The sequence below is a fragment of the Takifugu rubripes genome, chromosome 4, assembly GCF_901000725.2.
Source record: "Takifugu rubripes chromosome 4, fTakRub1.2, whole genome shotgun sequence".
NCBI classification, from domain to species: domain Eukaryota; kingdom Metazoa; phylum Chordata; class Actinopteri; order Tetraodontiformes; family Tetraodontidae; genus Takifugu; species Takifugu rubripes.
In genome coordinates, this window is record NC_042288.1 from 10,190,977 (window position 1) to 10,333,388 (window position 142,412).

Consider the following 142,412-nt stretch of genomic DNA (forward strand, 5'->3'; position numbering starts at 1 on the left):
ATAAACGAGGATCCGTAAGGAAGGAGGGAAAAATGTGGTGAGACCAAACGTGTCAGATGTATCGGTAGATGATGGTATATCTGTATATTACGCCTTTAAATTGCATCTGCTCTGGCTCTCTGGAAACCTTGGGGACACCTATTTCTGACCTCATGAAGTCTCACGGGAAGCCTGGGTGGCAGAGAGAAGCTGCAGCTCCTCTCTGGTTCAGTGAAACATTAACCCGCTGTAAATCCTTCTTGTTCAGGATCAAAAATTAAACATCTCCGCACTGGTGAAAATCAAACACGTCTTTGTGCAAACAAGCTGATGGGTTAAAATTCCGAACGTCCCACTGAGCTCCTCAGCAGCCGAGAATCAGAGAATTAGCCTCGGGCTCGCCAAGCACTGGCGATATCCATATTCATAATGGTAATAGCTAACTTGATAAGCTATCCCCGCTCTGTTCTGCCTCTCCTGTTGTCAACACTTAGCAACGAGTGGAGGTTTCACCACAGGCGAGTGACGGGAAGCAGACGGACGACCTTCTGTACATCAACATGGAGCATTCTGCTGTGTGTGACACTGCCGATCCTATGCAGCCAAGCTGGGGTCCACTTCTCATCCAAATCAATAGGAAGTGCAGCCTCTCACTTAACAGTGCTTCAGAAGTCAAATGGTTTCGTGGACATCTGCCAGCTTTGGTCGCCTGGCCTCTCGCCAGCACTCCTGTAAGCAAAGTGGCTGTGTGATGCATGCCTGGAACTGTGGTATGTCAAGACGTTTGGACTGAATAAAGTTGCATTATAGGCGTGATTTCATCGGCCTAAAGGTCTTGAAACAGCACTGAAACAGTAAAGCAACATAATATTCACTCAGACCTAGTTAAAAAAAATAAAGAAGCCAAGGATACGGACACACACATTTTCAAAAATGGAAAACACATTGCACTTCTTTTAACTTAGGTTTCATTAATATTTAAAGTAATAAATAGAGAAGGATGAGCTCAAAGATGATTACATTGTCAACAATCACGCCGTGTCCAAACATTGAGAGCAAGCAGGACCATGAAACCAAATACTACAAAAGCAGGTCAAAGTCCAGGGAAACCGGCGGCACTTGTAGATCGCTACTGCTAAAACTAAAAAGCTCATAAAAGGAGCATTTGATGTTTCACTACAGGGCCTGTCAGAACCCTGGGGGACACAACGTCTTTCCTCTGATCATCTCCAACAACATAAACCTAAATTTGCATACAGACAGTGTAAATCCTGTGATTGGCTCAGTGAACATCTGTAGCCCTCATTCCCAACATTAACCTCGGCAAAGCTACATTTAGCCACACCTGTAATTAAACATATAATGACTCAACACAAATAGACCGTTTACTGTAGTTTTCAGTGTCTCTTTTGGAACCCTGTGACTAACTTCCATATAAAAACTAGTAGCACTGTTCTGCCTCACATGATTTGCAGGGTTGTAAAAAAAAAAGCAGTTAAACTTTATCTGCACCATAACTACTGTGATAAAATGCTGCAGCTATCACGTTTTCAAAGGGAAAGAAATGCTAATCTTTGTGCTACAATAGAGGAGACCACAGTTGTTTACTATAAAAACTATCCGAGTCCATATAATAAGCTGAGCTACTTTCTTCAGAACTCAGACAGCGTGCCCGCTCGCTGTGCATGCGCCGCACTACTCAACTAAACATCCTATTAGTCTGCACATTTCATACAGCCATTAGTATTTAAATATGCGTGAGCTGTTTCTTTCAAAATGCCATTTTTTTTCTCCTCTCTGCTTCAAGTAGTGTTCTCCAGTTTTCATAAACAACTTTTTTTCCCCTTTATTCAAGGACCTTTTTAAATGTCAGGGCCAATCAAACACAGCACGACAGGTCTCGGGGTGGGAAATAAAATACAACTCAGAGGGCAGAGAAGAGGAGTTATGAATATTCATGTGGTCGGAGGGCTCAATGGTTGCTGTCTAAAAGAACTGTGACCAGCGGAAAACAGTTTGGATATCAAGAGACAGCTTTTTTTGTCTCCCCCTCACCCTTTCCAAATGTCAATGTCAAAGCAACACAATGGGCAAGGCCTTGTGTGCCCACGAGTGACTCCCAAAATCCCAACATCAACTCTTTTTTTTTTCCTCCTTTTAATCTGTCAGCAGATTTGGGCAGGAAAGTTTGTCGGCAAAGTGGTGCTCAGCAGAATGGCGAATAAACAGAGCCATCACTGCGCTGGCTGGAGCACGCTTCAGCATTTTAGGCATCTCTTTCATTTAACAGCTTGCCTAACATCAGCAGGATGCATCCTCCTGACACAAGACTCTGTCAGCTGGACTGGAATTGGGCCCTACCGAGACACAATGGAAGCATTTCTCCTTTTCCCAGCGTCGTCTCCCTCCGGTGAGAGGAGAGCCAGTGGAAAGGGAATAATACAACACATATGCCTGTGCTTTTTCGTATGTGTGCGTAATCCTCTTTGGGTAATTTTCCCCTACGCGGACAAGGACCTGCATCTGCATCTGTAGCTCTCATTCTCCTTCATTTCCTGCTCCCCTTCATTAGTCTCTGGCTCCTCTCCGGCTTCAGTAAGGCGCAGTCATCCAAGAGGACGTTATTAGCTGTCAGCGTCAACAAGCGGCGACGGCAGCAGCGGGCTCGGTTTGGTAACAATGCTCGCACAGAGCCTCTTCTCAGCTTCTCAGAGGCGCAGGCAGTCAGGACAACCTGCTGCGTTGCAGATGGTGCTTTGCGTCTGCCGCCTCCTGCAACAGCAACACGCATGCATGCGTAGTTTGAAGACGGTGCCACTATTCATTCCTAATCCTCTAAGGTTTTCATGAAAGTTAGCTCAGACCGCCAAAGCCAAATAAAGGAGGGAGGTGGGGACAGACTCCCCCCCCCCCCTTTTTTTATTGGCAAATACACATTTTCCATGTTGTAAAGGCAGTTTATTAAATTTGCTGCACCCAATCCACCTGCCCCTTCCATCTCCATCTCTGGCACCACGTCCATAAATGCATTTGAGAGTAATTAGGACTCCTTTGGACTAAAATGGCAAGTCATTAATGGGTAGCAGCAACTCATGGTGTGATAGTTTACACCAGTTGGGAGGCTATTAGAAAGCCAACCCCCCATGGTCATAAATATAGGGAATAGCAAACATTCTGCACTACTCTCCCTGTGCTGCTCAGGCATTTTCCACCAATCATAAAAATGGCTTAATAATGAAGAGCAACGCTGTAGCATGCATCCACTATAGCTTACATTAGGCTGTAGTCATTGAAATGATTGCCTTTTACTCCAGCTCACACTACAGTAGCGCACGAGGTGTCTTGTATCTTCGATTTGCACTGTGCTGACAGGACTTATCATTAAAGACAGACACCTGCTGTCATCTGGCCCAGCCCACTTCCTGATCTGTCCTCCATAACTGCAAAGCGAAAGCACTCAGAAGACTTAAGACGCAATGGAGCATGTTTCAACAGGCATGAAAGAGGTCCTGGAAATCAAGGAGTGCACCAATTACAGTAAAGGATGTTTTTAACATCGAAGTTCCAGGTTTTAACACACCTAAGGTTCACACACCGACAACGTAATCACTAGGACACTAAAATCTTCTCACAGCAGCTTTTCTAAGCAGCTTCATCATGAGAATTATCAGATGAGTCCAAAGAACTATTTTAGCAACATCCAAATGACTTTGTTAACTGGAATATTAGGCTTTGAGAATATGATTAGCCATCTGTAAGTACTGGAAAGCAGGTGACACAGGTGTGATTCTATCCTGCTTTTGTAAAAAAGTAAACATTAAAAGACCAGACGTGTCAAAAAAAAACAAAACATACTGTGCAAACTGAGATATCACTCTTTCCCACTTCCTGCATCGGTGCCCGTGGACAACGAAGCAGAAACACACGAGAGAGTAGCACTACAAGCATGTTGGACTTACACAGTTCTCCCTACAAGCACAAATCATGTTTTCAATCACAGCGCACTGACTACACGTCACTGGGGAATACTAGTCGTGGAGAACGCGACTCCCGATTCCCAGAGCAATCACGCAAACACACAGCAATAATATTGACAGTTCCCATAGTGCAAAAGTTATGCGTATGACATAAATATGAAAGCTTTGTGTTTGCATACTCTTGGCATTTTTCTCCCTCACGGCAATAAATCAAAAGTCCTGATAGAAGCAGCCGTGTACGCCGTTGCTGCCTGTGATGCTGTTGCCTTGAGAGGCAGGCTTTCATATATGGAAACACACAGACCACAAAGACAGAGAAGTCCACCCCCCTGGAGTTGAAAGCATTGGATATAGAAGTGGGGAGGGGGGCTGCTGCAGGTGGAACTGACTGAAATGGGAATCAGGAAAGCCCAGGAAGCAATGGCAATTGTCTCTGATCAGCATTTGATATACTTTTGGGGGCAATGTGCTAAGAGCAGACCAGTCAGGATGGTCTTTATGCTCCTATTACTGATTCTCAAATGCATTTTTTTTTTCTTAAAGAAAGAGCTTCTTATCATTTATAATGGCCTTTTCTCTGCAGGCAGGCTCCAGTCTAAGTTGCCTTGCCTGTTGTGACAATGCCCACAGGGGGAGAGCAGATGTCCTTTGCCAGCAACACATCTGCATACACCCTGGATCCCCACCCCTTCCCTGGCCAGACAATGGAGCCGCCCTCCTCCTCCCCCACTTCAACCCAAAAAAAGGAGAGAAGAGCAGGGAGAAAAGAGAGTTGCTTTTGGAGAACCAATGCCCACTCTATCAAAAACTGTGAAATGAAAGGATTAAACTTGTCTTTGAGAGCGCAGAGGCTCACGTAAACGTCACTAATTAGTCACGCGTTAATTAATAGCCCGCAGATGACAAGTGAAGTGAGGCGGGATTACGCGGGTCGGCGAGACACGTTTAAAGGACGTCAAAAAAGAAAGAAAAAAGAAAAACTTCCACCAAACTTAATCAAACTCCTTGTTATGAAAAGATTATAGATTTCTCCACAAGACACCCGTGGACGATTAAACTTTGTTGTTCTAGGCTCTTTCTCATGATTGACTCTTTACCTTACAACTGTCCAGCTCGTTTGGAACTTAATCGAGTCCATTCCCACATCGTTAAGTGGACTATCGGCTAATGTCTACTCCCACCCTCCCTTGTCCCTCCTTACTGATGGCGCAGGGGACACATGGACAGCGACGCGACTGCATCTTTTAAAACTGCGGAGCACACACCGAAACCATTCACAGCACCTTTGCAATCGGTTTTCTTGAAATCCTACCTCGAATGGATGTTTACAGAGAGTTCAAACGTCGGCTTTGAGGGGGTCCAGTAATAGCATCGCAGGCTACGCATTTGGAATTCTCCTGTTATCTTGGATTTGGACAATCATCCACCTTTAGATGACATAAAAACTTAATCCCGAACGTAACGGGGCAACCTCCGGCGCCGGGAGACGGTGTCTACAGTCGGTTTTGACGGGGGGAAAGACCCTCGGCTCTCGCTGCGCCTGCTTGTCCTGCTGTTTACTTATAGGCTTCATAAACACTCCTATTCTTTTGCTCCTGCCAGAATTGAGAGGTGTGTATCAGTTTGCTTTTCCTTTTTTTCTGTCGCTTTTTTTTTGAGTGAGGCGGAGCCTTTGCCCACTTCGCTCGCGCTCACTCACGCGCGCCCCGCGTGCACAGACCATCAGATACTTAAGACAGCGGACGACAAAAGACTGTGGGAATGTTCCGTAAAGATTTAAAAGACATTTTATCTATCTATCTATCTATCTATCTATCTATCTATCTATCTATCTATCTATCTATCTATCTATCTATCTATCTATCCTCCAAACAAAGAAAATAGCTAGTAACAAGTTATTTTATAGGCATATAAGGAACACATTTAAAAGAAGAAGCAGACTATATTGATCCAACAGTTGGGATATAACAGTTTTTACAACATTTTTTTAACATTATGCTGCCCCAGCAGTTGAAGGTTCGGAACCTTGGTCCTGCGACCCTGACCTTTGAGCCAAACGAACTGCTCCTTTTTAAATTATGTAGCTCACAGGAAACTGAAACATTGCTTAATAAAAAACGGTGTCAACATACAAACTCTGTACACAAAAGTAAAGCCCCACACCAGGCTTTTGGAGCTTCTGCTCACAGAACGTGAGCATAAAGAATCAACATAAAATGCAGAGGAACTGCCACCGCGGCGAGTTTAAAGTCAAAGAATGAGGACAGGCCGGGTCCATAATGGGTTTCTTTATTTAATCTCTTTGAATGAATGCGCGATCAGGCACGCTACATACATGTGGCTGCATTTGAAATGTGCTCTATTGATACGAATACAATTAATTTCAGAAGCCACGGCCAAATTACTATCGCATAAATAAATAATTTACATCTTTATTGAAATTACCACAATGTTCATCACATTATGGGTTGATGTGATTGGCTTTGTTTGCACCACTTATTAAAAGGATGACAGTCAACACACAGCTATAATCTGCTCAGTGAACAGTAGGTATTTGAGAGGATCAGTAGTACGGACCGCATATTGCTGCAGAGAGACATGATTTCTCCCCTCAATTCCTTCAGGCAGGGATCTGAGTGTTTGACCTTTTTAAAATGCAAAGCGATTCTTCTACTCCAGAGAGTGAACGCCAGGCTTATGATTGTGCCGCTAAATTTGAGGGACTTAGAGCAGTAACTCAGAGTGAGAGAGAGCTGCTCTGCACCTGCTGCAGTTGAGACTCGGTTACTGGGATACAATAACATCTCCGAGGGTTATGTTAATCTTTAAAGACGGGTTATTCTTATGTGGTTCCACTCGTTACTTCATTTGAATGAATATTTCCCTTCAACCTTGAATGAGTCTACCACGCTAAAGTCAGCATGTACTACAGCACCTAGTTTTACATAAAGGAGCTGTGTACAATAACACTGATTAGCATCTAGCATCACAATAAACAGTCAGCATTCACCCACCCCATCTAGTCATGTCTCACTATTTCAGTGGGTAATCTTGCTCCCACCGTATTGATCCCTTCCGTGAATAAAGATTCAAACTCCACAGTGTTTTGCATCTTTACTATAAAAATGAAGAGAAAGAGAATGTAACAGCACACAAAACCTCTCTGTTTCTGAGTCGCATCTCATAAACTGGGAACTCGTCAGCCATTGATGCACTCTACATATGGGACATTGTCACGAGCTGCTAGCGCAGGCGTGTGATTTAAATTTGATGATCCCATATTGTTAGCATGTGCGCTGCAACAGAATGTCTATTGAGAGATGGTATAATGCGAGACAACATCCCTCCGACATCTAATTTCATTACAGCCATATTACTGCCTTCAAAGTAACATTCACTGACATACAAATGTGCCTCACACATTATGTCTGTTTCCACCTGCCACAGCAGTTCACAAGGACTAAACTAAAGTTACGGGCATAAATGGAGCTGAAAGCAGGAAGTTGCACTGTCCCATTAGAAAATAACAGCTGGTCACACTACCAGCAAAGCTAATATTAGCTTATTTCATATGTCAAAAGGCTAAAATGTAAGCTTGATTCTGTTGCAGTGTCTTTCCCAGATAAAAGATCTCCTCAAATGGGACAAAACCTATTTTATTCGCGGGTTTTTGAAAGCAAGACCTTTTTTAAAAAGAAAGGAAGCAGCTCTTGGGTTGAACCACTGAGGTCATGATGAAATAACCTGGTAATACTAGTTATTTCATTACGTGAATACTATTCATTCAAACCATAAGTATCTTTCTATCTTAGGTTACCTTCGCACTCTTTCCTTCTACTGAGGCTACAACACACAAGAAAAAAACCTTTAATATCTTAATTTACAAAAACAGCATGTGATTATGCTATTTAATAGCAATACATGCCAAATTCTGATTGCGTGCATGATAAATCAGTTTTCTATCAACCACCTCTCTGATTGCTCCTGGGTGGGATTCGAAAACGCACTGCTGCTTGTTGGTCTTCCTTCACATCAAGACTAATGTAATTATACTCGCCACCTACACACGTATTAGCATGCAAACTGTGCCGGTGGTTTGAGAGATATAGGGCGGATTGTGAATAAGAGAAAGATCAGCACCGTTTCTGCACTGCTCAATGCCCCCACAAAAGGTTATTGTATACACACACCTCACGGCTGCAACATAGGCGACATACCAGCACAGGACTGCAGATAAAGCACATTTTAACACACACGGAGGGTGCAAAGACACAGAAACACACCCGTAGAGCTTCATGGCAGAGTGTTGGCCTGGAAGCTCTTATCTCCTCTGAACAAACTCCTCAAGTGATGGGAATGTTCTCAGGATGTTATCTTGTCCTCTGTGGAAATGAGATAGTCGGCCACCTTATCGCCACCCTCAGACTTTGGAGGCCCCCCCTTGACCATTACTGGAACAAGGACCACTGCGCTGCCAGGGGACTCGAACCAACCGGCTGCCTGAAAGTTAAGAGATTGCCAGAAAGTGCTGCAAGCAGGATGATTGACAGAAGATTGGAAGAAGTCTCATTGCTGAGGACTTTAACCCCACGAAGAGGCAACTTTCTGTCCAGAAGGTCGATTCAGACAGGATGCTGGGGGTTTGAGGAAGATGCTTTATTAAATCAGATAAATGGAAGAAGAAAAAAGAAAATCTCGAGAAATCGATGAAGCTGAAATTGGAAAAAACGAATAAACACAACTTGAAAGAGAATAAAAATGGACATCCCCGATGAAACCCCAGCATCCTTATGGCAACCCCCCCATTCAGTCCAATTTTTGTTTTAAAAAGAAGGTAATAAATAAAGATGCTAGACAAAATGTTTTTTACCCAGCTCGCTACAGGGTTTGTCAAAACAGCAGAGTGGCCTGTTTGGAAAAGAAACACAAACTGACACACACACTGACACACACACACACACACACACACACTGTACATCAGCATAACATAAATCTTCCTTCTGTTTGCCATCACTCTGGCTGTCTGGCAAATCCATCTCTAGTTTTCAAAGCACTTTTTTCTCCTCAAACAGGTGCAAAAACCTCTCAACTCAACATATCAAAGAGACGCATGCACCTGTGAATAAATCACAGCAAACAGTAAGAATGCAGACTGGGGCCTCCCAGCACCAAAGAGCTGGGATTGAAAGTGTCTCATTTAATATTCATGAAGTGCACGGCTTTGGTGGTTGAATGCTTGTTTACTGAGATGTGTCTTTTGTCCTTGAGAGAAGGTTTGATATTCCGTAACTGTATTTATATACACCGTGTTTCCACTTCTCTGTGAAAACACATATCCCATCTAACAGGACGTATGGTATCGTGCTAAATGATTGACATGCTGCTGCTGCAGAGTCTCTGAAGAGCTTCTGCTCCCATGTGTGGGATTAAAAATCCCACCATGAATCTGACAGCGATAATGAGGGTTTGTGATTAAAGGTTGGTGCGGAGGAGTTCTTCAAGTTATGGCAAGTCCAAATGAAGTGTAGTATGCAGCATCCCCAGGGACAGAAGTGGCAAACAAAAAGTGAGGCCCAAATAGAAGCAACTGTCAAACACAATCAGAGGTGTTTTTCACTGGCAAACCCTCCTAACGCTCATCTGCATGACTGCAGCACCTTTTATAGGTGTTCATATTAAGATTTCCCAATGTTTATTGGTACAGGATCGTGTGATCATAGGAGTGGTCATGATGAAACCCCTCACCCTGTCAGTCATGCACCTGCAGGCAACAATGTGCAAGATAATCCCGACGTGAACTCACAAAAGGGAGGGTGTGACTCGGGTCCTGCTGAACAAAACCAAACAGATGAATGTTGAGAAGTGAAACAAACTCCTCAAAGGCTGGTGCTGTATGAAGATCGGCTAATTGCTGCAGCTGAAAGGTTTGTGAGAAGGGAAAAAAACCTCCCTGATGGCAACTTCTAGAACGAAAGCAGCTGGTCAGAAGGCACTCGTGAGAAAACATCAGGAGCTTGGAGAGAGTGGTTGGGGACACTCCTCTCTTAAGTGCTTTTCTCAGAGCACTGTTCGCTGTTATTCACTCCCACGCTTTCCTCATCTGTGGGCGCTACACACACACACACACACACTCACTCACACACACACACACACAAACAGATCCCTCCTCCTCCCCTTAATCCCCAGAGGTGACACAAACACATGCATTAACTCAAATCAAGCTCAATTTATTCTGCATGCTCCAGTTTAATGCCAATTTGTCGACAAAACGTGATATTCTATAGTCTGGGAATTTGTCCCTTTTATTTTCAGTGCATTCTAAATGAGTTGTGGTGGATATTTGTGTTTGTAAAAGATAACATACATTTTGTGAGTTGCAGATATTGAGCCCAGTTACAATTTGTACAACATAATGCAACACCTCGACTGTCAAGTGACCATTTATCAATCGACTCATGTAGCTCTTCTGCCATCTACTGACTTTAGTAAAAACTACAATTAGACCTTGCAAGCTCAAGTAAATTTCCTCGGAGTTTCTAAATTTAGTGGCACCATGAAAAATGTAGATTTAGTTATCTTTGTATTTAATTGCCTATAAATCTCTATCTAAAAATAGATGACTGGAGACAGAGATGTCTTTCAAACAGTAGGTATGAGACAGGAGCTTCTATGGATTCTTGTAAAGACAAGGAGGTCCCACAAGGAAGATGGTATATCATCTACTGCTATATATCTATATAGATAGATAGATAGATATAACAGATGACAAGCCTATTTCTTTGTGCTTTGAATGCTTTTAAGTTCCTCAGACCTATGCTGAAGAAAAGAGAAAACAAAAGAATAAAAAGCATACCGTTGAAATAATTTACTTTCTAGATTTAGAGATTTCTGGTTAGAGAAATTCTTGAAGTTCGACTCCCGACGTGATGATGTCGCAACCTGACTCACGAGGGGGAAAATGGATTTTCAGGTATGAAAATATAGATTTCAAATGCTCTTATTAGTAAATACCGCTAAAAGACAGGTAAGAATTTCTTTTTATTTTAGCCAACATAGGATTCTTAAAAAAACAAAACAAAGCAAATGTATATATTTTCCTTAGTTTATCTTTCCACGCAGTATTTGTAGAGTTCGGAGAACGTTCTTTTATCTAAATACTAACATGACGAAACGCAGAACACACTCGAACTTACTTTACCATTCTAGAAAGCTTACCTTTCTATCTACTTCCGGGTCAACTTTCTTTTTAAATAAAAAAATAAGTAGAATTCACAAAAACAACGCATTATTTAAACGTATGTTTTAAAAAACAATATACTATAAACAAATAATTTACACAAATTCGACTGTTGAGAAAAAGAAGAAGACATATTTACGTGTATTTTACTGTCAAACCGGAAGCAATTGTTTTCCTCGTTATTGTGCATAACGTGTTCTGTCAATAGATTGACTATTGTTGGGGAACGTACAAGCTCCTGGTTCGTTTGTTAAACTTAATCTAACTTTTGAACAGCTACGACTGCTTTGTAAGCATGTCTGACATTTAATTTAGCAACTTCGTTACATCGGTTCCATATTTCTGTTTGTTAACTCTTGTCTGTGGTTTGCCTGACAAGCTAGCAAATTAGAGCAATGGCCAAGTTTGTTTACATTAGCTTATACTTCTAGTTATATGTTGTCCTCCAGTTTTCAAAACCATGGCTGAATTTCCAAGTTAGTGACGTATCACCGGTGATTTTCTGTGGTAAACAGACGAGTTCTGACAATATGATCGAAGCAGCTGGCGACAGAGAGTCTGAAATCCACACGGATAATAGCAAGGAAGACATTGGTGGTTCTGCCTGCTCAGGAGAGGACAGCAGACACGTAAGTCACAATCTTACCATTCATGACGGACAACTACGATCATGTTAGTTCGCTCCAGTACCGTTGATAATAATAAACCTTTACAGTTATAGACTATAGGTTTACCTCAAAACCTTGGTTCTGGCCTACAATATAAATGTTTGTCTCTAGCCACAACACAATAAATTTAAATGAATATAGTCTATGCATCAACAACTAATTATTTTCAAAAGTTTAATTTCTTCCTGTTTTTAATAGAACACCCATCAGGGTCAAACCTGGTTTGAGTCTAAGCCTTATGTAAGGTGATTTTGTTATTTCTAAGGATGCTCAAACATGCCAGGGTGAGAGTGAAATAAAAAGCTGCGCCGTGGTCAAGTACTCTGCTGCTCCACCTCCCACAAGCTATGCCCTTCTGCAAGAGAAGACTGACCTGAAGCTGCCTCCTGCCAACTGGCTGAGAGAAAGCCCGCAACTGGGCAGTGCTGGCACCACCATATTAGGATCCAGCAGCAAGAGCAAGCCCTTTTCTAGGTACAACCTCTTGAAATTTTGCACTACTATATCATACTTCATATTAACTTCTCTTTTGTTTGTACTGAATGGTTTGCTTATATTTGACAGCTTTGGAATGGCGTATGACTTCATTGATTGTGTCGGGGATGATGTGGACGTGGTTTCAGATTCTGAGGTTTGTATAACGTTTAACATAATATGTACTGTAAGAATAAGTCTTTAATGTTTTTTTTCTTTCTTCCAAATTCAGAACATCAAGAAGCTTTTGAAAATTCCCTATAGTAAATCCCATGTCAGTATGGCTGTTCATCGGGTCGGGAGAACATTGCTTTTGGATGAGCTGGACATCCAAGAGCTTTTCATGAGCTCTTCTCAGGTGGCATTTTTAATATTCAAGTCCTTCATTTGACCTGTATTATAACATTTTTCATGGCTTTATTTTTATCTTATTACTGTGTGTATTTCAGACTGGAGATTGGACATGGCTGAAAGAGTTTTATCAGCGGCTAATAGACCAAAAGTGGCAAAGAAAAAAGAAGAGTAAAGAACGCTGGTATCAGAAAGCAATTCTCTCCAAGTTCCTATACTATAGGTGGGTAGTATTGGCATTTCTAAACTGATGCAGAAAGATAATCTTTACTGCAACTTTAAAGGTACATTTCTTATTAAGCTGTATTCACATAGTCTTGCAACAATTGCCTTGTATATTCCAGTATCAATGGTGATGGGGCAGCAGAGCCTGTATCAGACACATTCAGTGAAGGAGAAGACAATAACTTGGACGAGGATTTCAGCTCCTCTTGGCCCACCACCATAACCAGCACTCAGACTGGTGCAGAACAGTCTGATGTCCCTAAGCAGGTACAGCATTTTGGCTATCCAGCATAGTTGTAATCAGATTCACTAAAACACTGTGGGTTCATTTTGAGTGGATTAGGAGGAGTTCTATATGTACAGACATTTACAACATTCTGTGGTACCACAAATGTACAGGAAAACCTGGATGTGGACAGCGAATTTGCTCTGGACCAAGTTTGGTTCTCACCTAAAGAGCAAAATCTCCCTATTATCTTCAATGAAGGAGAGAATAGTCAGGTAATAACATTTAACCCCCTGTGTTCTCTGATGCACTAGGATAAACCTAATGACACTAATTTGAATTGTTCAACAGGGATTAAGAAACGACTTTGTGCGGAACATCATGTGGACATTTGAAGATATCCACATGCTGGTTGGGTCAAACATGCCTATTTTTGGAGGCGGGCGCTATCCTGCTGTCAGTTTAAGACTCAGGTTGGAATGAAGAAAAGTTTGTCCCTAGATTAAATTTATGTGGTCCTGTAGTATAGCTAAATCTGTCATATGAATTTATTCCTGTGCTGAATCTAATATCCATCTTCCTTGCTGTCTTTTTCAGAGACAACAATAAACCCATTAACATTCTGACGGGAATTGACTACTGGCTTGACAATCTGATGTGTAATGTCCCTGAGCTTGTCATGTGTTTTCATGTCAATGGTATTGTTCAGGTAAGTTAAATGTTCTTTGGGTGTTGATGAATATTATGAAATGGTAAATTGAAGTCTTAACGTTTTCTAAGGACAATGACCTGCAACCACCTGTCATATAATAGAACCCATCAAGATCTCAGAGTTGAATTTAAAAATATTTTGTTTGTTTTGATGTCTTTAATCTTTTTTATTTGCAGAAATATGAAATGATAAAAACGGAGGATATCCCACACCTGGAGAATTCGACCTTTTCCACCAGGGTGGTTAAAGACATCGCCCAGAACATCCTCTCTTTCCTCAAGTCAAACTGCACCAAAGAAGGTCACACCTACTGGCTTTTTAAAGGTTGGAATTTAATGCTTGTCAGGGGCATTAATGTGGTCTGGGGAGGTCTTGGATATTTTCATGGATATTTCACATGTCATTGTGTAAATCTACAGCTAGTGGGAGTGATATTGTGAAGCTTTATGACCTGACCACTCTGTGTGAGGAGGCTGAAGAAGACAAATGTCAGAATCCCTTCACTCTTCCTGTGGCTGTGCTGTTATACAAGTAAGTACTGTATGTAAGAAGAAATCTGGGGAAGTATGTGGAGATGAGTTTTTATTGATTGATTAGCATGTTTAACTTCCATTTCTAATGCAGAGTTGCCTGCAACTTGATGCTCAAGGCAAGACAAAGCAGAAAACATTATGGCACAATCAGAACTCTGCTCCTAAACTGTACCAGACTTCTGGATCAGGAAAGGCATCCGCAGGTGAGCAGATCTTTGTGCAAAAAGGTCAAAATATAGATTTAACTGCCTCTGGAGCTGATCTCCACCCACTCACACCTGTTCAGATCATCGCCTCAGCCCACTACATGCTGTCAGAGCTGTTTCAGCTCGACGAGCCTTCCCAAGAAGACGTGGAAGAGTCGCTTCGGGCTGGTGGCTCGGAGGATAGCTACAGCGATGATGACAGGGAGGAGGAGGACGACGACCTGAGTGATGGCAGTGACGAGAATGGATCCCACAGCAAACAGGATGACAGAAAAGCTGTAGCTGTCATTCGCTCTGTTGGAGAGCTGTCAGTCCCAGAGAAATACAAATCCACTCACCAGATCAGAGTGAGTCCTTTTTTTGCTTAAGTCATTTTATCTGCATCATAGAGTAGGTGACACAAGTAGTCAAACCTAAACTCCACCCCCCCGTTTCTCATCCCTGCAGCCCAGTTGCTCTCTTCCTGTTTCTCAAGACAAGGAGGAGAAATGCAGACACGTCCTGAGCTACGTGCTAAAGGCAAGCGCCTCCCATCTACTACTACCCATTTGCATGAAAATGTCTCTACTGCGTTACTTATCACTGTAACATGTGTTCCACAGGGGCTAAAGGCAGTGGATGGCTCCATCAAGGAGAGTGATCTGCCAGCGGCAGATCCTAACACACCCATTCCTCTCAAATATGATGCAGTGGGAGCTTGTGCTGCCGAATCAAGCATCTCTTCTCTTCTTGAAAGAGGTCAGTGTAATTTCAGGGATAACTGACTTCCAGAAGAAGGGATCTTTGTCACTGTCACGTACGCATTTCCCTTCCTGTTGCAGAATGACTGAGATATATTCTTTTAAGAAAACAATTCTTTGCTTTTCTGTGTCTCATGTTCTGGTGTTGCAACCCACATTACCAGTGGGTCCATTGCAGGAGGGCCAGAAGCAAAGAATGCGTTCAGGGATGATCTCCGGCTCATGGCAGCATCGCTTGAAACTGCAGCTTTTCCTCAAAGCCTCCAAGGCGTATTATGTCCTGTCCGACGCAGCTACTAACTTGTTGAAATACGGCCGTGCTTTGCGTTACATCAAACTATCTCTACAATGTTATGGTAAGGTCCACACTTGTCATTACTGCTATGTATTGGACTATGTTTTCTCATTTATAACTATGTCAAATGAAAATAATAATTGTACTGTTTCCTGCTGTTGCCTCAGATGCTTATTGTTCTGTGAGCAGTACACTGCACCCACAGGTGCTGCAGTTTCACTGTCAGTGTCTGTCCCTATGTGGCGACATTCAGCTGATGTTGGCCCAGAATGCCAACAATAGAGCTGCTTACCTGGAGGAATACAGCTACCAGACTAAAGAGGATCAAGAGATCCTACACAGCCTACACAGAGAGAGCAGTTGTCAGGGTCAGTATTTGGCTTACTGACTAAAACTTACCAAAGCCCCAGTTTTCTCAAGTTAAAATGTTGCCAATATGTTTGTTATTCACTTCTTTCTAGCCTTTGTCATGGCAACAGACCTAGCCACAGACCCAGAGTACCAGCTTTTTGTGAGCTTAAAGTGCTACGAGGCGTCTTACGATCTGCTCACCTCTGACGCCCTGAAAGACCATGCCTCAGATCAGCTGGCTCAGGTGCTCAAAAGACTGGGAAACATCCGCAACGAGATGGGGGTGTACTACATGAACCAGGCTGCAGCGATGCAGACTGAGAAAGAAGGTATTTTGGAGATGTAATGATCAATTTAATCGAGATATTCCACTGTTCTGCTTCTACATTAAATTGAACTTGCTAGTGTAATGTTGTGCCCCCAACACATCCTCCTTATGTTCTTTTAGCGATGTCAGCGGTGTCTCCAGGAGAGCAAGAATTGTGGAAAAAGAGTTTTGCCATCTTTGAGAAAGGCATGAAGGATTTTGAAGCCATCGGCGACAGCACCAACACAGCCTTGCTACTGTGCAATACTGGCAGATTAATGAGAATCTGTGCTCAGGCACACTGTGGCATTTCTGCCGAGCAGAACAGAGGGGAGTTTTCACCTGAAGAAGCCCTTTATTACAACAAGGTGCCATGTCAAGCTCTACATATGTTTGATCAGCTTATTTTAAAGTCTGTCTTGTTCCAACTCTTCAATTTTACTCACCCTAGGCCATAGAATATTACTTGCGGGCTATGAGGCTGCTTGAAGGCCGAGAGAGTCACCCAGCTGTGTGGGACAGTGTAAACTGGGAATTGTCCACTACGTACTTCACCCTGGCTACTCTTCTGCAGGATTACGCTCCCCTCTCCAGGAAAGCCCAGGAGCAGGTTCCTTTCAACACAGTTGGATTCAACTCATGGTGTTTTGGTGTTGAGGATTGCAACTAGCTGTTTCTGTCTGTTTTTGCAGATCGAACGTGAGGTCACAGAGGCCATGATAAAGTCTCTAAAATACTGCGACCTACAGACTGAATCGGCTCGTCAGCCACTCTATCAGTACAGAGCAGCCACCATCCACCACCGCTTGGCTTCTATGTACCACAGCTGCTATCGCAACCAGGTGGGTATGAGCCTGCTAGACTGAACATTAGCATGTACACCTCTTGATCATCGTAGGCTCAACATTAAGTTTCGACCTTTTGATCTGCATGACAGTCAAGCTGTGAGTCTTGAGTGATGGGGTGTCTGTGTGTAACAGGTGGGCAACGAACACCTGAGGAAGCAGCATCGAAGTCTGGCAGAGCTGCACTACAGCAAGGCTGTCTCTCTGTTTCTCAGCCTCAAAGACGCCCCCTGTGAGCTGCTCCGCACCCTCCTAGAGAAGGTGGCCTTTACTGAGTTTACTATGGCAGGTGAGCACTCCCTCACAGCCAGTGATGTGATGTCAGCAGGATTTGGAAAACTTAAGCTTGTCAGCTCAAAGCGCCCAACAGTGATGCTAGGCATTATGTTTCGAAAGGTCAGAGCAGCAGCACGGCTAAAATGAAGAGCCTAACGGGCGCGATGGAGAGTATGACCGAAACTCGACATGCTTTCCAGCTCATTTATAACGAGCTGCTGGAGGAGCAGGTAAAGATATATTTAACATTTCTGGGCTGCAGCGCGGTTGGGCTCAGTTATTGTCGTGACCAGTACACTCTTATATATAGATTAGCGAATCGGACCCCAGTGAATCAGCAGAATCTGGTGACGTCACCGCTGGCGCCTCTTCTGGACTGAATCTCCAGGAAGTGATGAAGTTAATAGGAGTGTTTGAGCCAAGTTTCTCCTTTCTGCTGCTGCAGCTGATTAAACTAATGACAACCATGAAACGGAAACCAAGGTAGGGAAAAAACAAAAAGCCTTATGGAAAGAAATATACATGTAAGACAAACTTAATTGCAAAAATAATTTGTCTATTACAGCAACAAAGAGGACGAGTTGCTGAAAACCTATAAGAATGTGTACTCCAAAGTGCTGCGGGCTGAGAAAAATTCACCTTTGCTCAGCCGTGTCAAACTCTACCTTGAGCTCCTGGAGCAGCTGACACTGGAAGCAGGAAGAGAAGACACGTAGTCACGGCTGCATCAAGACTGGGTCAGGATTCAGGGAGTTAAAGCCTCAGAAACATGCAGTTTGAACTTGGAAGGAAATAGTAAATACAAAATCTTACTTCGTTTATTAGGAACAAAACATGTATGTGTTTCCTGCGGTGCCCCTGAGTGCGTGCATGCGTGCGAGTGTGTGTTTGAGAGGGTGATTTGTTGAAAACCATTTGGTTTGCCTACTTTTTTCTACACATGAAAGCACACAGCTTAAGAAAGATGGCATCGATGGTTTGAAAACATACGGACGTGGATAAACCATTTAATAAATGTGAAAACCAAATCTGTAATTATACATTTCTCCCCCAAATAATTTAATGTATTATTTGATTTCCAGATCAGTGTACAATAGATAAGCAACCCTGAAGAGGACAACATTTGACTGTTGATTGCATACATATGCATTTATATCACAGTGGTTTGCTGTGTCAAATAAAATATATTTGTTCATATTAATCTGTCAATCGCAATAATGTACATTTCTCTTTAAATTAGGCAGCAAAACAGATTCAAACTTTCAAGCACTTCTCCAGATTTTATAAGCACTTTTAAATCCATTGTTTTCAAATACATTGTATCTATTTTTGTGTGGATTATTACTGTGATAAAATCTATAGGAGCTGTAGATAAAAGAATAACTGTGTAGGGAAACAGAAAAACAGCAAATTGCAGATCCTCTGGGCTGACAATGTTTGAATTAAACTTTGTGTGTATAGTTAATAGACTGCTGATGGCTAAAATGTACCTGGAAAAGACAAAACCGGTACTGAGAAGTCTGAGAGTGCAGTAAGTCCTGCTGGTTACTTCCTCAGCGCTGCACAGTGAGTCACTGTACAATGCAGCGCTCGTTGCTGTTGTCCTCCAGGTGCTCCTGTTGCTCCAGCTGGGGGTGTGAGGATCCCTCGTTTAACATGCTCTGGAGGATGTCCTTGCTCTCACTCGCAGGCAGGTTGTAGAAGAAATACTGTGGTGCCACGTGAAGGAACCTAACACGAAAGGGCAAACGTGAAACTGGTGCAAGGATTTCTTTTTCCTCCATAAAACTATCAAAAGACAAGAATTAGAGTTCTTACACGTACTTAAGGATCTCATAATATCTGAGGGGCAAGAAATAGAGCTGGACATTTTTAGGCTGCCGAGGCTAAGAGAGCGTGACAAAAACTGCAGAGCTTTTGTCTTCTTCCATTAAGCTGCCTCTCCACATTCACAGGGATCTGAACGATCCATAATCCCCCTCTAACCAGCTGATACTTGTGAACAGGATTATGATACCGCCGCTCACGACCAGTCCCAGTGAACTGCTGAACTGGGGCTGTATGATTGGTGTAAAATGGAAAAGGAATGTCTGATGGCATTTAATCTTCAAGATTTGAGGGTGGTCTCAGAGATCCTTTCAAAGCAACAAATGATCTAATCACGCATACTTACTCCTCCGGTGTGATTTGGGTAACAGTGCGGAGGCAGTTGTCCTCTGAGAAGGAATGCTCATGGAAAAGCACCCATTCTGGAAGGCCTAGTTTGGTGCTCTTGGCTCCATAGAAGGACAGACGGTGGATCTGAGCCACATGTTTGTTGGTAAGAATGAAGTAGTTCCCTGAACCGTCCACATCCCGGGCCACCTGAGCCACAGAACACACGCATGGAAACAGGGGAATCATCAGGCTAGCCATTCATTAAAATCAAGATGAGGATGCAACTAAACTGTGAGGAATAGAATAGACATCTGCTCCAAAAGTCTCACTCCTTTTTTTTTTTTTTTTTACAAAACCAGGAATACTGGACTTCAATGCTCATTTTTAAAAAAAGGAATAAAGGAAAATTGTGTTGTCCAGAGATATTAATCTGACCTGCATGAAGAAACCTGCTAGCAGGGCTCTTTTTATGTTCAGGGTGTTGTTCCGGGACCCAAAGGCAGGCACTGAGATGGGCAACTCAATCCTTTTTAGAATGTTAATGAGCTCAGAGTGAAGAGTGTCAGCAGTTAGCAGAGCAGCGTGATCCAGGCAGAGATCCTGACACCACTTCTCCACATTACAATCTAACCAGGGAAAGAAGCCGCAACAAAAGATGTGCATTAAAAGAATCCTTTTAAAAAAAAAGAATCACAGAATATGAGTATGAACCATGCAAATGCTCGTGCCGTTCCAGCACACTCACGTGGATTCTGCTGGCATTGTTTGAAGGCCTTGTAGATGTTGATGAGGGTGAAGTGGTCTCCTTCTGGGTGTCGGAACTTCATGTGGCACTGGGTCAGCGCAGGTTTCTGCTGCACTGGAGGAACCGAGATGCAGCTGGGTGCTAGAAAAATCCACAAATCAATGCGATGCTCGAAACAGTTCCCGTATATATCATGGACTGGGCGACCGGGGGGAGACCTGCTAACATGGCAGCAATGATGACCACCTCGCTGACACAGTCAAACTCGCAGGAGGCCAGCACGGTCTTCGCCATCTGGGGCTCCAAGGGCAACTCAGACATGATGATGCCCATCTCGGAGAGGTTTCCATCGTTATCTAGAGCTGCCAAGTAGTCCAGCTCCTCCAGGGCCTGCATGAGGCTTTCAGGGTCTGAGTACAGTAGGAGCAGATTTTAAGTGGAATTAAGTTCATTAACTGCATATAAACACACTTACTAAACTATTTAGAGATTATTTTCCAGTTCATGCTTTCTAATCCTAAATAGTGACCCAGTGGGAGAATCCATCTGCATTGAGGCATCGCCCAATAAAAATCCAGCAGATTAGGATTTTAGAATTCCCTCTAACATCTGCCTGCACTTCAGCAGGTTTGTGTTGAACATCGCGGGGAACCGACTCTGCTCGCAAACACAACAACATTTTTATACTGTACTCGACTAATGGGGGACTGAGGAGGAGTTTCTGTTTGAAGAGGTGAATAAATTTGGGGGAAACCGGGAATCAGGTCAGCCGTAAAAAGAATACAAGAACGGGAGCTGTCAGAAGAGGGGACGCACGGCTCACTGCCCAAAAATAGAGCCCGTCTGTGGGAGGGGAACAGTCCCACGAAACAGAAAATGCAATTCAGACATGTAAAATTCATTACGAGCAGGCAAAAACCCGTCGTCCACGTATTCGTCCTGTCACTTTGTGTAAGCCCCACCTGGCCGGTCGATGAAGTCACAGTGGGGAAGTCCGGCTATTTCCAGTCTCTTCAGGAAGAGCACAGTGGGAGTGATGGCTGACTCCAGAATATACGACTGTGCCTCTGTGGGAAGCTGTCTGTCCTCTGGGTACAGACAAAAACACTTTCCTGCAGCACACGGACACATTTTAGGTGAGACAGTAGCAGAAAAACCAAACAAAGATCACGAAGATCCTCACCCGCTGGGCCCGTCAGCTGTCTGCGACTTGCAGCTTGACCTCCACTGATTGGCTGAATTATGACTGAATTTGTCCTGATCCTGGGGTTGTAAACCTAAAACGGGAAATTGGATTACTTAAGGTCATTAAAACCCCATCGTTTTTCCACAACGCTGCTCTCTTGAGAGGTTAAGTGCATAAGATCTGGCAGCTTCTAGCGGTGAGAAACTCCGTCCATCCACAAGCATGGTGCTTGAGTTTAGAATCTCCTGGTTCCATCCGTTTACCTTTCTCTTCTCAAGCCCGACATCAATGACAAAGCCGATGGAGCTAACAGCCCAGAAGAAGTCCTCATTAGGGCTGGATGTGAGAAAAACTCTACGTGGCGGGCTTGATTCTTCCTCCTCCAGGACTGTAAGGGCCCCAGGCCGGCCGGGGTGCACAGCAACAGGTCGGAGTTTACCAAGATCAGGGTGTAAACTGTTCCCTTCATGCTGCAAGATGTCTCGGGCCAGATCTATCTCCTGATACAGAATAAACAAGTTCAGTGGAAGGCCTGTTCCCAAAGGTCTCGTTCCATCACTGCTGCAAGTGTTTGTACCTGCGAGGTCACTAGAAACACGACAACATCGCCTTCCCCTTTGGAGCGGTGGATCTCCAGCACCAGGCGCAGAGCAGAGCAGAAGTAGCTGTCCCCCGTGCTGCTGTGGACCACCTCTGCCCCCGCCGTGCTCTCCAGTCGGATGAGACTCTCTGCCAAGCCAGGGAAGTGCGCCAGTTGTTTGGGTTCGGGTCCCACAGCCGCGAGGAGAACCACACGGAGCTCCGGCCGCTGCAGGGTTATGTCCTTCAGCAGGCCCAGCAGAACATCGGTGGCTACTGTCCTCTGGTGGGCCTGATCCACAACTATCACACCGTAGCCCTCGAGCAAAGGGTCCGACATCATCTCCCTCAGAAGCATATCATCTGTGCAATACCTGTAAATGAGGTATGATGATGCCAAAGGTAGAAATGGTGAGGAAATGTACTCAACATGCACACTTAATGAAAAAGCTCTGTCTGCACATCAGCTTTGCTGCTATTAACATAATTCACTTTCACTTTTAGTCTTGGGAGCACGATTTCCTACTTGCAGCCCCAGCTCCCCCTCCCCTAAATGTGCCGAGGGCCTTTGTCCCACAGCTGACTTATGAGGGCTCCACATGAGTGAGTGTGACATATGTGCAGACAGAGAGCCGGGCAGCTGCGGTGGAGCCCCTGAAAAGAGCCCCTGAAAAGAGCCCCCTCCAGCCCTTTGTTCCTCTTTCTATTCAAAGAGGGGGAAGGCAGGGCGATTGTTGCCGGGGCAAATGGCTCGGACAGGAGGGACCCGTATTTTTGGAACTCGGAAGCGTTTTCTGTCTACCTGAGGATAGTTTCACTTGTGCAACATGTTTCCAGAGGGATGCTGTACCCCACTTCATGGCCGATGTTGACGTCCATCTCATCGGCCACTCTCAAGGCGAGGTCTATTGCCTGCTGCGCGTGAATCTGGGTACAGACCACCATACCGTGCTGGTAGTGGGCTGACAGGCAGAACTCAGCACACCACTGGGGGATCTGTTTCAACACACACGCAGGAGAACCTCTGAGTTGGCCCTGACTGGACTTTTGCATGACAGAATTAAGTGCAACATTTACTCACTTGAGAGCTCCTCCCAGTTTTAGCAGAGCCAGTTACACTGACAAATGGTTCTTTCGCCAAAGCGTCCATAAATTCGCACTTTGCTTTCCACACTGGCAGCTCTTTCCTTTCTCCCAGCAACTTGTAAAACCTGGAGGAATATGGCAGCCCATCAAACTGATTAAGCTCTAAAATGTCATCGTATTCTTTGTCTCCTTGACTCAGAGCATCTGCATCCTCACAGCAGGATGTGCTCTCCTCAAAACAGTCCAATCCTGTTACGCTTGTTAAGTCCTGTGCCATCGTGAGCCAGCTCCAAGTCCGTCTGGATTAGACCATTTATAGATCCAAAGATGTTACGTTTGAGAATCTGCAGCTCTCAGTAAACTGTTGGACGCCACACAGACCTCTGCAAGTGGAGCCAGATGAAAGGCTGACTGCAGGCAGTCAGCCCAGTGCTGTCATGTGGTCACTAATCCCATACAATTCGTCAACAGATGACACACACACATATGCCCGCCCACAAGCACGCGCGCGCGCACGCATACACAGAGTGGAGGCACTGAGAGGTCTGCTGTTCACAAGGAGAACTGGCTGGCACACAAAAGCTGGACACAATTTTAATTTATTAAGCAACTGTTTACTTTGACTGGTCATAATTGGATTACCTCGGCTATCTCAGCCAAACAATGGCTGCACACTGTTGAAAGGCTGCTAAAGTCTTAATGTGAGATGCACAGCACATAAAAATTCAATGGGCACCAAGCAGAGACGGTCGAGTGAACAGAATCAATATTAAATTCAGCTTAAGTTCACCGATTTAGTTGTTCTTTATCTGGAATGCAATGTTGCAAGACCCGTTTTTGTTCAGGTTTTTACTCCCTCGCCCTAATTAATCTAAAGTAGATATAAGTTAAATGTCAGCGTGGACTGAGTGAAAGATCAAATCAAACACTTAAGCGATGTGATTACTAGAATCCCCCAGCAGGCGGCGACGTGAAGCCAGGGAACGTAAATAACTTCATTCGCTGCTTGTTAGAAGGAAAAGAAGAACCAATCAACACTTTAATGATACTTACTTTTTTAACAGTGCTGTTTCAGTAGGATATCTAAAAATAATTTACAGGCAATTTTCACCTGGCTTTATTGCTTAAAGACCTCTGTAATGTGTTCACAGACACCCTCTCAGAGAGCAGGTGTAATCACATTGAAACACATTTTAATCATTGTTTTTGGGATGCATATAATTGTCCTTTTTTTTATGTTTGCTGGTTTTGGAAGATGACCTGCTGCATTTAAAATAAAATAAATAAATACACTTTTAAACCTGTTGAAATGATCCATTTATTTCATCTCTTTAAATATCACCATCCAGCCACCTGTCTTGGGTTGGAGGTGAAAACCTTCCAAATTTTTTTCATCACTCTAAAATGGGGCACAGGCTCAAAGCTGTTCTAGTATTACTATACTTTTCCAAATAAAATGAAATGAAATAAAAAAATGTTAACTGACATACACTATTTACACTTTTAGACATGTTTCCATAATGAGAAAAAAGACATTAATGATTTACACATAACAAACAGTAAACATTTAACAACTGACTGACACAGCACTGACAAATAGTTTCCAGCAGTTGCCGTCGAAGCATTTTTTCAAAACAAGAAAAAAGCAACATTCAAATGCAGCGTCCGTTTGCAGGACTTAAATCAGTCTGCTGTGTTGAGAGAAGGCTGCAAATAGAAAATGGATGATGTAAACGCTGATAAAAGAAAGAAAAAAATCCCAATTCAGGGCCCTGTAGTTCAAACAGACCTGTGAAAAAGCAGCTTTTTGACCCCAAATGCAACGTTGGGCTCTGAAATCAATCAATACTGATGCTAACGAGTGAGCCCAAGTTTCAATGCAAATGTAGGAACACACCAGCCTGAAACAACACAGCACAGACAGCATGAAACATCTTGTTGGGTACAATCGTGGAGGAGATTGGAAAGCTCGCAGTCCTGAAGTCATCCTTTTTGGCTCATTCACAAGGACAAAATGAGCATAGATGCTCATTTAGTTGTGGTAGACACTATGTGTGCACCACAACTAATGTTGAATTATATGGTGTTGGCGTTACTCTCTGGAACACAAACAGTCTGTTGAGACTCTGAGTCATCCGCCAACATTTATTTGAAAAAAAACAACATTTTTGGGTCCAAGACATGCGCTGAGCAGCGTATCAGCAATGCAGAGTATGTAAGTGTAAGTGGAAAAGGACTGAAAAAGTGAACTTATAAGGGAATAAGAAATCCTGGGCGTGTAAAATAAGCAGATCAGAGTAATCCCACAAAAATGGCTGCAGTACAACCAAGTATCAAATCCCACAGAGTGTTATTTTTTCTTTTACCAATTTCTACTTTGTACCACCGTTGTGACACAAATGAAAAAGACAAATCAGGTAAAAAAAAAAACATGTAAACATGGAAAGTGAACAAATAACACCACCCTAACCTTCCACAAACTGACAGACAACTTGCTGAGCTGTGCTCCACTTCTATTTACCTTCAATTTAGTCCAAAAACAACATGTCGTTGCTTTGATTTTCTAATCGGGTTCAGTGGTTATATATAAAAAAAACACAACATTTCAGCATTTCGTTTGAAAAGAAGTATCAAAAAATGAAAAAAAAGTTCCTCCTTTCTGTAATCTCCCACTCCTGAGTGGAGCTCCTCTCTGCAAACTGGTACAACTGAAATTAAATATTTAAATAGATAAATAGTTCATTGGTACCTGAGCGAGGGTAACAAAGCACCTTTCAGAGGTGTAGCACCGCCGTGGAATGTGAGTCCCCTTTTAGGCAAAACTCTGTGACGCTTTGCAAGCGCCTGAAGTTCTCGGAGGATCTCAGTAATGAGTGCAAATCAAAAAAAGTGTCTTTGTGTCAGTTGGAGGGTTCGTTACTCAACAGAGGCCTCAGCAGTCCTGTGGAGTCTTTGGTGGTCTGTAGGGCAACGGAGGCACGGGTCTGAAAGGCAGCAAAAAACATCACATTCATGTCAAAAAACAGCAACTATGTGTCCATGTGGTCGCGCTTTATTTCCCTTTCCAAGCTGCAGTTAGTTTCTACAGGCAGGGACAGCTGCAGGATCAGCCTCTCTTTCTGGCATGGCTGGTTTTTCTTTTGTGGCCTGGTCACAGATGGTCGGGGCTAAAACAGAGACCACGCACCAAATGCGCTCTAAAACTGCACGGGAGCCGCTCAGCCAAATGACAGTCGGCGGTGGCCTGGAACGCCTGTGACCACAGCGAGAACACAAACGTGGCCTCGGCTGTATTTACCGAGTTTGTGTAATCATCCCGAGTCTCTTTGGACCCTAGACGGATGCCCAGAAGCGGCGGCCCAAATGAATGAATAAATATGCACGCTCTCCTTCGGCACCAGTAAGGTGTGAATTTACATACAGTCAGGATTTATAGCATGTGATGTTGCTATGACAACCAGGTTTAGTATTTGTGAGGTTTCAGAGAGTTTACCAGCCGGCAGAATCAGGTAGATCAGCGGTGAAAGTGAAAATAAAAAAAAGAAAGCTGCACATGTTTATTTACATGGAGAGCGTTCAAACCTGGGTCACGGGAGACACGTGTGGACATGCTTGTTAAGACGTGGGGAAAGCGGGCCGGCTGGAGGCTGACCTCCAGCACGTTTGATCAGAGGAAGCGTGTTAGGACAAGGTGTAAGCCGCCCATACTGAGTTCAGCTTGTCTTGTTTATCTACTTAAAAGCAATACAATCAATCACAGTTGGTTTCCCACAAAAAAGGAAAAAGAAGTTGAGAAGCAGATTTACCGCCACCCACCTGCTGGGTAAAGGCATGGTGGGCGCAGGCCTGGGCACAGTGGGGATCGGTATAGGGAGGGGCCCATTTCCAGGAACGTGGGTCCCTGCGGTGGTACCGCGACCCAGGCGAGCGCTCCTCCCCAGTGGGTCGGCAGGGAGAGGCTTCTGTGGGGGACTGGGTTTCTCAAAGTCCTGAAGAAGGAAGCACATATCATCAATGATTACCGAGGGATTTGCTCACAATATTCACAGTTAACGCAGTACTTGTAACTAATCCTACAGAACTACAGCCATATTAAAATGTGTCAGGAATATTTAAAAGCGGTCACGTCATAGAGACGCGTGTCGCTAGAGGGCGCTGTTTCGTCAGCCACTTCCACTGCTGATAGAAGATGACCATCTCCTCCCCCTCCTGATGCTGCTGCTGCTGAGTGAGAACACAATCTCATCTGGATGAGGTGCCATCATGTGTTACTAATCTACAGCGTTGAGGTGCAGAGGTGTTAAATATTTGCTACCACAAAACCAGAATATATTGGGTTTTGTCTCCACCACAACCTGCACAGATGAATCCAGGAGGTGCTTGAAAAGATCAATTCATTTAGTCTATTGGTGAACGTACACATTTAGAATGTTGACAAGTTTGACCCGCCGGACTTTATCATGACAAACATGACTTCACTCCAGCTCTGAGGATTTACGCCCTTTGCTTCCATCTAAAATAAATCAAAAGTTTTCAGCGAAGGATTCCCATCCTCATCTTATGCCTGAATGTTTTTGGACATAAAGGGAATTTTGATGTGTTAGTCGAGGCTGAATTCAGAGGCTGAGTTGTTGTTTTTAAAAAAAAAAAAAGTCTGCATAAACCTGACAGTAAGAGGCAATTCATGCAAGATTACAGATCATTAACTGAAAGAAAGTTTGAACAAAAGAGTAAAATTTTGACCCAAAAAAGCCCGAAGCTCTTCAGATGCAGTTAGGTGCCCCATGGAGACTGAAAAGTTACGACGCTTTAATCAGAATGAGCTGCGTGGAGCCTCAGCAGGTCTGTGCTAACTCTGAATCTGATTTAGGGTCCCGTGTGAATACTGTTCCTATTTGGGGGTAATAAAATGTACACTGCGGGAGACCCAATTAGATAAATCGGGGTGAATATTAAATGAAAGTTGTGGAGTACTTTGAGTACTTCACAGACTTCCAGAAAGCGCGCCACCCGCCAACACAAAGCGCAGGTTGGTGTTTTGTTTTTGTGGTTTTTTCCCTGACAAACTCCCACATGTGTAATTTATGTGCAGTATAAAGACGAGAGTGTTTTTCAAAGACGTGGACGCGACGCATCTATTCAGACGCAAACACAGCAGCGGGCCCGGGTGTGTTGGCAGGAATCCTCGCGTTGTAACCGGAGTCTTGGTGCTGTTCACATGCCTTAATTCATAATGAAGGATCGCACCGTCCTTTGAGGCTTAAGAAAGATGCACGAGCCCTGCGAGCAGCTTTCACAATCTACCGAAGGATGAGAAAAATGGCTGTTTATATACAGTCACAGCTATATTTCAAATTCTGCAAATGATGGCTTTTTTTTTTCTTTTAAAAAAAAAAAAAAGCACATTTACCTCCCAAATGTCTTTGTGAGGAGCTTCTAAACAGGATCCAACATTATTTACTATGTCCTTGAGCCACATTAACATCAGGCATGTTTTCTTTCTTTCCTTGTTTTTATTTTTTGTCCTACCTCATCATTAAAACCACTTTTTATCCCCCCCCAGAGAAGGGGGGAAAAGGTAAAACAAGACAGAGAGAGCCGCTTTGAGTTTGAGGGGTGTTTGAAATACTTTCCCCTGTGTCGATATACACTTAATAAATCTGAACAGAAATTCCATTATCCCTTCCTGACTTCATGCACACATGCCGAATGCGTTCGCCCTGCCTCCGTCATCTCAGCCAGATGAGCTCACAGTAGCCGATGTCTTTGTTTGGTCAGGACAGTATGCAGCCTATTCACGAAGCAAAGGGCGGCCTTTCAGCTAATGTGCACGTTTGAATCCATCAGCGAATGACGTCTCCGTCGCATAAAAATAATCTGAAGCGTCCACGAGTGGAAAATCCCCATTAAAGATACATTTTGATGCAATAATTTGGTCAGAAATGAACATCAAGGTTCAGTATTGATTGTAAGAGAGTTCAGGGTCTGATGTGAATAACGCCTCTCAGGCCGTACCCGTATTTATCAACGGCTTAATCATTTACGGCGAAGCCAAAAGACACAAACTACAATAACACAAACCTGGTCCAGGCCGTACGACGGCTGCCGTCGAGGCAGACTGAGGAACGGCGGCACTTGAGTCGGTGAGAGGGATGCGCCGGCGAGCGGGACCCTGTGGTGGGCTGGGAGGGGGGGCAGGGTGGGCTGGCCCACGCTCAGCGACGCCGGCATGGGGCCGCTGATGTGCAGCGGCTGGTAGAGTGGCAGCCGGCGCAGGCTGTGGGAGTGGAAGTTGTGCGGGGGGAGAAGAGGCTCGGCACTCAGCAGAGATGGCTGAGAAGACGAGAAGAAGGTTTATGACGTCAGAAATGTGCATTCGATTAATAAACATCTGAGGAGCCAGTCGGACTCAGTCTGATGGACTATATGAACATTGTGTTGAGGGAACTTCCCTGGAAACAGACATTAACCCTGAAAATGTTGGCGTCTTCGGGGTTAATGGTATCTGCACAGCTGCACAGAACGTATACTGCAGACCCAAAAATAACCTGGATAGACCCTCTCCTATTAACCTGGGGGAAGACGCTTTACCGCTTCTCACCCTCTCCGTGTATCTAAATTCAACCAGGGACGGCAGGAGCATTCCTGGATATGTTTTATGCATGGTTTCACCTTTGCATGCCAGAGCGTTCAATTTAAAGATGCAGCGAGCGGCAAACACACAGCACCCGCATAAATGTCCCCACAGAAATGGGAGGTTTAGGCTTCGTCCTTGTGTCTGGCCTCAGCAATTCCCACACTTTTGCCAATCTAATCTAAGATTATTCATAATCGGCCGCATCATTAATCAGGTTCAAGCGTGCAGAGGGATGCACGTGTTCCCATCCCAACCTGCTGCTGCTAACCCACTGTGGCACATACGATCAGCTGTTTTCATTCCATTCTTGGCAGCTCATTCAAAGGTTTGTGCAGTTATATACTGTATGTTATATATGTGGTTTCTCTGTAGATATTTAGCCCATCTTTTATCCTTCACTTCATCAAGAGCAAGCAAAGCTGCATGAGAGGTGATGCCTTGAATAAATTAATGTGCATCGGACATGTTTAAAGTTTCTAACTTCACAAACACCTGCAAGGATAAGGACTGAGGAGGAGCTCTCGCCTTCCTGGAATGAAATGCAGGATTCTTCCACTTGAGTGATGAAGCTCTCATTAATATGATATAGCTGATGTCAAACTTGGCCATAAAGCTAGCAAACACAATTATTACACACGATGTTAACAAAGCCAGGATCTGAGCACATGTCCAGACCAGCTGTTAGCTGTTAGCTGTCGGCTCCAGAGCAAACCAATAACACCTAAAAAGGCCAAAAACCATTTTGCTGTCAGACATTGCGCGCACACACACACACACACACACACACACACACACACACACCCACACAGAACTTGGAGCGGAGTCTGCGAAGTGATCATAATAAAAATGGACATCCTGTTTCAAATGTTGCTCATTTTTCTAGAGCAGAAGCAACTTTTCATACTGGTGCTGCAGATACAGCCAGTTGTGAACGCACACACACACACACACACACACACACACACACACACACACACACACACACACACACACACACACACACACACACACACACACACACACACACACACACACACACACACACACACACACACACACCGGGGCAGGGACAAACCTTATAAATGTTGGCTCCGGAGGGTTTCGGAGGAGGCTTGCGCTGTGGTGTGGGCCTGTATGTGGACTGAACCCTGATGGGGCTGGTTGGCCTGTTGGCCTCTACAGATCTATAAGCACAGCAGATAAATCCATACTGCAGTTTGCTTCGATGAGCATATCCACATCCAGGGATTCGCTAAGCTTCTTTGGCAACAACCTTACTAATTTTGATAAATATATCTGAATAAATAGAGAACTGAGGAATCTCACCTGAATTTCTCCAACGTGCTCTTCTTATTGGCGAAGAGGAGGCGCAGCAAAGTCTTCCTCTTCACAAAGACGGCGATGGTGACCGTCAGGAGGCTGGCTAGTGTGATCAGTATCGCCACGGTGATGACCGCGCTATCAGCTGATGCCACATACGACAAGACGCACATTAATACACATGCACGCACATCTACAGCACACAGGGGTGACAGGACACGATGCAGAGAGCGTTTCAGCCAGGCTGGCTCAGGAAACATTCAGGAGCATTTCTTTGCTCGCTCATAAATCAGACGACAGCTCAGGGTTTGATGCGGCAGTCTGCATGTAATGGAGGTAGTAATAACGCTGTAATAACTTCATAAGTCAAGAGAAAAACGTAGCAGGGGCGACCCTGTGGCTGCCCTTTGTTCGTCTGTCCAGATAAAAGAGGCAGCTGCACCAGCCGGTACCTGCCAGTCTCATGGGCCCGCTGTCGATGCTCCCTCCAAAGCCTTCCCTCTCGCAGAGCGGAGGAGCCCAGTGGGCTTCGCAGTGGCAGTTGTTCTTGTTGTTACACACCTGCATAAAGACAGTTTCATGGTCTTTTACTGGCCCGATGGTTCCATCTTGTCCCAGAGACGTGCACCTGGTTCACCTTATCCCCAATAATCCACTCTATCAACACAGGAATGTCCGTGCAAGCATGTGCGCTAAAAGTCATAACCTGCAAATTATCTGTCCTGGAGAATTCTTTAGCACACGTTTCTAATTCAGGAGGATCCCCCAGCCTCCGGACAGAGGTGAGGGAGGCGTACAGGGACTCCTGCAGCTGCGGTGGATTAACACTCAACGGGACGGGAAGCCAAGTGCCTCCTCTGTCTTCACGCCGTGGACACTCCTAATAACACCGATGGGGTCAAGAGGCACTCGGGGGCTCCAGAGGAGGTGTGACATGCAGATGTTTTGTGCGCGTGTGGGAGACATCATCCATCTGGGATGGATGGGATGACATCATCCATCTTTTTTATGTAAAACTAGGAGGAAGGTAGCTGAAAACAGGGTTTACATTACAGTGTATTTTGTTATTAAGAGGTCAAATTGTAATAAACCCGTAACAAATGTTAAATGTGCCTACAGGCTACGGAGATATAAATGTATAACTCAGGTTAATTTACTGGCAGAAAACAATTTTCATTATTCAGTATAATGAGAAAATCACCACTGTCTAGAGCGGAACACGACAGACGTAAAAATTTAATCAGCTGCAGCTTAAAACGTCTCATGATACGTTTATGACCTTTGGCTTCAACAGGAAGCGTTGTTGTGTGACTTCAGAGTCTGCTTGGGAACTAAAGCGAAGGGAAAGCTGATTACATCTAATACTTCAACATCCGGGAAAACGGCTGCGACGTGCCGCTGCTGTCCTTCAGCCTCGCTCGCGGTAGAGATCACGTGCTGCACCACATGTGCGTAAACAAACGACGCGGCTAAACGGAATTGATTTAACCACACGGGGACAATGAAGACTGATCATCCGCAACAGTCGTAGCTGAGTAGCTGCCACAGCTCGCAGACTTTGCTGTAAATAAGCTGCCGCTCTGCTATTGTGTGCAATTATGGCTCAGCCAGGCTTAATTCTGATTGTCATAAAGTGACTCAATTGGAATGAAGCCATTCTGCTCTTCCGCAGTCATAATTACAAACTACAGTAAAGGTTAAATTAACAGCGGATCTGTACTCACCCCACGTCCATTGCACTTGCCAGAACATTCATGCACGCCGAAGACGCTGACGTTCTGGCACTGTCGGTTCAGACACACCTGGAAGATAAAAAGGGTCAATAAGCAACAGGGGAAATCCCAATAAGAATTATAAATACTGAATAGAAACGTGTGCAGAAGGGTTATATCTACAAAGCTCTATTGTCTCAGAGTGGATTTATGGAAATCTATTAATTTCTCATGTCTGAACCTTACTCAAACAAAGCCATCAGAGCACTGTTATCCGATTTAACAAAATGGGTAATTATAATATATATCAGATATCACATCACCTCTGAAGAGGCTCCATTGTTCCCACGAGAAAGTTGAAATTGAATTGACAGCGCTAATAACAGCAGAGTCCATTTATTAAGACCCCAGGTCGATCCCGGTCATCACAGCTTATAACCAAAAGTGAACTTTATTACAGCTAAAAAAAACCCACAATGCCACCTGAATCTACACTGTGCGCTCACCAGGCCGTCTCCACACTTGGTGCCAGCCAGGACCAGTCCGGGATCAGGCATGTCATCGCCCAGGTAGACGTGCGTTCCTCGGCACAGAATGCGCCCTCCTTCTTGTAGTGGGATGTTGGTTTCGATAGAAACAGCATTCGTTCCAATCACGGGCCTGTTGGCGCCTCCCTGGCACTGGATTTTACCGCACTTTGCGTCCCTGTGCGCAACAAACGCGATTAAAAGGTTGCGAGTGGACACAAAACGCTTAATGGAAACAGCGCTTGGACACAAAGGCCCGTCAGTCAGAGGCACCGATAAGGAACTGCAGGGAGGGATGAGAGGCGGCCGCGGAGGGCCGCGTCGCTTCAGTCCTCCAGTTATTAAAGCAATTACATCAGTTAACAAAAGGCTTGATTACACAATTCACCCAAAGGGGAACATCTTCAAAACAATTAGCCAACAAGACGAGATGAAGACTTTCTAGAACGTAATTAGCCGCTATCTTTCTCAGATTACATTTCTCACCCACATTGGTCTTTGTGTGGAAATGCTGCGTGTCAGCTTCCACAAGCTAATGAGGGTTGCTAATGATGCCACTTAAGTTAATTGGCTGCGTGCTACCCACTAACTTTGCCGCGCCCCCGCCGCCACCATGCAGCGTCTTACCTGGCGTCGCATTTGGCAAAGGAGCCTTTGGTGTCTTTTCCACAGTTCCCATACGGGTCCCCTGCGGAGTTGACGCGTTCAAAGCATATCCCAGGGGCCGGTTTCGCACCTACACTCAGGCACAAAAAAGCGTTTTTGAGGCTCATTTTCTTTTATTCATTTCCATTTTAAATGAAGCGGTGACTGGTGAGCGTCTGATTTACCTGCCCCCCACAGGGTGATGCACTGCTGCTCGTGAGTCTGGCAGATGCCGTTGTAGCAGTAGCCTTCCACGCTGTGGCAGGCGTGCCCGTCGTGCAGGTAAACGTTGGCGGGGCAGTGAGGGCTGGCGCCGGTGCAGAACTCGGGCAGGTCACAGGAGTTACCGGACTCTCGGCACAGGGTGCCAGCCGGTTTCAGCTGCAGATGAGGACAGGAAAGACGTCTCAGATCTGGCAGCGCTGACATGGACGGTCTCAGTCCATGGACAGATTCTACTCCGACTCCTACATCTCTAATTACGATGAACGGATATATTACTGATGTTAATGCTGTTGTCCTCTGTATATATCCTCCTGTCCATCTCAGGGAGATGGATCCCTCTTCTGTGGCTCTCCTTCAAGTTTCTCCCTTATTCTTAAAATTTTCAAGTTTGTTTTTGAGGCAACCGTGATTTTGGGCTCTAAATAAACCTGACTTGACTTCACTGTATATGCAAAGCAAGCAAGACGTCTCCTTTAAGGACGTAATTAACACACATGTAAAGTGACTGATTTCTGAGGGAGATGCTTTATTACCAACCCTCTCCAAAGACAGACTTGTCAGTGCTAATTTTAATAACTTAGAGGGAAGTAATTTTATGTAATCTGTACTGAGATTTGAAAGCTGCATATTAAGGTAGAGTTTAAATGAACAGGGCGGGCTTTCGTTATTACCAAAGGCACATTAGGCAGTCTCAAGACTTACTAAAGGAGCTGTTTCCAATTACTGCTGCACGTCACTTTGGAAACTGCTCATAATTGCTACAGCTTGGTGCAACAGAGGAAATATAGGTTCATCGCGATGAGTGGAAAACACAAAGGGAGGGCCGCAACGCAACCACGCACCTTACAGTCGTCGCAGCACTGTCCGTGGGCGCACACGGCGTCTCCCGTGAGGGTGCAGGTGGTGGCGTTGCAACACGGGTTCATACACTCCTGCAACAGAAAAACACACCGCAACAGGTAAGAGCGGGCCAGCTGACCTCCTGCCTGCCGTGTGCGTGTGGGAGAGGGTCCTTCTATGTTGATCCTAAACCCTTGAGGCGTGGAGATATATGAGCTGTTCATATGTTCTGGATTTGGGACTCGTGCAAAGGGGTGCGTTTGACACAACGATCCATGTAACAACAAAGTGGGAGTCATGTGTTTTCACTTGTGAGCTGATCCCAGCAGGGAGACTCAACACTTCAGATAGTTGGAGTCTGGCTAGTTGGAGGAGAAATAACATTACATTCTCTTCAGGTGAGGCAGTGGGTCAATACCTCATTTAAAGTTACTGTTGGTTTGTTCACAACCGCACTGACACGTTACATGAACATTAATGTGAAAATCACACATTCCACATTATTATTCAAATCAGTCACTCATCAAATCACCCAATCTGCAGCTGCCCCGAACTCAGAGTGAAACACATGATTCTCATTTAGCGGCGTGCACGTGTGTGGACACGGGTGGGTTCGGACACAGAGAGCTTATTTCAGGCTTTTCTTCTAGTCTTGTAATACAGTTTGATCTGGTCCAACTGGCCTTCAACAAACACATGACATCACGGCCTGTTTGACTGATCAGCCGGTGTTCTGGGTGTGATCCGTGTCAGATGCTTGTTTTGGACTCGAGCAGCTTTTTGTCTAACTTTGGGTTTGGACTGATATGTTAACAAAGTATGTTCTAAAGTTTAGAACATACTTTGTTAACATATCAGTCCTGATTCCCAAAAAATAAAATATTGATTCTCCCTCATGCATTTTTTTTTGTTTTAGGCTCAAATAATGTGTTCCCTCTCAAACTTCTCCATGCTCACAGCGAGCAGAGGAGCGGACAGTTAAAGCTGGGATGTGGAGTTCTGCCCTTGAGCTCACCTCAGGCTCCCCGCAGTCACACTCTTCTCCCTCCTCCACGTAGCCGTTGCCGCACTTCTGGCCCCCGTAGAGCACCTTTACCTCGGGCATGTTGTACAAGCACATGCCCACGCCTTTCTCCAGACTGGCAGCCAGGTCCTTCTTACTGCAGGTACTGAAAACAGTGGGGAACGGGTACCTACGAAAAGACCGAGCAGGTTGGACTAAGTGGAACGACAGAGCTGTGGAATTAAGTAAAAATGTGCACGTTGTACCGACATTGTACGAGCTGCACTTTACTTACTTTCCGTCTTAGTTACATAAGTCACCCATCAAAATTCTTTTTTTTTCTCTGGCAGCTACATTTTACCCTGACAAGTGCTGCAAACTTTGAGGAGCTGACAAGAGCCACAATGGCTGAGAAGGAAGGCTGCATATGTATTATTAGCTGTACAGTGCACAATCCAGGCAGATCTGGAGAGCTAACGAACATGTCCTTCAAAAAATGAAGTAATTTAACTTCATTTAGAACATGAAATGGTATTTTAACCCATCATCCACAAGAGAATTAGTGCACCTCCTCAGAGCATCTCCACTGAACACACTGAACAGAGAATTCAACGTCTGGTGTGCAAGATTATCTCAGTTTTAGGGAATAAGATGTTGGGAAAAACGGGTCCAATGGAACAACCTGACCCAGTATGGAGAATGCTGCTGCTGTCTGTGCAAAATATCTTTGACAAAAAAGAACTGCACACTGGGTAGAAGTGGATGTGGCTGCTGTGTGGATGAAGCTGTGTTCTTAGTTGACAATAAAACTCTTCTGACTGGGGATTGGGCATAATAGCGAAGGCCAGAAATAAAGTCATCTTTAAGTACTGTGTGTTTTCCCTCCTCCACAAAAAAGTTGTACCATCTATAGTCTGTCTACTGTGCCTCATCTGTCTTAGTTATTCCAGTATTAATGTTTTCACCACAATAATCACATAAATACAGATGACGCCCCTGCGCGGTGGTGTAGAACCGCACAAAGCAGAGACAGCCTGTCATGCACAGTGTGGCTGATAACACAGCGCACGCATGCTTTCGAGTTACCATGAAGGCGAATTACAATACACACAACAGTCATTGCTCATATAGAGCGCCCATGCTACATAGATGCAGTCACATGCTCCTGGGGCACAGAAGAAGGTACATTAGGCTTATATTTGATTGACAAGCATGCTTTGCGTCACACAGTAGATATAGGGGATAATGTATAAAATAAAACACTATGCACAAGTAAATGTCACAGTGAAAAAGCAATAATGACTAGATGTCCTTGTAAAGTCAGCTTGTTGTAATTAATGTATGTGTGAGCTCTGCCTATTTCTCTTCTACCTGTCCGCCCCCCCTTCTCCTCCATCTCTGCCCAGCCGGCCTTCAGCAGAACGGTCCCCCCATATGAGCCTGTCCTGCCCAAGGTTTATTGCCGGTAAAGGAGAATTTTTCTTTGACACTGTTGCTTGTCAGGCCCTGGGATTCTATAAAGCACCTAGAGACAATTTTGATTGTAACTGACGCTATATAAATAAAGATTGATTGATTGATAGGGACCTTTTGATTGATAGATTGATAGATGAGCTTGAAACTAAGACACGATGATGCAGTGATAATGAATTAACATGGATTTGATATAATAATTGAGCTGCATGTTGCAGGTAATGCTTGTGAGGCAGCCTCACCAGAATAATGCACACACACTATATGACTGAACCCATGCAAAGTGATGCACGCACTTACGGTGGATCTATGAAAAGAATGCTATAAGACACAAACTCATTCATCTGATAAAGCAAATACATTTTACACACTGTGGCTGTTAGAAACTTAGTCCATCAAAACCCTTAACTCTGCTTTTATACAGAACAAATGCTGCCATTCAGCTTCACCTGCAGGAAAATAAGAACTCAATTTCAGAAAGAATTTAAGTGTATCACTCAAATTTTTGGAACGAAAGCAGACGAGAACCTGGCCTGAGAATAATAGAGTCTCAAATGAGTTTGAACCATAAAACAATTGAACCCCCTTAAATCAACCCTGCAGATGAAGATGGAGCCAGACGTGTGCAGAATGACTGAAACCGAGCCAGAACTGATTCTAACAAACTGGCATCCAAAAAAGCAAAACCTGCGATAGGAAGATGAGTGAAATGCTGAAAGCAAAAATGTGCCCTTATATGGATCGCTCCTTGATATTTGAAAGCATCTCGGAATTTGATTTTTCAAACGAAAGGTTAAATTGTCGTTGTCAATATTAGTTAAGACTGAAACCACCCTAATATTAGGCTGCTGTAGGTCCACATCCACATGCTGTATTATCACAGCTGAAACCAGGCGGCTGCTGCGCAGTGCAGGAAATTAGACGAGCAGAGCGTCTCGGCTTCTCTGGAAAATACTGACACAGCCCCCACCCCACCCCTCCGGGTGTAATATGCTGAAGTGCGACTACAGTATATCTGAGGTGCGGAACAGTTACTGAACACAATATTTAATTATCATCCGGCTCTGCTGCCTGAACAGAGAATATGTCGCTGACTGAAAAGTCTCCTTATTCCAGTGAATCCTGCAGTCACCAGCGAAACGAAGGCCGACATTATCAGCTGCTTCAGGGAGTTCAGTTACAAAACACTTCCACCGGAATACTCAAAATGAATGATTTAAAAGGTTTCTTGTAGTTCTTGCAAGATCGTTGTCAAAGCTAAAGGAGCGGGGATTTACGGGTTGTTTTTTGGTCTTTATCAGACGCTCCCTGTTCCCCCAGACACATGCTTTCCATTAGAGGATCTAAGTCTATTTTCAGTCGCTCTTCGTCTCTTCCGCGGGCACAGAAATGTTACTGAACCATGATTTTCGCAGATTGATGAGCGCTGCCGGTTTTGAGGTTGAATGAAATAAAAATAAAAAACCCCATAACAACAGAACCTGATATCTTTATAAGCATAAGTCTAAGATCTAGTCTGTCCAAAAGAGCAGACAAAGAGACTGAATAGGCAGATTTTATGCAACCCTGTAGGGGAAAGCGCCCTCCTCCCACTGCCCGAGGACACAGAAAAACAACTGGTCTGCAGATTTCAGGACGCAAACACATTGTATCGAGTAGAAAGCCAATAATGCAAAATAGACTTGGCCCTTCTTACTTCAAAACAGGTCATTTTGAAGTAAGAATTGGGAGAATGATCCAGAGGAAATAATCGTAGCTGTGGTATTTAATACACGAGGATGAGTGTTGATGGCTGCAGAGAAGAAATTAATATCCTGAGCACACTAACTGACCTTTTAAAACATTTACAGCACACATTTATCCATCCGTGAACTACAGCGTTCTCCCCAAGATCCAGAATTCCTCAGGAGAATGGCATTTGGTTACCTCCCGTTGCACTGATATAAAAAAAGTCACCTCTTGGCCTTTGTGTCTGGTCCCAGCTTCACGCTGGGCTTCATCTCTCTTCCCAGCGGTGCATATAGACACAGGAAAGTTGCTTTGAGCTTTCTCCACGTGTTTTTGTGATGCAACTCTTAGCTCAACTTCTAAGATACCCCCCTTCCCCACTTCAAAATGTCCAAAACGTGCGTTCCTCCGCCGCCGTCTCCTGAATTTCTCCTCACTATTATGACACAAGTCTCTCGTGGCTGTCAAAAATGTCCGAGCGCAGCCAAATGATTCCTTCATACTCATCCTCGCTCTCGTTTGTGGCTCACATTTACCTCTCTTCCTGCTTAGCCGCTGAGGGAGATGAAACAAATGAAATCAGTGCTTCTTGCTCTGGTTCTCCATCCAGGCATAAAGCACCTCTCTGTGGATCCCTCTCTGTGTGTCCCGGCCCTGATTACAGCTGGCAGCGTCACTGATAATCACGTCATTTAGATGCAGCGTGTACTCCCCTCCATCAACAAGCTGAAGCTACGAGGATCCTGAACGCGGCTGAGCGAGCCGGACCGCTCTGCAACGGCGCGTTTGACATTCTCTCAGCATCTCTGCAGAAGGTCAAAACGGGTCGCTAAAATAAATATAAGGAAAATCCAGATCTCTGGCGGGGGAAATGAGGTCTGGATTGGTTTGCAAAACGGCCAGTTCTGTCAACAGCGAGATGCGGAGTCAGGCTGACGGGTCGGGGAATTCAATCTTCAGGAGAACTGGTTACGACGCGGGTGAACTGGGGCTCATCTTTCCACGTGGCAAAAAAGCTGCAGCAGAGCTCTGACTGCAAACTGCAGAGATGTCTCCTACACAACAAGCGAATTCAGCTGCACCTTCAGACTATTGAGCTCACAGGTGACCTTGGAAATCTATAACCTAGAGTTTGAGAGACAGCATCTGTGCCTCCAAAGTAGTGCAGCGCTGATGGCAAAACACACAAACAACAAACCGACAGCAAGTCGTAGGCAGAGGCGGCGCAATGAGCACCTTAAATATGCTCAAACCTTGTGAATTTACCCACTCGGGACTCCCTGCAGGGCACTTTAAGTGGCTCCTGGTTTAAATACGATTCTGGTTTACATTTTAGCTTTTTAGAAACCACGACTCAGGGCTTCTCACACAAGTGGTGGCACGCGTTTTGATGTATTTACCTATTTCTACTAGATTTGAATAGAGCCTACCTTCTGTTATTATTTGATCGATGCAGCTGCAGCGTATAATTCGAAGCTTGGCTGAGACTGGATACAGTTTCCGTTTGGTTATTGTGTGATTAATGCAGCAGCTTCTCTCAGCCTTTTGTCTGCGTCCACTTTGCAGTGTTGTTAAAAATCTATCCTCGCCACATTTATCTGCAGCCTACGGGACTCACCACGAGAGAAACCAGTCTGGAAGCAGCTTGACACTGAAATCTGTTGCTGGGCTTTAGTTTCACTTTATCTGTCTGCTGTTTACCAACAGTCAAAAGTCCATCACTTGCAGCGGCGCCGTTATCTCAGCAACCCAGACAACCTGAGTATAATGTCAGAGCAGCTGCTTTAGGCGCTGGCCAAAGTCTCTGTGTGTTTGTGCGAATGTTTCAGCCTCCCTCGCACAGTTGCACATAAACAATAGGATGAAGATGACTGCATTGCTATAGGAGCTTTATCATTTTCTGACTGCCCAGACTGAAAGAGAAGAGTTCACAGATGTGTGAAACAGGCATTTAAATTGGCTACAGCAGAGAGGAGAAGCCTAAAGACCCAGTTTAGAACTCACATCTGAAACCTAAAACCCGAGTCTCACCCCGTTGAGGGAGTCATGATGCAACCTCCTCGGTCCACGGTCATCCTGCAGCCGCATCCACGCTCCGGGGTGTCGTGATTCATGCCAAAATTGTGTCCCAGCTCATGTGCCAACGTCACAGCTGCACCCAGCGGGTTCTCCGAGTGATCCTTTGGTGGGAAGCAAAAGGGAACATTAGAGCATGTAAACCTCTTACATTCAAATATATGTGAGCCGCTTTTCACTCACTGTGGAAACAAACCACAATGAAATGCAGTGAAAACATAAAAATAACCACCGAGTTTTCCAAATTCCTGTAGATTTCCTAAACAGTTCTGCTCTGCCCTCTCATCCATCTTCTATTACCCAATCTCCTTTTGGAAGCCCGACTTCATCTGCCATTCCATTACCCCTGCAGACCCAATCAGAACTGCTGTGAGAGGAGACAAACCTCCATATACCCACTGCTGTCTGACACGGTGCTGCGGTGATAAGTAAGGCAGGGGCCGATTACTATGGAGGGAACGTTTCAGTTTCATCCAAATTTAAAACAGAATGAGGGAGCGGCGAGCAAGATGGGACACAGACCAGGGACGTTCCGAGGGCTCCTGAGGATTAAATTAATAAATAAATGTATTCTCTTTAAAATCATTGTACATTTACAATATATTGATCACAAGCTCGCATCTTATTAAGAATGCAGCTCTGCAGTATATAGTTCGTGGCTGCTGGGCCAATGAATCTAGGACATTACAGGACCCAGCCAAGAAATAGTTCAACACATAACCACCATAAAACTCAAATACTGTCATGTTTAACTGGGAAAATAACTCACAGGAATGTTTTGCTTAAAAAAAAAGATATGCTTCGGCATCGCAGTTCAGTACAAACCCTTCAACGTTTAAAGACCATTTACTGAAAGAAAAAAACCCTTTAAGTTGGATGGTGATGCATTTTTTTGAGAAATGGTCGATGTCATTATGTTGTCCTCTAACTGGTCGCACATCCGGCTAATACCAGTTCAAGCCATCTGCTGTCTGGCAGTAATGGGGAAGACGGACATCTGGAAAGAGCCTCACTGTGGTCAAAACCAGCAGAAAACAAAATGGTTATTGGGGAATGAACATCTGGGCTGTGATGGCCTTAGGCAGATAACCACTTAATGATTTGGCAGGGGCGTCCGGGGCACGAGGGGGTGCAAGAGCCCACCGGGCAGCAAAATGGTGCGGAGCTGCGGTGGAGCTCTGGCAGGAACAAAACTGCATTTTTGACTGCCTCCTAAATAATTTATCACACATATGAAAATGCTGCAGCCTTTATTTACCCCCGGTACCCGGGCAGCCAGTTCAGAAATGCCACAGGGAAGCCTGATTGGATGACTGGGAGCACTCATATGACCTTACAAGGGTGTGTAAGTGTGTCCAACCCTCTTCAGGATGGATCTATACTCATTTCTTTGTCGGTGCGGGTGTTTGCAAAATGGGCCAGGAGTGCTAAACAAAAGCCAGAAAAAGTAAATGGACTTTAAAACCGCCATGAGCTGCCAGAGCTGTCCGTGTACAAACGTGCGGCAAACAAGAGACCCCCCCTCCCTTCGGTGTAAAGCACATCTGGATTGCGTTAGCCGGCGGAGGTTAGATGAAGGAAGAGAACCTCGATGGCTGTGCGAGGGCTCGGACTCACCATGACGATGCCTCCGGACTGCTCCACGGTACACATGCTCATGATGGGCGCCATGCCGATGGTGGTGCCCTGGAAGTAAACCCCGCTGCAGGGAAGATGTTCAGGACGTCAGGCAAGGGAAGACAACAGCGAGGAAGAAAGAATTCATAACCATTTTGAGCAGAAACCCTATGCATAGATTCAAGGCCTAAGAAACTATTCTAGGGGTCTCAAGCTCCTGCTGTTTCTGAACTGTAGACCATTTTTATTCTGCTAAAGGAGTAGGATAATGGCACGAGTGATGAGTGATAATGGTGAAGAATGGAAATATTAATTGGATCAATTTTCCACAGGCTTTGAAAAGGCAAAATAATGACTCATGTGATCACTAATTTTCCAATTTGACTGTCAATGTGAATGTAAAAGCAGAGTCATCCAAATCCTTTGTAAGAACAGGGACTCCAGGAAGCCCAGACAAAGAGGATTAATTCTAGTCAGAACTTTCTGCAGGGAAACTCATTGATGGTGTCATTCAAAACATCCTCCTGCTTCCTCATTTCCACCTTATGAGCTGAGCGTTGTCATGAGGCCTCTGGGGCAGCAGTTTGACTTTTCTCCAGTCGAGGAACTCGTGCAAGGTGGCGAAAGGATCCTGGGTGACGGGACATTTATCAGAATCACTCCACACCTCCAAGCCCACCAGAGCCACTCGGATGTCGAGGGGTCTGTAGAACTGAGAGGAGCGAGAAAGATAAGTTAAGAAGGTGAACCTGAAAGGTTGGTCGATTTTTTAAAGCTTTGATTAAACTGATTTATGTGATCAGAAAAGGTCTGTGCTCGGCTTTTGTTAATCTACAGGACGACTGTATCTGATTGTCACCGATCCTCGGGCCTGGAGAAGGTTTTAACTATAGGCATTTTTTTTTTCAAACTCAAGCATTAATACATCAAAGAGTCATCTCATTAATCTCTGCTGCCAGCGGAGATTAATGAGATGACTGCAGAAAGACAGCGGTGCAATTGGGAGAGGATATTTCACCTTGTCCACATAATTGGCTATTTCTGCCAGTCTCTGCTTCACTTTCTCCACATCGCTGCCTTGTTTCTGAAACTGAGAGCAAAAATACAAAGTAATCAGCGGCTTGAATTGGTACATTTGAGCAACCGTGAGAAGCAGCCGTGCATCACGCGCAGTGGTGACGAATGGCCGCCGAGAGCAGGTGCTCCGGTGGATCCAACAGCCTGCAAAGCAGATTTAGTCCAATCCCCCTCCTGTGCATACACCTGCGTTTGGCTTCTGGCAGCACATCTCATATTCTCTCTCTCTTTCTTTTCTTCCCATTCAGGTTTCTGTCATTAGCAGAGGGATGTAAAGGAGCAGAACCCCGGTCTTGACAGGAAACATTTCTCTTTCCTTGTGGCTTTTTTCCCAGTTTCCTGTCTGGTTCACCGGGGAATTGTGCAGCATTTCCTGTTAAATCTGAGCCTTTGCCACAAGACCACACTGCCTGTTACATACTGACCTAATTCTGGAGCCCCGCGAGGACCTGCTTTACTATGATTCCAGTTCGGTGTGCTTTTATTCTTAGCTTTACCTGCTCTAATGTATCTGTGAAGGCGTGAATGGTGCTTTACCTCTCTGTTGTCTGCAACAATGATCAGCTCCACATACTTGGTTGTCCTCTGCGCGTGCCTTTTTTGCTGAGGGGGAAATACGGAAGTTCAATATTTGTTGATATAGTTATTTAAGGCTTTAACATTTTCTTTTTTTAAAGTAATAAGCTAGTGGGCGGCACTGACCCTCATGTTCCCACTGCCATACACTATTTTTTGCCAGCATGTCAGCAAACCTAAACCCATCACATCCACAGAACGCATGAAGCTATTTTTAAGAGCAGCTGAGGTCAGTTACAGTGAAAACAGCCAGTAAAATGTAGGTCTCAGAATCTTTCCTGGGCAGAGCAACAAATAAAAGCTTCCTCCGAACACCAGCTACACACGGTGATCTATAATGGCCTCAAATGTCCCATCAATGCAGGTGAAGCTCCTCTAAAAGTGTGAAGCTTAAACACTACTCAAGGGTACTTTTTTCCCCCAGTTTTACTTCCTGACGCAAATGGACACTTCGACGCTTGGGAATAGTGGCAGATGGAGGCTGCACCTGCTTGATATAAACCAGTGGCCAACCCTGCGTGGGCCCTCGACTTTGGGCTCTAAGTGCAGATAAAATGTGTCAGGTCCAAGGCAATACCCTCTGGGAGAGGATCCAAGCTGGCAGACCTGCCAATTTGATGGTGTTGGGTCATTTGCCCGGTCTTTTTTATTAACCACAGAAATCAAAACAAAACCAAATCACAACCTGACCCAGATGCAGCACTGAGACTCCACAGCTAATAAAAAAGCGATAAAATCCAGCTTAATAAAATCAGACATTGCTGCCCTTACCCTTGTGTGGAAGGAGTGGAAAGGGTTTTTGATGTGGTTTTCAAGGGGGACAGAGGTCATGTTGTAGCCATGGCCGCAGTCTCCTTGGGTCAGTCTGAGGTTTTCCACTCGGTAAATGAAATGCACATCGCTGTCGCGGCCAGATGCCGGCTCGATGACAAGAGTCCTATTATCGAGCATGATGAAGCCTCTGCAGAAATAGCAGCAGCAGTTGGACTAGAAAAGCTAAATCGATGCTTCAAATCAGTTTGAGTTCCCTGTGACCAAATGCATATGTTAAAATGCAACATTTCTTTATATCTGTGGGCGATTCACACCAACCGACCCTCAACAGGTTAAAGGATGACGAGCTGCTGTGTTGATCTGTGATTTCAGTGAATGTAAATAGAACATTATGCTTAAAGTGCACCGTCGGAATGCTTCCTGAATACAAAATAATGGTCGCATTTCTTACCGAAGGCCCGAGCAGGTGCTGAGGGTCACGTCGGAGTTGGGATGTGCTTGCACCTTTCCGTGGTAGTAGCAGTTATTCTACGAGAAATCAAATGTTACATTTAGATATCTATTCATTCCATGCTTTCCCTTTCCACGATCTTTCCTGGGACAAACAATTCTCCTGAAATTAATGACATTTACACAGTTGAAGGAAAGCTGACAGTCGTTTCGAACATTCGTGGGAAGAATCGCTCACGTCCATCAACTTTTACTCAACACGAGGAATTTTGCTGAGTAGCCATGATGGGGCGGAGCTTCAAAACACAGGAGGTTAAAAATAGAGCAGCGACAAGGTTCTTTGCTTCCGATGCGCCTGACCTAGATTACCTCACCTTTCATAGGAGAAAATGTCAGGCAAAGCTGATAGTCACCAATTATCCTCAAAGAGGCTGAAATGTTCTGGAGTAGCTTTTGATTGCTTTGAGAAGATTTCCTGGAGCTACAGTCGTTATAGCGGCACAGAGGTTGAACCCAATTAGGTTATCAGTGCACTTTTAAAACAACAGTGTGGTTCCAAAAATGAATTTGTAAAAAATGTAATGATGGCAGAGCTGTAATCTGGTTGGGGCTTAATCTCTTTCCGGTTTCACGTCTTTTGTTTGACGATGCTGATTTATGTGGCAGCAGTGCAGCAGCAAAGTCACGACGCGTTCAGGTTCTTTGGTTAGAAAAAAAGCAACAGTTTTGCAACAGCTTGAGTTTAAGACAGGATGCTAATTTGACAGGCTGATGGCAGGCCTGTAATATTCTCCCCCACAAAATTAGCAAGACGGGACAGAGTTGAAAACAGCGTTTGCATAACTTTGCGAGAAATAGAGCTGCCAATCATTGCTGATGGAGCTGGAGGAGAGCCTGTCACACCGTCCCAGTGCTGTTCACTTTCAGCGATTCCCCTCCAAAAGAGAAAAGATAAGAGAATCTTCGCCGGTGGCGGCTGTGTTTCCAATAAACCTTCAAGCTGTTTAACTCAAAATTACGCATTTCACATTTGTCTTCTTGTCACAAGCCACATAAACAAGCGCCTCAGTGAAGGAGTCTCTGTGTAAAGTGTTTCAAATCCACTTTCTTTTATGGTAGACGATGCACTTCCTACCACCAGTGTGCACGTGCAGGAATAGGAGCAGATCCGACGCTGAAAGTGGGTTTGATCCCAAAATCCTGATGGTGGTGTTGGCTTCAACACACACAGTCTTTATAAAATGCAGCTTATCATCCAATAAGCCACATAATTCACATTCCACTTGGCCCCAGGCCGAGGCTTTCACATACACAGCCACAAGGAAATACAGACAAACGGAAACCTTATACTGAAATATTTAAATTTCTGTTCTTGCAGCATGACTGCAGTGCACCAGTGCAGCCTGACTTTGAACCATGAGTGTCAAAATGGCTTGTGAGCCAGCTTACCGTGACATTGTGGGCGCTGGTGACTGCGCTTCCATCCTCCCGGTAATGTGTTTCTGTGAAATGGCTCGCAAAAAGACCCCTAATAGGAGATGAGGAGGGAAGGAGAGAAGAGAAAGAGACTCATCAAACACCCGGCTATTACCTCAGCGCTGCGATTCTGAGTGGATTAAAAAGAGTCCGAGTTTTCAAACTAATAAGAAATCTCTCTTCTTGGTTTCCTTTTATGTAGATTAAGTGCCGCTACGGAGGATTTTGGGGATAACGTGGATGAAATGCTCGGAATTCTCAAGCAAGGATGTGCTTGTGCTTTTCTCTTGATTTCTCAGGTGATGCGAAAGTGTCCTTGACTCCTGGTGCAGCGTGACTCAAGAAAATTCCGCAGAGGTCGTTTTATTCTCCACGCTGTGTAGCATGTGTGAGCGCGAGGATCCTACGATAAAGGTCGCGGATGAATGAGACCCACCGAGGGCGCTAAAAACTCAACCGGGTTTTTATATAGTGCAACATAATGGAGAACATTTATATCAAATCAGAACAAGGTGGGAGCAAATGAAGTCATTAATGTGTCTTTCTTCAATAGTTCAGGACCTTTAAATTGCTTCTCTGTACATTTAAAGTTCAGTTTTCTGACCTTTTAAAACAGGATCAGTCCTCTGTGGCCGTCGCCTTACCACATTTAACTTCATTAAATACTTATTACCACTTTAATGTGGCTTACCATGCCATTAGCAAGCTCTGAACCAAATCTGATAAGCCAGCAGCCAGCGAAGACTTTAAAGGGGCCCCGGTACGTCTCATTAAAAATGGACACATCAGAGGCTCACGGATGCTGCATGGAAAATGTATCCTTTAACTTCATTTGGATGAGAAGCAGCCTTTGAAAAGTGATAATCAGAAAGAATCGAATTAAACCTGCGTGGTGGTTTGTGTCGAAAAACGAGGGCGATTTTGTTTTCTGCGCACTAAAGACGGGATTTGCATCACGTGAATGGTAATTCCAAGCGTGAGCTCCCACGCTGTGTTTTGGCGGCATTTTAGGGAAAACCAGCTTATGGCAGCCTGGCTCCGCTGCTGCACGTGATCACCAGAGCTGCGGGTTTGACATGACACAATCTGCATGTAATCAACTATTTTTTGGGAAAATGGACAAAGGTCAAGAGGCGATGGGTCGTCTGTGGGGATCTCTCAGCTTTCTGAAGAGAGATTCTCATCAGCAAAAGGACCCTTCTGATACTGATTAGATCCGCTCACTTCCCCGCAGCTTTCAGGCTGTGCCCTTGGTTTGTTGTCTCCCTTGCGTGTTCCAGAGAACTTTTTCTTCCTCTTTTTGGACACCAGCCCCTGTCACTCATACCCCCCCCCCCCCCCCTTCCCAATCACACAAACACACACACACGCACACACAAAGCAAAAAGTATTGGTGGAAAGTGACTTTCAGTTGCAGTCTAACATTTGGCAAGAGCAGGACGCAGTCAATCAAATGTAATCTAGCTGGAGAGCACCACATTGACCTAAAAATCACTACTGTCCTCAACGTAAATCCAATAGGAAAGGAAATTAAAAAACAAAACCCAGAGCGTCTGAAATTTGCTCAGAATTCCCTTAATTCCCATGCACTTCCAGAGCACGTTCCTGTCTTCTGTGAGCATCTCTGCTGCTTCGTTACCTGACAGCGTTTTGATGTTTCTCGTGGTTTTCTCCATATAAATCTCCCGTAATCGCCGGAGTCAGTAACAACTAATTCGATGCTCCTAAGCTTATGTTGTGTTTCATTAGGCACGGATTCATTAATAGTGGCCCAGGTTAACTGTGATGAATGAGCCGCTCTTTAATGGTACCTAAGGGAGGCAGGGAAATACTGTTATTAGTCTAGAAAAATAATCCCCCATCTCTTATTTGGCATGATATAGTGGGTTTTATTTAAATTTACCTGAAAATTGATTGAGTCTGAATGCCACATGAACAGTTTGTCACACCTTCCCTGTGTGTTGTGCAAATAAGTAGTTAATTTAAAGCACAACTTAAATTTTGGTGGAGTCATACAAGTAAATTTGTGTCGTTTATTCGTTTAAGATGAAATTTAGTTTCATTGGGTCTCATGGCTGGTTTACGCACAAGAGGTCGAGATTAGAGCAACTGTTGTCGCGCTAACTGTGTTTCAGGGAGTTTCATTTGAGCGCTGACATGACCTTCACGGACTGCCACGCAGCAGAAGGTGTCACACACTGTTTACTTGAATCGGTCTTTTTAATATCATCCGCAGAGTTCAGCACTGCGCAAATTTAAATAGCCGAGACTCATTTACATATATGTGACTTCACGCCTCATGTAATAATTCACCATTACACAAATCCCCTTGAGCATGGGACCCTTCAAGAGAATGGCGGCTCCTCGCACTCGCACGCTCTTTGCTTCCTTTGAAGACCGCAGTGATTTCTTTTAATCCGCTCGAAGCGAGCAGCCTAAGCCGTTCCTCGAGTCGTGGCCAGCGAGAGGGGGAAAAAAAGGACGATGAGAGGAGAGGAGAAACTAAAGAGGTGTGGTCGACAAATCTAATTCTATTTCCACACACAGATGCAGCCCAAATTGATTTACATACAGCTCAATGTCCCTTTAGCTTAGGCGTGGTTGCAGAAAGCGCAATGTAGTATGCAAGGCTAGCAAGGCCAGCAAAGCGAGTGGGCATTTCTTGCTGCAAAAGGGCTTCAATATGTTCCTATTGAAAAAAAAAAAATCTAAAGTGAATTGAAAATCAATTCAATTCAGTAATGAGAATGTTAGTTTCATCCCTCCACTTGTATGTGATAACAGCTAAAAAACTGAACCAGAGTTACTTTATAACACTGGTGTGGGCAGACGTTTAGCATGCTAATGAGCAATGGCTGCAACACTCAGATGCAAAAGTCCAACAGTTAAGATATAAGAATTGGTGGTGTTGAACATGTTTAAGTAAAGTTTATGCTGATAGGAAATTCAGAGACATTGCATTCATTTCAGAAGAACCTTACCATCTTGAAACAGTAAATATCTGATCAGATTATACGACTGATTCGTAACTTCAGAAATGTCAAAACCTGAAACCAGATCACCAAACGTCTGGCTTCCCAGGCTGAATTATGTGCGATGCATCCACAAGATGGATGGATATTTTTCACAGAGTAAATATTAGACGTTGCAACGTGAGCCAGGAACCACCCTCTTGTCCAAACTGGAACCGGCCAAATAACTGGGTAAACATATGGTGCCCTTCATTGGACTCTGGAAGCCACATTTTCCCAGTTACCACTAAGTGACATCATCAAACACCCCCCGAGGATCAGGATATCAGAGCTCGAACCCTGAAATGGCCTGAGAATAAGCTTGTAATCCAAGAAGGCTAAAACAGGACATACATACATATATGGGTGCACTGGTCAACACAGTCCACAGCAAAAATAAACACATGCAGAGATATCAGACGAGAGTAATGAGTGTGCCTGGGGTTTCCCAGCATGCACTGGGACAGCATACTTGAGGCATTAGCTAATTCAAAGGGAAATGTGTGCAAATCAGTCATCCCACAATCCAGTAAACAGTATTAAACAACCATTGTAGCCACAGCGCTGCTTTACTGGTGACATTGTGCCTTTTTTTTTGTGAACTTTTGCAGTAGCTTGAGCCTTACGGCACACTGTTGTTTAATGAGGTAAACCAAAACCAAAAACCGGAGATAATCAGCACAACGGAGTGCAATTAGACCCGTCCACAATCACCCTGGTGTGTAACACCAGAGCCATGCCTGCATGAGCAAAAACTCATTTACAACAACGCTCTTGTTGCCTGTTGCATGTATAAAATAGTCATTTGTTCTGTATCCTTCAGTGAGGATAAGAGTTGACCCAACTGATTGAGCGAGTCCTGCTTTTTCCATCGGCAAAAAAAAAGTCACATTAAAATGGGAGCAAGGCCTCTTTACTGTATAGCCTCCAGCAGCGAGAAGACCTATATCACAAAAGCAGCCATATCAGCCAAGCCTGTTGAGTCGCCGACCGCCTGCAGCCGTGACGCTGTAGCTCCTTAATGAGTCAAGATCCCCTTTGAAAGTCTGAGAGATAAACTCATTTACTTTGAAATCACGCTCATGCATCATTCACAAGCGTCTGAATGACGAAAAATTACATTATCCTAAGAAAATGGCCCATTCTTCGGTGATAGTGTTCCAACAGCCTTTACCTTATTGTGTAACGATATTTGCTTCATCTCCAAATGAAAACCGGCCGTTTCACTCAATCCCCAACACAATACGTTCCCAAACTACATCTTCTTCCCTCGGGGGGACGAATCCTCAAACCTCGGAGGGACAGCGAACAATCTCTGCACAAGCGGGAGTTGCAGGCAATCTACATGTTGCGGTGGTGTATGTGTGTGTGTGTGTGTAGTGTGTGTGTGTGCAGTCTGCGGAGCTTGTGTGTCTTTCATGACCGCTCAGAATCACTCATTGGAAAATTGACTTTTGTACCTGAGCTAGATCACCCGCTATAAGACAGCTGACCATGTTTCCACACAGGTCGGATGGCGGCTTCGTGGTCGCGACCAGAAGCTCGTGAGCTCAGGTGTGTGTGCACTCCACCGGAGAAGAAAATGAAACTGTTACGGCAATCTGGAGGAGCCTTATAGAGTCATTTACGCTGTTATTGTTGAGTCATTATCATTGGACTTTCCAACACTGCGGGGCTGAGATAATGCTGGAATTTTTACTTCAAATAGTGATAGCACAGTTGGAAATGATAAAAAAAAAAGAATTTATGCTTGAACGAGCACAGCAGGGATTAAGACAAAAAACACACCCTCAAATTCTTTAAGCACGAAACAGAAGTTGAACACAAACGTGATCCTGAAGGCTGAGTTGGAAAAGAATGTAAGTGTTGGCCTGCACATCCACAACGTTTAATACTCCTTTGCAGTCGCCCCGACACGGCGGCACGGGCTCCACCAGAAAGCCGAATCGCTCGATGGTTGTCGGGTGACGGCCGCCTGCTGTGACAAAGGTTCAGACCTATTATGTGAAACGACTCTGCTGCACTAATGCGCTCGGTCTCAAACCGCCGCAGCTTTGCGGCGATTAATGCTCCCACCTCCTGCAGCTAAATATCATATCACCGCGTGGAAGCAAGAGTATTGATTTACTCTTTATTACCGGATCCCGCAGTAATTCAGCACGGCGAATAATGATGGAAAAACCTGAAAATGCTGGGAGGCATCATGAGTTCTGCTGCTGTTGCACCGTTGGCAACAGATTAATGAATACGGCGAGCGCCTGCTGAGGCTGTCGTGGTAACAGATGCATTGTTTATGGAGCGCGCCACTTATTTTAATCATTACCACCGAGCCCGAGTGCAAGGTTCTAGTGTGCTGATGGTTTACAGGTTATAAATAAATGGATAAACAAATGAAAGTAGCTTTGAATTTGACTTCAGCTTTTAACGGTTATAGAGGATGGCTCACTTTGTTTACCTTCTGGTTCTAAATGATTTGTTTTCTGTTCCCTTAATCTGCATAAACTGAATTAACCGAACTTCTTCCACAACATGAACATCTTTATATTTAAAAGCATGTTTTTATGACAAGTGATCATAGTTGTGCTTTTATCAGATAATAGTCAGTGAAGAACCATCGTCATCTTTAAAAAGGGCACAAACAAAATAGAGATCGTCAGAGTTCTGTCCAAATAATGTTTGGTTTTGACATGAATTAATTTGCATGATTAATTGGATAGAAAATGTTGAAAACTGACTTCTTTTTTCTTCCTGCAAAAGAAACCTGTGAAACGCAAAGCAACACGCATCAATATGAGTCATGTGTCGCTCCTGCTTCCCCCCAAAAACCTGTAATTTAGCACAAACCCTTTCAGCTTCATAGCGTGAGTGCGCTTGTGCTGTTCTGCACAGAACAGATTAAATATAAGACGTCAGCGCTCCCCCGAGTGCCCTCTTCTCAGACACCACCCCCCACTCCCAGAGCCCACTGAGCATTTCTTCTTGTCCTTTTTTAAAAAACGCCTCACATCATTACGTCTTTCGGCACTTTTCACAGTCGCTCTGCTGATTCTCCAATGAGATAATAACCTACAATTTGTCACTCTTCACCCCATTAGCTAACAAACATAGTTCTCGTGAACCTGGTGCTTCTTTCTGACTGGAAGAACATGAGGAGTGATGCTAAAAAAGGGAAATAAGATGGATTTTCAGCAGGAAGCGCCAATCACTTGACAAAGGGTTGTAATATTATAAAGTGCTTTAAAATACAGCCTGAGGTTCAGTTTGTAGCACTAAGAAACAATAATGTGTAAATGCGTGTGTCTTTTAAGCCCCAATATCCAGTGGGAAACTTAAGGGTTCTATAAGTTAACCTGTCGAAATCATTAGCATCGGAGCCACTCTTCTAGTTTTAACTACGCCTTAAACATTCCTGTTCCTGCTGGTTCTGTCAGGCCCGCTCACACACACTCGGAATTTCAGTCAGTCTGAACACCTGAAGTCCTTTAAGATCTCAGATCTCAGCTGTTCACAGCCTCCTTTGCCGTGGTTTCCCATCAGGACTCCGGACCTTACAGCAACGTTTGCATACCTTTTAATTCCTTCTTAGAACAGGGAAACACTGAACAGGATAAATCGCAATTCCCTGTTTTCAGGCTTTGCAATCGTCCTCACATTATTGTCCTAATCTCAGCAGCACAGATCTTCCTTAATGATCAGTTTATAACCACAGCTGGGTATCTAATGACTGAAAGGATTATATGTTGAAAGCGCTCCGCTTTTTCCTACCGAGTTTTTGATCACGGTGCTTAACATTTCCACGTCTAATATCGGAGCTTCTGGTAGGCAAATGATAGATTATCAGCTGTCTCGGATCACAGCGAATTCCTTCTCCTCCTCTTAAATCACCCCACCTCATTCACCACCATCAATACTAACCATTTTCTCCTTCTTGCACCCACAATTATCAACTCTAAATTGTGTCTGCCTGTCTTTGCTCAAGAGGTGCAGGATAAACAGGGTTGGCGGATCGATGTCTCATTCACTGCTGAATATCGTCCTTGTACAGGATTGGTCAGACCACTCTGATGCAGCCGTCTGGGCTGAGCCGGTTCTGAGCCACACAGGCGACGACGGCCCGCGGCTTTAAAGTGGCTCATCTTATTCCGGGAGGTAGCTGCAATCATTCGTAAATCTTCCTGCCTCTGAGTTCGTCTTGGATTGATCGGACTGTACTTGACCTAGTTTGGACTTCAGAGCTACTCCTCATATTTTAGCCCGTGTTTCAGCTGTGCTGACTGGAAATTTTCCATAGACCTAAAATATTAGTGGCCACTTCCCTCCACATCTGCTTCCCTGCCGATTTATTTCTGCAACCAGGCAGCGGTGAATGTCCTTGACCTCCCTGTTTACACAGAAAACCTGTTGATTCAACGTGCTGCTGCTATTGTTTTGCTCAGGTCAGCTCATGGACCCGGAGGAGAACTTCCCTTCTACCAGGGATGATGTACTTCCCCCGTCCTTGTTGTTTGTAGGGCACCTGGATAATTGTGAACACATGTTTATGTCTGGCGTGCGTGTGTTTGTGTCTTCACGCATGTGCACAGGGTGACCTTTTAAACTCAAAGCTGACCTTGAAACTTCCTGAACGACTGCAGTGAATCGATTTCTACATGGGCACACGTTACGTACAGAACTCGGGTGCGTTCAGGAGGGAAGGCCAGTGTGTACCTGACTATATAACATGTAATACATCCGGCACGCTGCAAACCAATAAAAAGTATATAAAAAAAAAAATCCCATAACCCAAAGAAAAATTCTGTTAAGTCACCTGGGTGCGCCGACAGCTCGGTAGGCTGTTTTGCCGGCAATGTAAGTGTCAAATAAATGACAGGGAGAGTGAAACAGATGCTGAACTGCGCTGTCTCAGGTAGAACCATCCTTATTTCTCATGGGTCTGTGATAAATGACCCATTCTCTGCTGAGGCACAGTGAATGTGAATCAAACCTAATGCAATTTCTACTATAAAGGATTTCTCATTAAATGAGGATTATATCAAGCTTTCTTTGCCACTGTGCTTAATGCAATTCTGGTATATCTTACAACAAAATGATTCCCTAGCCATTGTAAACAACACTCAGGGCTTCACCTTGTCAAAGAACGATGTGCTAGAATGCATTATGATGTAGATTAACAAGAAACTGGAATCACTGGTACTTTTTTGGCAGTGGTTCATGCTGGTGCATATTAATATTGGACATTAAGATGCTTATTATGCACAATCAGGCCCCTAAAAGTGGGTCCAGAACAGCGAAACAGCACATGAAGCCATATGCTGCCGTGCTGCAGACGTGTGCTGATTCAATTGTTAGTTTATTGAGAGCCAACTAAAACAAGGCATTCAGTAAAATCCAGGAGAGGCTGCTGTTATTCCAGGATTATATATGTCATTTAAGCATCAAAGGGAGAAATGCAGGAGACCCTGCAAAACATTTCCAAATAAATTACTTGATTGCAGCTCCACAATCACACACGTACAGCATGTGAAGACTTTGTTGGAGGTTCAGAAATAACAAGAGATTGGACTGGTTCCCAGGTTTGCCAGCCAGGTGTGCAAGACTGAAGCATCTGGGATTTTCCTGAACCCACCAACTGGATTTTGTCAGGTACGCTTAGCGCTACTGTAACAGTCGGACCGCGCGAGTGCCGCAAAGCCGATTACTTCAGCAGCAATGTGCTCAGGAGAACATCATCCTGATTAATGAGCTGGAACATGTTTGGTTTTCTTACATGATGCAAAATTGTGGCGCAAACTCGTTTTGATCTGTCCTGTTCTAGTTGCAGTCCGCTCCTCCTCCATTTATCCATTTGGTCTGCTTCACATTACGATCTCAGTGGAGGTTAAGGCCGTCTCTTTTGCACGGATTTGGTTTTAAAAACCAACTTGCGTTTCAGAAACATTTAAAATCTTGCTGCAAATCAATATCAAGCAATCATTTCCAAAAGCCCTACACTTGACTGATAGCACTTTTTGACTTTTTTTCAATTCAGAATTTGATTTAAAAGGCTGAAAAAGAATCTTGTGAGATGCTTAGCCAATGGTTGGCCGTCTGAACACATCTGGGTATCGATACACGCTAACGGTTTGTGTAGCGGCGCTGCCAACATCAGTTAGCCCGTCAATACACTGCTCTGATGTGAAGCCTGGCCATTTAACCAAAGTCAGCTGACAATAGAGAAACACACACACATGAACCTGAACTGGGGAGAGCAGCACGTGCACCACTTACTGTGATGCTCACCTGACCTTTTAACCTAATATTCCATCAATATTCCCTGCAATGAAACAAGCATGGACTGTCAGACACAGTTGAGTGTGTTGAGCTTACTGGGTCTATACTCTAATTTAAGTTTTGTGTTTAAGGAGGGGAGAAGGAAGGTTTAAACATCTTCATTTGGATTATGTTAAAGCGTTGGATACTTACAGCAGCATTGCGTAACTATCTGGCTACTGTAAACGCTGCATCTGATCATTTACAGAATTCAGCCGATGTGTTTATTCAACGGGCTTTGCCTTGCTAAATAAGGACAGGTGCCGATGTTCTGGAACGTGGATGTTTAAGTCCTCAGCATCATAAAGGCAACGGTGGACAGTGTTGCGTAACCTCTGGATTGTGCACATTCTTTGTGATGTGAATCTACTCAATCTTAAAGCTGCCTTTTATCCTTTTGATCAGGTTCCAAAAGTAAAAAACAAACAAAGCCCTCTTATCTTTTCTCCAGGCAGCACCTTGTGCTCTCTCCTTCAGCCTTTCACTGTGGGCCTTTTTTCTTGCCACCTTGGTCTCGCACGTGTTATCTTGCAGGACCAACTCTCACCGCAGGCATTGCTCATCACACACAACCTCTTTAGCCAACTAATTAATGTCAGCAGGAGGGAAACTGTGATTACGGCATGTTCAAACCTTGACAAAAAGTAAATGTCACTGTTTCCCAGAAAGGAAGTGCATGAAAACCTGCAGAGGAGACGAATCCCGAGAGTAAAAAACAATAAAAATAAAAAACCAAAAATACTAGACTGATGTGAACTGGACTGGACTGGACTGGACTGGTGGCTGTTCAACCGTCCTCCCAAGAGATGGGGGAGGGGCGGTGGTGAAATGTGGACACAAAAACACAAAAACTGCAAGACATGACAGGAAATGGAACACTGATTAAATGCATATGGAATAAAGGAAGTCAGGGTTGGAGAAAGAGGTCTATGGAAAAGAGCGTGGTGGCTGTTTAACATCCAGAATCCAAGTCCTGACCTCACGCTGCTCAGCATAAACATAGTGGGAAGGCACATAAATACAGCAATAACCGCTTTTCCGACTCCACACATCGGAGCCAACAGCATAAAAAGCACCAAAAGTCTTTTCCACATGAAGAACGAATCAGAGAAAATGAGTCCGACTTCAGATGTCCTTCTGACCTGGCTATTATAGTTCTTCTCTCAGCTGCTCAATGTCCAAATCCAGGACAGTCCTAATCTCTACTAACCTGCAGGACATCGTGTTTTTGTCCTTCAACTCATTTAAAACACCTCACCACTTAAACGAAATGCCAGCTTTGTCATTGGAACGGTGCAGATCCACCTTCCAAAAGAAGCACACAGAGGATGTGACTGTGGACAAATTTTCGGTCAAAAATATATGTCAGTCAGATGTGCCCGTGGGTTGTAAGGGCCTCTTTTCTTTTCCTGCCACAGAAGAATGAAAGGAAATGTTGTCATTGGGAAACACACGGGAAAAGTCAGACAATCCTATACCCGGCTCATTGTTTTTCAAGGAGAACATGAATGGCAATGACTTGAATTTACAGTTCATTCTTTATGGAATCAAATATGCAAAGGAGACATGTTCCTGGCCTTCGTCTGGTAAAATAAGCTACCAAGTCCACATATAATTACCTGTAACCTAGCAACCCACTTAACGAAAAAGTGGAAACTTGTTACAAGAACCCAGATCTGTTCCTCTCAGTTCACACTCAGATGTACGTCGGTCAAAAGAGGCTTCAGACGATTTCGTGATTAAAGCTTTCTCAGGGGTGAAATAGCAGATAGTGCCAGTCTCTAATCCAGACTAATGTGTAATGCTGGATACGCCCATCATTAATCATGTGACACCGACTAAGAGTGCCATTGATCAATGTTAGAATGTCACAGAAAACACTGTTTGCCTACTACCTAATTCTACCGCTGTAAATATTTTATAAGACTTGGCCATTTCCATTCCTGCTCGAGTAAAGATGGATGTGGCAGATGGATCTGGAAGCTCTTTCTTCAATAGTGTTCAGTGATGTCATTTGAATCATATATTAAGGGACGGAGAAGCATTGAATGCCGTTATATTTAAAGGTAAGCAGGCTACAGCAGTCCCCGGAGACCTGCTGCCAAGATCAAGATCAAAATTAGCAACGTGCGCAAAGGAATGCTTTATTCAAATATGTCGTTATTCTGTTCGTATCGGTTACTCTCGTCACCCACACGGAACCGCATTTTATTACTATTACCGTAGCCTAATCCGCAGGGCTGTCCAAGATACAAACAACAGGCAACTCCCTCGCCCCCGGAGCTGAAATACAGCCCCGGCTGGAGCACATTTTAGAAGTGAAACAGTAAATTTACAACGGTATTAAAAACCGAGGCCCTGTGAAACGCAACGCGGCAAGAATTATTCAAGCTCACTGCATTCCAGATAGCCACTTCCCTCACACACTCTCACACACATTCTTTCACTCAGATTTATACAGTTTCACCATTTTAATGGGGCTAAAATTGTCCAGTAGAAGCCTCCTTAGCATTAGCATGTTCCCCACCGTCCTTCTGCCCCTGGACAATTACGGCTTTGACAAAACAGCCTCGGACAGAGGTCAGGGACCGCCTGTGATTGGCTGACAGGACACATCTGGTCCCACAGAAAAGTGGCTGGACGGGAAGCGCAGCACGCTGGCGTGTGATGACGGATGACTCACAGCTGATGCTGACGTTGTGAGAGGTCATGGGAAGGAAGGGAAGTGGCGGGGTCAGTCAGGACGCCGGCTTCCTCGGCAGCATTTACCGACCGCGCTCCCAACAGTGCTCAGACTGGTTTTATTGGCGGCTGTTCTACTGTAGGATTCTGATTCCACTGAAAAGCTCGATCAGGAGAAATGGCCGACGCGCTCCATCGATCGGCGTCAAAAAGAGAGGAGACGAATATCTGCGAACAATAACAGCAAAAACAATACCCACGGAGGCAAAAGCGCCATCCTTTTGACCTCTACGAAGACTTGCTATCTCCACCCAAATCATCTGCACAGAGTGTACATACATATTTATCAACACGAAGTGATCCCCACCTCGCGCCGCACAATTCAATATTATTTTCCTCAGCACAGACGGGAGGGATGAGAGGAGAGGAGGGAGGACGAGCGCGTCCTCAGAGCTCTCTTCTCCCTTAGTCTTTATCAGCTTTCATCTCTCAAGCCTTCGGAGAGTGTGAACCATAAAAGAGTCCAATCACTGGGGGACATATTATTTTCTCCCTCCTTGAATACACTATATCATAACCCCAGACCCACACAACTTCACAGCCTCTTGCATTTATTACTCCATCCAGCCGTAGCCGAGGCCATTTATCTGCGGGCCCTGATTTGCATAAACATTCAGTGAGTCAGTGGAGATGGATAAATGAATCAGGCAAACACTCACTCATTTTTCTCCAGCAACAGGATCAACTTTTCACCTTCTGCTTGTACCAGTAGCCGGAGCGATGCGGGATAGCCCTGAAATACAAAAAAAAAAGATCAAAATCATTAAATTAGCTAATGTATGCTGACATTGAGGCGGATCGGAACGACCGTTTTTGTGCTCCGGCGCATTTTATTTACCTTTTATTCGCCTGTAACCTGTAATAAAAAAGTGTGAACCGCCTTTATACAGCTTGGGTGAAAGGCGGGACACGAGAGGGTGAGAAACAGGAAGTGCACATCCTCCGCTTCCACAGGCATGTGTGTGAAAATTTGGTGCTGGTTTTTAAAATTTCCCAACGTAAAACTGCTGACACAGCAATTGTTTAGCGTTATAATGTTGCACCTTTCTTTGCAGGAGCCATACGCCCCTGAAAACGGTTCCAACCCACAAACAGATAATAGCCTCTTTCTATTCTTATTGAAAGCTATCGTGCCTTTAGCGGCAAAAACTGCGTTTAATTATAGAGGCAACCGTGACAATAATAAATTATGAATGTTCTGTTGCGCGTTGCAATTAATGCCAGCAAATATTCATGGAAATGCCCATGATCCAAGAAATTGCACTCATGAGAAATGGCAAATGTCATTTTGAGATTTAATCCTTAATTAAATCTCAAAATGGCAATTTTAGTGAGAAACTGCTTTAAAATGACATGAAGCCTTTCAGAAAATCATTACCGGGGTGAAGAAGTGGCCCTGTGGCAGGAAAATAAAGCATTTTGCATTCAAGCCTTAAGATGTCACCCTTCTTACAACAAGAACATTAAAACAGACAGATATTTCCATGATTGGGGAACAAAGATGGGAAAATGACCGGCTGATAGCTCAAGACCGAGGATTGGTATTGTGACATTTATATGTCTGCTTATTGTTGCCTGCAGGTCTGTTTAACATTCAGTCAACTCGTCTCTGTGACTTTAAGCAATCTGCTTCCCTGCTTTTTTACTGGAAATAAATGTACTTTTCATTTTGCTGGGGTTCACTTGCAGAAACATTCCACAATAAAGGACCTTATTGTAGCTGCTAATTGTTAATTCAACACAATATATTTGCATATTATCTTTGGCTAATGCTCATTTTTGGCTAATGCTAGTTTTCTTAATCGGATTTCTTAATTTGTTTTGCAATAAAGAAGACCTACCTTAGTCTTTACTCTCGTAGCTAAATGACAACGTGCCGTTGTTCTACATTAATGACGGACCACTGGATCTATAGAATATTAAACTCAACTATTTCTTTTTATTTCACTCAACACAGCTTGAGACCCCGTTTGTGATATGTATTTTGCACATGTTAATAGCGTGACACTCATAAATATTTGATATCGTGCGCACGCCTCCTGGAAAACTTTCCATAAGTTCTGATGAGGAATCCATCATAAATATTCATACACTTTCTTTTTTAAACTCTCTTCCTGACTGTCCTAGATCACAAGTCTAGACAAACCAGAGGAGGCTGATTAGACTACATAATGCAGTTCACCATGAGTAGTTCGGCATCTTTTAATTTAATATGTAACAAATGGTGCTTAAAAGAATAAAACACACACGGTTTTGCAAAAATGAAGCACGTATTTCTGCATTAAGGAGTGACGAAAACTGTGACCAGAGCTGTGGCAAACATGCCCTTTCAGCCCAATTGTCTGGGCATGAAATATAACTAAAAAGGAAAATATTTTCTTACATTTAACTTCAGAAACATAAAAATAATAATATAAAAATCGCTTTTACAAATCAGTCAAGTCCACTGCTAAGACTGGGGGGGGGGGGGGGGGGGGGGTGATTCCTCCACTGCCATCTGTAATCGAAACAATTTCGTTTCTGTCGTCCATCTTGTTTTACAGTCAGTGGGAAGCAGAGGTGAAAGGTCAATGAGCTGGTGATAAGTGCACCTACCCTTGTCCTGAGCTGGCTCAGAGGTCTGGGGTCCTTGCCCTTTAGAAGCAGCGGGATGGTTGATTCATAGTTTTCTGTTGGGGCTGCCTCGCCTCGAGGTTTGTTCCCATCAGGATGACTTCCTGTTAAAGTGGCAGAGAGGGAAATGCAGACGTGTGAGGACAGACTGAATTAAACTTTAACTTCTGTGTCACAAACCTTACAGTTCTGTGGGAGGAATTCGTTAAACAGGGAAGCAGACAAAAAGGGTCAAATCTCTGAAATACCTTTAATAATTCAAGGTGACGTTCCAGTAAAAAGAAAACCTGGATTCGAGGCAGCCAGACAAAGACTGTGCCTCTGCCTCCCAAAGAGCTTTTGCAATCGAGCCACAGCCACAACAGAGCATCAATAATACAGTATATCCTTCCACTCTGTTTATGAGCAGCCTTTACCATATCTCCAGATGGGAGCAAAGGAAGAAAAATAGCTTCCTGGATCAAAATGACCTTCTGCTTTATATCTTCCCTTTTCACTTGATACAACACATCAGAAAATGGTGAAACCAGCTGACTTTTCCTCTTTTTTGAACTCTTAATGGATTGAAATGAGCAAAAGCGACACCCAAGAAGTGCACTCAAACCACATATAGTGCCGGGCATATGCATCATATTTAGGATGAAATCCACTAAAGCGGATCAGTGGCTGTGAGCGGAATGTGGGAATCACAGTCTGAATTCCCTCGGCTCCCTCTCCTCCCATTCCTCCCACAGATAATTGAGCCTGTCCCCCAGCGTCAGCGAGCAGAGGCCCGCTGTGACACTCTGAGAGTCCTGCCTGCTCCTCTATTTACTGTAAGTCTAAGATCTGTGTATGTAAGCCCCTCCCTCGTGACGTGCACCTTAGCATCTGCTTGTCTGCGGCGTGCATGTGTAGCCTCACGCAGGGTACAGAAAGAGTTCAGTAGAACACAGAGGGAGCGACGCTGCAGTCTGACACACTTTGTGTACTTCTCCCAGCAGGAGATGCCTCCTTTTCAAGTGCTGATCCTCTTTTAAGTCTGTGGGGTTTTCCTTAAAAGACAATATTCAGGCACCGCGCCTGCCTTCTCTTACCAGTTCAAACAGGCAGCTCCATCGCGCCCTCACCCCGGCCCTCACCCTCCATTTACCCACAATGCATAATAAGCCAACAAAAGCATTAAAGGGCTCTCTTGTATGTAATGGGGCATTTGAACGAGTGCCAGTGGTGGGTTGTTGGTTTTAGGGGTGCATGAAAGCAAAGTGAGGCAGATGGAGCAGCGTGACCGAGACCACAGGCTGTGGCTCGAGCGCCATTAAAAAGGAGTTAAAAAGGGAAAGTCGAGCGCAAGTCTTGTTAATAAAAGACCTCAACACCTCAATTGGTGTGGAAATGAAACGTTAATTCAGAGGCAACACTATAAACTGCGCAGATGGACGAACTTCCTAAAAGGCAGGGTTCATTTAAACAGATGCTGATGGAAACATATTAAATATTTAACACACCACAGTAGGTAATAAATCGCAAAGCCTGAGGAGCGAGGGTCGGCGGGCCTCTGCGCGCTGCACAGCACTTCCTGACAAGCGCTCTCTTTTGAAGCACAGTGACCAATTTGTGTAAACAGCGTGTGGCTTTCTCAAGGCATTTGTGTAAGATGGATGGAGATTAAAGTTTCTATGCCAATGCTGCTCGCTGGAAGAGGCGTTTCCTTCAAACCACAAAGAAACGTGGCGGTCGTGATCGCTCATCAGCTTTATCCTCTTTGGGAAAATTATAAATTCCAACTAAAACTGGGTTAATCCCACATGTTTTTCGGGAGCGTCTTCGCTGCTGAGCCAACAACACTTGTGTCCCAATGTTGGACACAAGTGGACATCTGCTACGGGTCAGAATGAGTCTTTTTGTGAGCCAAACAATTTGGTTTTTTCCCCACCCACCATTTCTGTAAATTTAAAAAAAGAAAATCTCTCAAGGGTTTTTGTTATTTGAGCGGGTGACATTCATCTGAGCCGGGACCGATGTCCAAGATTATGGTGCGTATGTTGCAGGGATGATTAAAGCAAAGCAGCCACACGGGCATTAATAATGCATAGAACAGTGAGAGTGCAGGCAGATTTATCCGATTTTCCCAAACTTTAAAGTCGGGGGGTGCCCACGCTGTTTTTCATTTACAGCTAATATGCCGTCTGCTCAATCAGCACTGCTCATGTACGAAAGCCCTCTGCCAGGAGAAGGTCAAAAACAAGGATAAAGTCTTTTTCATGCACAGAAAGATGCCAAAAGTGAGGGAAATAAGCCACATATTGCAGCAGTTAGTGCACAGAAAAGAGAATAATAACGTCTGAGTTTTTGAGATTGAAAAAAAAAACCACTGCTGAAGGAAGTTTAAAATCCATCGCATCATCAGTGGACGCTAACAGGGATTAATGCTAACTTTATCAGTCATTACATGCTTGGGTTATTTTATTCATCCAATTAAGATTTTCATGATTTGGCCTTTCAATATAATAACAAGGTGGCTTTCCACTGCTCAGCATTCAAATCACATCCTTCTCAACCACACAGGTGCTTTATTTGGAAATTTTACCACATTTAGCCACGTTTGAGTTTGCTCTGTTCTATCTGGGATAAAGATAGAAAATGTTTGTGAGCTGCTGATAAAGGTTGTGCTGATGCAGGGTGAAGATTTAATGTTCAACATCTTTTTTTTTTTTTAAAGGCCCCATAAAAGGTTCATGGCTACCATTATTTCCTCAGTGGAGCTTCTTCGCTTTTAAAAACAGAATCTTTTCGAATGAAACATAAAAATGGAGGGAGTCATTGAACTGTCGCTACTGGGTGTGATGGAAACCAGTTCTGACTCTAAAATCACCCAAGGGTGCTGAGCAGATTGATCACCCTTAATAATTGTCAAATCTGTGCAATGTCATGGATGCTAGGAACAGATCTGTTCGTACGTTGGCACGTTATAACTCCAATAAAACATTCCCATGTCAAACTCCAAGTTGACTATTGTAGCCAGTTTTACGCTAAATGGGATAAAAGTCTGATCCCTTGTTTTTGCTTCTCCCTTTGATGATTCCATCTGATGATCTGACACAATAGATCTGAGGATTAAAGACCCTGAAACGATATCTTATAGGTTAACCTGGAGCAGAGATCACTGAATATATTAGGAAGTCATCCGCATACATGCGCATAATTTCTGATACCACATGAAAACACCGCTGACCTATATAAAGACGATGATGCCGTATCAACAATGAGCTTTCAGAAGTAAAGAGCTCTTATCAAAGAGAATGAGGAATGAGGCTGATCTGAGCCCAATGCAACTCATCTCTCCAACAGTGTCATTCGGGAAAGTAAACATGACTTCTAACTGGGGATATATACACGCATACAAGATGAAATACTGGCATTAAGTGATAAAAAGCGTCTTAAGTTGTCTGTCTGGGTTGTTTGAAGGCGTCGCTCACACTGCGGAGGCAAAGTTAGCACCGGATGTGCCTCAAGCTGGTCTATTCAACGGTGACATTTGGCTTTATTTAACTAGTTTGTCTTGGAAGGGACAGAAAGGACACGCCGTCTCCAGGACGGATCCTTCTCCATCTCCGAACCAACCTTCTGTCAGTAGAAGATACCGAGGCTGGCCCAGTCTGCGGGCTAACGTGCTCCGATGTGACGTCGGTGTTGAAGAATCGGAATGTTCAGGCAAGGTTGAGGAAGAGCTCAGGCTTGGATAATTTCTAATCACGTTAGAGAACCAGATTCTGGGATCATGATGTCATAGAAAGAGGCACTTGTGTTTGACATATAGATAATATATTAATATTTAAAAAAACTGAAGGACTGTCATTAGCAGCCCAGCAGCGTCACCCTGACTGGCCGTGACGCACGTCACCGTACACGACAAACGAAACACGGACAAGGTTAGTTCGAGGTTAACGAGATCAGATTCATCAGAAGGGAAACAGATGGAGGCTTTGACTTGCTATTACCAGCTTTATTCTTAAATGTTAACTTCATTATCTGCTGACAATCAGGAATATAAATTACATTTCCCGCTGTTCCATCCCACAAGTGGACCGGCGAGGCCGTCTCAGCTGTCAAGGCTGTCTGCCATCTTGCTTCAGTAGAGTCTTGTCAGCATAAAGAACAGAATTAAAGCAAAATAAAAAACCCCGCAGGTCCTTTATTATCAACAGCCTTCCTCGCAGCAGTTGGGAAAAGTGCATTTTACACTTCTTCTTTTAAAAGCCGCCCCTCCTATGAGTCCTTTTTTTTATTTACAGAAAAATAAAACCTGCTGCTTAAACAGCACATTTCCGGCACGGCGCTCCGACTGCGCCACGAGGCACGCAAAGTCGGACATCATTATTTAACGAATGGGAACGCTCACGCGCTACTTTGTTGCATACAAATTTACGACTGACGCTAGGAGCAAGCTAAAAGGAAAAGGCGCTTCCCGCTGATGAAAACAAGTCATCCATTTTGAAGCTCCCCTTTTATGTGCGCGCAAATGCTTTTTTCCTCTCTGTGCTCAATCTAGTTTAATGAACTGGGCAGCGTTCACAATACCATTTTTCAGCAACAAGAGGATGGAAATTACATGTGGTCAACATGACCTCGGCCCTGCTCTCCAAGTAATTACAATGTTCAAAAACAAACTATTTTAAGACGTATAAGATGAAAGAAGGATGGAACATTTCGGAAATGATGGCTCTTAATGTCGGCTAATGGTTTCTGAGGACTCGGCAACAGTTTTTGACACAAATGTGGTCTGGTGGGAAAAAGATCCGCCAGGGAATCTTCGACATGAACGGCAACAGTCGTATGGCTTTTCATTTTCACATCACAATCTGTAATTCATTTCCTTTATGCATAAAATTGTGAGAGAATCAAATCAGGAAGAGTCCGTGTGCGTGCTGCGGGGTTCAAACAGCCGACTCAGCAATTCTGAGGCTCCTGATCAAATTACATTTGTACTACCGAGGACCAATTAATGTTGAATCAATCCAGTACCTGGAAAAGCACCAGAGAGGGAAAGCAGTGTTGTACAATACTGCTGGACAGAGAGGAAGACGAAGGACTTCAGAGCGGCACAGTTTGAGTGTCAAAGGACAAACATACAACACTGTGCTTCAATATTTACACATGCTGGCTGACGGCAGTGACCATCATCTACAGGTGCCATTTGGGCCCCTATAAATGCCCCAGCAACAGTGTCGTTGTGAACCAAAGGCAGAGAAACACTCACCAATGTGACAGTGGGAACTGATCCGTCAGTGCTGGGAAAGAGGAGTATTTCCACGTGCCAGCGAACCTCTTTAACATAACATAATAACCAATCACCGCCCTGCCGGGGTAAGATGAAAGGTCAGCAGCTCTCGGTGAAATGCCAATAAGCTCTCTCCCCAGCGATTTCAGAACTGAAGAAGCCTTCTGGATAGAAGGCGAAACGTCTTCAAGAGAAGAAACCCAGTCCAGTTGACAGAGAAAACTACCTTGGAGCCAATAAGAGGAGCCCTCTCAGGCCGGGTTACTGAGATTTGTCCAAGTGTCCCCCTCCCGTCCTGTTTGAGAGATGCCGGAAAAGCCTTTTCCCATCTCCGCTCGCAGAGATTTAGGCGTTCCGTCTCCGAGCCGGGGAGATTTCTGCTCGGAGGATTTGCTGTAGGGATTTACAGAAACTTATCGCACACATAGGTCACACAGCAGCCACATGTGAGAGAGATGGGGGGTCTCGGCGGGTGTGGATTCAGCTGCTTTGTGTTTAATGGAGGGCGAAGATGCTCTAATTGGCCAGTCGGTCAGTTACCCATCTGACTCCCGGAGTCAGACTGGATGTACTGATAGATACAAATCTACTGGTCATAACGGCCTCAGGACTTTGGTGGATTTTTGCTGAGCGCCATTATTACAGTTTTTCTCCCGAACCAGGGTCCTCACCCCCCAGCACCAGACCTTTTTGATTTAATCCTTCAGAAGATGAAAAGAGACTTTATTCTTGATGCCATGGCAAATTATACAGCTGCATCAGACCGTTGCCCCGCTCTGTCCGTGTCACCGGGGAGGTCAGATCTCGTTTTCGCCTCCCTGTCATTCCTCTCAAATGTCAGGAACACGGACCCTGGCTCTGACACTTTAGTTCTTGCTCTGCTTCATAAATTTCCCCTTCAAAAAGTCCAAATAAATCTGAGCTTGACAGGAAGTCTGACGCATTCAGTCACCGCAGTAAACGGATGACGGAGTCGACTAATGTACCCAAGTGGGAGGGACCTCGCACCCACCTTAACTTATCATGGCCCCGATTGGCTGCTCGGATCTGGACTTTGAGTTATTTTGTGTGTTTCTATTACCTTCCCTGGTCATCACACCCCAGTTAGCACCCCTGTTCTGTGCAAGGCGCCGGTTTGTGCGCCGCACTGCTGCCTCATAAGCGGCTTATCTATTTTATCTGTGATCCCATCATCCTCGGGCCGAGCAGGAAGAGGAGTAGTCACACTGACGGCTATAATGACCGATGACGCTTAACAGGGAGGGACGTTTGTAACTATATCTGCTGTTCCCATGTGCCGCCCAATCAATGCCAAGCTGCCCTGGAAATGTCATGTGGGGGGAGCAGAGCTGGGTGAGGTCATTTTCTTTCTGTCTCCATCAGAAAGCACTTGTAAGCACTAGACGGCAGCCATACATCAGATCAGATGACGGACGGACGTTACGCCGCAGCAAACTGGAGCTAAATGTGAAGACGTTGCTTCAGGGTGGTTCGGGCTTCCTTTCTGCCCATTTGTTTCAATTACAGACATTCTAACCTTTCTAATTAATCTGGTCTGATTTGCTGCTTTGACCAGATATCCTCAAGTCTGATCCGGGTCATTTAGTTCTGTCTCTAATTAGTTATTGAGTTTCCTCTTCCCAGAATAATAATAATAAAAAAATCTAACTGAAAACCAGCTGATACGCAGCAGGGGGGGAAAGTAATTCAAAGAGTATTGCTTTCTAGTGTAATCTGAAGAACGCTGGCAATTTAATCCCAGTCCAAAACAAGCAACAGTGGCAGAAAAAATCTCCCATTTACTAGGGAGAAACTGTGAGCAGGACCCTGCTGCCGCTGGGTAAACGAGATAAAGTAGGGAGGAAAGGACGGGGGGAGGGCAGAAAGAGGAAAAGAACAGCACACACGCAAATATGGGGGTTATTTTAGGCAGCACGAGCTGAAGGTTGGTGTCAAAGTCTATTAAGACAAACAATGATGACGTTGTCCCCAGTTACGAGTCAGGTGATCGTTTACGTCACGGTTCTCAGGCTGACAGGCAAGAAAAAAAGGCAAACAGGTGATGACACAGGAACCAGGTACGACTCTTTCCATGAATGTCTTTAGCTTCATCTGGGAGACATCACCATCTACAGCAAACAGGGGGGAACATTAGCATCATTAAATAATAATTTGTGGTGTCAAATCCTTTTTAAAAAAAATAAATCCATCACCCATCTAATGTTGCTGTGACAGCACGGAAGCTACAACACAAAAGCAATTTGCACTCTGCCTTTTTGGAGTTTTTTTCCCCCTTACTGTTTGTTCTTAAAGCCATTTCCACTTTAATTAACCGACCCGCACAACGTGTGCAGGGAAGCTGAGGCAGAGCGCGCCTCCAGGAACACTTCCCCGTCTTCACTCCGACTTGCAAACTACATAATAAAAGACTGCAGCACTTTCTGCCGAGGCAGGAAAGCGCTGGTTAATATTCTGGCGACATCAAAAGAAGTTGTTCCATTTCACTTCACATGATTAAAGCTGGTTTTAGCCCCTTCATTTGTATTGGAGCACCCCTGAAAGCTTCACTGACTCCACACTCGGATGATTAATACAGCAAAAACATTTTCTGTGATTTGTGACTCACTGTTAATAACACAAATCCTTTCTCACACACAAACATGCACCAATTACGTCCTCCAGCCACACGCTCGGTCACATGAACACATACTAGCTCATTGATTTAAGTAAAATTCAGCTGCACAACAACATCCTGTTTGCTTGCATCCTCCAGATGACGCTGACTCTTCCCAGTCTTATCTGTCTGCTTCCCTCCATTGTTCCGTCTGAGCCGGTCTCTAACTCTGGGGCAGTGTGCAATTTCCAAACTGGAGCGTGCATGAGGGGGACGGTCGAAAAAAGGCTGTGTGGGAAACGTGCTGAGATATGGAAAACTGTCCCATTCATGTAATTTATTTAAAGAGGGTGGAGGGGTTTGTTTGTGCTGCAATAAAACATCCCAGTTAAAACTGAGCTTCTCCATCTGTTGATCCCACAATCTGTCCAACCACACAAACCAGTTGGCAACATGCAAATGAAGCAGTGGCTAATGGAAATCATCATAGTGGTTCTAGAGGTGGCCTTCTTACCCTCATGTGCCGCGGGGGCCGTGCCATCAGCATTTCCCGATGCAGAGGACCAGCCCCAGACGCGGAGAGCGAAAACCAGAAAAACAAAGTTCTTCCGCCGCCTCCAGGTTGTCATCATGCCCGGGCTCGGAAGGGGAGAAGATCCGATCTATTCTGCGCGACGGGTGCAGACACCTCACCCGGATGGGGTGACAGGATGGATATCCTTGTCAAGAAACGCGCACGGCCGGCGCACGGGAGCGCTTCAGCAGCAAAAGTCCGCCGAGGCGCACCAGGCTGTCATCATCGGCGGCGAAGCTGTCAAAAACTTTTCCTCCCTCCACGGCAGATGTGCGGCGGAGGCCAAAGGCTGGAAGAGGCGGGGGGGAAAGGCACAATCCTGAAAGTTAGATCGGTGTCCCTCAGCGCGGATGGGCTGCTCATGACACAGAGGTAGAGCAGACAGAACGGGAGGATGGTGGGAGAAAGGAGAAGCCCATGACCATCTCCCCTGTCTGCCACAGCCAAGGTTCACCATGTGCGCCTCGCGTTCCGCTGGGTCCTAAGGCCGGACCCGTTCCGATCGCTCCAATCCATCTTCTGCTGTATTCACGCATGTCACAGAAGCCGCGCGAGTCGTCCTGCATGCAGCACTCATTCACCTTGTATTGCCTTTGCCGTCAAAGCCGCCTGAGACGTGTATGACGTTTGAATGCCCGCATGGCGCATTTGAGGGAAAGTTTTGCAGCGAAGGGTTGCGTGTGTGAATAGAAGCGCAGACATTCAAAAACATACCTGCATATTCAGCATAGGTGTGTTTAACATCCCACCAAGGCTGATTTTAAAGGCTTTTCTTGTATTTAGAAGGGCCACCAATGCAGCGTTTTTTCGCCCAGATGAACCAAACCAGCTCTGTTTGCCTGAAGTCGGCAGCTGCTGTGAATCAGAACCAATCAGAAGTCAAGAGGTTAATCCGGTTCGATCTGCAGCTTTTCTCCAGCAGCAAAACCGTCGGTCCATTTGTAAAGCAATAGAATGTGTTCCTCACATCCTATATTTGCAGAAACATGAACATAAACAGACGTATGCATGAGTTCATTAGTGTAGAATGCACAATAACATCCATAATTCACATTCACATGCACAGATTCATTCATGTAACTAACAAATGATTAAAAACAAAGGCAATTGTCATTTCAATTACATTATAACAATTATGCATTTATTACAAGCCAAGAGAGGACTGATCGAGAAGAACAATGCTGGAACAAAGCTGGAATTGCCTTCCGCTTCAGTCTCTTTGTCTCAGTCCTCAAATGTCCCCACCTGTGTTTTGTTGGCTTCTGCAGCAACCTTTTTTCCCCTCACAGATGTCCTGAGCGCAGAGTCATTTTCACCCCACAATGCTCGTTTTGTCTTCATTCTGAGATTTCAAATCAAGGGTCGTTGCATTAAAAGCAGAATGTTCCTGTCCAGACTGACTGTTGCTCAATGGAGCCATGGTGGGGGAATAGCCACAAAGCTCCATAGCTAATTATACAGTCAGCCCTGCAGGCTCAGATACTGTTCCTCATTCATCATATCAGTAGGGTGTTTAATGTGTTCCAGTCAATTGAGGCCATTGGAAAACAAGTCCAATGGCCCTCGTGCACATTGTCCACATCATGCTGCAGTGTGATACAGTCGCACAGGCGACTCGCACTGATAAGAACCGTCCTGCTGATAGACAGCTTTATGCTCGCTCCCCGACAGCCTGAGCACATCACCTGGAATGTGCCGACATGGCTGAAGAACGGTTCTTCCACTCAAATTATTCTCTTTCGGCAGTCAGCGGTTAAAGATTTTGCTTGCTGCGCCATGTTTTTATTTATTTTTTATTTTTTTAATCTTGGTGACTGAATGAGAGCTGCAGGCCCAAATTCAAGATTTAACCAGGAAATATTCAGGTTCCAACTGAAAACACCACGCGTGCTCCCCCAGGATGTCCGGTTAGGGTTAGGGTTCTCCGGTTCTCCCAGCAGGCCCTGCTGCATCACCACTGGGGTGTCATTCACCTTTGCTAAAAATGCACCGCTGCTCCCATGCAATGCTCAAAACAGTCCTCTCTTATTACAATGTCATCCTTGGACAAAGGCCCCTTTCACCGCCGCCCCGTGTCTCCTGAGTCCGTTTAGCTTGGAATTCTGGTGTTCCGGATGGAAGGTTGCAGAGTCCTCGAGGCAGAGATGATGTCGATGGCGACACGTGGTCGCCCCCTCTGCCACTGTATAAACACCTTTAGAGCCAAACCAATGACAAGCTCAAGGTGCTTTGCTCAGTGCACCAAGACTCATTTCCAAGAACATGGTCATTTTCACACCGAATATCTTTGGAAATCTTTTATTTCATTTTGAGACAAATCAGGAAAAATAGGATTGCATATATCATATACAACCATTAGGAAATGAGGCAGTAAACTATATTTATGGAAGGCATTGGGAAATCACTTTTATGGTGACCAGGGAAACAAACAGCAGGCAACAAACACTGACTCAGTAATTTATTGCAATGTTTCAGTGTCTATGAGCAGAAAAGCTCTATTTAGAAACATGAGAAAGTCTTAAGGAGGATACAAGCAGATCTTTAACAGACCACGTGCTTTGGTAAAATGAAGTCATAAATATGGCATTGATTAGCATCGGGGGTTAACTTCTTTGCAGAATCTGGTCCAGTATTCTCTGTAAAAGGATAAAAATAGAATTACCACCGATTAATCACCTACATTTGATTGATTTCCCCAAAAATGATCAAAGGGTGTCCAGAGTCTGATATCACATCTCTCAGCCACTGCGGAGGCCAACTCCTGCTCTTAAATTGGCCTCCATGTCTATCATAGTCACACCTGAGTTGCCAGAGTCCAGACGTGGTGATGAAGCTAACCTGCATTTTGCCCAAATGTCCTGCTGAGCAGGTGCTCTCTTTTCCCCTGAAATGGTCTGTCCTTCCTCATTTAGTTGCCTCGGGGACTTAAACTAGATATGTGCGTCAGGGACTCAGAACTCTCAGCTCAGCGTCTATCGAGAGAGAACCTCTTCCTTTTTTTCCCATCTCACTGTGGTTCAGCACGGCTAATAACTTCATTCGAGGGGTGGCGGGGTCACGCTGGCATCACCCACCGTCAGGAAAATAAAGTTTCCTCTGACAGGAGGATATTCCATTCGCACAGTTCTTTACAGTTGCTTCCTGTCTGCGTAAACACACAGGAGTGATTTACTGCAGACTCACCCTTTTGTTGAGAATGAAAAATTGATCAAGAACTAAGGGAGTACACACACACACACCCACACACACACACACACACACACACACACACACACACACACACACTTTTATCTAAAAATGGTCATGAATCACTGCACATTTTTCATGCGAGCTGTGTACAAGTGAAGTTTAATGGACCTGTCTGACAATGCACGTCCTAAATACATCATTTTTTTAGCCAAGGCTCCCAGCTAGAGGGCATATATAGAGAGACTGTGAAACTATGCATGCATCATGTCAGTAGGACTTAAGTTTGAGTCATGACTGTAGAAGGTTTGTTTTTCACAGCGCCATCACACTCTGAAAAACAATAAAAATGACCTTGTTTGTGACTAAGAGTTGAATATTGATGTGATGAGTGTTTCATATAATTTTAATAGGGAAAATAGTTGTTAAAAAACAGAATTAAACAATGTAAAAATTTATTAGAGATATATTTTTGACACGCTTTTTAACAGTGTTTGGTTGTGACCAAGCAAACATAGTTTTAATTGTCAAACAGTGACATCTGCTGGACAAATGTTGAATTACGGTTTTGGTTCGTAAGAAAATTATAACTTCAATATCTCCATTATTTCGTTGTGTTGCGTTTCCTTTTGGTTCGCAATGTTCAGAATTTTGTTAAGACCATTACATTTAATTTTGATTGTATGGTTCTCAAGATAATTCTTGTTTTGACCTGGGATTTGCAAGAGAGATATGCTGCAGATCTACCTTTTTAAAGACCTGGACTCGCCGTCTGTTGGTTTGCGATACAGCCCTCTTTTTCTCATCCTCCTTTTTCTTTGTCACCTCTGGCAGCTTGTTGTAGATCCTACAGTGACAAATTGAAAGAGAAAATCTGGGGCGGGAATATGATGTCACAAGCCTGAAGGTGGCCGAGCCAACAGATAGACAAGCTTTGTTGTTGAAGCGGACCAGAGCTGGCACAGAAAATCAAGATCCACAGATAAACTCTCCTCACATTCTCTCCCTTTTTACTCCCACAACTCAGGGGTGATTTGCTGCGAGATACTACAGCTCAGAGGGTGTTTTTTAAACAAAAAATGGGCAGCCATCATTTGATCAGGCGCCTTTCCTGATAAGAAAAAGAAGCAATAAGTTGGTGTCATCCGTACGCTAGACGTCCAGGGGATCCGTGCAATATGAAGTGAATATGCAGTGTTGTGTTTGTCCGCAGTGAGTGTCAGATCTGACAAACAGGTGTGATGAATGCGCACAAAAAACTGGCAAAAAAGAGCAAAGAAAAGAAAGAACCAGCAAGGCAGAGGGAACCAGGGAGGACTCACCGCCTGGACCTCAGCTGCATCTCTCGGCCTGATATAGACCTCTCCCTGGGCTTGAAAAGGTTATCTAGGACACACACACGAATAACAAGTGAGAATTAATATGTAAATGACTTTTGAATATGTTAAATGCACACTGAGGCCTGTCTAATCTTTCACTTTTCAAGACACACACACACACACACACACACACACACACACACACACACACACACACACACACACACACACACACACACACACACACACACTCTCTGAGTAGAGGAGTTTTGGGGCAAATTTTAATGTAAGTCAGTTTAAATCTGTTGCAAGCAGCACAACACTGGCATATTTCCAGTAACCTACTCTGGGAGAGTTTGTTTGATCTTGGGCTTTTTGTCTTTTGGTGCATCCTGTCATGATTAGATTTTGAGGAATTAGCCAACAACAAGGAATTTAAAAAGAAACCGAGGTAGTGTGGCTGGATTTCTAAAGTTCTCATTCTGATGCACACAATCTCCTCTCATTCCCTCTTTTAATGCAAATGCACTCTAATTATATTTATTATGGACCGGGGAGTTATAGTGAAAGCTTTTAAATGCTGATATTACTTAATAAAGCCATTTCTGCACCTCTTTCACCTGAGCTGAGGAGCCTTGCAGATGTGTGTGCTAATTTTAACCAGTTTCTGCATGGAAACAGTGGCAGGCTGGTTTTAACTTTATCAGCCACTGTAGCCAGTAGTTGTAGCCAAAATCTGGTCCCAGCCCGGGAGGGCTTACAACTTGATTATTTTGAAACCAGTCAAAACTTGAAAAGCAGATGGCAGCCAAGCTCAGTTAGGTGCATTTGAAATGAGAAAGGGGATGAGCAGAACTTTTTTTTCTTCTTTTCATTTGAACAATCCACATAAAGGACTCAGATCTAAGCGTGGGACAGGCGACCTATAGAAGTGTAATTCTGATAGATTGCTGAGAGTTCTGAGTCCCTGACGCACATATCTAGTTTAAGCCCCCGAATGCAACATCTGCAAAGAAAAACATAATCAAATCTCTACAGGCAGCAGAAAGAAGAGCAATGCATTCAAAGAAGACTGTGTTGTCATGTCTGTTTGTTAATGTGTCTTTCAGAAAAATAAATCTGATAAGCCTTTAGTTATTTTTAGCCGCAATAAAATTATTGGCCACTAGAGGGAGTAGTTTGAGAAATGCACAACATTAACCATGACTTATGTACTGTAAATACCAAACCTGGTTTGTATTCAACCTACCACTGAGTGGATCTGGTGTTGTGCACTTCCTCCTTTGTCTGCACGTTTTCTCCAGGTCTGCGTGTACTGAGTCTGGCTTGGTTCCTCTCAAAGCTCTGCGCCTCAAGGCTCTCTGCTCCATCTTCCTTACCCGACCCTGAGATCGGCTGATAAAGTCTGGCCTGAAGAGCTCTAAAGCCTCCTGGAGGGGCAGGGGATGCAATAAGAGCCATACTGGTAGGCTGGAAAGTCTTGACGTTTTTGTTTTTGTTTTAAAAATTCACTAAAAACATCCTTAATGTATTGATTAACCTCGGACAGCCCTGATACGATGCGGGAGATGTAGCACTGAGGTTTGATGTTCGATACCTCGCTTTGGTGGGGATGAAGGTGAGAGCTACACTCACCAGGGGAATCTGCTTCTGAGAGCTTCAAGAACCTCACGGGAGCTTCATTGCTGCAGCCTAACAGTAAATGTGTTACAATAACTGGGTAAAAACCTGTTACTTTTGGAGCCCTTTTGGTTTTAAGAGGCATCCTGTCACCAGATCTCATGAAAAGCAGCATTCTAAACACACACTTGTATTCTACTGGTCACATCTAAACACAGCGTTACACACTCAGCTACTGCAGAGCGACTGTGAGGGAACAGAGGAAGAAAACAGGAAGAGTGACGGAAAAATTCTAACTGTTTGAAAATCAACAATTCAAAATTGAGAGGGTGACTTGTTCCACTCTAACATTTGAATATTAATCATGTGACCTGATGCTGATCAAAGGCAACAGTTATACAACTATGAGAGTAAATTAGCATAAAACTGACTCCTACTTTAAGACTGAGGCCCTCATATTTTGTCTTTCCTGTCAGGGAGCCGTGCCCGCAACAGGTATTTTCCAAAGTTGCACATTCCTGAGGCTCTCTCCTGCAGTCATGTAGATCCTCCATCTTTTCCCTCGCTGCTTGTTTTCTCCACATCAGGGACTGAGCTTCAGAGAGGCAGCGGGACAGAATCAATGTGTGAGAAATTTGCATGAAAAAGATCTTTTTATGCTTCGTTCTTATTACCTTTCATTGTAATAGCTCTAGAAACACATCACTGTCGCTTCACCTTGTGTCAGAGCACAGCCAGGAAGGAGTTTAGGTGTTGCCTATAAATAATGCAAAGGATTACGGGGCACCCGTCCTGCTCCTGTAACCTCATATCTGGAGTGAGATAAGTATCCTCACTCAATACCCAGGCAGGACTACTGTCCATGAAGGCATCACATGGTTGGTCCAGGAAACCAAACTGCTACATTCACTACCGCCAGAAAATTAAGGTACACTATCGTGCCAAAAAAATAAATGCAAAAACATTTTGAATCGAGTAAAACTGTTAATATTTAATATGTAGTATTTTAAGAGCACTGCAGCAGAGCGGTAATGGGGGACTCTGAGACAACCTGTTGCAGTGGAAATCTGTTGGTGAGACTAGGAAATGGCTTCAGGCAGCGGCATAATTTAAGAGTTGTCGAATTCCAGGATAGGTACATGTGCACAGTTGGTCACGTGCATGTCTTTTGCAGTGAAATGTGCAGAACGCTTTGATGTAAAAGCACTATATGAGCGTATCTGTTTTAAATGTAACAAGGCAGAAATTCTGTAGCGCGCAGGTAGATGTGTTCAATTTCCTTTAGAAAAAGAGCTGTTTTGGGGAACGTGTCAGGTGGAACAGAATGCGGGGGCCCAGGGGTAGTTTGGGAATTGGGGTACAACAGGAAGTGCAGTAACGTCCCTAAACCCTTGATTAGTTTAATTTTTAAACTCCAGCTTCACGAATCATATCAGCAGTGACCTCCTGCGTGATCAACCATACCTTAACATGAAGTGTGGCAGATCGCTACGCTAGGATAGCATTCGGAGGGGGAAAGATGCAGAGCTGTCCCCTGGGGCTGGTTATTATTCTGTGACAGTGTCCCATCTATATTTCATATCCATATGATTTATGTCCGAGGATGACAAATTTATTCTAAAGTCAAAAGCAAAGTGTGTAAATGTGTTTGTGTCAGCTGGGATTTATTTTCAACAGTATAGTTAATGGGTGTGTTTCTGGACGTGCCTGAGATACAATATAAATCAAAAAACTCCGAGGCGTGATCAAGCAACCCCCAGCCCTCCCCTGGACCACCCTGCAACCACATATATCAACGCAGCATCTCCGAAATGTGCGCGTTGCAATCACAGACGGAAGACTGGGAGGAATGCAAATTAATTTGGGACGGATACACTGCGCTGCCATTTCTGAGGGGAAGTGATGAAATTCATACCTGGGTCAAGATTGGATGTTAGCGGCTTGTGCCGGAACTCATCTGCATTCTCCTTCAGCCACCCAGTTTGTGTGTTTGAGGGCTCTGGCCTCCGGAATGACAATAATCCCAAAGGGTTGCCGTGGAGCTGTGGATCTGAATCAGCGGCCCCGCCTGTACCATAACAAGCAGGCACCGCTTGTTGGACTGCGCAGCCTCCAGACTGGTGGCCCGGCGAAGCAGCTTGTCCTCCGCGACCTTGGCCTCTTTTGGTGGGTTGGTTTCTGGGTGAAGCCCCGAGGCGGATGAACAGGGTGGACCTGAATAAAGCAGGTTCTCCCACAGTCCTGTCCTCTAATTCAATGATGGAAATCAAAAGGGACTTGTCCAAAAACAGAGTGGCGCTATTGAACATCAGCGGCACCTCAATGTGGACGCAGGACCAGTGGGATCTCTGTGAGGACCTGTCCACGAAAGAGCGGACGTGCACGCCTGGTTTGCCGTCACCCTCTGCGTCCATCAGTCCGTGTCGCTCGGCTCGACCTCCCTTCTCTCCATCTCTCAGCGCCGCGCCATCATCTGGTGAGCACATCTGTCTCAGCTCACATGCAGTCATTCCACTCTGTCCACACATGCCAGGCTGAGAGTTTGAAACCCTGGACATGGAGGAGGTGGTGGTCGAGGAGTAGGTGACACCCTCACATGCTGTGTCGGGATGGATGGACTCCCATGATGGTTGAACCTCCCGTGCTGCTGGACAGATGGAACGAAAGGTTTCGTTGGGACCTTCTCCCACTACCTCTGGAACAGCCGCTGCCCTAAATGTCTCAGGTGCGTCCCCTATCTGCATCCCAGCAGTAGATTGAGTGTGTTATTGCACCAAGGTACACACTCCCTTTCTGCCGCTGCCCCTGGCAGACAACCCATGACAGGACATTCCTGTGCAGTGAGGCATTAATCACTGGAGGACTGCGAAAAAAAAAGAGACAGGACAGAGGAGGGAAGCGTCTCACATCAGTGGGCAAGCGGAAGGATTCTGTAACTCCAACTAAACCGAGCAAGATTGAACACACAAAGATAAAAGCTGGTGTGAGGCGGCGCTGGGCACTTTATCTGCACCCCTGCTCCGGGCTCTTCATCAGTCGCTGTTGAGATGACAGTGATGGGAAGCACCTGTGGGCAAAACATCTGCATATGACTTTCAGAATGTCCGGAGGAAAACATCAGGAACAATAAGCAGCCTCTTGCAAGGGGAGGAAGGATTCTCTCCCATGACGCGTTTGCAGGATTGACTATTTTATAGTTTTTGCCGTTGACAAAAACATCAACAGTAAAGTAAAGGTGCAGCTTCAAAGACAAACTCCTTTAAATGATAGCGCAATTAAAAAAACCTTCCCTCGCCATCACGACCTTGTGAGTAAAGTCGTTCCACTGATACTTGAATGCAGCGCTTTTCAGTTCACTTAATCATCCTTTAATTTATCGCGTGCTAATGCTCATTTCCACTTATCAGCAAAAAACAAGGCAACATAAAAATGCCCCAGCCTGCCTCTCAGCTGGCAACGGCTCCCCTAACACAGTTATCTCTCTCGCCCGCTTGGCACATTCCTTAACGCGGACAACAGCTTAAGTGTGTGTGTTCATTGTTTGTGAAGACATAGGGAAAGGTTTATGGACCCTGAGTGCCCTCCTCTTAATTCAGCCCGTGTATAACATCAAATCTAATGTAGCTATTATCAAAATAAACGTTAAATTAAAGGCTCAGAGGCTCATAAACAGAAGCAGAATTTATGCCGGAATAGGTTTTCTGAGCAAACAATTGCAAGGCCTCGCGATGTCACAGAGAGACCCCGCAAATTAAAGTCATGTCTTCGCCCGATTAAGATGCTTGCTGAAGTGATGGTGGGCATATAATTCAGGGAAAGTAATTATGTTTACGCTGTGTGAGACTTGGAGGTGAGTCACATGAGGCAGGGATGCGGGCTGGAGCGACAACAATGAAGCAGAGCTCTCTATGTTCCGGTTCAGCTCCTTTTTCCTTCCAATTGGAGATTTAGTGTTTTTAGAGAAACAGCATTCGCAATCTGCAATTAAAATAGCTCTGCGATGGATCTGGAGGCAACCAGATGCACTTAGAACCTCTGTGTTGGCGCTGCATTTTAGCATGTAGGCAACAGTAACCTTACAAAGCAAACAGAAGCATCCACCTGTGAGAGAAGCTAACAGAGCAGGGTGTACTTGGCTGACGTGACCGCTTGCTCATTGTTGCACGCATGAAAACCGGCGAGCGTCTAAACCTTTGTGCTCCTGACGGTGCCAGGAATAGAGAATGAGGCCATGGGACCCACCGTTGGTTAGGAAACAGACGGGGTGTGCAGAGCAGTGGGCATGTGAGAGATAAACCCATCACTACAGCCTTTGTTGAAGCAACACTCACCGAGGGAGCTCCCAGGCTGCTGCTGCTGTTGAAACCTATTATACATGCTGGTGTATAACATTCCTCATCCCCTCAATGGAGGGTTACATTTAAAGTACAGCTATAAGTATCAAACATGGGTTTCTGGTAGATTTTGAGTCAGACTAAGTCAGGCTTGCTGTTGGAGTCCTAAATGGGGTGACTGGAATGTGGTCACATGGGCTTAATCTGGTTAAATGCGCAGCAGGTAAACATATTTGAGGCCCTAACCATTTGTAGATATTTAATCTAAACAGCCCTGACCGTAACTTAGCCATTATTTACGTTTAAAAATGGAGTTTGCTATGCTTTTCCTCAGTTGTGATGACGCGATTTTGTAATGTGAAAATGTAGAAAAAGGCCGAAGACCTCTTACCTGAAATGTTAATCCGTCAAATGTTGCTCCATCTGGTTAAGGAAATTGCCCCCCTCGGTCGGCAGAGACCCTCTGGAACCTTCTGCACTCCAGCACTGAGCAGCAGAGAGTTTCAGCCTTTCTCAGCCGACATGGGATCAGCTTCCAAGGCTCTCAGGGTCTATACCCCCACCCAAACGACAATGTGAGCCAACGGCTCACTGAAATGCCAGAGTTACCTTTGCTCTGCATACATTAAAGCTATTTCCACTGGTATAATGTTGACCTCGGCGACTCTGCTGGATCTTGTTATTTACTTGCTAATTCCTGCCTTAGTTTAATTATACTGGCAAAGGAAAGCCTCGAGAGATCTCTGCAGTGCAGAGCAGCACCCGGGGCCATATTCATATGAGTTTAGTCCTCCAGGCACCCAGCTCACGGTGACTGGTTACCTCTCCTGTCCCTCCCCCCCTATCCTTAGAGGCACGGCTCAGGTAGCAGAACAAGGATCTCTCGGGTTTCAGCAGAATAGGTCTCAGCTGGAGTAGTTATTAATGGATAAAGAGCCGATGGAACTGTGTCACTGGTGCAGCAGACAGAAACAGGGAGCTAAAATGGAAACCAGTGTTAAAACCAAACCATGCTCAAAATGCACCACCAAGAAAAAGCCCCTCCAAACGCAACACTTTGGTTTTTGCTCCCACTTTTCACGAGCTGAACTCATCGATGTCTCCAAAGGGCCCATTTCTCCCAAATAACATTCAGAAATCTGTCTCAAATCTGTCTGCGCCCCTCCTTTTCTGAGATAATCTATCCAGCTCACAGTTGTAGCATATCAAGATGCTGACCAGAGAGCCTGATTATTGTGCAGGTGAGCCTCAGGCTGCCCACATTAAAGGAATGTGCAGTTTTATCACACGCACAGCCACGGATGTCGGCAGTTGTGAGGGAGCCTGCGGTTGGCACGAGGACCGCAGGAAGATCCACCAGAGATGTTGCCTGTGAATTGAATGCTCATTTCTCTACCAAAGCCTTTCAGAGAATTTGGCCGTGCATCCAACGCCACCAGCCCAGGACCTCCACATCCAGCAACTTCACCTCCGAGATCACGTGCGAGCAGCCGCTCAGACAGCTGCTACAGCAGTGGGTTTGTATAACCACAGACGTTCCGCACAAACTGTCAGAGACCGTCTGAGGGAAGCTCGTTTGCACGCTCGTCGTCCTCGTCAGGGTCTTGGTGTAACCGATGCGAGTGGACAAATGCTCACATTCAGCTGGGTCTGGCACTCTCGTACTCTTCATGGATGAATCCCGGTTTTCTCTGAACAGGCCAGATGGCAAACAGGGTGTATGGCATCATGTGGGAGAGGGGTTTGCTCATTGTTGGTCCAGCGGCCCAGGGTGGTGGTTTGGTTATGGTACAGGCAGGCGTATGACAATGAACACAGCTCATGATCGTCTACGGCCCCGTCTTGCGAAGATCTTCACACAACACCCGGAAGCTGAAAATGTCCCAGTTCCTGCAGACTTCCAGCAGACTTCCCGAACATGTCTCCACAGAGCCTGTTTGGGATGTTCTGGATCGGCATTTACATCAGCGTGTTCCAGTTCTTGCCAATATCCAACGGCTTCACACAGACAATGAAGAGGAGCAACATTCCAGGGGGATGTGTTACACTGTGTGAGGCATCAGATACTGACTGGTCCCCCCTACCCCCCACCCTGCACGACCCAATACAGTAAAACTTATCGCAGCCTTTTATTGTGGGCAGCCTGATGCTCACCTGTCATGCTGTCTGATCAGCATCTTGCTATGCCCCACCGGTGGGGTGGATGGATTATCTCATGCTCACTAACAAAGAGCGAGAGAGAGAGAGAAAAGAGAGAGAGATAGGCCTTTTGCATACATTGAAAAAGTCCTCGTCTTCTTTGAATTCAGCTCATTAAAATGGGAGCAAAGACAAAAGTGCCGCATTTATATTTTGGTTCAGAGTAGGTTTAAATGTCTTCCTGTAAAACTGGACAGAAACTGTGGTGTATGCAGCAGCGCTCGCTTTCCCAAAACCCAGCCTCAGGTCTCTTAGTGATGAATTAGGTAGTTTCTCAACTAAAACAGTACAAATGCTGAGCTATAACTCACTCATGACCCAGTGGTCGCAGTAATGAGGACTGAATGAAGCTGATGATTAATCACCTGTCCTGCAGCCATTAACGCAGCATCAGCTATCATACTTCTCAACAGTGGTAAATGCAGGTGAACCAACTCTTTGTCAACGAGTCATGCGGACGGGTTGATACACTCCGAAGATTGGTCGTCGTAGATTTATTTTGAAAGTGGCGGCATGTGTTTCCCCTCACGGGTTACTGTAGAAACATCCATATTCCAATTATTGAATTCCTCCTTTCTGAGCAAAAAAAACCCAACACAACACTGAGAAATGACTTTCTTCCAATGATGATTAAATGATGATGTCTGTGCACACAGGTCCAGGAAAAAAGCCTTTCATCACAAATTATTGTACAAAAATTCATCACCTTGTGCCCCAGCAAATGTTAGATTAAGCTCTTTATTCCATTTGAAACTAAAAAAAAACCCCCAACTTACATCTGAATCTTCAAGCTTCTTTTTACTTCTTTATTAATTTAGCATCCTAGTGGTTATTCTTTGCCTCTTTTTATTCAAATTTATGATGATAGAAATGATGAAATTAGATAGTTATTTACCCGTTATACTGAAATATATACAGCAGAGTGGGAAACAGACGGCAACACGAACAGAAGAGAAAACCTGCATCCATTTCAGGACATTTGAAGTCCTGCAACATTGGCTATTAGCCTCAGAGGCTAAATGCTCCCAAAATAACCAATTACCTCCGAGATTAATGTTTACTGTGCAACAGGGGTTCAACGAAGCAGCAATGAAGCTTTAAAACTCCTGACCTGACTAAATCCCAGAGAAATGACCATCCAAGTCACCGTGACAGAACAACGTGCACTCGGAGCAAAACCGACTCAAGCGCCAGTGAAAATACAATAAAAACATTAGGATGTTTCACCTTTCTGGTATTGCATGCCGACTTCCGGAATTACAGGAGTCCCGACCTTAGAATGACCACATTTGCGTGGGCTTTGCTAAAGCTACATATTCACACATTAAAAAGACAGTAAGATAGAAATAATAAATCCAATGAATTTATTTTAAAATGTGTCAAAACATGCCTGTATAGCCAATCCATTCAAAGAATAAAAGAGAGGTTTGATATTATCGAAAGGAGCATGCCAAAATCCAGAAATGCTAATGCTAAACAAGGGAAACAGTCAAGTGCCATGTTTTTACCTCTACAGCTTCTGTGGACTTCAGCTGTACTGAAGAAATCTCACTTGATCGTGTACTGAAATATTTGACCTACGGAGATGAACACATTTACTCCAGAGATATGAGAAAAACAGAAAAATAGAAAGAAAGACATAGAGAAAGACACGTGGTTGCAGAGTGTTTTTAACATTTGTGCAGCTTTAAAATGGCTCTGCCATCAGTAGAGTCACCACACAGATGACATATAACTAACAACATGCTCAGAAGGAGTTTCTTGATGATATTTGTATATAGGACATGAGAGCAAATATGAATCTTCATTTTTGTTCACTCAAAATTGGAATAAGTTCAAAAGAGAACTTTGGATTTTGGCACGTTAATAAATAGATAATTTATGCTTGGAATCAGCAGGAGTTGATTCTTACACCCTCACACGGTCCAACACGCTCAGATGAGAGGATTCATACATTTACACCGACAACAGGCTGTAAATAATCTTCTGGCTCACACAGCCGTTGGAGGCATATTGTCGGAGGAATAGATTGTTGTTGCAGATTCGTCAGCTGCCTTCCTGTTTTAATTCAGAGACAAATGGAGGACGTGCTGGTTTTGACACACTGTCTGTCTTTGGTAGTGTAGCATGTTTTTCCCCAGACAGCTTTGTCATTTTGCAAAGTAGTCTTCAATGTCTTCAAGGTGTTGAGTCGACAGTCCTGCCACACGCGCAGCTTCCTTATTTGCTTTTGCATATCAGCGTTTTTCATCACTTCAGATGAGTGATGTTAAATGGAAGCAAATGGACCAGTGAAAAGTGACAGAATGATGCCCCCATCAGGCAATAAATAATGCAGGGAGTCTTCATGGTCTGTGAATCTATCTAAAGAGGTTTCCCATATAGCGCTAAATACATTTAAAATATGGGGGTAATGTGGAAACGTCCCCGTATGGATTTGTGGCCGTGCGCGCACAAATTGATTTTAGCAGGTTCCTGTTTCAGTTCTGCTCCCACAACAGTTATTACCAGCACATTGGCGGCTGTTCCAGGACACGTGGGCCGCAGATGGACATCCAGCAAACTCTGCCAGCACAGGGCGACTGTTCCCCCCTCTACAGTTATGAAGACAACTGCTACAGCTCTCCACGTACTCTGTCATTATTAGTGTCAGTATACGCCAAAATGTATCTTTTGTAGCGTGCAAAGGAGAAATGCAGCGTTTCAATTTATACAAACTTTCCCACAAACTTTTATTTCCAGCAATTTATTTACTCAGGTGAATTTGCGTTTCCACTGCATCAAAAAGTTCTAGAAAATGTAATAAAATCAGGCTGATGGTGTATGGGAGAGTGGTACGATTTCTTATCTTTTTTGTTGGACCTTTCAACTTTTCTTGACTTTGTCTGGTGTGTGTCCCCTACGTTTAGCTATTTTCCCATCTGTTCACTACTGTAAAACCCATCAGGGCATGCTGAGCAAGGGTTTGTGAAATAAAGCAGTTGAGTAAACATGCAGTAAAAAGTCCGTAGTCTACAACTGTCACAGCTTCACTCTCATGGTGACGGATTAAAATGTGCAGTAGATAGAATCTGCCCGTCGTGTGCGGTCAGTATAGTCCCTCATCAACCACAGCAACCATTTAACCTGGATTTTGGTGTGTTTCCATCCAACCCCAAACTTTCATGAACATGTTTGTTCCATTTCTACAAACGTTGTTTTACTCGTGTGTTTATCAAATTATGGAAGAGAAGAGGAGCCAGAAGAAGTGGATGGACGACGAGGTGCAGACGCTTAAAATGAAAGAGTGCTTGGCTATTCAGGTTCTAGAGGTTGAGGTGAGGTCCATGTTCTGCCAGCGTAGATGTGATTCAGACTCCTATGAAAATTAATTTGGATTTAAATATTAAACATGAGTCACAAATGAGTAGCTGTTGAGCGTCTGTTCCGTTAATCTGTTAACACCTATTTATATCAATTGATCTTCTGAATGTGGCTCAATTATTTTGATAATTGCGTGTAGCAGAGCTGTAATAGAGCGTGTTTAAAGCAGCTAATTTCAACAGTGGCCGTGAATCATTTTCAGTGGAATATAACGCTCGCCATCACCTGCGATCGCCACATTAAAGCTGGGATAATGTATTGTTTAACGTGATGGATGCGCCGACTTCACAGTGCGTTTGCCGGTCCATCAGTCAAGCAAATCCTCTCGGAGGAGCGTCGCTTTCGGCAGTTGCGCTGAACCCTCCAGCTTCTCTTCCTTCCTCGCGAGGCGATGTTCGATGTCCGGATTTCTCATTTGCCGAAATGTAGGTTCAACTGAATTAGATGATCTACAGTACAGCTCAACCTACGGTGGGCGCATGCACTGATGCGGCGCCATCGGTCATGGGGGCTGCACGCATGGGCGACCATAATGAAGGAACATCACCAGCGAGATGTTGCACCTCTGTCACTGACAGTTTTCAGGATGGATCCTCGGCCTGCTGTGTGCCACGTTTATTATTTCCATGCTTTGCTCTGCTGCATGTCTGGATCACCAGGCGGCTGTGAAGCGCGTGCGCTTTGATCGTGTCTGGCCTCAAACACTCTCAGGTTAGGAGCGACAGCCAGCCTGCGGTCTGTCTGTCTGTCTGTTTGTCACTTCAAACACACGCTCCGTGACCTGAGGCAACGCGACAGCGAACCTGTCGCCTGCTCACAGCGTCACGCTTCTTACAGCGACACGCGCTTTTACCTCGTGAAGGTGAGCAGGTAAACCGGGTCTGATCTGCTTCGTTAATCCGATTAATCTGCTGCAAATGAGCTGATAGAAAACAACACGGGAGCAAAGCTGATAAGAAAGAGTGGGCAATGTGTCCTTTGCTCATGTTTTCATCTGTTAATATGATAGTTCGGTTCAAAATGGTGCTTAAATAGTGATGACAAAGGAGATGACTGTGCAAAAAAGGGACTGTACAATCAATGGCTTTAGCTGAACTTTATTTTCTTTTTAAAAAACGTGGCGTAATTACTTGCTAATTTGAATCAATGAGCTCTACAAAATATTGCTGTAGGTTGTAGTTTGAGCGCCAAAGCTGGAAAACAGTCTCATCAATACTGGCTTCGCTCAGTTAGAAAAGTGCAATAAATCAACTGTAGCTCTGATTTGCTTCTCCCCTTCGTCTCGCCCTGCATTTAGAACCGTCTTTGAAGGTTCAGAACCTGCTCTTGTGTCAGGTCGTCTGGTGACTGAAGCATCCTGACATCACAGGAGTGATGTTGGAAATAATATTTCAAATTCCATTTCATTCCATGTTTGGGATGAAACCCAGCCTTCCATGAAACCAGGAATCCAGGAAATCGCTGAATATGAAGGACGAATTTAAATGGATTCAAACACAGTTTCATGTCTCCCTCATCAGAAAATGAGTGCAAAGATTCAGGTGAATCTATCACTAAAGAAACATTTTATTTTTACAGTGGTGTTGCTGCACCCGCAGCCGCAGCCATAAACGCGCAGCCTAAACCTCGGCGACAGTAGCCACGATCAATATTTTGCCGGGAGCCAGAAAGCGAAACAAAATGTTGATTTTGGGGAAGCAGTAGTTCCTCTCAGGTAAAACAATCCATCACAGGTCGCGGTGAAGTTACCCAAATTCCAGGAGTATGTCAAGCAGAAAGAGCACCGAGCATCAGTCCTCTTTAAATAAGAGTCATGAATCAAAAGACCCCCCCCCCCCCCCCTTGGGCTTTGCAGCAGCATAAATCCCGCACCTTTTCTATAATCTACAAATCACATGTGGTCTATAACTCTCCATAATGTGTGTTTTGTGTTTTACATGCTCTCATTGTCATGTAGATGGAGTGAAGTCAGTATGTTTTGCATTTTTATTCAAAATTAGAAAAGAATGCTTAAAATAACCACCTCATTTATCTCCTGGTGTTAGCCCCGGTATTAAAACATGCAAACATGATGGTGTCAGTGCGTAGATCACAGCTCTGTGTGTCTCCCTGACAAGGAAGCTGCAAACCCCACAGTGGCTCCCGTCACTTTCCTGCCTTTGTCTCGACGTCACGACCATCAACAACATCATGAGGCTCAAGAAATTACAGTGCAGATGGCATCCCACTGAGCGCTGACATTTGTGCAACAAAGGGATTCTGAACCTGTCACAACAACAGCCGACAAAGGACGTTGAGACGGGGGGTACCCCAGGGGTCGATTTTTGCTCCTCTGAGGAACGCCCGCATCAGCGAATCTCCAACCACAAACTTTCCACTCCACTTCGAAAGGGAGACTAATGGTGCAGAACTCTTTGAGTAGTAATGACGACGCGTTGCTTGAGACCGAACAAACATTTGAGGAAAGGTTGGTGTTAACCTTCGAAATCTTCCTTTCCTCATTAACACGTTTGCCGTCAGGATTTGCGCAGTTCGTACGGCGCCACACAGATTCCGACTCTCCCAATCCCGATTGCTGTGTGTTCGCAGTCTAAAAGAGCATCCTCGATTCAAACAGTCTCACACATTAGATCTACTGCAGTTCTTCCCATTAACATCTTGCATCCCTGATCTCCATAACATTAATATGTATATCCGTTTCCATGTCCCACATTCAAACATCAATGCAAATTGGGCAGATCCAAATAAAGTCAGCTTGAACTTCAGAGAGACAGCCTGAAGAAAACAAAGCAGCAATCCAATATGGTTATCACACATGCACAAAAAAGTTTGTTTAGTTTTTTGACGTTAAAATGATGATGTCATAAATAATGCACCAAGCCCCACCCATCCCCACGCCTGAAATCAAACATGGCAAACAGGAACTTGTGTAATGGTTATTTGTGCAGGGCTTATGTTGTGAGTGTGTTGCTGTGCTATTTCATCACTGAAATCAGGATTTCAACCTTCAGCTTTGACCTCTAACCCACCACGTACAAACAATCGGATTGGACAAAATCTGTCTAATGTTCAGTTGTAGCTCGGACGAGCGTGGATCAGGGATTACCTCACTAAGGTTCAGATTTTTACTTTCCCGATAGAGAAACACATCTTTGTTCATCATACTTGTAATGATACTGATGTTTTGTCCTTGAATAAATGCTCTGATGTGCTAAAACCATTTGAATATAAATGAGATTGTGATGAAAGCTTTCTTTCTTTGGGGCCTTAAAACTTTCATAACACAAAATCAGACACAAAGATTTGGACTGACCTTCACAGTTGGCCACGTCAGGATAAAGAAGCACAACATGTTTACAGTCTTATTGGACTGAAATTATTCTTCACGACCTTGGAGGTACTGATACATCTGGTGCAGCTGTGTTAAAATATTCTCCAACAGTCCATTTCATTTCATCATTGCTGTTGAATAAAACCCAGTTCTCAGTGGTTCCTGCTGTGGAGAAACACAACAAGACCCGCTTGTCACTGCCTGTTTCTGCATTCCTTCCGCTCAGCCTTTGCTTTTAGTTTGATTATGCTGCGGTTGTGTGCACCTCCACCTGTGTGTTACACCCTGTCCTTATGGATTCATCATCCTTCATCAGCCCTTTGCCCCCCCGGATGCTGCCAGCAGTGTCTGATAGGGACACTCTATATCTGCACCTCTAGGAAGACTCCCCCTGCATCATAAAACATCCTCAGAGAGGTCACCGTCCCACATATAATCATCACTCCATTCGAGTGATTGTTGCTACCTGTTGTTTTGATCACATGTGAAATTCATGTGAGGCTGGAAGGAGATTCAAGACATCACAAACACGTAGGGAACAGAGGCCACATAAAGATACACAACGATCACAACAAACCCCCGACCTCTGACAGTGATGTTAAGTGCTCTCTTTACTGTGGAGTCTAAATCTAGCATCAACGCAGTCTCCTCTTCTTTCCAGGCCAATTTTTCATCTGACAGGTCGGACAGCATAACAAACAGGTGCTGACAAGGTTAAATATCCACAAATATAAGATTTAGCAGCCACGATTGTGTACATTGACTTAATTATCATCTCAATAAGGCTTCAGGCATCAGGACAGGTCAGAAAGACCCACATGCATGTATGCTAGCATCTGAAGCTTTGTTTTTTGGGGGGATTTCTTTCAGAATTTCACTGCTGGCTGGCAGCTCGCGTGGACAGAAAGGTTACTGGTTGTTGTTGGTCTCTTTATTAGATAAAAAAATGTGAGCTCAGCCTGAATTTCTCCGTGTTTATCCATCCCTTTCATGTCTTTGTGCCGTGTCCACAGACTCTAAATGCCATTGCTGCTCATCTCATTATGAACACAAGGGTTTTGACTTGATCCAGGAGGTTCTGGAGAAGCTGGACGTGATAAAAATCCTCCGACCTTTTAACACACCAACACTTTTTCTATTCTTTATTGTTTACCATTGCTGTTTATGTGCTTTCAAAAAATGTAACACATCTCTATAGCCTATTTTAAAACATTCCCTTATTTTTTCCTTCAACATCCATCCATCCTCGTGATGGACCAGTGGAAGATGCCTTTTCTTTAACCTTTGACCCAATCAGATGCTTCCCGAGAGCCAGTCACGCTTCTTGTTCAGTCAGTCGATTGCTCTGACCACAGGAAAGGTTGTTATTTTCATACAAAGTAAAGTCTCTTCTTTTAGTCTTCATCGATTCACCTCGCAGAAGGCCTTTCATGACACGCATGAGGGGCCTCTCACGTTGCTCGCTGTCGTCCGAGGGAACAGAGGTCAGCAACAGGTGTCCTGTGGGCCAGCGCTGGCTCATCGGCTAGAACATCCTCCTTTTTTTACATTAGCTCCCAGAGAAGCTCTGACAGCTCCTGTACATGGGGAGTAGACCCTGCAGGAAGGGCACCTGCTTCACTGAGGCAATAACACCATCCGCTGATGTGTCAGACTCCAGCTCCTCTGCTGTCACCATAACCTATATCACCGAACAGCCTGCTGTGCAGTGAAAGCACCAGTGGCCCTAAAGGTGGGAGCTTGTCAGTTTGATGAAGTTTGAACTCTGCCGATGTATGTACAGCGTATATGGACGAGCACTGTGGTATTAAACTGAAAGACCGTTAACTCAAAGTTGCTATTATTCATTATTATTAGTCTTTAATGCTGACTACTTTGATGTAAATCCTCCATATGAGCCCTTCATCGCATGCCTTTTAAATGATCAATAATGTTGCTGGTTTGTCATATGATGGTTGAAAATTATTACAACGACACCCAAATATATAAAGACAAAAATAATCAAATAGAACTGAGAAAAAAAAGGGTTGCATAAGAATTAGTCAAATTTAATTATGATTTCTTGGAACAACACATTTTTCCATATTACCTGAAAGATACAATGATGTTTCCCCCCCCACCCTCAAACCCCACTAGTTACTTTTAAAACTTTCAGCTTGTAATGAAAAATAAATTACCGTATGCCTCCAAAAATGTCCCCATATTTCTTATTATTAAGAATAATACCTAAATAGAAAAAGGCTTTATTCTAACCTGAATTTGATCGATAAATCATAGTGACCTTTGTGAAATTGTGACTGACGGACAGAATTATGGACTAATCCATGTGCCACGAACAATATAATTTCAAGAACTGCTGTAGACAAAAGAGTTGGCTGAGTAGCGCATAAAAGATGGAAGAACAGCCAATCAGGACAGAAGTAGGGGAGTGTGGGATCAGGTCACCCAGTTTGGTTTAAGCCCCCCCACCCGACGGCTGGTTTTGATTTGAAAGTAGCGTCTTCAGCAGAGACTAATCACACGACAAAAGGGACGTTTTTTTATACGATTCTGTCAATGGAGCACAAAACATGTCAGTTACGGACCGTGCAATGCTGGTTTTTGGCTGCTGCAAGCAAATTAGGAAGGGAACCAGGCTGTCGGCTGTTGAGCTTGCATCTTTATGCTCTCGTCTCCAGATTTTAGTGTCGGGGACTTTTCTGGATGGTACCCGACATTTAATAAAGAGCCAATCCAACACTTGGATTTTGCTACGCACACAGGCGTGCACGTTGGATTAATACATTGTGCTATTCTTGTACAGTTGTCAGACATATCAGCACACCAAAGCGCCTTAAGTTGAAAATGTTTTAATTGCGATGTAGAAACAGTAGAAAAATGCATCATATTGCACGTTGCCACTAAATTGCACTTTCTTAAGATAAAGATCTTTGCATGGACAGTGGTGACCTGAAACAAAAACGCAATCTACTGTGGTCTAATGACAGGAGGCCAGATTTTACAACGTTTCTCTGCCACCGAACAGTATCGGAATAAGAGCTGCTGTCATAAAATCGCTGTCACACTACTTTAGCATCGTATATTAGCCCTTCCAGTGTTGCAAGATAAGTGCACAGTCATTTGTCTGGACGTATCTCTGTTGTCCCATGATTATAATATCCGAAAAGGAAATTTTATTTACAAGACGGAACAGAGACAATAAGTATTTTAAGCAGTGCAACACATCAGTGTGAGCTGAACGGTCATGAAACCAACTTAAAAACAGTTCAAACAGCAAAAGTTTGAGTCCTGAACATTCTTCATCTTTAGGGGTCAAAACATGATATATGGTTAAAAAAAAAAAACTGACCTCCAATAAACCTTTAGACAACCGCAACTCCTTCAAAAGCAGGAGCCTTCCCGGATATTTAAAATTTAATTTCACAGTAGAAACGAGGCAGATATCGACTCGTGCCGGTGCCAACAGAGAGGATGGAGGAGGAGAGGGTGAGTGAGGCAAAGTTGGCTGGTTAGCACATCGGCTGCATGGAGATCTAACTTGGGGGGGGGGGGGGGGGGGGACTGAGAGAAAGGGACAGAATAACAAAAGCAGGGAGGCGACGGAGGTTATTAACAGCGATGGGCGCACGTTCAGTCAGCCTGACAAACTGAGCGGGATGTTAAGAGATAAGGACGGAGGAGAGGCTGGATTTGAGGAACGGCGCCGACAGTCTGCCATGTTCCGCACCGTTTCAGTCTTTTACGCACCGCTTCACTCAATAGACAAATGTTTGTGCTTTGCTGGGTTTGCGGCTGATGTCCATTCAAAGATTATAGCTTCACTCATAAGAGGCTCTCCACATGACGCCTCCTCTCGTTGCCAGGCAATATGCTCTAAGGAAATAAAGCAAAGTGCATTTCATTGGAGGGTGCACCAGCAACATGAAGTGAAATGTACATTGTTAAATGAGCCAGTGTTACATTAGTGGAAGAAAAATACGTTTCCAAAACTCACCTTGTATTTTGGAGGAGCGACTCGATCATCTGCAAACATGCTGGGAAAAAAAAAAAGATTTAACAGAAATTTAATTGTTCTTTTTTTTCTTCTTCCTTTTCCTTTTTTCTTTTTGTCTCTGCTGTGCTCCAGATGACTCAAAGTGCAGTCTCAACTGAGAATCCTAAATGAACTGGATTCTGTTGCCATCAATTCTGGAGGCAGCATCTGAACATTCCTTTCTTCATTCTATGAAGAACATGGGCATTAATAGACCCACTGCAGAGGCTGCTTCCGGAGCCTTCAGCGTGCACTCAGAGGAACCAGAGTTTCCAGCGAGCGTGCTTTTTGGACTCTGACTTGGACTTGCGTTTTGGGGTGGTTGTGAACACTTCGTTGGAGTAAGGCAGGGCTGGACATTGCTGGCTGTCTAGGGGACAAAGTCTCTTCATCAGGGGCTGCAGTTTCTCCTCTTGAAGCTTGAAGTCCAGTTCAACACTGCAACACATTATGGGAAGTAGATTTTCAGGATATTGAGATATTGCAAAAGTTTATTCTTTAACCACTTCTGACTCAGTTTTTACTTTCTTCCTGTCAGTTGTCCATTACTGTCCAGATGGAGGCTCAAAATGAGGCGGTGACGGACACCCTGGCAGCACATTTCCCCTGAAACAAATCCACATTTCAGGCCGTAATGGCCGTTCTTTGTGTAATGGCTGCGCTTTGTATGCATAACTTTACAGGGCTTTTAATGCACGATTATTTTTGTGCACAAAACCCCCCTAAAAATACAAGGACCCACAGCACATCACTCTCTCACATTAGGCAGTTTAATCCCAGGCTAGTCATCCTCAGTGCCGCAGTTAAATACTCGCTCCGATGAAGTCTTTCGGGCCTGGGAGGAATGAGGGGGCTTAATTCCATCCCAATGAAACCATCAAGAGGCCAAAGAGACCCTGATTAATTGCTTTATTTCAAGCAAGGGACAGAATGCAATACACACCATCTCTTTTGACTTTAGTGCTATTGATTTGCTGCGTTCATTAAATGTATTTATTCTTTGGGTCTGCAAAACATCGTAAAAGCATCATGATGGAAGGGAAAGAGAATGAATCATTTGCCCTTTGCCTGCTAAATTGGGTCTAAACACACAGTGTCCGATAAGGAAATCTTCTGTGGCTTTGGGCAATTTTTCAGCCTTTCTTTTTCACCCCTGGAGCTGACACACTGCATTTAAAAATTGAACACAGTGGGTTACAAAACCCACCTCTCTCCTGCTACACGATGAAAGATTAGCGCTTGAATCGTGTAGCTGCCAAAACAGATGACACCTGACATGTCGAGGTCAAACATGCGGCTCTCCACTTGTCTGCAGGCGCACAAATACACTTTAGGGTACAACAGTCGGCCTGATGGGAGAACAGCTTTGATGGGCAGTGTAATTAGTCCACTGAAGGATGTGTTGCACTTAAAGGGACATAATGAATCCTGGGAACTGTCCTTTCCCATCAGATATATTTAAGTTAAGTTGGGAACAGAAGTAAATTAAAAATGTCCAGTGTAAGAGAAGATAGATTGCTTAGTTTTTCAGGGCGGGGATTTTAAGAACTGAAGCGAGAATATAGTAGGACTGTATAAAAGTCTGACCTTAGCTGCATAATAACAATTGTAGCTACCATATGTAACTAATTTACTAACACTAATACAAATTAATGTTTGGTGTCCAGTAGATAACAGTAACATTACTCCTCACATGTGACATATAACAGTAGGGACACATCTGTGTGGGTCAAATGGAATGAACATTGAAGCTTTCCACAGAACGTGACCCCAGAAGTTTCTGGGTAAAAGGTACAATATGGGGTGTGTGATCGGATTGCATTTTGGATGTCCATGTTAATATAGGACGTTCAGGTACATGGAAAATGCCATTGCAGTCTGCTTATTAAGAACTGGCCTGCAGAGCTCAACATTTTTAATGGTTTAGAATGAGATGACATAATATACTTTGTTGTTATACTTTCTCAATTCACTTTGATTTGCTGAGTATCTGGAAAATCTGCTGTTTCGTGCAGTGTTCGACTTATCCATTGTGATAGTTTTCTGATTTCCCTCTGCATCGTTTCTTTTGCGTTGATGACTGTCTGCCTTTTGCAGCTGCAGTGTAAACGATGTTGAATGGACAGAAACGGTGAGAACACACCACAGGCTCAGCAATTATTAAGAAACTAATCACTTTGGTGGATGGCTTCAATTGCTGTGCGTCGCGCACAACTGGCTCCAAGTGAAGCCCGAGGCGGCGGCGCACCATGCGGATGGCGACGGGGAGCAGGTGCTTTGGCAAACACAAGCTCCACGTCTGAGATCACGGCTGCAAATAAACAGACTGGAGGCAGCCAGAGACGGCCTGGCTTTTTTTAGGGCATAAAACAACGCCGATTAATCAACTCTTTGATCTGTGCACCGCGAGGACGCGATGCGGTGATTAGTGGCAAGCTGTTTGTCAGTGCACAACAGTGATGTGCTGAACACCGTTTCATGGCTGTTACTCCTGAGAGTGATCTGAAATGAAACCCAAATCCGAGCGTAGTGTCCCTGCAAGCTACATGTCCTTTCTGCCACTATTACCAGTGTGACTTCCCCCCCTTTGTGATTCCCCCTTTTGGCCGTTTGCTTTTTAAATTCTCCATTTGACAAGATGAGTGGCTCAGGCCCACTGTGGCGTAACATCTTCAGAACTACATGACAGGTCGTAGTAGATTAAATCACAAGAGAGTGACAGTTATTTCCTCCTCTGGCAGGCAACAGTCGGAGCAGAAACTCCCCACAGGTTATGTAAATGAGATACAGAATATCTCACCCTGTCATGTATCGCTCTGTTATATGGCTTCCTGCTTTGCAGCTAAACAGAGACACCCCCTTCCCCCCCATCTCATTAAGGAGAACAAACAGAAAATCCTGACAACTGTTCTCCAAAAACACCACCCACGACTGAGGAACACAAGTGCTAATTAGGTCCCATTGTCTCATCATATTGCTTTGCACATAACTCTTTTTTAAAGTCATTTCTAGTTCTTCTTTAGTTTTAAATTGGGGGGTTTGGTTGTACACTTGTTCTTAAAGAAGACACTTTGGTATTAAAAAAAACACGAAATGGTTTGATCTGAGCTTCCTGGTGTATTCTAGGTTGATTTAGCGGTGGTTCGCATGCAATTTGTAGCTGATTCAGTGATAAATCGTGTTTGAATGGAGCCCGGAGAGAAGCATGACAGTGAGCGTGAAGAGGAAGATGTGGGTGCATTCCCATTGTATAGTCTTCAATGGCGAATAATCAAAAAAGGAACAAATGCAGAGATATTTAACTGAGTAGGTGGAAGGGGCTGCACCTCCCTGACTCCCTGATGTGTGCGCAACAGTGATACAGGCAGAGATGCTCCTGCTTATATGCTCATCACTGAGGTCCGTGAAGGCCACATCATTGCACCATTACAGTAGAAAGTGGTGGAAATGTTGATTTCACGTGCTGGCAGCCATCAACCTGGGGTCAGCCTAGCCTCAGAGTTATATTAAGGTAGACTATTATACACATTTAAGCCTTAAGTCCTGGACTTGCACAATGCTGCTTTTTTTAAAAAAAATAAAGTTGATTCCATTAACTTCCAGAACCATTTCCAAACCTTTGGAGACAGAAGCTTCATCTCTCCGAATGTGTTTTTAATGATGTCTCCATCCTTTGTAAGATTCCGTAGCTCTGCAGTGAACTGATCCACACCCTTTGGAGATGTGGCATCTTTATGTTATGCACGAATATGCTGGCTGCGGCTGACTGTTGTTGTATAAGTATCTAAATAACACAGAAGCCTCTGGGCACAGAACAGAGTGTAGCATTCTGATGGATGAGGGGGTTTAAGGTTTCCACTTTCCCTGGATGTTAAGGTCAATATTACTATTCTTATTCCTGTATTCCTATATTCCTATCCATATGCTGAGTCTTGCTTCGTCTTTTTATGCTGGCCATGCTTAGAACCCAGTAGTGATGTAGGAGATGCTGCAGTCTGCTCAATGTGGGCGGAGACTGAGGGAATTAGTGGTTTTTGGACTGAACCCAGAGTCTGACTGCAATTGAGTGGGCAAAAAGTTGTGCTTTTATAAGGCGTATCAGAGACGCCAGACAGCTCTGAAGCTAACAATTGCTCTGATATTTCATTAATCTTCTATGATATAAGCTGAGCTTAAAACAGCTGCATGAGACGAGGATGAATAATCACGAGCAGGACTGATATAGATCTAAGAATACAGAACAAGGATTTTATGGCCATTTGTTACAACTTTATGGTTAGTTTCTGAAAAGGTTCTATGCTTTTTACGCCCGGTCACTTTGAGTTAGCACGTTCTTTGCAGAAAAGGCCATAAATAAGAGACCCAATCATGTAATGACATGTAATACCTTTCACGGGCTCATAAGAGGATTTGCTCACATTGTACTTGATGTTCTTTCAGAGTCGCTTTAACCTGCTGATTGAAAACCGCATTCATGGTAATGACTAGTCTCATGAACATGAGTTGATGGACACACACACACGCACACATGATGCATGTTTTAAGGTAAGAACATGTGTTTAGTTTGTACAATGCGTCTTCAAAAGACCGGTGAACCGTAATTATAATAAACACAGTTTTTCCAAGATGTACCACATGAAATAAAGACGATGCTGATTGTATTATGTTGTGTAACTTCACACATTTGTAAATTTCTTCGATCTTTAGATTGGGACCTAGAACTAAACCATGCGGAACACCAATTGACTATTTTATTATTTTATTGCATAAGAACCGCTGATTATTGTCAACATAATCATGAAAGAAATATGTCAATCAGCAAGTACGCTCTCAGCAATAATAAAAATTCTGCGGATGTTTTTTTGGAATCCTAATTCTGATGTTGTTTACAGCTTTGCCAGTTTCTCTCCAATTTGCCGGTTCACTGAAATCTCTTGGACAAAGTTAGGAAATAATTAGAAAACAAGTCATTTAGACAACTGATGGAGGGGAGAGCGTGGCCCGGAGATAATTGTTCTGGGGCAGTTCAGAGATTTACTTTAGTTTAGTAAAGAAAAAGAAAGTGGCTGGCAATTTGTCATCATTGCTTTTATACAACTAAATGAGTGGAATTAGCGTCTGAAAGTGGAGCTGTGTGAAGTTAAAGATGGATAAAATGCACGTCATGCACAACAAGAGGCTTCACACAGCCGCGGGCCATGGAGATCTTCTTTGATTAGAAGCCGGGTCACAGGGAAGCATGTCTGTCTGCATCTCTCATTGTGGAATCAGGTCAGGTTTAACAACGTTGGAAGAGCAGGAGGAGATGCTTCTCTCCACTCTTATCAGTGTTTTAAACAAACATGGTTGATGGAACATTTTTGTTTCTGTTCTTTGCTTCCAGCATTATTCCAGTTGCATTGACAGAATATATTTTTATACACTTTTGAAGTTCAGTTTTTAATAACATGGGCACCGTTCTAAGGGGAAGGTTTTAGTTTGGGGAGGATACATCATTGCAAAGCCGGGTCGTAAGAATTTACATAAATGGTTCAGGTTCAATGGCCCTGTGCTCACGGTGCGACTGTTTTTCACCAATGTTGCCTGTCCAGGTCTCAACAAATGGATTTGTAAATGGAGAACGTCAGGGGTGGGTGAAACAGTCCGTGACCTTGATGGGAGGCAGTGAAGGGAGCATGAGAAATGTGCACGTTTCACTGTGATGAAGTATGTCAGACGCACTGCAGACAACAGCTTCCATCAGGTGAGTCCTGAGGGGCATTGATGCTTCTGCCACATTACGTTTCATTTCATTGTTTGTTTGATTAGGCTGGATCCACCGACATTGATAAACTATAGAGCACAATTAAAACTGAAATAGTTTTATTTATTTAAAATATGCACATATTTATTTCAAATTTCCAAATATGTTTGTCAAAAAAAGACTTTTTAAAATTGTCCAAAAGGTGAATCGTTCCCCCAATACAACAGTCTAGTCAAAATTGTCTTTGAAAGTTTTTAATCCAAGCTGCTGGAGAGGATTAAGATAGCAAAATAAAAACTTAATTTGGTCAATATATACTGGAGTTAACCACTAAAGGCAATATTAGTCTTATTAAAATTTTGTCTTTTGGAACAAATATTTGAGACATTTTTTCAGATTTTCCAAACCATTCCGTGGATTAAACACATGATCTTACATCTCATTTTGTACCTTCTTCATTCATCATTTTTCATCCCAGACAAGGTCATAATAATATATATACTGTACACACTCCACTTTCAAAATGATCAACTATACATTTTATTGTATTTTATAGGATTTAATTAAATGTGTGTCTCTCCCACACAGCTGTATTCCCAAGCATATAATAAAATTCCCACTACTGCATCTGAGTACTTATCTATTGCATGGAGGCATTAAATTCCCAAGAATTCTGCAAATGATAATAAAAGTAATATTTTTTTCCCATTTTTAAACGCAGCAGTGGTTGCCTCTGTTTAGACACCACCAAAAGGAACCAAAAATAAAGTGAAATAATGCAGATTTACTGACACAGTTGCAGTGTAAAGGACCCACCTGTAAATAATGCACGCGCTGTTTCGACAAGTGTCACAGTTTGCTGTGTCTTGTCCTGTTCGATACGTCAGCCTGGGAACAGAGAGATGAGAAGATATATGTGATCACCAGTGGCAAGATGTGGCCCCATTCATTTTCACCAAGTTTCGTTTATTCCCAGCATTTAAATTTGGGAGAGTGGAGCCGCGCTCCCGCCGCATCCTCGGATTTGCTTAATACAAAGTATAAATTGGCTGATTTTACATACTGTAACAAGATTACCACACCTTGACAGGTTTACATTGCCTTGCTATATTCATGCAGGGCCAAGTAAGTTGCATTAAAATGCTACATGAATCACATGAAATGTATGTATCTAGTTGATTGCTTTTAGGCACTATAGACTTACCAAAGCCATAAATAAGAGAAAGTGCGTCTGCTCTGTTTATGGCACAGGTACATATGGCCTAGGGTCATCCGTCTGTACTCAATCCGCAATGCCGTTTATAAGATTTCAATGTTAAAATCAATAATAGCTTTCCTCCTGTGCCTCCTGTGAAAAACGACACTAAATATTCAATCCCAGCATGTTAACTGTGGCAGGCGGCATCTCTCACAATGTCAATAATGCACCTCTGAGTTACGTAAGCATGCAGGTGTCCCCACACAGGCGGCAGTGATGTTTGGATGCTAGGGGGAGCTCTGTTCGACCTGCACTTTTAATTTCTTCCTATCACCCCCCCTGAATGACATGCATAGGGAATGGATCTCAACTGGCCACCATGACACGAGAGGTGACCCCGGAGCTGTGAAGATGGATCGGCCTTTCTGCAGATCGAAAATGCTGATGGGAGCTCAAGGTCACAGGGTTCATCTATCATGCCCTGTTCTCAAATGAAGTCTCTTCAAACAGCTGTGCACAGAGACTGTAAATCAGGGAATTCAGCGTGCAGTCAACATTCACTACAATGAAAAGACCTTATGGGAGTTTATCGCCAAATCGTTTTAACATGCGTCATTCTATTCTCTTCCCATCTTTAAAAGGACCTTGAAGGATAGGTGAGATCGACAGAGTGATATGAAAGACTGTGACAGTGAAGTGTCCCAGCGCTGTGTTTACTGGCTCTTCTAATGCAGTGAAGGCAAGCCTTAAATCAGATTGTGTGGGCCAATCAGCACACAAACACCAATTCCAACCAGATATTTCTGGTTCCAGATTAAATATGCATTAGTCTATACAGTCCAGCAACAGTGTATAGTGCACCAAATAGAATAGGAAAAGCAAAGGGAGGTAATTGCACACTGCCCAGGAATATATCCCACCCCTGTTTTCCCTGTTAGCTCGGACAGAAGAAGAATGAAACATGCATATAATAAATCCTCTAATGCGTACTTTCAAAGGGGGATTTCAATTGTACCTTTGATACAACTTTAATATAGTGCATTCTCCCTTTGTTACAGAATGATTATCATTGACATGAAATGTTGTCTAAAATAACTATCTTTGCTGTATTTTATATTTTACTCTTAGTTAATCCCAGAGAAACTGCTGCCCAGCCCTCCAGCCAGCCAGACAGCAATGGGAAAGACATTAAGGGTAAATCCTGTAAAATGTGGAGTTTGCTTCCAGTAACAGCACCCCTCGGACGACACCGACAACACTGCAGCTAGCACACTTCTGTGGCAATAAAACCAAAAGTGGCACCAGGCTGCAGTAATTGCACCATTACACAAGGTCCTAGAGTGCCGCGCCACAGTGAGAAAACACTTTGCTTTGGGTTGGTTTTGGTATTAAAGGAGAAGTACCTCATGGAATTGATGTAAAAGCTCTGCTGTGAAGAACCTTTGGTAAGTCATAATGTATTTTATTTCCCATACATGGAATATGGCATGGTGGGGGTGAAACCGTGAAAAAACCCATTTTATTATATTTTGAAATGCACCATAAAACTCAAGGGAGAGAATTTGGAAAACAAAAAATGAAAGTGGAGACTTAATTCTTTCCGTGAGAATCAGTTCAGAAAATTCAGGTAAATGTCTGAACATTTACTTGATGGACTGATTGATTTTGCACTGCTAGTTTAGAAAGAAAGAACTGTAAAGACTTCTCTCTCTCTCTGTTTCGAAGCGCCACTCTGGTGTTTTGTTTTCTTTAATAAAATGCTCTGAAAGGGTTATTCACCTGATCGGCTACATATGAAGAATTCCTTGCTCCTTTTTCACCTCAGTAAACGACTAAGCTGTCAGTCAAATTACAATTTATGTGGCTTTTATAAGGTTTTGACCTGCACAGATGCACTTCACAGTGTATAAAATAGCTTTTGATTGCTTTTTTCCTGAACTGAGGTTGGTGGAGTTCCTTATTGCGGCCCAAACCTGTGCAAGCAACAAGTGCAAGTCTGCAATTGTTTTAGTTTGCTGCAGCCTAAACCAACTAATATGGATATTTGTCTGTAGTTAAATTGTTTTTTTTCCTGGCCCTATAAAGAAATTGCTGAATTTGACAAAATCTGTCTTTAGTTTTTTTTTGCCTGTAGCAGCCAGATGCAGGACACCAAAACCCGCTGTTCTCACTATTGTGGGATGATGGCTCATCTGGTGCTGCTGACACAACAGGCAGGGGTTTCAAAGGAAAGCGAGAAGGAGCAACATTAAATGGTAGAGTGGAAGAAAATCCACCTCAACGGAATACAGGTCCTGGCCTCCAGGAGTACATGGACGGGCCAGAGGAAGATAGCAGCAGAGAGACTAAAGCTATTCGATCACTTTATTGCAGTCACTGTTTAGTTGAAGCAACCGTGTGGGGAACAGCTGATCCCAGTGTGTTTCACAGGAGAAGTCTTGTCCGTGCTCTCTGTCATGGAGTGCCACCAGTTGTCTCCACTGCAGGAGATACAATCTTGATACAAACAACACTGCAGAGACTGCGTCGTGTCTCATTCAGTTCAGCCACATACGTATAATTTGTGGTCTTCCCAAGGGCCTGACGGTATTTTTTGGTACATTACTTTTACTGCTCCCAGGTTTTGTTTTGGTTTGTTTCCCAGAATGACTCTGAAGAAAATACGGAAGTTAGCCTGAAGCACAGTCCTGTCTATAGATCCATGTACATCCAGTTAAGGCTCATTATTCAAGGTGTATGTTGCACCCAGAGAAACATTGCTTAGCCTGGTGATGAATATAAAGTTAGAACACTTTGTTTTAGTTATAGGCAGCAGTGGGAGGCACATGCAGCTGAGGTTGGTGGTGCGGGTATCTGAAAAGCAAAGCTTCTGTACTCACCCCTCTCTCTGGGCTTCACCTTTCTCCAGTTCCTGAATTACTCCGAGCAGGACCTTGATGGTCTCCTGGCTTGAGCTGATGAGATTCTCCATGGCCTCCAGCTGTGCTTTGATATCCTTATCTCCGGATGAGGGCATTATTTGTTGGCTGCTGCCCACGCTTGGAGCTCGCGTGTCTTTTGGAGTAAAGCCCCCCTCTTCCCCAACAGTTTGCTGGAGTTTGGAAGAGGCCGACACATGCCTGGTTCGACAGTGCGCCTGCGATTGTACAGAACACCTGGCACTATGGGGTAGCGTCTGAGAGTGCTGTTCATGCACCTTTGTGTCTTTTTTCCATTTGCAGGTCACAGATGGGCTGTCCAAAGATTCCACCAGTGTCAAGGAGTTCCATGCCACTGGGCCAGTGCCCTTTGGCTGAGACTGTGAACTTCGCTGCTTGGGTTTTGAAAAGTTACCAGCAGCATCGTCCTCCTCTCTACTTAATCCATGTTTGGTCCTTGATCCACAAACCTGGTGCACTGCCTCTCTTTTGGAGGGTGAGCTGCACTCCTCTGAGAACTGAGAGGAGTCAGGACAAGTCGGTCCGTCCATGCAGTTGACACTAGAAACCAAATCCTCGGTATCGCTGCTGTCATCTGTATGGTGAAGCAAGGCTTTCGTTTGCCCCACAATTTTCCCTTTGTACTTAGATGAGTCTTTAATAGGTTCTACATCCTCTTCTCCCACCTTTATATCACTCAAAAACCCATTATTTTGTCCTCTGTAACTCTCCACCAAAGCAGCATGCTTGAAAATATGTCCTTTCTTCCTCTCAAAAGGGAAAGTTTTGTATCGCTTTGAGAGGTCTGGTGAGGTCTGGACGCCAGTGCTCTTGGTCACGTTTGGAATGGAGCGCCTAGAAGGCATGGTCATGTACTTTCTCTGTGTCACTTTACAGGAAATGGACCTGGAGCGTCGTCTTCGATGCTCATTCTGAGCTTCACAGATATCCTTAAAACGCACCTGTAAGGCCTTGTTCCTCTTCTTCACCTGTTGCCGGCCTGACTCGGGTCCAGAGTGAGCGTCAAGGCTGTGAGACCGTCCTGCCTCTGAATCTGACTCATCGGAATTGGAGAGGATGATGCATTGGCTGTCCACTTTGCTCACCATACTTCCTATAATGTGACAAAGAGATATATTCAGCTATTTTTATACAATCAAAGAAAGCAAATCAGTGCTACGAGAGTTACATCTGAGTGAGAACACCACACAACACACATTAAAATGCTTAAAATAAGCACAATATCTACTTGTAGTGGAAGAAGGTGTTTTAAAGGCTACATTATGTTCCCAGTTTTATTCTTCTCTCATGAATTAAAGGCCATTTGTAATTACTTTTTTAAAAAAACAATATTTGATTACTTTTAAATTCATTTTGCAGTTTTATTTAGAGGGGAGAGTGACATATTTCTTCATATTCTTTCACTTCCAAGCGTGTACTATTGTTGATCTTGTCTTACAAATGGATTTAGCTTTCAATCTTCTCCTTGAGTTTAAAATGCCTTTTTTTCCTCAGAAACTAGAAGCATTAATGTGCACATTATGCAAACCTTTCATTGACCAAATTTAAAAGCTGCAGTTTCAAAGCCTGCCGCTCCTGAATATATGTGCTGATAAATGTTAAAGATGCAAAATGGGATGCTTTTTTTTATTTGCGTCAGTAGTGTTAACAGAGGAACACATTCATACTCTTATTTAATCTCTTCTTTCTTCATTATATTTTTTTCTGACAGTAGCTGGTTTTCTGCCAAAAGTCATTGTCTGCGGACACACCGAGCTCCACATTTCGGAAAGAGCCCAGTTCCGATAAAAGAAAGGGTTGATGTGGTGGCTCACTTTAACATTCTTCATATCATAATTACATCTGAACTGCTGAGCTCCCGTTCTCTGCTCCGCTCCAGCAAAATCCTCATTCAGCGTGATGTACTGGATATCCTCCCACCTCCGTTTATCTTCTCAAAAGACAATGGCGTTTTCCATTTAATGGGATCCTCCTGTGGTCTAATGATACCTGGCAGAGGACATGACCAAACCGTTCTTGAAGGTATTGAAAGTTTAAATGAACAGAATGCTGCAACAATTCTGTCCTGTGAAAAAATAATCTCCACCGAACCTGACCGCGTTATCGTCATTATCATTCTCTGCACGAGACTGTCGTCTGGCAATTTGGGGATTATTTCCAACAGGACAGTTCTTATGCTTGAAGAAGCGCCAAAATGAAGAAAAATATGTTATTTGATTTACCGGTAACAGCTAAAAAAAAATTCTTGGTTTAGTGATGATGTCTGCCACAAGGCACTTAAAAATTCTTATTTCTAATTCAGTCTTTCAATGTTTAATAATTACATATCGTCAAATAGTTTAAACAGATGTTGTCCCAGTGAGGAATAATATCTTGTCCTAGCTGTGGTGAAACATGTTGCGCGGCTCGAGCTTGAAATACAGTATAATAAACGGCAGAAGGAAATGAAACGATGTCAGATACAGCTGAGGGGAACCACCAGAAAAGCGTGTTAATCACATCATGATGTCATGGGTAATAAATACGGCATTTGGTGCCCCACGAAGAGGAGCGATCGACGATGACGCAGCATCTCTGAAATGAATCATCTTTCATCAGCTGTGCGTTTTTCTCCTGTGTGATTGCTCATGTGGGAAAACCTGTGCTGAAGTGAGTTTTCCCTCCCTGTTACGTAAAAAGAAGTGTGTGATGGATTTGCTGCATGATCTGCAGTGCATGGGGATCAGCATGGAGATGCAGAACTGCTACACGAAACTGTCTACCTGCATTTTGTACTGTGCGAAAGGAACTACACAAGGCTGTACCTTGTTACACACACATACACACACGCACACACACACATGCGCACGCGCTTGTTAAAAAATCGGCTGTATTTCTTGGGATTCCTGCCATGTCTTTCACCTTGCAGCCTGGCCACTGCAGCATAACCATCCATTCAAACCTGTTGATGAAATGGCATAAATTTTCACTTTATTGTGTTTTCTATTAAAATCTGGGAGGAAAAAAAAACAGACCTTCTGGTGTCACTTCAGTCGCAGAAATACATTACATTCTGCTGGAGTGCAAAAAATATTAATAGGAAATTAGCTGGATTTCATGATACAGAAACAATATGGTTTGATCTGTCAGACGGTTGATTTGGAGGTTGGAGCAGAAGAACCCTACTGGGGATGATATTTGTTCTAAAACATAACTTGCTATTCACTTTGATTCTACCCAAAGCTGTTTGTCAGAAGCGATGCCATTGAAAGAGAATTTGTTTGAGGCTGATTCACATGGGATCACCCTATTTCACAGTCAGAAATACAATCTCACACCACCGAGTAGATAATCACATCGGCAATAAGTCTTCTGTTCGAGCATACAAGCTCTGACACGGGCATGTGAGTCATGTGAAGTGGCTAAATGGTAATTCGCACAAAGAAAATCAAGAAAAAGATGCTCTCTGGAGTATTATTGCTGGATTTTTAAGATACACACAGTGTGAGGGCATCACAAAAGACAGGCCGACAGTGAGGCTGGTGTGACACAGATTTATTCAAACAACTAAAATCTGCAGCCCCTCCTCGTCATCTTTCTCCTCCTCTTTGTCACAAAGCGAGCTATATCTCTGCTAATGACCTGGGGTCTTTCCCCGATTTGGCCTCAGCTATCCAAAGGATTATGAATAATGCATCGAATCTAAAATTGCAAAAGTAATCCTCTGAAATCTCCTTATGTACCCGGACAGACTATGATGTCTGCTCCAATTGCCCTTCAGTTCACGTTAAAAAGCTGCACACGAGAGAGAGAGAGGGAGGGAGAGAGAGAAAGAGAGAGGGAGAGAAAACACCTTCAGTCACAGTATAATGGTGGAATTATTGTGCACACAATGCTGCAAAAATTGTGTACATAAACACTGCTAATGCATTGTGTGGTGGTGGTGGTGGGGATGGTTGGGGGTGTTTTCCCTTTCAGAAGCAGGCGTGCAACACTGCTGACTCATGATTTATTAGCAGGAGAAGGCTTTGCCTGGATCGCCTTACATCCTTGTCAGCCCATGTCAACTCAATAATTGCTGAAGTGCATGTCGGATATTTAGATGGGACATTCCCTCCAGCTACTCTCATTAATGGTTAACTGATGTTATTATCGCCGCCTCCCACCCCTCAAACAAAGTAAGCCTCAACATGTGATTTGGCACAACTGCAGCTCAACGTTGATGCGATAGAGGCTGCCGTTATGGGGACGTTATGTTGGACTCTGTATCGTAACATAACTCATGCTACAATATGGTGACATATGCCTCCATACGTCCTTCGCCCATGCAGTAAGGTTACGCGTGGCCTCAGCTCGCTTAAAGCACTGCTCAGTTTGGTTCCTGCCCATTCGATTGTCTTTTGATCTTTAAAGAAGAAAGAAAAACTTGCCAACTGCACAGAAGGAAACATATAACTGAGCAGTCCCTTCTGCTATGTGCAGGAGTTGGAGGTTATGAAATACTTCTATTCCCTTATCTCCTGGATGGCTGTGAAATGGATCATTCGGTAGAACCCCTTCTGAAAGCCTGATCCAGAGGGATGCTTCTCGTTTTTGTTATCACGTACAAACAGTATATACGGGTCCCCTAAATGTATAATACAGAAAGAGACAGTTTAGCCCCCCAAAGATGAATGCAGCACTGCACCCTGATTAAGTTATTGATTAACATGCTGGGCTACAAACACACGTGATGATTGAATGATCTCAGGAAGAGTTTAGTCCCTGATTTGTGAATATGAAAATGTTATGTGATATGGACAAGCCGCAACCTGTTTGGCACTCCTGTAAAATGCTTTAGCAAAGGAATGATGCATAGCAAGCAATACATTTGAGTGCAGCCCTATGCAGCACCCCAGAGATTCCCAGATTACATATATCATTAGTCACGATAAGCCTTGATCCACCTCCCATCAATGTCAGCCCCACAGAATATTTCTTGGAGTCGAAACCACTTAACGTGATGGATGTTTCTCCCTAAACGATCTGTATTTTTTTATTACGAAACAAACAGTCTATTAGTGAAGATTCATCAATATTCTTCATCAGTCGTGTGTGAACAGGTCACAAGTGCAACGATCTTCCCGAACAGCCTCTTCGGCGTCAGATGAATGCAAGATGCATGAATCAAAGTTCATTTATAGGAGCATCCATCCTTCTTTTTCATCTACAGTGAAGGAAAATCTCTGACGTGTTTTCCTTAGTCAGTAAACCTCCCAGTGCTGGGATGCAGAAATGCCCCCTCCCTAATTGATTCATATCTAATGCGCATGTAGCGATCATACCCATGCATGCATCACTAACCTGAGACTTTTAACATCATTAAATCCTAAATCCAGCGTGCTGCAGCTGCATTCTTCAATTCAGTCAGAAGAATCTGACAACCTTTATCTGATAAATATGTGCAACTCTGCAAAAAGAAGCCCAACTCTTACCTTGAGAAACAGATCAGAGGAGCAAAGGACGAGAAAGCACAAATCCCCTGTAGAGCTCGCGTTCATCCATGTATTCAGGGGGTGCCTGGTCACCGGCCAGCCAGCGGAGCAGCTCTCACAGGCTGCAGGATGACACAGAGAGAGGCAGCCGGTGCAGTGACAGCTGGAGTAGTTGTGACACATCCGGCAAAGATTCAGGTTGTTAAGATTTGAAGGAGGGGGGAGGAAGAAAGACATTGCCTAAAAACCTCATCAGGTCCTGACTGACATCCCTATCCTACCTCTCACTCTGCTCTCTCTCCCCCCCTTCTCACCCATGTACACCTCCTTCACTGACACTCATTCGCTCTTGTCTCTGCACTCACCGCGGACAGGCACTCACACATGCAGCGGAGATCTCCATCTCGTGGTGCTGCTGCTGTTGCTGCAATCCCTGTGCTTTCGTGATGGAGAGAGAGAGAGAGAGCGAGAGAGAGAGAGAGTGTGTGTGTGTGCAACACAGAGAGAGAGAAAGAGAGAGAGAGAGAGGGTGCACTGGTGGGTGGATGAGTGGGTAGATATGGCAAAAGGGAGGAGAGAGAAGCGAGGGGAGGTGGAGGGGGGGGGGGGGTTGGGGAAAAGTCCAGAGTTGCTGAGCTGCTTCAGCTGCAAAGACCCCTTAACTTGTTCTCCACAGGCTGTTGACACCGAGCTGTTATATAATCCGAAGAGCTTCAGGGGGCTGCAGAGAGGGGAGAGCTGATGTGAAATAATAAAACATTGTGCTTTTAATTGGCTGTCTCCGGCGCCCTGTTACCGTCATACATCTTACACATTGTTTATGAGAGGCGTTGAAGGGGACTAAATTGAGGAAAGGCAAACGAGAAGAGCCTCTGCAGCTGCACAAAGGGGGGTAGAGAGAGGAGACAAAGAGCTCACAGGGCAGCGGCGTTAATGAGACTCTGAGATGAGAGAGAGTAAATTGATGAGAGGTTGTGGTAACAGAGAGAGGAAAGGCTGGGGGAAGATATCGTATTGGAAAATATTGGAGGTATTAATTCTGCATATGATTTAAATCATTTAGATGTCTTTGGAATTTATATCAAAATAACTTTTTATTCAATTGTGAACCCATTCAAATCTGTCTGACATCACTGGAAAATCTGTAACAGCACTAAAAGAAACCGGCACATTTGGAAAATATGTAATATTCGCTCCTCATTTATAATGTATTAACCTCCTGGCTGTCCTCTAAAGGCTCCCACTCTGTAGATTTCTTCAAATAGAATCAAATAGAATGAAATTAAATCTGATTCATATGTCATATTTGCGTTTTTTACTGGATAATGGAGAAGATATGAGTCAATGGCCTGCTCTTTCCCACCTTACCATTGTATGGTGGAATGGTCAGAGTGGTGATGCCCACAGGCAGTTACTGATTCGATGTGCTTGCCCAATAAAACGTGTAACTATAAAGGCCACCTGTGAATTTTAGCAAAGGTCACCCGAAACAAGGGCTGGAGTTTTGCACCAGGTCCCTGTCAGCTTCTAAATTCTCTAAACATTTAATGGTGTGTGGGAGTAGTTTGTGGAACTGTAGATATGAAATGTGTATTTGCTACATCAAACCTAAACAACTAAAAGTCCAACAGACCAACTAGAAACAATGCAAGCACCATCATTAGGACACAGGTAGACAACATCTACAAAATCTACAAAGCCTTAGAGCACCAGTGTCTGCTCCATGTGGCGGTAGGCAACCATGGCGCTCCTGTGCCTCTAATTAAGCTAAGCTCTCCACAACCTCACAGGAGCGAAGAGGCGCTGAAAGGTTTAGACACCATATGCACAAATTCCCTTTCAACTACTAAAACTGGAGACTCCAAAAAACTGGATGTCAACCTGCATCAAACGAGTGAGCAGTCACGGATACACTAAACATTCTGGTCCTGTCATGTTGAGGCCCAGGGACGTGTAAAGTTTCCGACATCCAGCAGCAGATTGTTTACTTGAATGTACTCCCCATAATCAATCTAGATCTTGGAGGTATGTGGGAGGACATGTGACTGCGATCGAGCCATTAGCAGGGTGGCAACAATTCTACTGGGCTGTAAATATTGCATTATAATGGGCCTCATCCCAGTTTGAGCATAATTTTTAAGGTTGCCACCCATCCCATAAAATATGGAATTGCCCTTTATGTGACATGTTGATTTGTTGTCCAGTAGACATCTGTCACGCATGCACATCAACACTAAATCTGACACAACAATAATTTTCTGTATTTAAAAAAAAACCCAAATATTTTAGTTATGAGGAAAGGGGGCAGTTCTGACTGCAGCTCCTGACTCCGCCTGTCTGGAACGAGTTTCTCATTGACCAACCAGACACCGTTATCTAGTCGTGTCACTGTTGCTACGACAATATGGGTCTCTCGACCAATAGATAGCGAAGTCATTGTTGCTAAGATAGGGCCATGACGCTTCTTTCAGTGGCATTAGTGCTGTAAAATGCTACCCAGCTAAGAAAAAAATAAAAAGATCGCAGCGTAGAAAAGAACGGGAAAATAAACAGGGGATGGCAGGAAAACGTGTGAGATGATTCATATCAACTGCCCACCTCTCAACACAATGGAGGGATGACTGAGGTTAACCAAAGTGGGTCAGGAGACCATCACAGAGGCGAAGGGGCTTGAGAGGAGTCAGGGAGCTCTTTCAGTTTGTTATTGGCCAGGTAGCTCCAGAGGCCGATTGGAACACCTATTAATAACCATACTGATTTTATTAAACTCAAATCTGCTTGATAGATATGCTAGCAGTGGCAGGGAAACTAATGCAAAAACTCACAAACTGGGGTTGTCTGTAGGTAAAAGAAGGATATGTCTAAAAACATAATTATTCCAACTTTATAGGCAGCAGCAACATTTGCGATTGTGTGTGTCATGTCGAGCATGCAGTCATAACCAAGCGTGAGAGTCATAATGGCTTTCATCATTTTGTGCCGTGCTTCATATATTAACCCTGAAAGTGATCTAATACAGTAAACCAGGAGGCACCTCATCTGACACACTGCAACCGTGAAACCTTTAAGTTTGTGTTCCTACCTGAGATGCAGCTAAGTTAAAGGAGAAACAGTACTTTTTAAATGGTTCCCCCCCTTTTAAAGTAATGAGAGGAAGCCAGCAGAGTGAATGTGGTGGCTGCTGCGTATTGATTGAATTGTTCGCTCCCCCCTCCAGCTCTCATACAGCAGATCCATGACAAGCTTTTGACTGCTCCTGCTGCAAGCCGGTGGCAGCTTGCCATGAACCACAGCCCCCCCTTCAGTCACAACATCAGCTCCGTGGCACTGTGCTTAATAAGTGGAACGCCATCATGAGCCATATATTGAACCGCTGAAGGCAGTGACTGGGGGGCCCAGGCTGGTGTCATCTCAAAGGGCCATTATGGTGGCGTCCCTGCAGACATCTTGACCCTGTCAGTGGGAGCATATGCCAAATCTTTAAAGTGAGGAGATCCTGGAGCGAAAAGAAATTGTGTGAAGAGGAAAGATTGAAGGAGTGTGACTCAAACTCTATTCTTCTTGGTTAATTTCTCACATTCTACTGATTGGAGTTTCTGAGGTGCACTGTCACATGTCTGGCTCTCATCTGCAGAGCATCCCCAGGTGAAACTGGAAGCTCTGCATTAGCATATGAAACAGCCAAAGGAGCAAACATACATTTTTATCTCTTATCTGAATTATGCAGGAGTGTTCCCCCTCTTTCACACGGCAAACACACGGGGAACAAGCGAGAATAGAGGAGGACCAAACAAAGAGTATCTCAAGACAAGAGGTTGCTTCACATTTCCTGAAACCACCGGTTGACAAAGTATTTTGGGTTTGTGATTTTCGTAATCGTCGGCACGACCTGAGCATGCCGGTCTTTGCTCATGTGAGTGTCGGAGGATCTTTCAACCACAGACGCTTGTACAGTACGTCCAGATGATTCATCTTTGATGAGCACAAAATGCAGCCCAGAGTAATCATGTCATTTGTAAAAATTACAGCACGGGCTTTCATAAAGGTAAATCACACAGCTCCCACTCTGCACACAGGCACACACACACACACACACACACACACCCACACACACACACACACACACACACACACACACACACACACACACACGCTTCCAGACTGCTACAATACTAAATGACATTTTCCCTGAAAAACTGATTAGAGATGTTGGATTTAAGAGCCTTTTTTTTCTCTTGCTAACTGTATTTTTAGTTTTATCCCAGGAGATAACATTAAAAACACAGCGCCAATAACGGCCATTAGTGTCTGTGGAAAATTGGCTTAACTGTCTGTGGAACCGCCCACAGAGAAGTCAACACTAATGCTCTTCTACTCATCCCCATTAAACTACTCAAGCACAAAAAAAAAAAAAAATCCAAAACAAAGAATAATAAATGCAATACTGAACTGTTGCGTGATACAACTCTTGTGTTGGTTGCAGATATTTACTGGCTAACTAGTTCTTACGGTTTTCATACACAACAAGAACGGCAACCATCGCTGAGCAGATTTAGTCGTTTATCTAATGTAACCGTAAATCACTTCTCAGCGGAACCTCTGAGGCTTTAGTTGACTGACTGTTTGTGCTCCACGCCCTCTGCATCTGCAAATGTCGCCCACTTTTGTTTGAAGAGTCCTCTGTGTAATTTGTTGTCAGTAAATCTGTTTGCCTTTGCAACGTTTGTCCTGATACTGCGCTGAAACGGCTAATCCGCCACTGGCGAATGAGTCAACAAACGGGACGAAGCTTCACTTGATGAGCTTCAATCCAACATTTTGGATGGGGCCTTTTAACATCAACTGTTGGGAGTTTTATGTGAGATACATCAATATTTAACAACCAACCTTTCCATTGTTGATTTTTATTCCCCAGTGTTTGACTGAAACCTTGTGCCGTCACCACTTGCAATAGTGGAATTAAGCCTCATTTTAGCACAAATTGTCACCAGTGAAGCATCTGTCTTTATTTCAGGTGTCAGCATCTAAGAGCAGAAGTACCACACCCTACGGCTTTCTCGGCGCCGTTGACAATTACATGAACGGTATTTTTAGCATAGAAGGAAACAGAAGAGAATTATCAAACTGAATGTAAATGTCAGTGATAAATGAGGTGAGACTCCTTGAAGATGCTGACAAACATTTATATAGCTAAACTGGAGGACTCATCTGAAACTGTTGTCATAGCCTCAGACTAAGACAAAGAGTGAAGCTGGATGAAGGTGGATGAAGACATAATTTTTGAGATGTGAGCGTCAAAAGAGGAATCCCTCAACCACCATTAAAATGTGTGCATCTTGCTGGATTTGAAGCATCTGCAAATGTCAATTCCTCTGTTTCTTAGCAAAAATAGACACTCGAAAAAGTGAAATCACGCAGATAAAAATATTTAACCATCCTCTTCAGCGCCTGTCTATAGAAGCACCTCTAATGCTTCACGCTCAACTCTCAACGACAGTCATTTTGTAAACGACGAAGTTTAATTACTCCCACCTTCGCTTAATGGCTAACATTTGTGAAACAATTAAGAATTAAAGTCCAAGTGTTCATCAGATGCTTTAGTGCAACCAGACTGATAATGCTGTGGCTTAATAACTGATTAACTATTTATTTAAAGTAATAATAATATGTGATGTGTGTGTATGATGTGGAAGTGAGTGTTTTGGAAGCAGACTGCGAGACTCAGTCTTCTCATTTCTGGGTTCCAATAACATTTTATTATTCTCACGTTACATTTCTCAGTTATAATTCCTGCAAATCTGTGCAGCCGCACAAACCATCATGATACCAGTGCAGTGTGTGGGTCAGAGTTGGGCTTGGTTCGCCATCATTAAAAACACAATGGCCTGGACTTGATTTGCTTCCAGCCTCTGTCAACACTGCTGGCTCTGGAACAACATGCTTCAAAGTGAGAAATGATCTCTCAGCTTCAGAGAGGCCAGACGTGCTCGCTTGAGTTGGATGGAAAGATGTTTCCCAGGCAGCCAATTCTCAGAACTTATCATATGTTTTTAGATATGAATTAATCTGGATGAAAGAAAGGAAAGGAAGATAAAGGGAGAAAAATAGAAGTTGGAATAATTTGAATGAAAAGCTGATGTAATTTATGTATGAAGATGTTCACAGTGCTGCCATGTAAAAGAGCCCATCGCTGAACCATATTCAATTGGATAGTTGGAAAAATGATATATCCTGGTTTATTTAATATAAGAAGCCCCAGACCACCACTCTGGGCCTTTGAAGTTCCCTGACGCGTGAAGATGCCATCGCCATCCAAATGAAATCACTGGTACTCATCTGATTTTCCATCTGAGCTCATGTCTCGCCTCAGCTGGCACTAACTCTGCAGATTGTTCGTGAGACTCTGCTGCATGTGCGGGAGCACGTAGGGATTAACTACTGACGTTGCATCTTTAAGTCAGCTAATGCCATATTTAATCACGCTAAGTCTGGATGTCGTTAACCTCGTGGGCTACATCCGAGTCTGGGTGTCACTCAAGAAAACTGTGGAGTGCAGATATTTTCAACATCAGACTCTTTTACTTGTGTGTGCCAGTTGGTGCACGTTTCTGGACCATCAGGTGACTAAAATGTAGCTGTCTGACTATAAAACCTAAACCCAAGAAGTCGTGTCGTCCCCCCGAGCTGTTTTTACAACTCCTCTCTGTTTTGTTACTTGCCAGTAAAGAGTGGCAGTTCGTTTGGGCCCACGTTATGCTGTGAGTCTTATTCTTCAAATTAAGGTAAAAACATCAAATGTGTGATTAAATTTACATGTATTCAGGAAAATACAAGGTAATTTATATGATTATCACATAACCCTCTATTATAATCCCAAACAAAGCAATGGAATTAGACTGCCATTCCGCCACATCATATCAACAATCACACATGCAGATCTGCGTTTAAATCACGTGCACGCCATCCATATTAATCCCAGTCGGGGACTCGCGTGGGACAATCATGTAATACCTGGAACAGAGAGCTTTGTGCAGCCGCTCTGCAGCAGCAGGCTGGAAATTCTAATCACTGTGACGCATGAATGTATCAGCCGCTTCAGAGGTGCTTCCCTCCTTCCCTCGCCACCTCTCTGAATATCTTCCTCCTTATTTATAAAAAATAAATCGAGAAGCTATCAGAAGCTATTCACCTATTGAATGCCGCGTGGTGGAACGTGAAACAAAAACCTGCTCCTCGCGTGACTCTTGCGACTGCCGTTTCCGCTCTGGCTGTCTTTTGCAACCCAGGTTGCGCACTCAAATTGCAGCAGATTGCACCGAGGACCCAATAATGAATCATAAATGTTTCGATTTGGATGAAGCTGCAGCTCAGATTTACCGGAGGGAGGCTAACACATCTGTCAAGTGCAATAGTGGAAAGACTTTCTCATCACTGGGTTTATCCTGTTCAAACATCACTATCTAATATATTTAAGGGGAATACACTGACTGTTAAATCCTTTTCGCCGCAGTATTTAAAGTGTCCTGCGAGGGAGCCGAACATGTCCTCTGCAAGTGTTTACCCAAAGGGATTGCGGCTCTTTTTATTTCCTCTCAGTCTTCTGAGAGGAATCATGTTATTCTCCAAGTTGCAATGACTCAGCAGAGCCATTGCAAATTTAATTTTTTTCAGGGTTGGAGGTAGCGGGATTTTGACAGAAAGGCTGATCAGATCCGATATTAAGAAAAAACATTGCCAGCAGCAGAAGAAATGCCTGTTACTGGCTCCAGGCAAGAGCTCTGTCTCTAATTGGAAGGAGGTAATTACAGCTGGGTGCTGCAGGTCACAAGGAAGCTGGCTATTCTGGCACGAAGAGGACGTCCCCAATTTTATTTTCTTATAGCCTTTGTCTTATTTCCTCTGCAGACTGGAGATGGTGTGTTTGTTTTCCCTCATGACAACGTGTTCTGGGGATCTAGACATCTCTAGAAAGATGGGTTCAAGCCCACATACTGATGCCTCAGTTGAGAGGTGAGAATGTTGAACCTTAGTTTCAATAGAGGGATCCGATGGGAACATGGATGCTATAAAGTATGTAGTTTACAAATACACAATGCAAACCAGGCTAAACTTTTCTGTTCTTCCAAACACGACCTCCTAATTAGTGCGAGTCCTGTTCGTGCCTTTGGTGTAGTTAAAAACTGCCCCGAAGCATCTTTTTGTTTCTGTTTTAGAAAGACCAAGAACGCCATCCGTGTTGTCCTCGTGGACATTCGATGGAGGCGTTGCAGGAGCAGAGGAACAAACCTGGAAATTCCGCTGCTGAAAGCACAACTGCCACAGATCCTCCACTAGACTCCAAACCCTCCTCTCCCTCCTGCAGGACAGAGTGTGTGCACAGACTCCCGATGATGCGCGATCACACGCGTACATATACACACATCTTTCCCCGCCGCTGTGATCATCCGTCAGTGCGCGCCGTGCTTTTTTGGAAAGATCTCTTCATTTATTCAGCAGATGTGGGGACAGGAGCTGCTGGCAGTCCCTTGTTGCTGCATTCACACGTGACCCATTAGGCCCGGCTTGAAATACTGCAGCGCCTCTAATTGCCTCTCGCTGTGCCGCCCCGTGAGTAGACTTTCATCTCTCCACACATGCCCCCACGTCTGTAAATACAGCCCAAAAGGGGACCACCTTCCATTAATAATCCTTTATCTTAATTTTAGTAAGTCCTTTGAAAGAGTCTCCTGTCTCTGACTCTCTGGTCAGTGGAATAACATGGCCATCCTCCAGCACCTAAACTAGGCAGCTGGCTTCCACAATTACACATATTCAGGGAGATAATGAGCGACCGAGAGAGCACGGAGGCTTTTGAAACATTTATTTGAAAAGAGACTTATCGCCAGGGCGGCACGCACTGAAAAATATAACACTCGTGTTGGTGAAAGGCTGAAAATCGAAGAATAAAAAGAATAGAAAAAACATTGGGGGGGGGGGGGATCATATCTTTTCATGAGGGTCTGTCCAGCTCCACTCATTACATGATTTAGTTAGTTTTAGGTGAATCTGTGCCTGCTTAGCCGCTCGTTAGGCTTCATGGATGCCATTCATTTGACTCTTTGGTAAAGCCTCACAACTTCTGCCACAAGGACACACGTTTCATCAAGACTGGACCCACGTTACTGCAAATTCAGCTGCAAACAAGCACGGTGACATGCTGTATGTCGGCTCTGCAAAGACCCCACATACGAATCCCAGCTTTATGGAGCTTTACATTTACTGTTGTTTATCTTGATTTCTTAATATTTTCTGCTTTTTTTTTTCAACATTCCAAAGACTCAAACATGGGTATAAGTATAATTCTTGATTCTAGACTCTCACGCTCACGTTCAATTATGACACTTGGGGATTCCATTTTACTGGTCACCAGTGTCAGATGGGAGATGTTGCGCCAAACAGCAGTGGTAGAAAGGTGAGACCGGAGCAGCTTGTGCACATGACAACAAATTAACGCACAGCCGGAGAGCATGAGCAGAACCACTGTTAATCCAGGAAACGGTCATTATAATGTAAATAAGAGTAATAGGACAGGATGAAGACATGCTGGGACATTTCCACTGGTCAGGAGATAAATGGAGTCTGATAATGTCACGATCTCTCAGTGGCTCCAGGTTGCCATTCTTTTAACCTACATCAGGTTAAGTTGATCCAAGCCCATCATGATCAGGCAGGAAATTAGGTTTGGTCATAGGCTGCCCCAGACGTTCTGTGACAGTTCAGTTTTTTTTCTCCTATTAAGGTCTCCAAATACTTTAGCTATTAACCTTTTATTGTTTGGACAACCAGGATGGATCAGCCCATCTGGCAGCCTTCGTCTCTCAAGTTGCGCCAGGACCAAGCCTACTTTTTTCCATTACAGAAGACAGGCTTACAACCCTGCCAGTAATCTCTTTTGACAGACAAACAGATGTAAATGGAACAATTTCCACTCAGCTTTAGCAGAAAGCTACTGGAGCCTCGTACCGATGTTTCTGTAAGAGGCTGCCGTTCGAGCTCCTATACTTTCTAATTACATAGGGAGCAATCCACGTTTGCCTTTGTGCCATTTGTCCCACAACCCTGTCTGGAAAATCCATTTTGAGTTGTTGAATAAGGTGACATCACGCTTTGGTTCACAGAAGCAAAAGACCTAATAAAGGGCTTCTTTCAATGTGGCATTTAGCCTCATATTAAAATGGATTAAACACTAATACCTTTTTTAATTGCAAAATCTGCACAAAGAAGCAGAGCTTTGAAATGAAAATCAGGACGATGAGCCACTTATTAGGCTAACTTCTTTATTAACACTGGGATTTGACAGGTATTAATGGCACATATCGCACATTTGAAGTATAGTGCAAGGTGTTGTTTGACTGGATTCAACTGTCACAGGTAAAACACTAATAGTGCTATTTGCTGTTCCATTAACATGTACGCTATAACAGTTAAATTAATCTTTGATGGTGATCATTTTTTGGTTTCCTTCAGACATGTCAGCTAGTTTCTGGTATGTTGCATTACTATTGCACAAGAGCCACTTGCTTTTTTTTTTTTTACACCTTTTTAGCTTTTTTCCATCCTTTTTTCCCAACTGATCACGGTGTCCTGTGTCTGTTAACGGACTCATTGTTCGATGAAAGCAGCAGATGGTCTATACTGGTACGGATGCAGCCTCTCCAATATTTTCATGGCAATAGTGTCTTACAGAGCAGATGATTGTAGTATTGTTTTTGACTGCATCAAAGATGCAGGGACAAAGGATCTATAGGGGTTCAGCAAGATACCTGACTGCGGACAATTACAAGTTTAAGTGGGGTTACAAAAAGAGGCTCTCTTGAATATTAATAGATAACAACAATGGGAATCCTGCTACTCTGTCTGTGCGTGCCTCATGCAACATGATGAGGAAAAGCTGCACAGCAGAGTTTGAACATGCATTTCAGTGCACGCCAGAGGCCAATTCCCCTTGGATTAAATTTTGCCTGACTTAATCTCTTTGATGACTTCTGCTCCGCTACTATTGATTTATACAACTGTCCTGGACTGTTTCTTAATTAGTCCGTAATTAAGTAAAGTGTTTGGATACCACAGGGTTAATGGTGTTTGTGTCACTCGGATAGCCTGATGCAGTGTAGGATCCGCTAATGAAAATCAGGCCCATTATTCTTTACATTCCTCCCATTTAATTTTACATTTATTGTTTATTGAAATTCGGAAAGCACACATTGATCAAGATTGAGCTTCAGTGTAAATAATACAATACTTGCTAGAGTGCTACAGTATATATAATGAAAGCACATGAATAGCTTTGGTATTCTCGATATAGATTTTTTCTTTTTTCATACAATCTGGGCTCTTCCTGCTTCTATCTAATGGCATGTGTGTACAGTTTCTCACCACCCCCAAATGTACATTATGTTATCTGCTGCTGCACACAGGCTCTAATGGTTCCACTCTTCCATCCCTAACTGCTGCCTGTTCCAGCGGCGTTCCCCCTGTCGGCTGTGCTATAGGGACACAATACAATTTTGTCCAAGATCATTTTGTCCAATGATGTTTCTGCCCAGCACAATTCAGTATTAATGTTCAGTAATGTCTCTCTTTTTTCTCTGTTTGAAATATAGGGCATGCATACGGTGCAGGCATGATATACTGTATGAGTTACACCTGCACATGATACATATTTTTGCTGCATAATACACATAAGTAGGACGTATGCGCTGTTTGTACCTTTTGTCTTCCTATATATGTGAAAGATAGCACTGACAATAGCACAAACAAATATTTGCACCCAATTATAGGAAAAATATGAGAGGACAGAGCCAACAATGTCCAGATGCAACCCCTTTAGATTTTCTCAGGTTATAATGCACCTATAAGAGGAAGAATACCACACTTAGAGGTGGTAGCTGCCTGAAAGTGCACTTTGCTGTCCTCAAAATTGGGCTGTTAGTAATGAGAAAGAGTTCTCCCAGGATGTTGTTGAGATCTGCAGCAACAAGGGTAATTATAGAAACGCCTAAACTACAATGTGAAGCAAAATCCTATTAGATCAAATCATATAACAAACCCTGGAACCTTCATTTAGCTGAATTTTTGAAAATGGTTCCCACAATAGAATCTCATCTTGTGGTGTGCATACTAAAAACACAAATTAAATTAAACATGCACTTGATTAAATGTGCACTCAGGCCACTGGCCCTGACACCGAGGCTGCTAAAATTGCATCGCTTTCATTGCAAAATCACTCCAATTTGGGGGAAATTGGTGACATTACCTCCTGGCTGCAATACCAAAACTGTAGTGGAGCTCATTGATTTTCTCTGCTATCTCAGTCTGAGTGCAGATCCAAAGCAGATATGGAATTTAGGCTTTATAAGGGCCATACGTTTTCATAAAATGGCCCTGCAGGATTGAACAATGTATTCCTTTGAAATCAGTCGGAATGTTACTATTGGCAGCAGAGGCATTTAAAAAAATAAATTAATTAAAAATACAAACTATAGGTGAAGCTTTATTGGTGGGAGACGAGCAACTCTAGAAGGAGCCACTGGGGAGTCTTACCTGGCAAAATAAAACAGGAAGTAGAAACATGGTTAAACATTGTTGTATGTGGAGACAATCAGTGGATAAATGACATCTACCAAATGTTTCCATGTGACGCTGTTGTTCATTGGAATAAAATAAGCAATATTTGCACTTTTAAAGCTAAATTGCAGCAAATACAACTATCAACAGGAATGCCGTGGCTGTTGCCATGGTCATGGAGGTAGTTACAGTTTGCACGCTGGCCTGAAACCACATAATATATTATAAAAACACACAATAGTCCACTGTAACATTAGACTCTGTATCATCAATAAAATAGAGCATATAATGTGACTTTCCTCTTGCTTCTCATTTGATCACTGTGGAACACAATTTAAATACCATCAATAGTTCTTATAAAGACTGCAATATTTTAAAATATTCATAGTCTTTTGCCAGCTACCTTATTTACAGTCCTGCTATGGTTGTTGCCCTGTGAGGGAGTTTAAAATCATACCTATACAATATTAAAGAAGTGTGGGTGTGCCGTATCTACACAGCGAACATAAATATCATCAGTTTAGACGCACATGGACTGACGGACCGTGCGCGTCCATCTTTATATCCTGTTAACCTCATCAGAACCTAACACAGAAGAGTTTAGTGAATGTTTATTCTGTTATTTTTAATGAGTTCTGTGCATTACATCCCACTAATTTAAAGCAACAAGTGGAGGCCCTGAGCTTTGAGGAGAGGCCCTTTCCATCTGCAGCACCTTCTTCTCGCTGCGCTGCTCAGTAATTTCACTCAACTCAACTGATCATCGTTGTTTTAAAACCCATCCACTGCTTAGAGCCACAAAAAGGTCGTAGAGCATCAAGTTTAAAACCGTGGATTCAAAAGGAGAAGAAAATGACATTTAAGGCGGCACGCTGCATCGGTCTCAGTATTTTAGGAGCTGAATTTGTTTATGTGTCCTTGATATATGATATCTCCTCACTAGAGGACAATTCTGAAGCCTCCCTTGAGTGTCACTGTGTTTGATCCACGATCAGATTGAGGTTCAACTGTTGCAAGGTTACTTTTGCTCTCAGTGCGTACACTCCCCTAAGTCTGCTGTTGATGTTACACCTTTTGAACACCCAGTCAGAGATGGCACATCAGTCATCTATTTCAGAAGACAGACATTCTCTGTCTGCGTCAATAAAGGCAGAGCTTAGCAAAGAGAAACAATGCCGCTCAGCATCTTGGGTCAAACAGCTCTCATTGGCTCAGAAAACACCAGGCTGTATCGTTTATATCGTCCGTTGATATGAAAACAGGAATCACTGATGTAAATTGGGCCCAACATCATTCATACTCCTTTCAAAATGTTTTTAAAAGGACCTCATTCATTTAAACAACAGCAGGTCATGAGGTCAAACCACCTTTTTGTCTTCATGTCTCTGAATTTTGTCCCGCATTCTATAGATTTTTGGAGGCGATTTTAAAGGAGGCGGCGCGATGACTCCCCCGGTGTCAGAGTCACAGAGAGGCCGTTTGGACCTCTGCCAAGCATCTCACCAACCTGACGGCTCCTCTGGTGGCCGTGCTGGATTAAGAATGCACAGCAGAGGCTGCAGAAATTATAAACCGGTCAGGTCCTGTCTGCATTTTTATTTATATCTGGGATTAGAAAATAGGAGTAAGAATCATGGATTGCTCTGATGTATTATTACATTGTTATTAACTTGCATTTTGTGTCTTTTGTTGTTGGCTTATTCTACTTGCTTTTTTGCCTTTAAAGCCATCTCCTTCTCCTCTTTTTCACCCCCACACGCTCCAGTTGGTCACCACCAGCATATAACGGAGCCTCTCCTCCTCGCCTACTAGATTTCTTTGGATTCCCTTCACATGGATGCTTAAACCATATTGCCCACTTTGATTTGAGTGGAAAGCCATTAGACCAGTAGTGTTGTCAGTCCTGAAATCACCGCTCCCCTGTTTTTAATAGGTTAATCAGGGAAAATAGGACAAACAATGTTGAGTTCAAGGGCAGATAATTCTTACACTTTAGAGAGCTGATGCAATGAGGAACCTTGCAATAAAGCTGACCTAATTATCCTCAATGAAGTAAATAATTCTGTTGTCTGTCAAGCCAGCAAATTTTATTCTTGCTTTCAGGCACTATATCCTGAATAAATAAATTAAGTGGAAATCAGCATCACGTGCGAATCCACACAGCTCCAGCCAGCAGAGTTCAGGCTGAAGGAGGCTCCCATCTCCAGCTGATAATTGAGAATAATCCTTCACACCTTGATGATTCTACTGTAAATTGAAAAATGAGATTTTTCCCTCCATTATCCAGGGCCTCCCCCTTTTTCTCGCTATGTATCTTCTGGAGATGTGACAGCACATATTCTCTCTCCCTCTCTGAATAGTGTTGATTTATATATTTCTGTTTTTATTGTGGTTGATTTGATTCTATGGAGTCATTTTGGAGGTTTTTGCATCTTCTGGAATATCCTGCTCATCTATATTGACCTGGTGTTTATATATGTATCCGTTTTCTTTCTTTATCACTAAACAAGATTCAGAAATCTTGGGTGCTGGAGCTGTGACTCGCTGACTGAATGATTCTAAGAATTTCGCATGAAGTCGATAAGCAATTCTGAGCTCTGCTTGACGTGTGTTCGATGAGCCCGGCTAAGGTGCGTTTCTTCACAAGGGTTCAGGATGGTTCATGGCAGATGAGACTGCAGGAGGGTCAGACACAACCGGTTTGCATTGCTTCATCCCAGCGTTGTTCACTGAAGCACCAGCTTTTGTGCCATATTTCTTTCTGCTGCAGCAAAAATCAATAGAAGAAAATCACTCAGCAGATAAATACATGCTGTTGTATGGTGGTATGTGCCTCTAAAAATGTAAAATATTTAGGGTCTTTTTGCATCCATATGGGGTTTTTAATGTAATATTTCATGGTTTCTATACACAATATTATTCCAGCCCAAAACTGGTAAAGGACTCGTCACTGACTTTGAACCGATTGTGTATGAAACATGCAAGTGTTGGTATGATTACTGAACTTAATGTGTTTCTTAAACTACTTCCTCGGGTGGCAAATAAATAAAATAAATGGTAGGTTTGATGCTAGATTTGCATTTCTTTGCCGGCTAAAAGCAGAGTTGCCCTTTACAAATGAACCTCAGCATTTTGCGGCGTCCCGCTGTGCAGGTGAAAGGACGAGGAAATGCTGTTATGCATAATGTGATTACACTTATTTAAGACGTATCATTATCAGGCTTCCTACTCAACACAGCAAAAACCTTTCGGTTTAACTGATCCCTCTTCCTGCCTGAGCTTCATATAAAGGTGAGTTCCTCTTTATTTGTCCTCTGATGGGCAGCCTGTTTACTGAGTACAGACACAATCAAGTCTTCACATTCACATCTGGTGCCGACGTCTGTTGTACGCTTCGCTCTGAATTACCGCTGTCCTAAATTCTACTTTGTTTTATAGAATATTAAGCATACATAATGAACTTTTCCTGGATTTATGAAAGTCTTCACAGTGTGTCTTAAGATTAATGTTGCGTGTAAAACAAAGCTCATGTCACGTCAGTCACAGTAGTTTAGTCAAAGACGTGTTGTAAAGATGAATCACACTCAGGATCATTTCCAGGGTCTTCTCATCCCACCGATGTTCAAAATCAATTCTTCATCATTGTAATAATGGAAGTTGTGGGAGGCGTCATCAACCGAGATTCAAGTGGGGACAGGAAGGAAATGGAAGGCAGTGGAGGTGGCAGAGTCAAGAGCAGGCTTGGGCTGCTTCCCAAAGACCCAAGTCAGCCAGACCCGGGACAAAGAGAGAGACCACCTACTCAGGAAGGGGTCAGGTGTGATCAGGTGTGGAGGAAGTGTGTGTGGGCAGAGCAGTGGGACTCTGCATGGAGAAGGTGGGAGAGCACGGAGCTGCATAAAGTCAGCTGGTCAAACATCTTCCAACGTCTCCGGAAGAGGCTCTTTAGAACATCTCTTCAGCAGCTGCCCAAAGGCCCTGGTTGATGGTCGCTACCACTGGTGCCATGACCAGGTACTCGGGGGCTGTTGTTGAGAGTATAGCCGCAACTATCAGCACCAGCATATACCATCATGCTCCAAAGAAGGAAATCTCCTTCATCAAAGCTGGAGAAAGACCCCGGGCAGGTTCACAGACAGCAACAGGCCTCCTCCACAAAGCTCCCAACAACTGAGGTTTCCCCAGCACGTTGCAACAACATCTCTCCAGCCAGACATGGTATCACTGAGTAAAACATCTGACCATGCTGGAACTCATAGTGCCCTGGGAAGAGAAAATTGAAGAAGCCAATGAGAGTAAAGGTGCTAAGTATCAGGAGCTGGTGGAGGAGCACCAAGGGACATTAAGTCTCTGAGCAAAGCTGCAGAGAAATCGATGAGGTGGCTGTGGCTGAAAAGGGCAGATCCATGGCATGCTACTGGGACGCATGCCGGGACTTGATCACCCCGACTGGGTCGCCTGGGTGAGGGTGTCTGATGTTGCGAGACCCAAAACACCCAGTGAACCCAGGAAACATTACTGATGACACGTCCCAGTACATTCATGAGATGTTTATTCCTCCTGGACCAAGGAGGGTCAGAACAGTAGATCTGCTTCGGAATCCTTGTAATTTAGATTTTTTTAGGTGCGTGTTTCTAAGATACTTAACACTTAACCTGTTTACAAGTGATTTACAATATAGTAAATATGATGTGCATCAACTGATCATACCTTCAGTTTTACATTTGATTTAAAAAGGCACACAATGAGCTTTGTTCTGCAGTTTATGCTCTCAGGATGAAGCTTAATCAATAATTAATTGCTTGCTCCTCTTGTGTATGATAGTTTTGGTCCATAACAGGGACATTTATATGCCTCTGCTCAGAAAATAAAAAATACAGGAAACGCTTAATCTACACGTTGCCAATTGTGATGAATAAAATACTCCAATTGAAAACCTTTTGGGAATAGTCTCATAATGCTGATTGCCGGTGGACACAATGGTGCAGCAGCACGGCGTGTGTTGTTGTCCTACTCTACTCTGTCCCTCTCTACTGTGCCTGGTGTACTGGGCCTGTCTCCTTTTATACTGGGAGACACTGCAAATAATGGCAGGGGGGCAGGAAATGAACAGTGAACCAGGATTTGGCCAGAAAGGATGAAAATGTGTGCCCTTTATTTTGTGCGTGTACATTGCTTTCCATTTCCAATTGAAGGTGAAAAACTGTTGGAACAATCAGACAATTTATGCAGGTCCCAGGTCATACTAAACACAGAGCTGCCAAGTAGAGCAAAGAGAAGCTAAGCTCTCTGCACCTTATGGCACAATGCTGCTCGAGCAAAATGGAATTTGTCCAGTGTTTTTTGCGCTCTAGTCAAACAAAGCAACATCTCCCACAGCAGCAATCCGAGTAACAGCCTCGTGATCAATAAAACACATATTGTGGGTGATGGGGAACCAGATGTGAGAGTGGAGGTGAAGGAACACATTTTCTTGAAGGTACATGTAAAAACAAAGAAAAAAAATTGTGGCATCACGGAATGTCTGTTTTAAAGCTGGGGAAGTATAAATAACGACCCAACGACTGGAGCAACTTGTTGCTTCTTTGTCCAGAAATGCTTTTGACGCATTGCGAGGATATCTTTCCTTTTTTGGTACAAATTTCATAAAATCGATGGCGCATTTGCCGAAATTCTCCCGTCTTGGACCTTGATGTGGTGGAGAGGCCGGAAATCCCAGCTATGCTGATGAGGGCTTTAAAAGGAAACGCTCATATAATGGGGGTGATCCTGGGTGACTTATCAAAAATCCTTCAGTCATCTTCTTTTATTGCTCTTCATTTAGTCCCCTGTGGCTGCACCGCTCACGGAGGCTGAGCAACAATAGAGGACAGCAGTGTGCCGACCGCCTTTATGTGCTCAGGTTACGAATAAAGAATCTGTTTGAGGGTTTCAAGCCAGCAAAAATAGTCATTCTAAAACAGCACCAGGAGCATTAGAATCGATTATGCGGGGAAATTATGATATATGTGATGATGGTAATTTGCAAAGCGATTCACCAGGACAAAGCTTTTTTTAAATAATGCACTGAGGCAATGCTAACGACCATATATTACTTTATAGAAAGTGTTGATGCTATTTATCAAAATGCACATTGAGCCGCATTTCCCAGTAATCGCTCCAGGTCACAGATTTGAATTATAAAAGAAGATAGAATATTTATTTTTCTATTAAAGCACCTGCCCCCCAACACCACCATCCCAGGTAATTTCCTTCCTTCAGTCGTTTACAAACCCTGACTGAGGGTTTGAAGGAAGACGCCCGAAACAAAGCGTCAAAGTAGAGAAGCAGCATCGTTCATTGAAAAAAGACAAATGTGCAATTTTCACTATTGTTCAACTAGAACGCGATGCGCACACCAATTTAGGCAGAAAATTGAAAAAGGTGAGAAAATATTAGCAGGTGAGAAAAACCATCAAAACCCTGGGAGAGCCCCAGTAACAGATTAGCGATGCGTGCAGATCAAAGCGGTTGCGTATCTGCAGAATGCCACACTAGACTTGTTTCATGTGCACGTTCTTTATTCATGAAGGCTTCAAACAAAGCCTGGGCTCAAGCCAGTGCTGCATCTGTCCTTCTTGATGAGTTTATTGATCTAATCTAAACCCCGCCCCTTCAAACAGCTACATAAAACACGGCGCGTGCTAAAGTGCTTTGATAGAACATATACAGAAGATGACGGAGGGTGATCCTTGACATAGGATTTGTCTGGAATGTGACGGTAAAACAGAATTTGTAAGTTAAACAAAGGACCAATCTTGTGCTTCTGTTTTAGCTTTAAGGTCTTAGGGCATAAAAGCCTCCCAGAATACACTTTATTGGAACAGAAGGTGAAACATTTTCTCTTTCAGTAACATTTATAAAGTAACTGTACAACCCTTAAATCTAATGGACACTCAGTCTGCTGCTTGTTTGGAAGCCTTTCCCAGCACAAATGTTCACTTTTAGATTAATCAATAATTTAATCTCAAGTCTGCCCTGCAAGACGAACAAATGACATTCAGGTCCAGTGGCAGGCTGAAGTGAAGAAAACCTTCATTTACTGGAAGGATGGATTGAAAGGAACCCTGCCACGTCAGAGAGGACGGAGAGCTTCTAAAGGTCAAAACTTCCTCCACTCCGCAACCACAATTAGCTCATCCTGAACCTTCCGGTCTCTCGAGTAACAAGGCCATGTGCCTCTGACTCTCCGCCCCCCTGTTTCCCACCAGCTGGGTGTCAGAAAGCCCAGCAGAGAGACTGATCTGCTCCGAGTGGGTGGAACGTTCATTGAGTGTTTTTCTTTCAGAACATCGGGAAGACCTGCAGGGATCCTGCGAACTGCAGCGGGAGTCTCAATGGTGTTAGAGCTCAGCTGGCACGTCCCACGACTCGTGCACTCATTGAGTTATGTTGTGGAGTTTAGTGCATACTCTTCTGCTGTAACTATAAACTCTGTATGGTAGCAAAATGTTGAGGATGAATCATTTCAAGGGGAACAAAAGGTCTGTAGACTACACAGTGAGTGTCTCAAGGTAAGAAATACACAAAATGGAGGACTGGGTTCCTGGCCAGCTGTGCTTTAAAGCTTTAAATTCTAAATTCATATGTGAGACAAAATGCCTGCAAGGTCGGGGTTGTTTTAACGTTGCATCCCGTTGCTTTTCCTGGCCAAGGCGTGTGGATCAGATGGGGGAATGGCTCCTGGTGCAGTGATGATGCAGCAAAAAACCTTCCCCCCCCCTCCCAAAGGTGAAATATAATAAGGTTGTTATTACAACCGTAACGACGAAGCCAGGCCACCGAGGACCAATTATGTATTGTATCATGAGGGGACTTATTAGGCCCGTAAACATTTATTGGAAAACAAGTCTAATTAATGGAAGGAGCCAGTAGATTTGAGGGAGGGAAAGGGCATCTGGGGGTGACGAGCGAGGAGACGTGTCTAGAAATGGCGCCAAAGTCTTCTTTCATCGAGGTGACTAAAGCTTAAGAGGGAGATTGAGCTGCTGTGCCTCTCTTGCAAATTCATTCTATTTCGCAGTGAAAGAAATAATTATGCATTGATTACCGGAATCCTTGTGCAGGGCTAATGGCGCCCACTAGTGGCCCGATAGTGTGAAACGCCAACATTATGTGAGACAGTTTCCTGGTAATTTCTTCCATTACACAGTAGAATGGTTAAAATGGCACTTTTGCTCTGTTCTCTACTGTTAGAAATACCATTACAGGAGCCATCGAGGGAACTCTCCGAGAATTATTTTCCTGTCAGACCATTTTTCTGGTTGCATTACCAGAGATGATGGGAAAGACAGAAACATTTCCCCTTGTTTCATCTTAGGGTGGTGAAATAATCTTAATTATGCTAATCATTGGGCATAAAAAGCACTAACCTTCATGGTTATGAATATCAAACTGTGGGTTCCTTTGGCACAAGGTTTAATCTCCGTTGGCACTTGCATTAATGCTAACAAAATATAATGTTGGTGGTACTCATGGATCACCCACAGCGCTCCCTGGGTTGTCAACTTATGCAACCTAAAGTTCAATGTCAGCATTGTACAGTCCCAGGAGTTGCAAAATGTTTGGTTTTATAGCGTTAAATATACTGAGTGTGTATTTCATTAGCTCCTGGTGAGGCATGCCACATTTAAGGCATCGCGCAGATGTTGAATGCAAACCTCCGACGCTGGTCACACTCCAGGCATTTGCAATTAAAAACCTGTTTATCACCGCTCCCAGTTGCGGCAATGAAAAGCATAGCAATGAGCTGCCGCACTTTAATCAGAGCAAGGCGGCGCTAAGAATTAAACTATCTGCGTGAAAGATGATAGCCACTGTTGCTCTCTACTATAGCCTGATGACACCCACCGAGCTCCAGTGAATAAAAGGTGATTAAGGGTGATGAAATCTTCTGTTTGCTGTGAAATATTCCATTGCTCTGGGTGATGAGGCAGATTTGATTCTCGTGCCCTTTCAAAGAAAGCTTGATTATTTTAATTCCTCAAGCATTACTGATTGGTGCACGTGTCAAAAGATGAAAGTAAACAGATTATTCTCAAATATCCGTGATGCTACTACTGTAATACAGCTTAGCTTGAAGACTATTCTGGAATGTATGAGCCTGGCTGGATCATAAAATCAAAGAAGTTGTCTCTTCTGTCACCATAGTTACAGTGCTTGCTCAAATCGGATTTCTGTTAGCCTCATTTAAAAAGAGGCTTTGTTCTAGAACCCCGTTGCATCTTAAATGTCATGACTTTTGTAGATTAACATAATATAAATAAAATTGAACTTTTTGTAGATGTAAAATAGGAACTTCTCATTGAATCAGGATTCACCCACGCTAGTATTTGAATTTCCCAATAAGCTCTGTCTCAAAAACTCTCCGCCCGCATACAAGACCCTGTTCATGTTTTCTGTTCTCGAGCATCTCCAAATTATTTTGCATGAACTCCCAGACTTCAGCTGCATGTCAAGGTAAACAGTAATAAAAACAAATGAACACTAGCTGGCTATTCAGAATATCCTGTGTGTGTGCGTGTGTAGTAAGAAAGTCACACAACTACTTCATTTCTTGCAGTTTGTGTTGTTTCTTGGGTTTAAATCTCATACTTTTGCTGCAGCTAAGTACGTAGTAAGAAAAGGGCCTTGAGTTGACTTTATATCTGTTTTTGCGGAATAACACCAATCGCCCAAAGAATCAGGACACGGGTTGACAAAAAATATTAATTTAAGTAAATAAATAATCCTTTTACCTGCCATTTTTTACCTCGGTCAAAATTATATTTAGAGGCATCATTTGTTTTTTGTTGTCAGATGAAATCCACAAGGGTTGCATGATGGACCCAGGCATGGACACAGACTCCCACAGGCACATTCCTTGCCCTGTGCTTAATTCATGCTGACTGAACAATCTGTCCGAAAGACGCTGAACTACATCCGTCTGTCCTTTAAGAGGACAAAGAACAAAAGTGGACGTGACACACTTCCAGCTTGGCTGGTTAAAAACAGACAATGCCAGATGTTGCACATTCTGATGATGTTGCCATATGCCCAGCTGCAAGTTTTTATCCTTTCTACTTCAGTGCGCACGTCTCACCGCATTCCTCCGACCGTATGGTTACATCAGCTGGATTGCAGGTGGTGATAAGTAAGAAAAAATTACATAAATAGAAAGTTTTCCAAATAAGACAGCGGAGCTGCTCATCAGAATCAGTCTGTGATGTTCCGTTACTGGTGGCTAACGCTCGTGTAATGTGTTAAAGCCACGCTGAGACAAGTCGGCTGATGGATGAGGTGATCAAGTCCCCCTCCTGCTCACTCGAGGACAATCCCAGTTTGCAATTGGTGAGGCAGCAGATGACAAGAGGAGCGGCGTCCCCTATTGCCTCCCGCCCTCCAACATCCATCCCTCACCCCTTCGCTGGCCCTCACTTGTTTAACTAATCTTGTTTAATCCCCTCGTCGGACGCAGGAATCAAGCAGTTAAATGTAGAGCAGCAGCGATAGCTTGCCTGGCCGGCTGACGGTGATATAATAGGAACAGATGTTTCCCCCTGCTAGAATGACAGCAGATCATTCTTCGACACCCGTAAGGATGGAGCGGTTACAGATGTTTGCCAGGCTTGGGGGTCATCGTCATCATCAGTAACACTCAGACTTGGACCGGGCTCCCTCCAACACACACTGACAGTTTCAGACAGATGAGACCTGTCTGTTCTCTAGTTGACCTTGAACTCATTCCTCTGTGTTGTACTGCAGGTGTGTACTGGTACATTCTTGTGTTGATGTGTAACAGGATTAGAGACATAATCTCATCACAGGGATGATACAGGTATCACAGCAGCAGACGCTTCCTGTCCAGGATCCATTTTAGCTCCATTTTGCATGACTGGATAAAGCAGCAAATCACTGTGCATTTTTTTAATGTTCTATTGTCATTTTTAAGTAAAGAAATAGATGTGGAAAAAGTAAAATGCCCCTGGACAGACTCTCTGAGCTCTTCAGGGTTCAGTGCCTTGTTCAAGGTAGTTGCTCACGAAGATGATTGAGAACAGAATTTGAGAAAGATAAAGAGAAAATGTGCCTTGGAGCTACGTGGCAATATGGAATTTTCCTTACAGCTTGTAAGTTCTTACTCACTTACTACTTGTCTACTTTGTTGAGATAATTTTTTATTTTGATCATTTTTGCTCTTCTTGCTCTTTTCATTATGAACAATGAGCATCTGAGTTAGTGTTAAGTGACTCTGAATGTCTATTTCAACTTTATTTCTGCAGCTTTTTGTATATTTCATTATTTTATTTCCATTTTACCCATTTACATGTTTCCTGCAAATGGGGTTTGTGCTCCTCCTGATTAACCATTTAATCAAAATCCTATATACCAGAGAAAGCATTATTTATAGGAAATCATTCAAGCACACTTGTGATCTAAGGCGAACAGTAAATATTATCCAAACTACTGCAGACTTTTTAGCGAATCATGTAGTTGCTGATGAGGATATAAATCCCAAATCAAACAACCACTCCAGCATTTTAACTTGGCCGCCCTGAAAGCTCGCTCTGCATTCTTTTCTCCTGATTGCACATTGAACCGGCTGTGCTGAAAGGTAATCCATCCACACTGATTGGAACAATCACTCCCTCTGCCACCGTCCCAAATCCCTCTCCAGAAAATTCCCTTTATGATACAGAATATACTCTTTGTCCAAAGAGAGGCTCGAAAATGTCCAGAAACTCTCATAAAGAAAAAGTCTTAAAGTTTTGGCAATGGTTCATAGAGATACTGTTGTTTCGCTGCATCCGTGTTGTGTGTGGGGTCATTGTTGGTGGCATCTGTTATATCAAACACAGAACAGCCTCATTATTGTCTCCATTGTTATTTATTCATCACACTGGTTGTGGAATTTGGCAGATGTACAGGCAGTCATTGACAGCTGTGTTTTCCCCCTTTTTTCCTCCAAAAATGTGCCTGAAAAGCACCAACAATGGTGCCACAAACACCGACAGAAGACTGACACATCCAAAGCACAAAAACCTAAAAAAAGACCTGGCTCTCCTGAACGTACAGTACGCTCTCACCTCCAGCATCCCAGAAGGCAAAAATGCCATTTATGTGCATATTAAATGCAAGATCACTCCTGGTCCTGATAAAGAAAAGCTGTCACATTGGTAAGAGGATGTGCCAATTGGAAAGGTCACAAGTGTCTATGGAGAACAAATGAGGCCGGTAATCATTTTCCCTGCCAGCCGTCCACAGGCACATAAAAGAGCCGGAGCTTGTCTGAATCCTGATGATCCCCGCTAAGTGAAATCATTGACGCACTTCCAGCTCAACTGACGAGCGTGCGAGGAACAATCACTGCCTGGCTGTGGACAGCGAGGAACATCACACTGCACCGACCTGCCGTGTTTCTGAAAACCCCAGAAAACCCATAAACAGCCCCCCCCCCACCACCACCAGCAGCGGGGCCCTGCTGCTGCTGCTGCCCGCCACAGGTAAATCACAGGTTATGAGCTGCTCTGACTTAACATTCTGCAGCGAGAGCTCTTTAAATCCTCTTCTAGTGAGTCCTGACATTTACTCCTGTGGATCCACGGTGTGCCGTTGCACCTCAAGGTCACGTGTGGTGCTGGGTTAGAGAGTTTTGCGGAGTTTAATAGACACTGCTTGACTTTAATAAAGAGACCGAAAGAGGAATGTTCCTCCTCTGCAGATCAGCTGCTGCAGTTTCCATGAAAGCTCCTAAAATGTTTCAGACCTGGACTAAAACTGCATTTACAGATTTAGCTTTGGAGTTTGAGAGAACATTGTAAAAGGTTTTTTTTTAAAAATATGTGGAGGCATGATGATGGGATACTTTGAAAAGGCTGTAAAGTTGATGTCAATGTAATAGAGGTTCAGGGGTGTGGGTGGAAGAGGACGTGAAGAAAATGGGAAAGAAAATGTGAAAGGAAAACCAAAGGAGTTGTCGAGGGTGGAAAAGGAACAGGAAATGGAAAAATCAAAAGGAAAAGAAGACAGAAAAGGGAAGATGAGCTGACAGAAAGGAGGAGGGAATCAATCAATATCAATCCATCAAATTTCAGTGTTGGTTTCCTGATGCCCCTGTTCATTAAACACATGTGTTATTACATATTCCATCAGGCCTCAGTATTAAATGTGTTCTTTCTTTAAGAAAGAAGAATTTTTACTACTCAGTCCCAGAAATCTACCTTTTATGTTGACTGTTTTCATCAAGAAAGACTCTACCTGCTATGTGTCCTTCCTACCTCCCACAGCCCTAAATACCCTCATGTGTCTCACCTGTTCACCATCATTCCCCTCGTCTCCCGGTGTACTTAAACCAACCTCTCCTTCCCTTCTGTGCCAGATTGTCCTCATGACAAAGTGTTTGGTGTATCTGTTGTGTTCTGTTTCCTGCTTCTTTAAAACCCTTCATCCTATTATCTTGCTGCTCTGTGTCGGATCATGATCAAATGTATGTTTAAGCCCTGCAGCTGCTAAATGTGTTTCAACTTTTGGACACAGGTGATCCTACCCTTTGGAAGGAAGCCGTCACTCCCTGTTCTGGTCACATGATCCCTTTGGAACCTTAGTTAAGGACACAAAATAAGGCCGGAAAAGACCAAGTAAACAGGATTCAAAATGTCTGTGAGGCTTTGTGAAAGGCCAACAGATAGAGATGGGGGGGCAATGTCGGTTGTTTCCTGGTTGCAGCCCACCCTCACCTGGGAGATGTTTCCTGTGATCTTTAAGATCTCCTGGGGTTGTCGCACTGGGAGCAGCAGTATCGCCAAAGATATGAAGGCGCTGCCCTTCAGTGCAGTCGGTTCTAAGCTTCTGGAGGACAGGGTCAAGATGAATCCAGACAGTCTCTGGTGGTCAGCTTCTCTTTCAGATCTTCGCACACTTACTTGTCCTCTGGTTCCTTGAATGCTGGCTGATGTCTGGAGCTGCTGGGGAGGGCCAGCCCTCCTGCAGTAGTGTCATTGCTACACGATCCATCACATGCTGCTCTCCTCTCCATTTCACTTAGTTGACTGATTGTCTTTCTGTTCTTCGTTGCCACCGCTTTGGCTCTGTTTTCCTCCCCGCTTCGCTCTCTGCCACATTTCTGCATTTCAGCGGCACTTAATGTGGCACAAAAGCAGCAACGACAATATGAGGAACGAACATGAGATGGGTACTAATGAGCTGCTTTGCATCTAACAACTTCACTTAAGCTTATTTACAAAAAAGAGTCACTGTTACCATTTCCTGTGGTAAAACACGCACTAAAATGTCTCAATTATTTCATTTATGTGGTAACTTTAAAACTGAAAGAAAACTGAAGGATTTGTTGGGGGAAAAAAACAAGAGCAGGGCAACAAATGAAATGAAAGAAACTTTAAAAAGAAGGAAAGTGGAAAGAAAAGCTCAATTGGGAAACAAAGTGGAAGTGGAGAGGAAGAAACTGAAGAGTTAAAGAAGGGAGTGATGGAGGGGTTCTTCGATCAAACACAGGGAAATAATCTCTGCCATGTGGGCACACACACACACACACATACACACACACACACACACACACACACACACACACACACACACACACACACACACACACACACACATACACACACACCAGTAATCAAAAAGCTATTAGGACTTTGTCAATAGAAGAGAAACCTTATGACAGCATTTTTGGAGTCTGCAGAGCAGCAGGGAACGTGTCTGTGGACGAGTCTCCCACACTTCATCATTTTCTTATCCGCAGCTGCTGTCAGAGCTCAGCTGAGGAACGACCCTGAACCAAGGAGGAGAAATGAAGGACAAAGAGAACCACATGCTGCCGTCTCCATCCAGTTCAGTGACACGGCTGTGGCTTTATTCCACCTGAAATCTCCCCCTGAACCCCTGAAGGTTAATGGGGGATAAAACATTTTGTCATGTAGCTGGCAGCAGCAGAGTGGAAGGATTTATCTGGACACTAGTGTGTGACGTGTCATTGAGGCTTTTCAGCCATCCACATGAGCTGGTGGCAGGAGGAATATTTCTGTCACCATTTCATCAAAACAGAGGAACTCACATGGCAGCTGTGAAGAGGACACAAATGGTAATAAATAAACGTGATAATGGACACGTGTAGGTTTGAGGGAGCGTGTTTTAAGTCCTGAAACAGAAAGAGAGCTTCCAGTGTAAAAATAAAGACCGAATAACACAGAACTATTAGTGCTGCACAGTTGGGTGTAGAGTTAATACACTACTTATGCTGCTGTTTGGATTTAGTTGCAACTAAGAAGTTATTTCATTACTTTTTGACTTTTTATCCCCTAGCAATTAAAGTCATGTGGGCAAATATGCTCATCGCTCACACACAACACAATTATCTTAACTGTAGCGTGACTTTGGGATCGCTTTAGGCTTCAGGATGGACTGAAAGTACAATAATTCAATTATGTGATGAGGTAGATTAGAGGACTGCACAATTATGTAACATACAAGCTAAGACACACTCCTCACGCTCCCCAGCCTCTCGTGAGAAAGCGGCAGCAGCTTCTCTTTTATGGGGCAACACTGCCCCCAGCTGAAAGGTGCTCAGCTACACCTTCATTCCACACTTAAACGTGAGAAGAGCTTGTGTAATTAGATCCGCTTCTAACAAATAAATCACAAGCGGCTGCTTTTTTTTAATTACAATGAATGAAATAAAAGAATTGCAGCTCATAAAACCAGCAAAATATATTCAGCCTTTAAAGAGAAGCCAGAGTTTGTGGCTTTACTAACATCGTTATTTTTGATTGCTCCTAATTGTTTACTCAAAGCGGGAATCTTGGGACGAAATATTCCGTGTTTCACTTGAGAGCCACACGCTCCTGCTCATTCTAAATATATATCTGCCACGGAGATCTTCATAAAGTGACAATGGAGGTCTCAAACATAAAAGTGTTGCAACAATATGAGGAAGCGTTCTCCCCAGACAGATCTATTCCCATCCCAGTTAATGAACTTCTTTTATTGGAAACTTTTTTTCTGTGCAAAACGTGCACAGCATGAGATGTTCACCACCACCACCAGCAGATGGCTCGACTCACGTTCACATGTATATAAACTATTTGAGTGGAAAGTAGTTTACAGACATTTACTGAAACAACATTCACAACAATAATACTTGGCTATACAGGAATATACTGTATGTGACGCATGAAAAAAAAAACTTCCACATTTTCTGTAATTAAAATTTCAGTCTTGCACATTTTTACATAACTTCAATTATATCAAACTTTTTTTTTATTTGGAAAAAAAACAGGGTGATGAATATTGGATTAGTTGTCGTCTGCTTTACAGACATCACTGATGACTGAGGGATGGAGGAATGTGAGGGATGCTGAGTCCACCGGATACTCCTGCACTGGGGGGAGGTGGATGGAGGGGGGGATGGAGGGATGTAGGGAGGGGGGAGGGTCTCCAGGCTCCGCGCTCAGCTCAGCCTCTCACAGGAAGCGCATCCTCTCGGCGCTGCGCCGCGCTGCTGCCCTGATCGCCGGGGGATCGTCCACGCCAACGCCTCCGTGCGTTTATTCTCCCAGGGACATTACACATTCGGGCGACGTCGGCTTGGCGCAGGTGGGGGACACGCCGACATCCTCCCTCGCTGTAGACCCTCAACCGGAGACATCTCACGGTAAGACACGGAGCACATCACGGTTGACGATCAGCCGCTTTCCTTTGGGTGTTTGTGCGATTTATTAACGGGCATTTACCGGAGACGATGTTTTAATCCCGCTTCCGGTTCGATCAGAAGGGGCTTCAGAAGCAGCAGCAGCTTGTCTCCAGGGTGGGAACACGGACGCAGGCCTCGGGGATCGCCCGTGATGTATCGCTGTCATTCCTGAACACAAACAACGCGGGGGCTGCTGTAAATATGGGTTAGTGGAGCAGATGCGCACACCACGAAAAGCCCGAACTGCGTGATCTCCCCTCTCGCATCTTTAGTGAAACGTGGCCGGGATGTTATTTTCATGATGAGATTTAGAGACGCATCACCAGTCTAGACACAACGTGGAGACGCGTGCGTGCAGCTGTGCAAAGGCCCGCACGCCGAACCGCTGGAGGCTGCAGCTGGCTCACCGTGGGTATCGCATGGAGGAAACGCAAGCTTCATCCATATTTGATGGCACTGGATATATATCCACCGCTCCGATTTCGACATCTTAAACTGGCCCCATCACATGGTTCCAGATGGCGTTTATGATGGAGCTAACCCAATAAACTCCTGTCATCGCTCTCGTTCAGATCCGATTTAATTAGCGCAAATATTTGACAAGGAGGTGAAGCTGCTGAGCTGGTATCAGTGTGGGAGGACCATGGGAACGCCATGTGTTCACACATGAATTATGAATGTTTCTCATAACCTCATTCACAATAATGCAGCCCAACCGCCAGTTCCACCTCTAATTAACTGACCTAATAAAACAAACCAGTTTTAGAATGATTCCACATCTGTGTCCCCCTGGGGAAATGGGCCTAGAGGTAGAAACGTGCGCAAGATTAATTTGGTCGTGATCACTTTTCAATATCCTGGGGTGGGAAATGAATCACGTTGTCCTTTTTAAAGAGGGTTTTAGGAGTTTTGACGTGCGGATGCACCAATTGCATCATCGGCTAGACAAAAACCCTCCTTCGGGGACGACTGAACACATTTCATGACGGCAGTATCATTAGCAATATCCCAAGCAATATCTTAATCCTTCACAATCCTTCAAAAACAACGTTGGGACGCTGGTACGTGCAACTCTCTTGATCTAACCATGCCTTTTAAAGGAACCCACCCTTGCGTGAACCTCGGGCGTGATTGCTGCGATTCCCTCTCGTCCCCGTTTCAACCAAACCCTAACCCAGATGTGTCATTTCTGGACTCCTCAACCCCCGAGGCCGAAGGTTCCTCTCGGAGAAACGCGTAAACATACTGTGAATGAATCCAGCTGTTCCCCTCAGCGTTGAGTGCTCAATTAAGGGCAGTTTCATATCTTCCTCCAGCACTGACACAGATATCTGTGGATTCTAACTGGATTCTAACTTCATGGCCCGTTTTTACTGTGGCCATGTCAGACTCCAGCAGATCCTGTGAAGGAGCAGGGAATACGCCCTGACCAAGCCGCCTGTTCAATACACCGAACAGTCCCTCACATGCAGCATCAGTGTGGGCTGCATTCATCCCTCGTGGGTCTGGACCGGTGCATTCAACCAGAGTGGACTCCTGCACCAGCAGCTGCTCCCTGGCTGTTTGTTAACCTGTTCCAGCTGCAGCCACACTGATGCCGTCATTTCCAGCTGTTACCAGCTGTTCCTGTCTGGATGGTATATAATGAATGCCGGTGTCGCCCAATACAACCCCAGTTTGGGTGCGTTACCCATGATGCACTGCGACGGTGTTCCATCATATTTGTAATAAGGAATATTTGCTGGTGGGTTTCGAGCCCTTCCAAAGGTTAACATGGAAAGCTACGGAGATTTCCAGGGTGAGCAGGAAGGGCAAGCAGGTCAAATCCAGCTTAAATATTATATAGATCTGAGGGAGACAACTGAGCCATTTGCTGATGCGGCCTCTCATGGAGATCATCCTCTTTAGACGGAGCCACGCGCGAGCGGAGCGCTGCTTCCCCACAAATGTGCTTAATTAGCGATGCTAAATTCTTCATGCGACCAGGAGAAATAACCTTTCTTCGTCGGTGCATTATCAGCACTCAGTGTTGTCTTTTTAGCGCCATGAATTAATGATTGAGCCAGAGTGGTGGGTGACGACCATAAAACTTTAATGGCCCTGCATGTTTCATCTCTGAGGCAGATTCTTGGTAGAAAGGAAGTGCCCGCACCCCTGCGCCCGCGCACGCCGCTCTGTGGAGAGGATGATTCCAGTCTTTCAGAACGCCTTCTGACAGGTGAAAATAAGCATAAATAACCACGGTAACACATTTCCGTCCGGAGAAAAATGCATTTGTGCTTTTCGGCTGTGTGATTCATCACTGATTGACGGCTTCACTAACAAGATTAATGTTCAGGTCAAAGGTCAGCCACGTACTGTTGTGACATTCATTTCCTCTAAGTTGATATTTTTAGCCCGTCCCATTTCCACATATAGAGCAAATGCTCTGGAGAGCTTCCGTGCCGCTCGAATCAGAAATTGAAGCCATACGTTACTGTGACAGGCCACCTTAAAGGCTCACATCAGTTTTGGCTGTCAGTGTCACCTTACTGGAGGAGTGAAAAGAAAAGCGGAGTCGATTTGAGTCGGTTCGGCAGGCTGACCAAATAACAGCACTCAAGTAACAATTGCCTGGCTGTGAAGGTGACGGCGATAAAGGGTTGGGGAGGGGGCTATCGGTGCGGCGTTTCAATCACGATGACCAGAGAGCTGCGAGTGAACATGAAGGGCCACGTTGAGAGCGATAAAGAGGACGGTGGTGATTTTAAACTGCACCTTTGCTACGTTTAAGGACAAAATCCCTCTGTAAATTCGGAGTCTTCATCCAAAACTGGCCGCTTTCTTCAGCATCCTGTTTCAAGTTCCTGTTAGTAAAATGTTAACTGCGGACCAGAGGGTTGAATGAAGTGCGTCTGGCCTGGGAAGTTTCTGTATTCCTCACTTGTTCCATCCCAAGTCCGCTGGACAATTCCCGGTATTAATAAAATGCAATATTCCAACGGCTGAAGCCTGTTTGCAAAGCGACATTTATGGGGGCTCCCTTGACCTTAATGACAGCACCACGGTTAAAAGAGCCAAGTTTAACAACTCCTTCAGGTTTGGAAAAGTTGAGCCCCATTGTGTGTTTTCTGGACCGTGATCATTAATTTCCCTCACACTGAGCCGGCCCGTCCAGCTGGGCCCGTTTTCACCTCTGGTCCTCAGCGTTCTGCTTGGCTGCGTCACTGCGGCCAAATGTTCACAATGCGGCTTTGTGTCTCGCATATGGGGGCATCAGCGGAGGAGGGCCGAGGGCCCGCCGGGGCCCCGCGCCATCTCTCTCTGGCTCCTGGAAAGTCACAAAATGACACGACAGCGAGGTCTTTGTGGAAATAAGGCATTAATGGCAGCATAGTTGACGCTTCAGTCACAGATTTCTAGGCTGACGCTAATAAGCGTAATTAGACCTCTGATTGCAAACATTGTAAACGGGGAGGGGGGTTAATGCGCGAACATGCCTCATGTGTAAAGCAAACACTCTTTGGGAAGGCTGATTTGGAGATAATTAGATTTGCATGGGTGGAAATAAGTAGCTTGTTGTGTTTGCTCTGCAACAGTGGCTCCCGACAAACGTATTCATGAATTCATCGCCATTAAATGCAGGAGAGACCTCGGGAGCGGCGCATTCCTTAGCACGCACGCATGCACGCCACTCCCACATGCAACCTTTTACTGCGGTTTTTATGCATTTAATATGAATGTTTTGTCCCCCATTTTCAGTGGATCATCTGCATTTCTGGTTCTTCCTGCATTCCTACAGTTTCCTCCTTAATTTTGCAGGCTCCTCTCAACCCCCCCCACTCCCACCCCCCACCCCCAGCCTCGTATCGATTGCGGGAGTTTGCGCCAACCCCAGTGACCTCTTCATCCACTCCTGCCGTGGGTGCCTCACGGAGGATGTCAGACG

General features: G+C 44.1%; 6 protein-coding genes across 17 annotated transcripts in view; 2 read left to right on the forward strand and 4 right to left on the reverse strand.

Annotated features, from left to right (window-relative positions):
- Positions 1-11,380: 11,380 nt before the first annotated feature.
- Positions 11,381-18,867, forward strand: edrf1 (erythroid differentiation regulatory factor 1). Of its 2 annotated transcripts, XM_011603232.2 has the most exons (26): positions 11,389-11,434; positions 11,709-11,822; positions 12,127-12,335; positions 12,426-12,492; positions 12,568-12,693; positions 12,785-12,909; positions 13,031-13,178; positions 13,311-13,412; positions 13,489-13,610; positions 13,735-13,846; positions 14,026-14,173; positions 14,269-14,380; positions 14,474-14,585; positions 14,669-14,935; positions 15,036-15,107; positions 15,191-15,326; positions 15,493-15,684; positions 15,791-15,991; positions 16,085-16,303; positions 16,423-16,649; positions 16,733-16,891; positions 16,974-17,123; positions 17,262-17,415; positions 17,523-17,632; positions 17,713-17,885; positions 17,968-18,867. In XM_011603232.2, the coding sequence occupies exons 2-26, from the start codon at positions 11,724-11,726 to the stop codon at positions 18,116-18,118; spliced, it is 3,693 nt and encodes a 1,230-aa protein (XP_011601534.1). In that variant the 5' UTR covers positions 11,389-11,434; positions 11,709-11,723; the 3' UTR covers positions 18,119-18,867. The 2 variants fall into 2 exon arrangements, with proteins under 2 accessions (XP_011601532.1, XP_011601534.1); XM_011603230.2 differs by having other exon boundaries at positions 11,381-11,822.
- A 106-nt stretch (positions 18,868-18,973) lies between these two features.
- dhx32b (DEAH (Asp-Glu-Ala-His) box polypeptide 32b) lies at positions 18,974-24,337 on the reverse strand. The gene is made up of 11 exons (XM_003963973.3): positions 23,151-24,337; positions 22,872-23,065; positions 22,068-22,443; positions 21,754-21,990; positions 21,488-21,581; positions 21,267-21,416; positions 20,523-20,714; positions 20,305-20,445; positions 19,995-20,185; positions 19,576-19,766; positions 18,974-19,133 (listed from the first exon to the last, which is right to left on the reverse strand). Exons 1-11 carry the CDS (start codon positions 23,430-23,432, stop codon positions 18,974-18,976), a joined length of 2,208 nt encoding a protein of 735 aa, XP_003964022.2. The 5' UTR covers positions 23,433-24,337.
- Positions 24,338-24,453: 116 nt separating this feature from the next.
- On the reverse strand, positions 24,454-71,069 carry adam12b (ADAM metallopeptidase domain 12b). Of its 3 annotated transcripts, none has more exons than XM_011603233.2 (23): positions 70,375-71,069; positions 61,969-62,090; positions 60,033-60,106; positions 47,285-47,363; positions 45,837-45,913; positions 45,383-45,572; positions 44,573-44,638; positions 43,977-44,048; positions 43,501-43,670; positions 42,959-43,043; positions 41,297-41,445; positions 36,077-36,254; positions 35,064-35,153; positions 34,182-34,377; positions 33,979-34,087; positions 33,331-33,529; positions 32,837-32,914; positions 31,565-31,673; positions 31,119-31,305; positions 30,868-30,976; positions 29,237-29,488; positions 26,972-27,144; positions 24,454-26,139 (listed from the first exon to the last, which is right to left on the reverse strand). In XM_011603233.2, the coding sequence occupies exons 1-23, from the start codon at positions 70,490-70,492 to the stop codon at positions 26,088-26,090; spliced, it is 2,934 nt and encodes a 977-aa protein (XP_011601535.2). In that variant the 5' UTR covers positions 70,493-71,069; the 3' UTR covers positions 24,454-26,087. The 3 variants fall into 3 exon arrangements, with proteins under 3 accessions (XP_011601535.2, XP_011601536.2, XP_029690647.1); XM_011603234.2 differs by having other exon boundaries at positions 31,119-31,257; positions 70,375-71,067; XM_029834787.1 differs by lacking the exons at positions 60,033-60,106; positions 61,969-62,090; positions 70,375-71,069 and adding an exon at positions 59,315-59,968.
- A 1,808-nt stretch (positions 71,070-72,877) lies between these two features.
- LOC105416354 ((E2-independent) E3 ubiquitin-conjugating enzyme FATS-like) lies at positions 72,878-81,657 on the reverse strand. 3 transcript variants are annotated; one of them, XM_029835828.1, is made up of 7 exons: positions 81,285-81,657; positions 78,475-79,626; positions 76,997-77,154; positions 76,189-76,369; positions 74,943-75,006; positions 74,368-74,467; positions 72,878-73,070 (listed from the first exon to the last, which is right to left on the reverse strand). In XM_029835828.1, exons 2-7 carry the CDS (start codon positions 79,301-79,303, stop codon positions 73,038-73,040), a joined length of 1,365 nt encoding a protein of 454 aa, XP_029691688.1. In that variant the 5' UTR covers positions 79,304-79,626; positions 81,285-81,657; the 3' UTR covers positions 72,878-73,037. The 3 variants fall into 3 exon arrangements, with proteins under 3 accessions (XP_029691688.1, XP_011601537.2, XP_029691689.1); XM_011603235.2 differs by lacking the exon at positions 81,285-81,657 and adding an exon at positions 77,234-77,316 and having other exon boundaries at positions 78,475-78,559; XM_029835829.1 differs by lacking the exon at positions 81,285-81,657 and having other exon boundaries at positions 78,475-79,778.
- A 10,970-nt stretch (positions 81,658-92,627) lies between these two features.
- insyn2ab (inhibitory synaptic factor 2Ab) lies at positions 92,628-109,575 on the reverse strand. 4 transcript variants are annotated; one of them, XM_029835837.1, is made up of 6 exons: positions 109,518-109,575; positions 109,153-109,274; positions 103,640-104,792; positions 100,379-100,450; positions 93,781-94,257; positions 92,628-93,659 (listed from the first exon to the last, which is right to left on the reverse strand). In XM_029835837.1, the coding sequence occupies exons 3-5, from the start codon at positions 104,785-104,787 to the stop codon at positions 94,074-94,076; spliced, it is 1,404 nt and encodes a 467-aa protein (XP_029691697.1). In that variant the 5' UTR covers positions 104,788-104,792; positions 109,153-109,274; positions 109,518-109,575; the 3' UTR covers positions 92,628-93,659; positions 93,781-94,073. The 4 variants fall into 4 exon arrangements, with proteins under 4 accessions (XP_029691697.1, XP_029691696.1, XP_003964024.1 ...); XM_029835836.1 differs by adding an exon at positions 105,540-105,688 and having other exon boundaries at positions 109,153-109,567; XM_003963975.2 differs by having other exon boundaries at positions 109,153-109,567.
- A 28,608-nt stretch (positions 109,576-138,183) lies between these two features.
- Positions 138,184-142,412, forward strand: part of LOC101064305 (receptor-type tyrosine-protein phosphatase epsilon-like) — a 15,659-nt gene continuing 11,430 nt past the window's right edge. For 2 of the 4 annotated variants that reach the window (XM_029835701.1, XM_029835703.1), the window contains exon 1: positions 142,380-142,412. This exon is cut by the window's right edge and continues 104 nt beyond it. Coding sequence is in view for 1 of the 4 variants with exons in the window: in XM_029835700.1 (XP_029691560.1) it covers positions 138,187-138,445; positions 142,286-142,412 (386 nt within the window). In the remaining 3 variants the exon portion in view is untranslated. Of the gene's footprint in view, positions 138,446-140,658; positions 140,703-142,285 lie in introns of those variants that run through there. The other 2 variants (XM_029835700.1, XM_029835704.1) reach the window with 2 other exon arrangements.

What these genes read in the sequence shown, in the direction of transcription:
- dhx32b (XM_003963973.3), bottom strand. Translation starts at nt 23,432, where the DNA reads ATGGCACAGGACTTAACAAGCGTAACAGGATTGGACTGTTTTGAGGAG. An exon ending in TCGGGCTTGAGAAGAGAAAG is followed by an intron (nt 21,582 to 21,753) that starts GTAAACGGATGG and finishes TTCCCGTTTTAG; the next exon opens with GTTTACAACCCCAGGATCAG. An exon ending in ACAGCTGACGGGCCCAGCGG is followed by an intron (nt 21,417 to 21,487) that starts GTGAGGATCTTC and finishes CGTGTGCTGCAG; the next exon opens with GAAAGTGTTTTTGTCTGTAC.
- insyn2ab (XM_029835837.1), bottom strand. Translation starts at nt 104,787, where the DNA reads ATGGTGAGCAAAGTGGACAGCCAATGCATCATCCTCTCCAATTCCGAT. An exon ending in GGTGAAGCCCAGAGAGAGGG is followed by an intron (nt 100,451 to 103,639) that starts GTGAGTACAGAA and finishes CTCTGTTCCCAG; the next exon opens with GCTGACGTATCGAACAGGAC. An exon ending in AGCGCGTGCATTATTTACAG is followed by an intron (nt 94,258 to 100,378) that starts GTGGGTCCTTTA and finishes AATGTGTTGCAG; the next exon opens with TGTTGAACTGGACTTCAAGC.
- edrf1 (XM_011603230.2), top strand. Translation starts at nt 11,724, where the DNA reads ATGATCGAAGCAGCTGGCGACAGAGAGTCTGAAATCCACACGGATAAT. An exon ending in AATCCACTCACCAGATCAGA is followed by an intron (nt 14,936 to 15,035) that starts GTGAGTCCTTTT and finishes TCATCCCTGCAG; the next exon opens with CCCAGTTGCTCTCTTCCTGT. An exon ending in TCCTGAGCTACGTGCTAAAG is followed by an intron (nt 15,108 to 15,190) that starts GCAAGCGCCTCC and finishes TGTGTTCCACAG; the next exon opens with GGGCTAAAGGCAGTGGATGG.
- adam12b (XM_011603233.2), bottom strand. Translation starts at nt 70,492, where the DNA reads ATGATGACAACCTGGAGGCGGCGGAAGAACTTTGTTTTTCTGGTTTTC. An exon ending in CTGTTGCTGGAGAAAAATGA is followed by an intron (nt 47,364 to 60,032) that starts GTGAGTGTTTGC and finishes ATCTCCTATTAG; the next exon opens with GGGTCTTTTTGCGAGCCATT. An exon ending in CATCACCCTGTGGGGGGCAG is followed by an intron (nt 34,088 to 34,181) that starts GTAAATCAGACG and finishes GCCTGAGTGTAG; the next exon opens with GTGCGAAACCGGCCCCTGGG.
- LOC105416354 (XM_029835828.1), bottom strand. Translation starts at nt 79,303, where the DNA reads ATGCAGATAGGGGACGCACCTGAGACATTTAGGGCAGCGGCTGTTCCA. An exon ending in ATGAGGGCCTCAGTCTTAAA is followed by an intron (nt 76,370 to 76,996) that starts GTAGGAGTCAGT and finishes CTGCCCCTCCAG; the next exon opens with GAGGCTTTAGAGCTCTTCAG. An exon ending in GAGTCCAGGTCTTTAAAAAG is followed by an intron (nt 73,071 to 74,367) that starts GTAGATCTGCAG and finishes ATCCTTTTACAG; the next exon opens with AGAATACTGGACCAGATTCT.